The sequence below is a fragment of the Macaca mulatta genome, chromosome 7 (assembly GCF_049350105.2).
Source record: "Macaca mulatta isolate MMU2019108-1 chromosome 7, T2T-MMU8v2.0, whole genome shotgun sequence".
Taxonomy (NCBI): Eukaryota; Metazoa; Chordata; class Mammalia; order Primates; family Cercopithecidae; genus Macaca; species Macaca mulatta.
Genome location: NC_133412.1, coordinates 82,497,800 through 82,641,978, shown reverse-complemented (window position 1 = coordinate 82,641,978; position 144,179 = coordinate 82,497,800). Strand labels below are relative to the sequence as shown.

Sequence of the window (144,179 nt, the reverse complement as noted above, 5' to 3'; positions counted from 1 at the left end):
GGGTGGAGCCCACAGCAGCTCAAGGAGGCCTGCCTGTCTCTGTAGACTCCACCTCTGGGGACAGGGCACAGATAAACAACAACAACAAAAAGCAGCAGAAACCCCTGCAGATGCAAACGACCCTGTCTGACAGCTTTGAAGAAAGCAGTGGATCTCCCAACATGGAGGCTGAGATCTGAGAATGGACAGACTGCCTGCTCAAGTGGGTCCCTGACCCCTGAGTAGCCTAACTGGAAGACATCCCCCACTGGGGCAGACCGACACCCCACACCTCACACGGCTGAGTACACCCCTGAGACGAAGACTCCAAAGCAAGAATCAGACAGGTACACTCGCTGTTCAGAAATATTCTATCTTCTGCAGCCTCTGTTGCTGATACCCAGGCAAACAGGGTCTGGAGTGGACCTCAAGCAATCTCCAACAGACCTACAGCTGAGGGTCCTGACTGTTAGAAGGAAAACTAACAAACAGGAAGGACACCCACACCAAAACCCCATCAGTACATCACCATCATCAAAGACCAAAGGCAGATAAAACCACAAAGATGGGGAAAAAGCAGGGCAGAAAAGCTGGAAATTCAAAAAATAAGAGCACATCTCCCCCTCCAAAGGAACGCAGCTCATCGCCAGCAACAGATCAAAGCTGGATGGAGAATGACTTTGACCAGTTGAGAGAAGAAGGTTTCAGTCCATCAAACTTCTCAGAGCTAAAGGAGGAATTATGTACCCAGCACAAAGAAACTAAAAATCTTGAAAAAAGAATGGAAGAATGGATAACCAGAATAATCAATGCAGAGAAGGCCATAAACGAACTGACAGAGATAAAAACCATGACACGAGAAATACGTGACAAATGCACAAGCTTCAGTAACTGACTCGATCAACTGGAAGAAAGAGTATCAGCGATTGAGGATCAAATGAATGAAATGAAGCGAGAAGAGAAGTCTAAAGAAAAAAGAGGAAAAAGAAATGAACAAAGCCTTCAAGAAGTATGGGATTATGTGGAAAGATCAAATCTACGTCTGATTGGGGTACCTGAAAGTGAGGGGTAAAATGGAATCAAGTTGGAAAACACTCTTCAGGATATCATCCAGGAGAACTTCCCCAACCTAATAAGGCAGGCCAACATTCAAATTCAGGAAATACAGAGAATGCCACAAAGATACTCCTCGAGAAGAGCAACTCCAAGACACATAATTGTCAGATTTACCAGAGTCGAAATGAAGGAAAAACTGTTAAGGGCAGCCAGAGAGAAAGGTCAGGTTACCCACAAAGGGAAGCCCATCAGACTAACAGCAGGTCTCTCAGCAGAAACTCTATAAGCCAGAAGACAGTAGGGGCCAATATTCAACATTCTTAAAGAAAAGAATTTTAAACCCAGAATTTCATATCCAGCCAAACTAAGTTTCATAAGTGAAGGAGAAATAAAATCCTTTACAGATAAGCAAATGCTTAGAAATTTTGTCACCACCAGGCCTGCCTTACAAGAGACCCTGAAGGAAGCACTAAACATGGAAAGGAACAACCGATATCAGCCATTGCAAAAACATGCCAAAATGTAAAGACCATCGATGCTAGGAAGAAATTGTATCAACTAACGAGTAAAATAACCAGTTAATATCATAATGACAGGATCAAGTTCACACATAACAGTATTAACCTTAAATGTAAATAGAGTAAATGGTCCAATTAAAAGACACAGACTGGCAAACTGGATAAAGAATCAAGAACCATCAGTTTGCTGTATTCAGGAGACCCATCTCACATGCAGAGACACACATAGACTCAAAATAAAGGGATGGAGGAAGATTTACCAAGCAAATTGAGACAAAAAAGAGCAGGGGTTGCAATCCTAGTCTCTGATAAAACAGACTTTAAACCATCAAAGATCAAAAGAGACAAAGAAGACCATTACATAATGGTAAAGGGATCAATTCAACAGGAAGAGCTAACTATCCTAAATATATATGCACCCAATACAGGAGCACCCAGATTCATAAAGCAAGTCCTTAGAGACTTACAAAGAGACTTAGACTCCCATACAATAATAATGGGAGACTTCAACACTCCACTGTCAACATTAGACAGATCAATGAGACAGAAAGTTAACAAGGATATCCAGGAATTGAACTCATCTCTGCCCCAAGTGGACCTAATAGACATCTACAGAACTCTGCACCCCAAATCAACAGAATATACATTCTTCTCAGCACCACATTGCACTTATTCCAAAATTGACCACATAATTGGAAGTAAAGCACTCCTCAGCAAATGTACAAGAACAGAAATTATAATAAACTGTCTCTCAGACCACAGTGTGATCAAACTAGAACTCAGGGGTAAGAAACTCAATCAAAACCGCTCAACTACATGGAAACTGAACAACTTGCTCCTGAATGACTACTGGGTACATAACGAAATGAAGGCAGAAATAAAGATGTTTTTTGAAACCAATGAGAACAAACATACAACATACCAGAATCTCTGGGACACAGTTAAAGCAGTGTGTAGCAGGAAATTTATAGCACTAAATGCCAACAAGAGAAACCTGGAAAGATCTAAAATTGACACTCTAACATCACGATTAAAAGAACTAGAGAAGCAAGAGCAAACACATTCAAAAGCTAGCAGAAGGCAAGAAATAACTAAGATCAGAGCAGAACTGAAGGAGACAGAGACACAATAAACCCTCCAAAAAATCAATGAATCCAGGAGTTGGTTTTTTGAAAAGATCAACAAAATTGAGAGACTGCTAACAAGACTAATAAAGAAGAAAAGAGAGAAGAATCAAATAGATGCAATAAAAAATGATAAAGGGGATACCACCACTGACCCCACAGAAATACAAACTACCATCAGAGAATACTATAAACACCTCTATGCAAATAAACTAGAAAATCTAGAAGAAATGGATAATTTCCTGGACACTTACACTGTCCCAAGACTAAACCAGGAAGAAGTTGAATCCCTGAATAGACCAATAGCAGGCTCTGAAATCGAGGCAATAATTAATAGCCTACCAACCAAAAAAAGTCCAGGACCAGACAGATTCACAGCCGAATTCTACCAGAGGTACAAGGAGAAGCTGGTACCATTCCTTCTGAAACTATTCCAATCAATAGAAAAAGAGGGAATCCTGCCTAACTCATTTTATGAGGCCAACATAATCCTGATACCAAAGCCTGGCAGAGACACAACCAAAAAAGAGAATTTTAGACCAATATCCCTAATGAACATCGATGTAAAAATCCTCAGTGAAATACTGGCAAACTGAATCCAGCAGCACATCACAAAGCTTATCCACCATGATCAAGTGGGCTTCACCCTGGGATGCAAGGCTGGTTCAACATTCGCAAATCAATAAACGTAATTCAGCATATAAACAGAACCAAAGACAAAAACCACATGATTATCTCAATAGATGCAGAAAAGGCCTTTGACAAAATTCAATAGCCCTTCATGATAAAAACTCTCAATAAATTCGATATTGATGGAACATATCTCAAAATAATAAGAGCTATTTATGGCAAACCCATAGCCAATATCATACTAAATGGACAAAAACTGGAAGCATTCCCTTTGAAAACTGGCACAAGACAGGGATGCCCTCTCTCACCACTCCTATTCAACATAGTGTTGGAAGTTCTGGTTAGGGCAATCATGCAAGAGAAAGAAATCAAGGGTATTCAGTTAGGAAAAGAAGAAGTCAAATTGTCCCTGTTTGCAGATGACATGATTGTATATTTAGAAAACCCCATCGTCTCAGCCCAAAATCTCCTTAAGCTGATAAGCAACTTCAGCAAAGTCTCAGGATACAAAATTAATGTACAAAAATCACAAGCATTCTTATACACCAGTAACAGACAAACAGAGAGTCAAATCATGAATGAATTTCCATTCACAATTGCTTCAAAGAGAATAAAATACCTAGGAATCCAACTTACAAGGGATGTAAAGGACGTCTTCAAGGAGAACTACAAACCACTGCTCAGTGAAATAAAAGAGGACACAAACAAATGGAAGAACATACCATGCTCATGGATAGGAAGAATCAATATCGTGAAAATGGCCATACTGCTCAAGGTAATTTACAGATTCAATGCCATCCCCATCAAGCTACCAATGAGTTTCTTCACAGAATTGGAAAAAACTGCTTTAAAGTTCATATGGAACCAAAAAAGAGCCCGCATTGCCAAGACAATCCTAAGTCAAAAAACAAAGCTGGAGGCATCACACTACCTGACTTCAAACTACACTACAAGGCTACAGTAACCAAAACAGTATGGTACTGGTACCAAAACAGAGATATAGACCAATGGAACAGAACAGAGCCCTCAGAAATAATACCACACATCTACAGCCATCTGATCTTTGACAAACCTGAGAAAAACAAGAAATGGGGAAAGGATTCCCTATTTAATAAATGGTGCTGGGAAAATTGGCTAGCCATAAATAGAAAGCTGAAACTGGATCCTTTCCTTACTCCTTATATGAAAATTAATTCAAGATGGATTAGAGACTTAAATGTTAGACCTAATACCATCAAAACCCTAGAAGAAAACCTAGGTAATACCATTCAGGACATAGGCATGGGCAAGGACTTCATATCTAAAACACCAAAACCAACGGCAACAAAAGCCAAAATGGACAAATGGGATCTAATTAAACTAAAGAGCTTCTGCACAGCAAAAGAAACTACCATCAGAGTGAACAGGCAACCTACAGAATGGGAGAAAATTTTTGCAATCTACTCATCTGACAAAGGACTAATATCCAGAACCTACAAAGAACTCAATCAAATTTACAAGAAAAAAACACACAACCCCATCAAAAAGTGGGCAAAGGACATGAACAGACATTTCTCAAAAGAAGACATGCATACAACCTACAGACACATGAAAAAATGCTCTACATCACTGGCCATCAGAGAAATGCAAATGAAAACCACAATGAGATACCATCTCACACCAGTTAGAATGGCAATCATTAAAAAGTCAGGAAACAACCGGTGCTGGAGAGGATGTGGAGAAATAGGAACAGTTTTACACTGTTGGTGGGACTGTAAACTAGTTCAACCATTATGGAAAACAGTATGGCGATTCCTCAAGGATCTAGAACTAGAAGTACCATATGACCCAGCCATACCATTACTGGGTATATACCCAAAGGATTATAAATCATGCTGCTATAAAGACACATGCACATGTATGTTTATTGCAGCACTATTCACAATAGCAAAGACTTGGAATCAACCCAAATGTCCATCAGTGAGAGACTGGATTAAGAAAATGTGGCACATATACAACATGGAGTACTATGCAGCCATTAAAAAGGATGAGTTTGTATCCTTTGTAGGGACATGGATGCAGCTGGAAACCATCATTCTCAGCAAACTATCGCAAGAACAGAAAACCAAACACCGCATGTTCTCACTCATAGGTGGGAACTGAACAATGAGATCATTTGGACTCGGGAAGGGGAACATCACACACCGGGGCCTATTATGGGGGATGGGGGGAGGGATTGCATTGGGAGTTATACCTAATGTAAATGACTAGTTGATGGGTGCTGACGAGTTGATGGGTGCAGCACACCAACATGGCACAAGTATACATATGTAACTAACCTGCACATTATGCACATGTACCCTAGAACTTAAAGTATAATAATAAAAAAAAGAAAATAAATAAAAAATAAATAAATAAATAAATAAATAATAAAAGTAACATTCGTTGAGTATGTAATATATGCTAGAAACTCTTCATAGATGATCACATTTAATTTTCACAACAATACTATGACACAAGTATTATTATTTCCATTTTACAGATGAGGAAACCAAGGTGAAGAGAGGGTACATAATGCAAGGGCACATAGTGTAATGGAGGCAGGATTTGAACTCAGAGATATGTGATTAACCCCTACACTAGACTGGCTTTCATTGAATGACCATCTTGAAGCTGTCCTCATAGGGTTAACAAGAATTCCGGATGTAAATATATTTATAATTAAGCTCGAATCAGGCTGCAATTTGACCCACTTGCTTGTAACTAGATACTGACCATTTGCTTCCCCGTAGTTCCTATAGACAGGATTGCTGAGATGAGAATCATAAGACTTTTGTTTTAGATAGATACGATTTCTGATCTTACATTCATAAGGCTTTTGCTTAAGAATTGCTTAAGATGTGTTTTGAGATCCAGAATTCCAGTGAAATAGCTGACACCAACTAATTTGAAGACCCCACAGAGGAGTGGAATCAGCATGAGAATAGAGTTTCTTCATCTCCCCGTCCCATGACTTCACCCTATACTCTTCAACCAATCACAGTTTGCGGACCTATCTCCACACTTCTGGCCACTCCAAAACACTTAAAAACCTTAACCCCAAACTCCACAGGGAGATGGATTGGAGGTTTACTCACAGCTCCTCATTCGGAGGCCCTGCGATTAAACCTCTTTCTCTGCTGCAACCTGGTGCCTGGCCATGGTATTGCCGTGGTATTTACTTGCCATGCATATCAGGCAACAGACGTATTATGGTTACAGTCTGGAAATCCTTCTCCCCCACTTCCCCTTGTCATTTTGTATTACTCTGCTCTCCTCTACCCCTTCTTACATCCCTGATTGTATTAGTCCGTGTTCACACTGTTATAAAGAACTACTTGAGCCTGGGTTATTTATAAAGAAAAGAGGTTTGACTCATAGTTCTGCATGGCTGGGGAGGCCTCAGGAAAACAATTATCATGGTAAAAGGTGAAGGGGAAGCAAGACAGGTCTTACACGATGGCAGGAGAGAGAGAGAGGGGTGGAGGGGAAGTGCCACACTTTTAAACCATCAGATCTTGTGAGAACTTACTCACTATCATGAGAACAGCATGGGGGAAACTGCCCCCATGATCCAATCACCTCCCAGCAGGTCCCTCCCTTGACATATCGGGATTGCAATTTGAGATGAGATTTGGGTGGGGACACAGAACTAAGCCATATCACTGCTCTAGCCTAGGGACATGCCAAGTGTCCAAAGAGACCTTCACTCAGTGTTCACTCTGCCAAACCATTTTTCTGCTAATATTGACCACCTTCTTGGTAAATGAGTGAGGGAACAGGAAGTCTTATCTTACCACCTGTTTTGTCAGTTCTTCCTGAAATGAATAAGCTATTTCCACTGGGTAAGTAACCTCAGTTCTTAGGCCCTTGGGCACAGAATAGATGTTTTCTCCTTGGAAGGAGGATATCAAATTTATTATTTGAGAGGAAGGAATGCTTGGAATCTCTTCCTTCTTTTGAGGCACTGGATTGAGAAGGATCCTTACTCTCTTATCAGCTAGTCATGCCTGCAGAAGGCTTGGGTGAGATGGAGGGTGTGTGCTATGTGTTTGCCATTCTTGCCGTGGCAAATAAAGAGACATTAAACTCAACAGAGAAAGGGACTTTATTTCTAGATTGAGTGGCAGTGGAGGGTTCTACCTTTAAGTTAACTTGGCTTTGAATATCACCCCATGGGTGAAAAAGAAAACGTGTGATGTAAATGGTAAGGAAGAAACACCTGTGTGAGGTGGTTTTCCAGATCTCTTGGCATCCTAATTATAGGGTTAAATTGGTGGAGAAGCCCTGTTCCCATAGGTTAAAAGTAAATTTTAAATTAGTCCAAATTAAATGGCCACAGATTCATGATCAAATGGTTTTCATTTAATGAGATTTTAATATATAGCATCTATATCTATAAATGTGATTTTTTAAGATTTTATTTATTTATTTATTTTGAGATGGAGTCTGACTCTGTTGCCCAGGCTGGAGTGCAGTGGTACAATCTCAGCTCACTGCAACCTCCGCCTCCCAGGCTCAAGCGATTCTCCTGCCTCAGCCTCCTGAGTAGCTGGGATTACAGGCATGCGCCAGCATACCTGGCTAATTTTTGTGTTTTTAGTAGAGATGGGATTTCACCATGTTGACTAGGCTGGTCTCAAACTCCTGACCTCAGGTGATCTGCCCACTTTGGCCTCCCAAAGTGCTGGGATTACAGGCGTGAGACACCGTGCCTGGCCTATATCTATAAATGTTATTTTTAAATGAATGCATTCTGTGAGTAGAGGCTTAGAAGAAAAATGGATCAATAGTTTAGCGCAGTCGTTGGATTTCAATAGAAATCCTCTCCAACTCCTGCCTGTATTACCGTTCCCAGTTCTCAGCGCCGTCTTTGAAGCTGTCTTTGTTTTACTTGTGGTCACAGGGAGTTATTGGCTCCTTTGTTCACCAGGAATATGAGACTCACTGTGGTCATTCCTGTGGGAACAGCTTCATCAGAAGCTTGTCTGGAGAAACTCCAAGAATGTGGTGTACTTCAGTGTCCTCAAAGTGTGCTTCTTGATGGGGGTGGGTGGGCTGGCCACTGGAGGTTGGGTGGTTTTCCCAAGCCTCACAACAGTGTGCTCTTAATGAATTACAACTGCTCCCATTTTGCTGCCATCAGGTTTTAGGGTACTTGTCAAAGAAGCACAGTGTTCCCCAAGGCTTGTCCAAAAAAGCAAAAAACAAACAAAAAAACCCAAAAACAAACAAACAAACAAAATGCTCCAACCTGTTTTTCTATTTCCTTCTTTGATTCCCTTTCTGCTCAAATGATCTTGGCAAGATTATGAAATAACCGGTACTTTTCTTTCCAGCTTTTCTTTGCTGCATTCTATTTGCTCTCTGTGGAAACTCCCAAAAAAATCTATGGGGAGCTTTCCATTTTTGAGCACTTCCTAAGATTCAGGCCTGCTTGGGCAATTTATATTCATATTAGCACTCATTTAAGTTCTCTCAGTAAGTTTCTATGCTATTTTAAAGAGGAGGGAAACTGAGGCTCAGGGAGGTTAAGTAACTTTGCAGTTTCCTCCTATTCAACTCAGGTCTGAAATCGTCTCTGTGGCATGTCCTCCCCAGGCTGCCTCTTGCCTGCTCTGAGGCCCCTGATTTCTCCTCCTGCCCCCTACAGCGTCTGCTTTCTGCAGGCCAGATCTTCCTAGCCATTATCCTTTGTTCCCTTGGTTTTCTATTCCATCATTTCCCCTGATGGCAGAGTGCTGCCTCTTTAAAATACAAATCCAATCACACTCTCCCCTGGCATAAAATTATGTATAGTTCCCTATTGCTTTCCAAGAATCCAAGCCCAGCCTTTCTTGGCCTGGCCTGGCTTTTGCCCTTTACACTCCCTGCCCATTGCTCTCTCTCTCTCTCTCTCTCTCTCTCTCTCTCTCTCTCTCCCCCTCCCTCATCCCCACCAGTTACATTCATCCTTGTGTTTTGCACAGAATTACTGGCAGCACCTAGCATTCCCTCGCTTCTCTTTTACCATCATTCCTTTGCTCATAATATTATCTCCTGCCTAAAATGAGCAAGTTTCTACCCATCCTTCCACCCAAGAGTCACTGCTCCCAGGAACCATTCTCATTCCAGGTGCCCAGCTGCCATAGGCCATACTGTGCAGGACTCCCTTACAGCAGGACAGCCAGGTCTCTGACCTGGGCTTGGTGCTGCAGATTCCCCTCCTCCAGCTGAGCCCCTGCCCACTTAGCACTTCTACCCCCTCATCTAAACCACAACCTGGCTGTCAGGATTCAGGAATTATCTGCCCAAATGGACCCAACCTGTTTTCAGGGCCTGAGAGGTCAGGCTGTGCACTCTGAGGTCAGAGGGACAGCCAAGTGGGGGTCACTTTAGGTAGAGAAGTTCTTCGTATGAACGGAGCTTGGACTTACAGACTGGATTGGACACAAACGTGCATTTGAGACCTTTTTCTGATGTCCCATGAAGCCACGGTGGGAACAGAAAGGGGTGAAGCTGGGACTAAAAACACCCCTTTTCTTGGCACTACAAACATTACATATGTCCCATCCTTACCACTGGGCTTCTTTTCCTTTTTCTTGAGAAGGGACACTACAACCTAAGGTGGAACCTTGTTACAAGCTGCACTGGAAGAATTCTGGGGGTCAGACTAAAGAGGAGCATCTAGAGCCAGGAGTTTTATTTTGTTTGAGAAAGAGTTAAGTCTGGAGTGGAAGGCCAGTCTTGGGTGGGGTTAGTCAGAACGCATGGTCAAACGACAGTGCCTTTGAATTATTGTCAGTGCCATGAGACTTTCAAGTGGCACTTAAGAAGGTTGAGTTGAGGGCCACATCTTGCCAGGGCCTTTTGCTGAGTGCTACGCCATGGAAAATCACCCCCTCAACTGCCTGTGCTCACTTCCCATGGCTGAAGCAGATATATCCCCTGCCAATACACTTTAAGAGGGACAGTGACAAGCTGGAACTTTCCAGAGTAAAGCCAACAGGAGTCTGGGTGTGTGCCATAGAAGGAGCTGGAGATGTTTGCTTGGAAGAGGAGACCCAATGGGCAGGGCAATTATCTTCAAATCAATGTTATATATAATTCAGATGGTGAAATACTACTTAAATAACTGGTCAAAGAGTTCATGATGTACTGTGAATTGAAAGAAGCAATTTGCAGAATAGTATGCTTCGTGTGTTCTCATATTTTGTTTAAAAATGTTAACAAATATATATGTGTGTGTGTGTATGTTATCTATCTATCATCTATCATGTATCTATGTATCTATATATGTATGTATCTATCTATCTATCTCTCTATGCACCCATTGGATATAATGTTTCAGAAGTAGAACAGTTTATAAAACTCAGTTTTTCAGTTTATGAAAATGAATTTCTTAAACCTCTACATCTAAACAAAACCAGACTCTCCTTTTCTATGAGGTAAACCTGTAATCTTGCAATCACAGGGCACTTATTTCATTTCTGGCCTTAACTTTTATCTTTTTGGGGGAAATGTCAGTTAATTGTCTCTCACCTTGACACTCTCTCCATCACGTGGCATCTGGGTGCAAGTGGGCTGCGTGTCTGTTTAAGGAGTTTCTCTGCTGGCTCAGTTCTGGGTGTCCTGGTGCTGGTCTCAGGATGGGAGGTGCCAACCTTCTTGATTTAAATGGACCTGGGAATGGTGTCTGTGCCTGTGCAGTGGTCTCTGCTAGGTGAAACATGCAGATTTCCTTCGTCACTTTGACTGCATGTTGAATTCCTGTTGTCGATGCCTCTCAGAGGTGCCTCGTTGGCCACTTTTGGCCTCCAACAGTGTTGTGTGTGGCACTGCTAGCTTACTCTTGTGCCTTAGATAATCATTGACCCCTTGGGATGATCAAGAGAAACTGAGTCCTTTTTCATGGCCCTTGGACCTCAGGGAACTGATGGTTATTGATGTGATAGGGCAGAGTAGTCAACTCTCTCATACTTACTGGCGAGGGAGGCACTTAGGTGAGACTTCTGCATTAAAAAATCTGAAATCAAGGTTAACGCACAAGTTCCCTACATTTGGAATCACCTCTAATCTCAAGGGAGAGTCTTCTGATCCACCACTAAGGAAGGCGGGAGAGGCACGTGGCTCTTACTCTTCCTTTTCCAATCAGTAACTCCACCACCACCATCACCACTGTATATATAGTATCACACTGTAGGAATTTATTGCAATACACCCAGGAACATGTAGGCTGTTTCCTCTTTTGTTTATTACAAGTAGTGCTCTTAAACATGTCTCCTGAGGTACATGTGCAAGAGTTTCTCTAGGGCTATTATATAGTAAAGAATTTGTCTGGTCTTTGTTCCTGGTTCCCAGCACAGAGCTTCAAAAACTCTTGGCAATTCCTGAGTGATAGGAGTGTCTTTGTTATGGTAATGGAGTGACTCAGAGTGGATTCTTACACAGCTTCAGGATGGAGCTGGTCATCAAAAAGATTAAGCATTAGAGGGTTGGGGCTTTCAGCTGCCTGAACTCTTGGAAGAGGTAGGGGGCTGGAGACTGAGTTCAATCACCTTGCCGATGGTTCAATCAAACTTGCTTGTGTAATGAAACCTCAGTAAAAACTCAGAACAAAGAAGGTCAGTGGAGTTTCCTGGTTGGTGTGCTGGGAGGGTGGTGTGCCCTGACTCACAAGGAGAGGGCATAAGATCTGAGTGTGGGTCAGGGTCCCAGACTCTCCCTATGCATATTTATTTTATTATAAATAAAACTATAATTGTAAGTATAATGCTCTTAGTGAGTTCTGTAAGTTATTATTACAAATTATTGAACCCGAGGGGGGCCACTGGGAACTCTCCAATTTATAATCACTTGATCAGAAGTGTATGTGGCATCTGAATGGAGGGTAGTCCAGTGGAGAACTTTGCCCTTGGCCTGTGGGGTTTGCACAGACTCTGGGTGGTTAGTGTCAGAACTGTATTGCAGTACACCCAGCTGGGAGAGAAACAGCGCAGGGTATATACCTAGGAGTAGAATTGCTGCCATGTTGTTTTCCAAAGTGATTGACCAATTCACACCCTGATCAGTGCAGTGTAAGTGTTCAGTTAATTCCTCCTTGCTCTTGACAAATGGTTGGCTTTCTAATTTATGCCAGTCTGGTGACTCTTAACGACTTTCTCACTGTAATTTTACTTTGAATTTCCCTTTTTCCTAAAGAGATCAAATATCTTTTCATATGTTTATTGCATTCAGGTTTCCTCTTTTATAAGAAGCTTATCTGTTTTCCTTATTTTTTTATTAGATTGTCTTTTTCTTACAGATTATATATATATATTACTTTCTGTCTTTTCACTTTGATTTTGATGCCTTTTGAATAATTGTAATATAGTAGTATTATTCATCTTTTTCTACATGGTTTATGCTTTCTAGGTCTCGTATAAGAAATAAATCCTTACCCTCAAAGTCTTAAATTTCTTTTTCTGTATTTTGTTCTTAAATTAAAATTTTGTTCTTCACACTTGTGTTTAATCTCTATGGAATTAATTTTTCTGCATTATATAAGGTAAGGGGCCAATTTTATTTGTTTCTATATAAATAACCAATTACTCTAGCACCACTTATTGATTAGTTCTCCTTTGCTACTGAAATGTTAGGTCTGTAATAAACCAATTTTTTGTATGTGAGAAAGTTTACTGATGGCTATTCTATTTCACTGGTCCATTTGCTCATTTTGTGCTAATACCATACTGACTTCATTGGCACCTGCTAAAATAAATTATTCAAATTCATTCTAATGTCTTAGTTATTTTCAGCCCTTTGTTCTTCCATATATACATACTGGAATCAACTTAGCAAGGTCTATTAAAATAAAAACTTTGAAATTTTAATTAGAATTTTATTTATTCTGAAGGTTAGTTTGGGGATAATTGACCATTATATGATATTAAGCCTCTCAATCCATTAATATGGTAAGGCTCTCAATCTATTTATTCTTTTATAACTTTCAATATAGGTCTTGCACAATTTTTATTAAATTTATTCTTAGATACTCTATATTGATTTTTGTTGTTTAAAATTATGTACTGTTATAAATTATATTAATTTGTCAGTAATGAACACTCAGAAAACCTTTTTGACACACAAGTAGAACTACAATAAACATCTCCATGTATATTCCTTACAGACCTTCATAAGAGTATATTTGGGATCTATCCCTGGGAGTGGAATTGTAGGCTCATGAGGAATGCATATTCCTAATTTGATGAAGCTATCCCAAAGGTACTTCTGAACAGTTCTCACCAGCAGTACATGGGGTTTCTGTGTCTCCACTTCTCCAACACTTGACCCTAGCCACATTCCTATTTTTTGCCAATCTTACAGGTGTAAAGGGATATCTCACTGTTATTTTAATTTGCTTTTCTTTGATTCCTAATGAATTCGAGCATCTCTTCATATACTTATTAGTTTTTTCTCTTGTAAAATGTATTAAAATACTTTTGCTCACTTTTGGGTTTCTGTTTTTTTTTTCTTTGTGATTTGCAGTAATTGTATAGTCTAGATATTATTTCCTTGTTGATTTTAGTCATTGCAAAGATCTTCTAATCTTCTTTCTATTGTCCTAAATTAAACAGACATCTTTCATTTTAATGTAATTAATTTAATCCTTTTTTGCCTTATAAGTTATATTTTTGAAAATGTTTAAAAAATCCTTCCTTTGCCTCTATTATGATCACAAAAATGTTCTGCATTTGGTGAAATTAATTTTATATTTATATTACCTTTCATATTTAGGCCTTTAATTAATCAGAAATCCACCTTTGCTTACAGTTATAGGTTTAAATTCAATTCTAATGGCCCTTCTTTCTAAATTGATTCATGGTATCACCTTTGTGACATACTCAATTTCGATACACACCCATGCACATGCATGTATACATAGGTTTGGCTCAAACCTATAGGTTTTACTCTCCATCTTCTTCCATTGGTCTGTTTATATATTCTTTCTCCACTACAAAAATGTTTCTATTATTATATTAATATGGTTTTGTGTACTGTCTTACTATCTGTTAGGAAAAGACCCTTTATTTTGTAAAGGTTTTTGTGTTGACATGTGTTTTATTTCTTTTAAATAAATATCCAGGAGTAGGACTTCCGGATTGCAAGCAAATGTATATTTAACTTTATACAACACTGCCAGAGCTTTTTCCAAAGTTGCCATACCATTTTGCATTCCCACTAGCAGTGCATGAGAGCTCCAGTTGCTCCATATCCTTGTCAGCACTTGATATTGTCAATTGTTTTAAGTTTAGCCATTGTAGTGAGTGTGGAGTGTTTGTGACATGTATTTTCAATACAATTATTATATTTTTCATTTCTAGAAGTTCTATTTATGCTTTTTTTCAAATCTGCTTAATTATTTTTAGATACACTTGCTCCTTACTTATCTCTCCTTTACTTTTTTCCCTTTAGATTTTATTCATTTGTTTTTAACAGACTTTAGTTTTAAGAGCAGTTTTAGGTTCACAGCAAAATTGTACAGAGTTCCCATATTTCCCCTGCCCTCACACATGCACAGCATCTCTATCATCAACATCCTACACCAGAGTAGTACATTTGTTACAATCAACAAACCTACATTGGCACATCATTATCAGCCAAAGCCCATAGTTTACAAGAGTTCACTTTTAGTGTTGTACATTGCAAGGGTTTTGAAAAATATATAATAACATGTATCTGCCATTACAATACCATACAGAATAGTTTCACTGCCCTAAAGATCCTCTGTGCTCTGCCTATTCATCCCTTCCTCCTCTAACCCCTGGCAACAACTAATCATGTTACTGTCTCTATATTTTTGCCTTCTTCAAAATATCATACAGTTGGAATCATACAGCATGTAGCCTTTTTAGTTTGCCTTCTTTCACTTAGTAATATACATTTAAGCCTCCTTTACTTTCAAAAAAACATATCAAACCTGCTTTATATTCTGTGTCTGATAACTCAGTAGCTACCATGTTTGCATGTTTCATTCTGCTGTCTATTTTTCATCTGGCTTTGGTTCATGACTTCCTGTTGATTGTGAACTCATATTTCATGGAACTTTATCTGAAGAAATGTTTTGAGGGCTGTGCTGAAGATGACTTCCTTCAGATAGGGAAGCCATTGTTTGTTGTCAGGTGTCTGGGGGAACTACCAACCCAAGAGTATTTGAAACTGTCATCTGGAGGTTTTTAAAAATCAGCCAGGTAGTTTGAATTCAGCCTGTGCCTGCATGAGTATGATTTGAGATTGTAGACTCTCGAGCAAGATTTTTTTCTCTTCTACTCACCACAAAAGTTTGAGACAGACAATTTTCTTTGAAATTCTTGGAGAAGTAGGATTATTTCTAGATCACTTTTTTTTTTTTTTTTTTTGAGATGGAGTCTTGCTCTATCGCCCAGGCTGGAGTACAGTGGCCCGATCTCAGCTCACTGCAAGCTCCACCTCCTGGGTTCATGCCATTCTCCTGCCTCAGCATCCCGAGTAGCTGGGACTACAGGCGCCCACCACCACACCCAGCTAATTTTTTTTTTTTTTTGTATTTTTAGTAGAGACGGGGTTTCACAGTGTTAGCTAGGATGGTCTCAAACTCCTGACCTCGTGATCTGCCCGCCTCGGCCTCCCAGAGTGTTGGGATTACAGGTGTGAGCCACCGCACCTGGCTCTAGATCACTTTTACGTGGAGGGTGTAGCGTTTAGTGTCCCAGCTTTTTGTTGGGGGTCTCCTGTCACATTTCCCATTTCGAAGAGGCCCTCAAGTTTGCTCTGCTATCAGGAAATATGGGAAGGAAATCGGATTCGGCAGGCAACTAACACTGTCTACTACAAAACACTATCTTAAATTAAAATGTCATTAAGGTAATGAATGTAAAAAGTAAGGGCAAAGGAACAGGAACAAAATCCTTACAGGTTTACCTGAAGACATGGTGTGAGTTGACTCTAAGGCCTCTTTCTGCTTTAAGATTCAGACATCGTTTTCTCATTCTAGAAATGTTCCTTGTGCTTTTGGCAGTGTGCCTGTAGAGGTCAACTAGCAAAGCATTTAATTTACCTCCTTTAAAAAATAAAACTATATAATAAATACATATATAAATGTATATGTTAATTCCTGCCATATTTCTAATAGTACACTAATAATATAGCATATACACTATATAATACATATTATATATATTTACTACATATAATGTATCATATATAGAATATATATACTACATATAATATATTATATATTATTAGTGTCAACATAATTACATTACAAATATTTTATGAATATATTATATGATAATATTATATCATCAACACAGAATATATTAATATATTATATGTTATATTTATCACATTCATATTAGTATTGTAATATATTAATATATAACATATTAATATATGCATAATATATAATATACCATAATGTATAATTTCTCATAATAAGTATATTTAATATATTATAATATAAAAACTGCATTACATTGTAATTAGTGTTAATACTGTATTATGATATATAGTATATATATTATACTATTAGTGTGCTGTTAGAAATATGGCAGAAATGAACACACTCCAACTCTGATGTGAACAAATATCCGGGAGTGTCGGTTCTTGCCGGTAATGACAGAGACTGGGGGCTCTTTCCCCGTAACGATGCTCTGTAAGTATTCTTGGTTTCTTTCTTCTTGCTGTCTGATGAATTCATTAGGATAAATTACTGGAAGCAAAATCACAGGAGGAAATGCATGCTGATTTAAAATCTGGAGAGGTATTACCTAATTTTTATTCAGGTACTCTGTCACTAGCAGAGTGTGAGAGTTCTTTTTCTCTCATACCCTAGCCAACACTGGATATCATACAAAAAAAACTCTTGCACAGTCTCTAGTAATCACGTAAGAGTTCTTATAAGTTAGTTCTATCTCTCATCTATAAATATCCAACCAAAATCAATGTTCAAACATCGACTGGGCCAGTTTTTCTTCTCTCAAATGTTTTCTCCACTCTCTTCAATTTTGAAAGATGGTGTTTGGGTATGGTGAAGAAGCTATGTGATTTCATGGCAAAGCGCCTGGTTAATGGAGGGGAACTTTTGCCCCTGGATTCTTGCTGACTTTCCTGCAGAAGGTCTTTGTCCTGCCTGCTCCTTGGGCATCCTACTGGCATCTGCTACTTACCTCTGCCACAGGTGGGGTTTAGTTCTTCCCTTACCTGCACTGGCTAGGCTCCATCTAGGTTCTTGTTGCAGATCTTGAGCCTTGGTCACATTTTCCTTCCGGCCCCTGGATTAGGCCTTCCTCTCTGCAATGCTGGCCTTCCCTGGGCTCACCTTACCCCTTCCAACTGTCGTCTCACTTTGGACCTGCCGACTGTCATCCTGCACTCCCCAGTGGTAAGTGAGTGTGAGGGTTCTGGTGGCTTTCTCACTGGGGAAATATCTTCAAAGTGTCCCAACCTATATACACTCGGGCTAGGTAGATAAACTTCCCTGCACAGATATCCATCACTCCAAAATTTCTTCTGTGAATATATATCTATGGAAGGATTGGAGTTGGGGAACCTTCTCTCTCCTCTCTTCATGTTTCCAGGTGGTGGGACCTCCATTAAAGTTACACTCCAGCTTTTCTCTGATGCCTCACTTAATCCTCTGGACTAGAGGGGTTTGGAGAAGAAGGTGGGCCTGTGAAGCTCTGCAGCTCCTCCTCCTTGGGATCTGCAGTTTGCTTTGGGTTTCCTTGCTGTGAGCTTTACAAGAATAGGCTGTGGTACTGTTGAGGGAGCCTGTGTTTGTTCGATGCTGCCTGGGGCTGGGTAGGCAAGGTAGTGAGTTGTGAGGTTCTGTATTGGGAAGCCCATAGTATTCTTTCCTTTCTCTCTCTCCCTCTCCTTCATATATTGTTTAATTCCCTATGGGTGATCATTAAGTTGTTTCCATGTTTTACTACTAAAACATGCTGCTTTGTAAACATTTTTGTACATATTTTTTTTTCCTGCTTCTCCGATAAACTAGTTAGGATGAATTACTAGAAGCAGAATTGCAGGGTCAATGTAAGCTAATTTTAAATTTGAGAGGTATTATCTAATTTTTCTTCAGTTATTCTCTGATCGGTGCACTGTGGGAGTTCCTCTTTCTCCATACCCAGCCAACACTGCTTATAATTAATGTTTTTTTTTAAAAAAACTTTGCTCATCTGCTAGCTGAAATATTGTTTTAATTTCCATTCGTTTTATTACTAGTGAGGTTGAACATCTCTTTAAATTTGCTTTTCTTCTTTAATTTCCTTGTGCATGTTCTTTGCAAATTTTTCCATTAGGGTGGTTTTTCCTTCTCCTTTGATTTGTGCGAGCTATTTTTATGTTAGGGACCTCAATCCTTTGTTGGTGGCAGATTAGTGTAGTGGTGGAGAGCTTGGGTTCTCCAGATGTGATTTTGGACTAAGTTACTTAAACTCTGTCTTCACTTTTTCATCTCTAAATTAATGCATATTTCATCAGTATGAAATTTCACTGCTTTCTCTCACCCCCCAACCCGCCCCCATCTCAACTGTGCCCCTCCAGGGAGAGCTGGAAGAGGCAGTATTGGTAGCAGCCTAGAGAAATGGGTGGCTTATGTAACAGCAACTTATTCAGAGAGCAGGAATCGTAAGAGAAGAACCTGACCAAGTTTTGGAGGACAGATGTAAAGACAGAAGGTTGAGAGCAGCTGCTCCACTCTGTGGGATATGCAGAAGATAGATGGACTAAACATAGTTTTTGTTTGTTTGTTTGTTTGTTTTCCCTAAGGAATATTTTTTTTTTCTGGATACTGTAATCTTCCCTTTGCAGACTCTGACCCATCCCTTTGCCCCTTAGAAACTATTTATTAAATAAAGTTATTTTTTCTGAGCTTTGATTCAGAACTGTATTTCTTTAGTATCTACCTCTGTGTGGCACCAGATTTAAAGAAGCAAGAAGGCTCACTGGACTAGGCTGTTCAACTTGGCACATGGGGTAGATGAGACTCATGAGGTTCATGCTGCAAATATTTCCCCCAATCTGTTATCAGTCTTTTTCCTAAGTGTATGGCATTGTGCTATTTAGGAAAAAAATGTTTTCGTTTTAAATACTTAAAAACAATGTTTATTATGCTTGTGTCAGGATGCATTTGTTTGTAGGTAACACAAGGCAACACAGAGGGGTTTAACCGATAACCAAATGTGTTGTCTCATTTAAAAGGAACTCTAGCGGTCAGGGGCCTCAGACAAAGGACTCAGATCTTTCCATCTTTCTGCTTCGTCTTTCAGAGTATTGGTGACATCTTAAGGCTGATTCTTCTTGTGGCTGCCTGCCAGTAACAGTCAGGGCTCCATTCCCCCTTGCTCATGTTTGGGGGAAATAGAAGAGGAATTTGGCTTGTCCTGTCGCTCTCTTTTAAGAGAAGAAAGTTTTCTTCCAAAAAACTCCCATTAAACATCTCACCGTGTCTCAGATGGTGTCGGCATCTTATCTCTGAAGCTGTCATTGGACAAAAAGAGGGGATTTCTGCACTTGCCTTAAACCAGGGGCGCTCAAAATGCAGTCTGCAGACCAGCAGCAACAGCCCCATTTTGAAATGAAAATTCTCAGGTCCCCACCCCAGACCTGCTGAATCAGAAACACTAAGAATGAGAAATTTCTGGTGGTTCTGATGCCTGCTCAAGTTTGAGATTCTCTGGTTCAGAACCCACTGCTGGAGCTGGGTGAATTTATACCCCTTGAATCACACTGGCTGCTCAAGGGAGAGATGAACAGCTAAACACAGCTGAGGTTCTGCAGGGAGGAGGAGAGAAACGTACACTCTGTTGGGAGGTATCAACAATGTCCGCTATGTAGGACAAATGATCCCTAAGTTAAAGGCCAGATGACATTTTAATCCTAATTTATTTTTCTTTCAACTTTTATTTTAGAATTGAGGGTAGATGTGCAGGTTTGTTATAATACATAGATATATTGTGTGATGCTGAGGTTTGGAGTACAAATGATTTTGTCACCCAGGTGGTGAGCATAGTACCCAATAGGTGGTTTTAAAATTCTCACCCTCTTCACACCCTCCACCCTCAAGTAAGCACTGGGGTCTCTTGTTCCCCTCTTTGTGTCAATGTGTACTCAACATTTAGTTCCCACTTATAAGTAAGAACATGTATTTGGTTTTCTGTTCCTGTGTTAATTCACTTCACATGATGGCCTCCAGCACCATCTGTGTTGCTGCAAAGAACATGATCTCATTCTTTTTTATGGATGTGTAGTATTCCATGGTGTATATGTACCACATTTTCTTTATCCAGTCCACTGTTGGTGGATATCTAGGTTGATTCCATGTCTTTGCTATTGTGATAAGTGCTGCAGTGAACATATTCATGCATGTTTCTTTATGGTAAGAATAGATATTTGTATATTTTTGAGTATATGCCCAGTAATGGGATTGCTGGGTCAAATGATAGTTCTGTTTTAAGTTTTCTGAGAATCTCCAAACTCTTTTCACAGTGGTTGAACTAATTTATGCTCCCACCAGCAGTGTATAAGTATTTGAAGGTCCATTTTCAATTCTGATAGCTATTTGTGAATTGTCCCCCAGTGGAGTGGCACTGCTTTACACTCCTACCAAGAATGTATGAGAATTCCTGTTTTCCCACAACCCATACCTCATCAACTCTGGGTGTTACCACACTTCTAGATCTTTGCTTATCTGATAAGCAAAACTATTATTGCTTCAATGTGCATTTATTCATTTCTTATCATTTAAATTGGCTTTACTCATTTGTGAGGAAAGTTGGGCAATTTTTCATGTTTTATTATGCTTAAAATTCATTTTTATATATTTTTATAGAGACTGGCCACAGAGATATTTATATTTATGTTGTTTCCTTGAAGGCTTCTGGCTTCAGCGTCATGCAAAGAAAAGCCTTCTCAACTTTGGGGTTTTAAAGTGATGCTCTAATAGAAAAAAGATTAAATAAAGCATCTCTGGAGTGATAAAGAAGGTCAAGGTGGTTCCATTTGCAAGCATTTGGCTTGTTTAGAACTTTTCAGGAATGCGTGTCTTGGGTGTAGAGTGGCAGAAGTGTATTTCTTTCCCATCGGGATGCTTGGTTAAAATGGTTGTTCACCCTTCCATTGAACAATTATGAACAGCTCCAATTTCAGCTTCTGGTGAAGGCTGGAGCTCCCTGTCTGAAGGGCGAGGTCGGGGCTCTGGTGGAAGCCCCTGTAGGATGCCCCCCTCTCTCCTGATGTTGTTTGCCACCCATTCCTATGGCCTCGTCGATCCTCTGTAGGTAGCTTCCAAATACCAGCTCCTCTGGGTCTTGTTAAAATCCTTTATCAATGCCCATCTTTCTTAGCAGGGGTGACCTTTAACTCAGCTTTGCTGTCACTACCTGACTTGGATAACCTCCAAAGGAAGGTTGCCATGGCGATCCAGCATTCAGCTCAAGCAAATCTGGCTTCTGTATCTTATTAAATGTTCCCTAAAAAGGAAATCACACCGAGACACGGAAGACGAGGTCATTCGCATGGAGCCATAATGTTCTGTCACCCTCTCCCCCTCCCCAATTATCAGCCTGTCCTCTGCCATGAGTTGAGTCATTGTCCCTCTTCTCCTTTTCCTAATCTCAGTTGTCATGGAGAGTGCTTAAATTTTAGGGGGCGGGAGGGGGTATGGTTATGGCAAATGTCAATCTGCCTTTCAAAAGACATTTTTATAGCTCAAATCTAACACCACTGGCAAATGTCAGAAGTGGGTGCATAATGAGGTTGTGTTAGAGATGCTGATTGGATGGATGGATATGCTTTTCTTCTTTTTATTGTGGCGTTTTCTCCCTTTTCCTGGGGACGCTGTTTTCACCATGACTCTCATTAAATTGAGAGATAATCTCCTTTAAACTACAAGCTCAGTGCTCCTTGCTCTGGGAGAGCAGCTGGAATGTACAATTGCTGCTGGTAGCTTTCAGAAGGTTATTTTGTATTCACCCCGTGTTTAAAAGAAGAGAGGAGAAGGCAGGCAATATGGGCACCCACAGAGTTTGTGGGAGGGTGGACCCGGCTTTCAGTCCTTTGGTGATGGTTAGCCTGGTGAAAGGGACAATCGGGTATCAGGGAGGATAAAGCCACTCTTGGAAAGAGTAGGGGCTGCGGTCAGTCCTTGGGCACATCAGTGGCCTTGACCTCTAGAGGCGGAGCCCCACATCTGCTCTGGGTGGAGAGGAGCCTGACCAGTAGGCGGTGCCGGGGAGGCAGAGGAGGGGGCTCTGCTGGGTGGGGGCCTTACCTCCTTCTGGAAGGTGGTCCCCATTGTATTTTTCTGCTGGGGCTGCCTTAATAATGTATTGCAGTCTGAGAGCCGCCACAACAGAAATTTATTGTCTCTCAGTTCTGGAGGCTGCAAGTCTGGGATTGTGGTATCAGCAGGGTTAGTTCCTTCTGGGACCCCTCTCTCCCTGGCTTGTAGGAGGCCATCTTCTCCCTGTGTCCCACATGGGCTTTTCCAGGCATGCCCATGTCTTAATCTCCTTTCTTTTTTCTTTTTTTGAGGCAGAGTCTCACTCTGTCGCCCAGGCTGGAGTGCAGTGGTACAATTTCAGCTCACTGCAACCTCTGCCTCCCGGATTCAAGTGATTCTCCTGCTTCAGCCTCCTGAGTAGCTGGGACAACAGGAGCCCACCACCATGCTTGGCTAATTTTTGTATTTTTTAAGTAAAGACAGGGTTTCACCATATTGGCCAGGTGGCTCTCGAACTCCTGACGTTGTGATCTGCCTGCCTTGGCCTCCCAAAATGCTGAGATTACAGGCGTGACCCATTGCACCTGGCCTCCTAACCTCCTTTCTTACACGGTCACCAGTCAGATTGCATTAGGGCCCACTCTAGTGGCTTCATTTTTACCTTAACCATCTCTTTAAAGGCTCAGTCTCCAAATACAGTTCTATTCTGATATATTGGGGGATAGGAGTTAGGGTTAGGTTAGAGCTTTGGCAGAACACAATTCTGCCTGTAATTCCTAACTGCTTCTGCCCAGCCCTCTGTTCTGGGCCACTCTTGGCCCCATGCTGTATTTGAGGGGAATAGCCAGAAGTCTGTTCTGCAAGCATGCCTCAGCATTGTGCAAAACCAAACAGTGTCTGGGAGTTCACATTTACTAGATGTCGGCTGCTGTCATGATGAAATGCCAATAACATTTGATGTTCAACTAACACAATAATCTGCTGTTAAAAATGTAATAAAATATAATATTCTAATAAAATAATAAAAGTTGTCAGTTCGATCACTTGTTATAGTATCTCCTAGCCCTCTGTTCTTCTCTTCTGCTGCACTCCCTAGAGCCATAATACACTGCTTGTAGAATGATTAGGTTATTGCTCCCCATTTCCACTTGATAAGAAGCTTCATCTAGGCAACATCCAGGCCTGTTTTCCTCATCCTGTGTTTGGATCCCCTTGCACGGGGCCTGGTACATAGTGGGTGCTCAAAGGTACATGGTGGATCAATGGAGTGATATGCATTCTTATTTCTTCCTCTAGGAGGGAATGAATGACCACTTGCATCAGACACTTTTTTGACAAGTCAGTGTCCAGCTTCCACACATATCTGGAAAATCTACCCACAAACACCAAAGGGGCCTTCAGTTGAGGGTGAGTCCATCTCATCCGGCAGTCTGCCCTGACCCCAGAACTCAACACTGGTCCTTCCCTTTTTTCTTTCATTTCCAGTTTAAAAAATTTTCATTTCCTGTTATTTTTTAATTGGAAAATAATAACTGTACATATTCATGGGGTATAGTTATTGTACCCCATCTATTGAAATAATGATATTTCAGTACACATAATGTATAGTGATCAGATCAGGGTAATCAGCTTATCCATCATCTCAAACATTTACCATTTGTCTGTGTTGGGAACATTTGCTATCCTCCTTCTAGTTATTTGAACCTATGTAGTATATTATTGTTAGCTCTCGTCATCCTGCAGTGGTATGGAGCCCTTGGATCTACTCCTCCTACCTAGCTGTAAGGTTGTATCCTTCCCCCGATTTTCTAAAGGACCAGCACAAACATTGATCTGTTTACAAAACATCACCAAGGTTTGAAGAAATTACACAAAAGAAAATGAGACCTTAAAACTGACCCTGGGGTTTCCTTTCCATCAAAGCCCATCTCTGCTGTGGGCCCACAGCGCTTCTCACCTGCCGTCATCCTCATAGCAGTCTTTTGCCTGAGTCCAAGTTATGAAGCCTCGCCCTCCACAACTGAGTCAGCTTTGTGTTCTCATGCCCTCACCCTCACTCCCACACACCTCACCCCTATTATAGAGCCCCCAAGCCCCTGTGGGCTTGTCTGGGCCAGGTTGGAGCTAGCAAAAATCAGCTAGCCTCAAAATCCTTTTTGGAGAGATGTCCCTGACCCTGTGGGAGTGATCGCCTTTGCCTTGATTCTACCCCAAGGTCAACATCCCAGTACACCACGCGCGTCTAGTTGCTCATCAGGCCCAGCACGCCTGCCTCAGGACACCTGCATAGGGGCTTAGTCCTTGCCCTATAAGAGAGCCACCAGAGTGGCCTCTACTCGCGGCATGGGAGGGAGACTGCCCCCAAGGAAAACCACAGTGTCTCCCCCAGAGCCCCTGGAAAGAAATGCCTTGGTCTTTGGCTTCATGTATCGGAGCATCAGAAAGACTGGGTTCGGTGCCAGAGATGCCTATATTGTAGCTCTTCTTATCCATAACTTGGGACCAAGGCGACACTCTGAGACACTAGTGGACAGTGACTTGGCCAAGGGAGGTAAGATTGCTCAGTGAGGAGTGGCTGGCACAGGAATGGCATCAGTCTCTGATGCTTCTCTGGGTGACCCAGAATATGTACCGAGAAGCCCACCGATAGGCTAAGTGGAGTTGGGAGAAAGAGAGGGTTCCAGAGTCAGCCCCAGGTGGTCACTACACTTCCCATCCTCTTCCCTTCACTCCACAAACCTGGGATAAAATCAGTGCCGCTGGGTCATACCAGAAAGACAGGGCTTCCCCGAGGACAGAGGCGGTGGAAGCCCATGCCTCTCCCTCCCCTAGGCCTGCCTGCCTGGAAAGAGGGCTGAGGAACCGGGCTGAGGTGAAGCTGGTACTTGTGATGGAACAGACTGAATTCTCCACGTCACTCTCTCTCACTGTGTGCTAGGCACTACACTAGGGATTCCACACAAGTTTCCATCCAGGTCTTATGGGCACCTGTGAGTTTACAAATAGATCAATGGGAGCTTCTGGGAGGCCCAGATCACACTGCTGGGTTGAATCATAGCTAGAATTTGAACCCAGATCTCCTGACTCCAAACCTCACCTCTCGATGACTCCCACCTCTTCACCACTCTCTCTTCTAGTGGGCAGGGCCTTGGGGAGAAGGTGCTCCTGTGTGGTTTTGAAAATCTCACACCTAAGAGGTGATGACTGAAAAAATATTTTAAAAGTCTTCATAGCATCAGTAGCAGCCAACTCAACTCTCTGAGTCGCTGGAAGGAACCTAGAATTCTTGGGGCTCCCCTCCTGAGCACATGGTGAAAAAAGCCGGCAGCTGTAAGGATGGTAAGCTCCTTAGGAGCTCAGCACAGAAATGGCCGGGAGCTGTGGGGAAGGCCAGCCCTGCCTGCATGGGGAGGGTATTCTTTCCAAAAGTACCTGCTCTTCCTCCAGGTCACCTGCTGCTTTCTAAGGAAGGATCCCATGCTGTCCCCACCTTGACCATGGGCTTCCCTGTCTCCAACTCTCTCAAGCTCGGCTCACCTTCCAAGGAGGGTGGACAACAGACCACACCACCTTGGGCTGCTGCAGGGTGGTCACTGGGAGACTGGTGTCGTGTTTTTAAAAGGTGTTAACTGTTTTTGTCCCTTGATAATTCCTGCCTTTGCCTCCCATACACTACCATGATTATCCTGCATCCCACGGCAGCAACAAATCACATCCAATAAAACAAAACCAATGAGCGGGGAAGCCTGCCTGAGCCTCTGCCTGTGGGGTCCCACTGGTGACTGTGTTTCAGGAAAGGGCAAGAATCCCAGGCAAGCATCAAGAGTGGAACCTGGAAGCTGGGTGAGACAACAACCAGCCCCACCCCAAACCCCAGAAGAGCAGAGGAAGAATCTTTCATCAAGGCACGGGAGCAGGGGAGAGCAGTCTGCAGGGCATAAAGGAAAGGAATGAAGGTGGTGTTGGTAAACATCTAAGTTGACAGCTGACATCAAGGACCCGATGGTGCCCCTGCAGTGGCACCACCTAAGTCTCAGAGTTTAAATGTAGTCACTGGGAGGCGAGAGAATCCTGCACTGACCGAGGAAGACCTTTCTCTAGCCCAGTGGAGATGGCCCCAGATAGAAATAAACTTGAGTTATGGAAAGAGGAGGCAAGTCTTATTACCCACACACTGAACTGGGGACTATGATTCATGTCAGCCGCACATGTTACAAGATTTAAAGGTCCTTTCTTCAGGCAGGAGAATGCTGGGCTTGTTTGCAGAATGGATGTGGGAAAGAGGGGAGGGGCCAGTTCCAAATCTGGAAGTGTGTGTATTGGGGCGGGGGGCGGTGAATATAGGCTTATAGAGGGCAAGGGCAGAGTGGAGGCGGGGAGGAATCATATGGCCAGAGGACACTGTTTGACCTCTTGTCCCAAGGAAGGGAGTGAGGAGGCAGGGATCAATGTCTGAGCATAGAGAAAGTTTTCCAGGACATGGGCTCTGTTGCCAATTTTCCTTTAGAGGCAAGAGCTGGCTCCCAGCCTGGGCAAGCAGGTCCCTCTCCCTGGGACCATGCTCAGCCCAGCAGGGTATCCTTGACTTCACATAGCTCTTTACTTATGCACCCTGGAACTTGCCCACACTGGCACTTGCTGGGCCAGCTGCTGACAAATAGCTCCTCAGTGAAGAGCTCTGATGTGTGTGCTCTGAGATCAGGGAACCAGAAAGAAATTGTGCTAAGCCTCACACTGGGTGTGGAAATGAAGACAGAGAAGAAACCAAAGGAAAACAAACAAACAAAAAGAACCTTCAAAAATGTCCCTGATTCACCTTTTCAAGAAATCCATATGTTATTGTTTTACTTAGAATAGATACTAGAAAACTAAATAGAATCTTCTTTTAATTTCCTGATACGTTTCATCCCCATCTTGAAAGTGGCAGAAGGCACAAAGCAAGCAGATGTGACGACTTCATGACCTCCTTCCAATCAAGCAATAAACAAGGCACAGTCCCTGTGCACATGCCTTGTGGTCTGCTACAAAAGAAAGGCCACTTCTGTCTGAAGGGCTCCACTAATTATTTCTCTTGGAAATGATTCAGGCTTGGGTTCCCTTGACCTCCACCATATGTGATTATCTAGGCTGGTATAGTTTGCTTAATGTGTGCAATTATAAAAATGGCTCTTGTTACCAATAAGCCTGGTAGCGTTCCACAATTCTGCTTCCAAGCAAGAAATATGCATCCATGACTCTGAGTCTGGCAGGACATTTACAGATGGAAGGTGAAAAATGGGTCTAAAACAGCAAATTTCCAACAATGGTGCATGCATCCCTTAAATTTCTTAGATTTTTCAGGGTTTCTCCTTACGGGGAGAAGAAGAGCCATGAGTCTCCCCCACCGCCACCTCCCTGCCTCATGCTCTCTTCAAATGAAGGAATTCTGTTTGCTAATTTCATTTGGGGAAAAATAAAATAGGTTGCCAAAATAGTCTTGAAAACCACGTAACTAAGACAACCAAGAATGGTTCGTTAGAAGCACGAAGCCTTCACTCCATATGGAAAAATGGGCAGTATGGGATTTTGGGTACATTTTGGACTTAATCACTGCTGTCTTGATCAGAGTTATGTAATAAGATGTTAAGAAACCCAGTGTGAAGATCATAATTTTAAGCTCGGTCCCATCCAGATGGGAATGGTGCCATCAAGGTCCATGCAGGGTCTTGCCCTCTTCTTTGAATAAGGGTCATGCCTGGGGAGTAGTTGCTTTTCCGGGCAGCCCCACTTTGGGCTCACTGGCACTTCAAACAGCAGGCAAGGCCAGCTTATCCAGAGATGCCACAGCTCAGGTGGGTGTTCAAAGGGACAGCCATGCCAACATTTCCTCTTTAATCTCCGCATGGGCTGTGGGGCGGGAACACTGGCGTGAACATCCTTGGCTGCCCCTTTCTGTCTTCATGACCTTGACAGCTTACTCTTTGAACTCCAGCTTCTTCATCTGTAAAGTAGGGAGGACAGTGCCAATCTCATGAAGGGACTGTAAGAATAAACTCGGACAACTGGTGTATCACGTGTAGTGTGATGCATGGCACAGAGCGGACGCTTACTGCTTTGCAACATCTCCATCACCATCATCATCATCACCAGGAACTCAGGAATGGGTAGGGTGTAGTTCAGTGACTGAGCAGTAGCTGTGGCTGCACGTGTGTCCTTTGTGATATTTCAGTGCAACATGTGGCCTGGAGGCACAGTGCAATCAATCTAGGATGAACTCCAAGTTCTCTAGTTCTTTCTTCATTTGGGAAGGGTCAGGTCTCCTGCCCACTGGGCCTGCTGATGTCAAGTGTCCCTTGGAGATTAACTGGAAGGGCATGAACTGGTCTTCCACTCACAAGATAACCACATGAGGCAGTTTTAAAAAGAGCATCTCCTTGAATTCTCCCTCCCATCCTAGACTTGGGGTGTCAAAGCAGGATCGGCTGTGTCTAGTGTTGTGAACCCCTTGAAGTCTGGCTTGTTAAAGAAGTCGAAATGCTTAATGGATTTCCTGGGGGGAATGGCTCAAAATAACTTAACAGAGGGTAGCTTGAAAGATGGAAAAAAGGCATTTTGTTCCTCAAGGAGACTGTCAAATATTCAGTCCAAACACCCCCGTAACTAATTCATTACTTTGCACCAAGCAGACATCTTTTAAATTAGGCAGAATACAAATGAGTCTTGTTTTGTGCCATTAATTTCAATGGTTTTACACAATATTTGAATCACTGGCTTTTCTTCTCCTTTGGAGGCAGACCAAATCAGGCTGAATCTACTTGCATTAAAAGCCATTCATGGGACCCAGCCAGCCCCATTCTGCAGATGGAACGCCATATGTTTTGGCTCACCCCCCCATATGGAATAGTAATATGCAATCCAGGAATAGAATGCGCTATTTCTTTACATCTGCATTCCCGGTCACCTCCAACCCACAAGCACTTTCCATTCTGGACAGAGGTAGGCAAATTAGTCAGAAAAAGATTCAGAAAGATGCCGAGCATCTAAACGGATGGTTTTGTTAATTCTGGTTCCTTCTAGACTCAAGACCTTAAATGTAATCAGCTCCAAAAGTTTAGTGCTCTATGATATGGTATTTGTAAGTATTCCATTTTCACTTTTCCAGGAATATGTTTGGCCTTTTAACTTGAAAGCATAATATTTGACTTTTTGCTATGGTTCTGGAGGCTCTAGAAATTGTGAGTTAAGTAGTCCATGCAAAGGCATTTGAACTTGATTTGATATTTTTGGGGAAGATCTCAGGATGGAAGAGCAGGATCATTGTGGCTCAGGAGATATTCTGTTAAAAATTGGCATCTGGTCACATCTACAACTAGAATAAGGCTTCAGTTTTTGAAAACACTTGATGGGAAGGATGGGCCAAAGGTAAGTAAGAGGCAAGGGCTCCTTCTCCCATTAATTCAGGGTGGGGTGGTTGAAAGAGCACTGAACTGGGAGTCTGGTCTTTGTTGTTGACCAGCAGCGTGACCTGGAGCACACTGCTATGATATGATAGGAACATGATATAATGATGTTCCTCACCAATAAAATAAAGGAACTAGGTAGAACTGGTGATGGCAAGTAGATTTTATCCCTCATGCCATCTTGCATTGGTGGGTACCATCGAGGCTAGGCTCAAAGGCAGGGTGGTGAGATGAATTAATGATTGCCATGAATATGGGGTTTGAGAAGAGTGTGCTCCCCACTTATCCAGTTCAGAATAGAATGTGTCCAAGGTCCCTTCTGGCAACACCATTTTTCAAACTATGATTCAGTTACTTCAGCAGTTGACCTTAAGAAACCTGGACACTATTTGGAAACCTCTTAATGACTGAGGAAGGGCATTTCAGCTTCCACATCACTCTGTCACACTAGGAGAGCCTCTGTAAAAAAACTCCTATATCCATCTGTCCATTGCTGTGAAGTTTTGCTTCCTGGCTAGGGAAGAGTTCTAGCAACAGACTGTTCAATGTCATGAAAACACAGATGCTGCTAATCTGGAATTCTGGTTTTAATGCAGTTGTAAACCAGAGGCGAGGGGCAGATAATGGAATTTCATTTAGTTTTCAGATTGCCAAGATGTGGCTCACATTTCTTGCAGTTCTCTTAAGTTTTAATCAGCTATAATAATGGCTCCTAAGTTACCAAATATCTATTTTCTGGACCTTAGAGATTGCGCTCTAAGAAATTTGGCTTCTGAGATTGCCTGACCTTTATAAACTGTCACTGTAACAGCATGTTAAAACGAGACTCTCTGCTTCGCTTTTAGGCAAGATGACCAAGGCCAAGATCTAAAACACTGCAGGCACGTACCCTCACATTTCAAAGCTTGCTAAGCATCTATGCAGGACTTGCCAATGGGGATGACCTAAAACCAGTGTCCTGATCCTTAGACTGTCACCCATCTCAGCGTAAAACCATCAAAATTGGCGACTGGAAAGGGAGGAGATTTGGGGAGAGAGTTGCTAGTATGTGGTATGATTTGCTATTAAAACATAGCCCTAATCTATGCACTGTAGGGGAGGGGAGGCAAACGAAGTGAGAGAAGCCATTGGAAGGGCCACCTGGAAAGCTAGAGAGGCATCCATGGATTGAGCAGCCTGGAGTCTGACACGTCTCAGATCTACAGACAATTTTTCAGGCTGAGGCACCAGGGCTGGGAGAACTGGGGCTGCTGGGAGGCAATGTTGTGAATTTCCTCTGAGTCGAATGGTCATGAGGGGGAGACTTGGCCTGGTGGTGCCTTGAAAGGGACTTTGCCAAAGAAGTTCAACTGGAAAGATAATGAGACCCTAGCAGAGAGCATCTCTGAAGCGTGACTTCTGAGTTCCCAGAAGCCAACAACTGGAATTGTTAAGTGGCCAGTTAGAGGAGGCATCTGCCATGGCTAGATGCATAGGAGGAGAAGGTGGAGCTAGGAGAGAGAAAAATGGAGTCTTCCTTTCCTTTTCCACTCTCTCACACTCAGGCTTGAAGGCAGCAAAGATTAGAAGGATGGAAAACAATCTAAATTCATTCACCTATTAATAGTTTATTCCTTTTGATTGCTGGGTAATATTTTATTGTATTACTATTTCACAATTTGATTATTCATCCTTCTGTTGATAATGATGTGGATCGTTTCCAGTTTGGGGCTATTAGGAATAATGCTGCTATGAATGTTCATGTACAAGTCATTGTGAGAACGTATGTTTTCTTTTCTCTTGATTAAATTCCTAGGAGGAGAACTGATGGCTGACAGAGTAACTGTACGTTAACTTATTAATATGAGGAACATGCCGTTTGTTTTTCTGTATTGTTTCATTTCAGTACATATGCCGACAAAGTGAGCACTGCTTGGTTATTTTTGACTGGATGCCACTCATTTTCTGGAAAATTTATTTGTGAGAAGTCTTTTTTGGGCTAGGATGAAAGTGTCTTCCTCTGGAGAATGTTCACTTTGGCTTTTGCAAGGGGCTTTAGCAGCCCAGGATCACTTTCAACTGCATTTATGGCTGGAAGTTTATTTTGGACTATCTGTGTGATGAACATCTGGGCTGAAAATTTACATATATGCCAGCTTTTGGTCATGATTGCTCCAAGAGGACTTCTAGATTTTTATCCCCTGCTTTGTTGAGTGCCAGAGCACCTGTCCTTGCAGACCCCTGGGTATAAATGGAAACTTTATGGAATGGATTTCTTCCTAGTCCTCTCTTATCCTGGTAGTGTAATGTTTGTTATCTCACAAAAGGAAAGCTTAATTTCACTCAGTTTGGCGATGCCTTTTGTCAAAACTGACCTCAGTGTTCAATTTACCTCCCTAGATTTCTGCTTTCATTTAGGTTTTGGATGGGACATTCATTACACTCCCATTAGTGTTTTTATGTTTGTAAGATGTTTTAAATATTTTATCTAGCACTTTTAGTTGTGTTCAGAAAACTTCTCCAGATAAAAGGTATATTCCCAGATAAAAGGTATATCAGTCTTTTTTCATCCATTTTGCTAGACACTTTGTGAGCTATTTTTTAAAAATTAAAAATTAATTTATTTCTGTTCTGAATTATTTTTTTCAGTTATTTATTTGATACTTATTTTTCTCCCTTTACTTTTCTCCACTTTCTTTTGGAACTATAATTATTTGGATGATAGACCTCCTATATTGATCTTAGTCTTTTTGCCCTATTTTCTGGGAGAATTCTTCAATTTTTTTCAAGTGCTTCTATGGAATTTTATTTTTTGCTATTATATTTTTAATGATGAGAGCTCTTTTTTGTTCTGTGAATGCAGTTTTCTTTTTTATAGCATTTTTGGTCATATCTCTTGAGTGAAATACTTTATTTTACTTCATTGAAATATTTAATCTCAATGCTTAATCTTCTCTTGATTAATCTTTGTTCTTCCAAGCTGCCATCTTCGACTTGTTCTAGCCTTTATTTTTTATATTAGAGACTTTTCTCAGAACTCTGGTGATCCTCGAGTACTCATTTGACATTATGCACCAAAATGATGACTAAAAATTCTGTGTGTGTGTGTGTGTGTGGTTTTGTGTTAGCAAGGAAAGACTAGACTTATGTTTTGAAATAAACAACAACCAGTTCTCAGTGGTTTAACAAAGTAAAGGTTAGTTTCTCACACAGCATATCTAGTGATGTTTTCTGTAGAACTCTACTCCACACTCAGGGGACCAGGTTCATGGAGATGCCATCATTTTATAGTTGCTTCATTTGGACCATGCAGTCTCTTTGGGTACCTCAGCAGGGACAGCCAGACAATTGTATACTTGTTCTTATATGTTCCAGTCCATGCCACTTCTGCCTACAGTCAGCTGGTCATATCAAGTTACAGGTAGGCTCCACCTAACTGCAAGTGGGTTGGGAAATGTGGAGTTGCAAATGGAATGCTTATTAACCACTGCTGCCTTTGCCACAAGCTTGCTTGCTTTCTTTCTTTCTTTCTTTCTTTCTTTCTTTCTTTCTTTCTTTCTTTCTTTCTTTCTTTCTTTTTCTTTCTTTCTTTCTCTTTCTTTCTTTCTTTCATTTTTTTCTATGAGCTTCAGTATACAGTGATCTGGCTGGCTTCTGGTATCAGTATCTTAATGGTTTTTCCTCTTGAGCTGCTCAGAAGCCTTAAAAAAAGTCTCTTCTAATTGCTTACCAAGAAGGTGAGTCCTGGAAACCAAAGTTTTGGAAGCTGAGATGGGAAAGAAGGATAGAATCTGGGTTGGCGATGGGGGCTCTATCAGCATTCAGTATGGACATAGTCATTCAGCCCCTGTTTTCAGTTGGTGCTCTTGTTCTATACCTGTCCCTAGTGTTCACAGTTTTTTGGCTTTAGCCTTTCCAATGTTGGGCGTGTGAGAAGTCATCTTCCAGTTTCCCAGAGGGGAGAGGCAACCTGAAGGCCTAATTGCTCCTTTAAAGTCTTTTAATCAGTTTTTCTGCTTTTAGTCTCATATTCATCCTCACATTCATGGGCACCTGGTGCCACCTTTCCTGAAGCCAGCTTACAACGTAGCCAAGTCAGTTCCCACTCATCCATCTGCTTTTTTTCTTCCAAATGTCTCTTCTTGTTTTCTCTCCAATTCTTTATGTGCCAGTGGATTTGTATTCCTTTTTATCGTTTTAATGGGGGTTCTGGAGGAAGTAGAGGTAAGTGGATGCTTTCCATCCCCATCTTTATACAGTCCTGCTCCCACAGTTCTTAGAAATTGGCTTTTTAGTTGGATGACTATGACTGGAATCCTACATATATCTTATCATTTAAAATTGTTTTTACTTGGAACTTGGAACAGTTTTGTACCACTGCTATTCATGACGCAAAAAAAAAAAAAAGCATTTTTTTATTCACCCTATATTCCTCCTCATTAGTGAGGGTGATAAGCATATTTCTTAGCTTTGAAGCATTTTTGTAGATGACAGATCATGGTCAGTTGGAGGAAGCTTCATTGAAGAGGAGTATTGAAAGGAGAAAGGTAGTTTTCTTTTTCATCATCCAAAACAAAAATTTATCCACCAACTATCCCCTCAACACCTAAAACTGTTGTACTGTGACTCTGCTACCATAAGCCTTAGAATGTGAAAGAATAGTCTACCATGGCTTTATCATGGACTTTTTCAACTCAGAAGAGGCATCTTGTTGCTTAATGTTTAATAATTTCTTAATTTTAAAAAAAAATTTATTTTTTTAGATGTTTAATATCTGTATACATATTACAATTTAGCTAATCCAAGAACAATGGTAGAACCTGCCTTGTTTCATATACGTGTGTGTGTGTGTGTGTATTTTTTGAATCAAGACATAATTGTACACATTTATAGGGTACATATGATATTTTGCTACATACATGTAATGCATAATGATCAAATCAAATAATTAGGATATCTATCACTTCAAACATTTATCATTTCTTTGTGTTGGGAACATTCCAAATCTCCTCTCCTAGCTGTTTTGAAATATATAATAAATTATTATTAACTGTAGTCACCCTACTGTGCTATTGAACACTAGAACTGGTTTCTTCTATCTAACTGCATTTTCATACCCTTTAATCAACCTCTCTTCATTCCTCCCTCCTCTCCACCCTTCCCAGCCTCAGGCAACCATCATTTTACTCTCTACCACCACTTTTTTAGTTCCCCTATATAAGTAAGAACATGTGATATTTATCTTTCTGTGCCTAGCTTGTTTTACTTTAACACGTGATCTTCAGTTCCATCCATGTTGCTGCAAATGACAAGATTTCATTTTTTTTTTTTTTATGGCTGAATGACATTTCATTGTGTATACATACCACATTTTCTTTATCCATTCATATGTCCATAGACACTTAGGTTGATGCCATATCTTAGCTATTGTGAATAGTGCTGCAATAAACATGGGTGTGCAGCTATCTCTTTGATATACTAATTTCCTTTCATTTTAATATGTACCCAGCAGTGGGATTGCTGGATCATATGGTAGGTCTATTTTTGTTTTTTTGAGGAACCTCCATACTGTTTTCCATAATGGATGTTCTAATTTACATTCCCACCAACAGTGTGCTAGAATTCCCCTTTCTCTGCATCCTCGCCAGCTTTTGTTATTTTTTGTCTTTTTGATAATAGCCGTGTTAATTGGGGTGAGACAATATCTCATTATGGTTTTGATTTGCATTTCCCTTATTTAGTGATATTGAGCATTTTTCTTTCTTCTTTTTCTTTTTGAGAGAGGGTCTCACTCTGTTGCCCAGGCTGGAGTGTAGTGCTGCAGTCACAACTCACTTGTAACCTTGAACTCCTGGGCTCAAGTGATCTTCCTGCTTCAGCCTCCCAAGTGGCTAGGACTATAGGTGTGCACCGCCATGCCTGGCTAAACATTTTTTCATATGCTCGTCAGCCACTTGGATGTCCTTTTTTGAAAAATCTGTATTCAGCTAACATTCCACGGTGTACATACACCACATATTTTAATAGAATTATTTGTTTTTTTTTACTACTGAGTTGTGTGCATTCCTTATATATTCTGGTATATATAAATTGTTTATGTATTCTTGTTGGATGGATAGTTTGCAAATATTTTCTCCCATTCTGTAGGCTATCTCTTCACCCTGTTTATTGTTTCCTTTGTTGTGCAGAAGCTTTTTACAAATGTATTTATTTTTTAATTTTATTTTTCTTTTTTGAGACAGAGCCTTGCTCTGTTGCCTAGGCTGGAGTGCAGTGGCACGATCATGGCTCACTGCAGCAGCCTCGACTTCCCCGGCTCAAGCTGCTCTCTCACCTCAGCCTCCTGAGTAACCACAGGCACATGCCACCACACCCAGCTGATGTTTTCTACTTTTTTTTTTTTGGAGAGATGGGAGTCTCGCTATGTTGCCTGGGCTGGTCTTGAACTCCTGGGCTCAGGTGATCCTCTAGCCTCAGCCTTCCAAAGTGCTGGAATTTCAGATGTGAGCCACTGCACCAGGCCAGAAACTTCTTAGCTTGATATAATCCCATTTGTTTTGGTTGCCTGTGCTTTCAAGGTCTTATACACACAGAAATATTCTGTTCTGGCCAATGTCCTGAAGTGTTTCCCCAATCTTTTCTTCTAGTAGTTTCAAACTTTCAGGTCTTATATTTAAGTTTTTAATCCATTTTGATTTGATTTTTGTATATGGTGAGAAATATGGATCTAGTTTCATTCTTTTGCATATGGATATCCAGTTTCCTCAGCACCATTTATTGAAGAGACTGTCCTTTCCCTAGTGTATTGTCTTCGCACCTTTGTAAAAAATGGATTGGCTGTAAATGTGAGGATTTATTTCTGAATTCTCTATTTTACTTCATTGGTCTATAGGCTTGTTTTTATGTTAGTACCATGCTGTTTTGGTTACTGTAGTTTGTAGTAAACTTAAAGTCAAGTAGTGTTTCCAGCTTTGTTCTTTTTGCTCCGGATGCTTTAGCTATTCAGGTCTTTTGTGGTTCCAAATGAATATTAGGATTGTTTTTTCTATTTCTGTGAAGAATGTCATTGGTATCTTAGTAGAGATTGTACTGAATCTGTAGATCACTTTAGAAGTATGAACTTTTTAACAATATTAATTCTTGCAATCCATGAGCATGGAATATCTTTCAATTCTTGTGAGTGCTCTCTTCCACTTTTTTTTTTTTTTTATCATGTTTTATACTTTTCATTATAGAGATCTTTTACTTCTTTGGTTACATTTATTCCTAAGTGTTTTAATATACTATTTTTGTAGCTGTTGTAAATGAGATTGCTTTCTTGATTTATTTTTCAGGTTGTTAACTGTTGGGGTATAGAAATGCTACTAATTTTTGTATGCTGATTTTGTAACTTGAAAAATCACTTTACTGAACTTGTTTATCCATTCTAACAGTTTTTTGGTGGAGTCTTTAGATTTTTCTAAATGTGATGTTACATCATGTATGAACAAGGATAATTTGACTTCTTCCTTTCCAATTTAGATGCTTTGATTTATTAAAAGCTTGATGAAAGCCAAGTTGGTCTTCCTTATAAAGAGTCATAAGAGACCCCATTCCAGAAACACATTGCAATGTAGCTAATATTTCACATGAAGAATATGGCAGAATAAATGGAGACGTCAGGGGAGTGTATTGGGACACAGGGACAGTATGTCGAGATTGTAGCCTGGGATAGGCTCTCACAGGCTTCATTGTGTCTGCAGTAGAAGTGTGTCATTGTTTTGCTTTCCAAAGGGAGGACAAACACAATGCTTTGTGCTTGGGATTTGACTTCTGAACCCTGGTATAATGTTGAGAAGATTACTGGGACTCAGTTAACCCACGCCAATGTTAAGTCTACTCTAGGTGTATGTTAGGCATCTTGGACCTACCCCCTATATACACATATGTGAGAACATTTGACATTATTTAATCCTCTGGTATAGAGCCAAGGCCTTTTGAGTTAAGCCCTGGTGGCAGTGCCTAGTGCCATGCATAGGAATCAAGGGCCAGAATTATAAATCCAGAACAGTTCTCCTTGCTATCTAAATCAGTTTCCTGCCTTTAGAACATCCAGGTTTGAGTCTAGCCTATGATTGAGTGTTTCCCTGGGAAACCCCATAGCAATTCCAGAATAGAAATCATGTTGCTCTCAAAATTCTCTCTCAGGACTGGTAAGGGCAATGCCTTACTCAAAAGCAGGCAGGGCTCCTCTTTGTGCCCCAGCTTCTAGACACTTGCATTGTTCATGCTATTTTAAAATAGGCTGAGTTCAAAGTCAACAGCCAGTACAGCCAGAAGTATGGCTAGTGTGTCCCATGGAAGAGTGAACCCAGAGATGAGCTCTGTTGGTGTCTATGCTGTTGAGTGTGAGGTTATAAGCACTGATAAAACAATACCATGTCGTTATGTGTCGTTATGTCTTGATTTCACCTGCTTCATCTTTCATGAGTCTTAATGATTGTCATGCCAACTTACTAAATACTTTTGAAAAGTCATAACTTTGTAGAATGGCCTTCTGTGCTGTCCTCTTCCATGACCTCCAAATAGTGGTGGTAGACCCTGGGTGAATACTCCTGTTAATACCTCCCTCCAACCCCATACATTTCTTGTTAACAGAGAGGCAAATTGTGGAGCACCTCACTGTTTTGAGTGCTGCATTTCTTCCTGTCATTCATCTCTTCCTGTAGTCAAGAGTGAGCGCTGGCTTAGGACTTCATCACACATCCTTAATTCCCATGGACAGGGTGAGTAAGAATTATTCCTTTGTTTGGGATGGAAAACCAAGTCTCCTGGAGACTGTAAGAACTTTGGTGGGATTCTGGCTGAAGACATCATGAGATGCTTAGACTCTGCTCTTCATGTCAAAGAAAAGTTCTTTTCTCTCCAAGCCAGAATAAAAAAATACTGGGTCCTGTTTTCTTGGCTTGGTTATCTATGAAGCTGCTACTGCTTTTCTTCTCAACCTCTCTTCTCTGTCTAGTTTGACTCCATGAGATAATGGCAAGAGACTTCTATTGTCCCTGAGGAAGACAAGGAGAAAGCTGATCAGCACCTCAGTGGCCTCTGAAGTTGATAATAATCCTGGGAAACCCCATAGTATTTCCTGAAAGACCAGACTGGTGACTAGCCAACTTTCAACGGCCATCTGCAGAGCTTCTGAAGAGGCACCTGGGAAGTTAGAGCCAGAGCCTTGCCAGGACTCCTCCTCTGTGCTCTAGCTTGAAGATTAACAATGTCAAGTTGAGAGTAGGCAAAAAATGTCATGCTCACAGACAGCACCAGACAACTAGGGCTCAGTTGCAGTTGGTGGGGGAGACATGCAGTGCCAGCATCAGGACCATCTGGGAAAGAACATCTAGAGAGCAGGAGACATAGCTGTATGGAAATGCTGAGAAATAAGGACACCCAAACTGCAGCCCCTGGATTGGGAGAAATTTGTCCTTGGAGATGCACTGCAGGAAGGACATGATAGGTTGTGGAAGTTTCCTAGACTATTGCACGAAGCAGGGCAGTGTTGTGGAAAGAGCATGGGCTCAGAAATCTGACTCATGATCCTTGGTTGGTTGTGCATCCCTGGACAAATTACCTAAGAAGTCTGAGCTCTATTGCCTCATGTGAAAAATGTGGGTAATATATAAAAATCTGCTCACTGTTCACAATAGCAAAGACTTGGAACCAATCCAAACGCCCATAAATGATAGACTGGATAAAGAAAATGTGGCACATACACACCGTGGAATACTATGAAACCATAAAAAGGATGAGTCTATGTCCTTTTCAGGGACATGGATGAAGCTGGAAACCAATATTCTCAGCAAACTAACACAGGAACAGAAAACCAACCTCTGCATGTTCTCACTCATAAGTGGGAGTTGAACAATGAGAACACATGGACACAGGGAGGGGAACAACACACACTGGGGCCTGTCTGGGGGTGGGGGGTTAGGGGAGGGATAGCATTAGGAGAAATACTTAATGTAGATAATGGGTTGATGGGTGCAGCAAACCACCATGGCACATGTATACCTATGTAACAAACCTGCACATTCTGCACATGTACCCCAGAACTTAAAGTATAATTTTTTAAAAAATCAAATTTTATATATATATATATATACATATATATATATAAAGCTGTTAACATAGTGCTTAGAGAATTGTGGACCCCCGATGTACTGGATTTAGGAAACTAACATTCATTGCCACTCCCTTCAAAGCTTTTTGCCGCATTTATGTGGTTGGAATTCTGGGAACTGTTGCATTTCCTGGCATCCCATACCAGCAAGGCTCTGATTTGGACTCCACCAATGGGAGGCACCCATGCATGATTTGAAAAGTAGAAGAACAACAGAGGTCTTTCTTATTCCTGCAACAGGATAGAGAATCACCTGGGCATCAGGAAACAGTAGACCTGCTGGAGGTTTCGCCAGTGGCTTATGGGACCTCCTGCTACAGTTTACCCTCTTTGGGGTGGTGAGATACACAGGCTCTGGTGGCAGCTTCCTGAGGTTCCTGTATGCTCTAATTTCCTGAAATTAGTGGTAGTTTTTTCTGACTTTCATTCTCTTCGTTCATCCAACAATGTGGTAAGCCTCTAATTCTCTGCATTAAACACTTTTTTTTTTGAAATACTTGAAGAAGTTTCTGTTTTCCTGACTGAATCTTACTAACATATCTACAGAATAAAATGCAAAAAAAAAAAAAATGCAAAAAAAAGTGAGAATGAGTCTTCTTATATTTTCTTAGTAAGAAAGAGAAACATTTGAATATCTGAAAGATAGACTCTGGGGACTCTAATTGGAACAACTGAGGTTGCTGTAAGAATGGGGAAGACTTGGCTCACGTTTAGCTAGGAGAGCTCGAGGAATAAAGGATGGGAAATCATAGGCATCTTGGTAAGAAGTGAGATTTCAAAATATCTATAGATATTACCTATATTATCTTTATTTATCTTATTTATAATCTTATTTATAAATGAGATAATTAAAGAAATATTTATCTTTCCCTGCTGCTGGACAAGGGATTCTTAACAGCGGAATGATCTCGAGCAGAATAAATTGAACAAAGAAAAATGTAACCCAAATGGAAAAATGATCTTCCTAGTGCTGATGCACACGAGACTGTAGCTGGAGAAGAGATGATTGAAATAAAGAGATTTATTCCATAATAGACGTGCATCCATATGACCTGTGGGGAGAGGAAGAAACCTATAATCTCAACAAAATGATAGCTTTTTAATGTTTTGCTGGACAAACATTCTGACCCGTTTTAAATGAATGTTATCCAAATCCCATTCAACTAGCCTTTTTGGAGTTTGCTAAATTATACAATTTGTCTTCCCCTTATCTGTAGAGAAGCATGAAACCCCTCCTCCTGTCCAGACCACAAGGCACTTCTCAGAGAGGGTCTTAGGTTGTACCCTGGCATAATAGAAAGCCCATAATTTTGATACATTCAGCAATGTGATTGTCAATCAGCTCCTGCTTGTGAATGTTCCCTTCGCCTCCTTCTTCCATGCAGGTTTTAGGTAAAGGACAAGCCTTATTTTAAACTCTGAGTCTTTATCTTATTTTCTACACAAAATCAATCAAGCTAAGGGAGCAAATAAGAAGAGAGACTTCATCAAGTAACAGGGATGTGTCTTTTCCATTATCAGTTGATGGTTACTCAGATTGGGGTTGAGAGAAGCAATTTCAGTGTTACGTACTATCAAGTTGGTTCCTCATATCTGAGCTTTTATTTTTCTTGGAGACTTGAATGCCTTTCCTTCTGCACTAACACCAGCTGGAATGGAGTGCCTAGGCATTGGGGCCCAGGAAATTCCTGTCTTTATCCATCTGGACTGCACCAGGAATGGTTTCTTTGGAGGCTCCCGGAGAAGAGCCAGGGGTCAGCCACTCTGGGGTCCACTTGGTGTGTGGGGTCAGAGAGAAGAATCACAAGCAGACATGAGCTCAGGGAGGTTATGGCAGGGTGAGCCCAAGACAGGCAGGCAAATGAAGCCGCTGCATCTGAACCCTGGGCACAGTGAAGCTCATGGCTGAGGAAATGAGAAGGAGCAGACTCCGTGCCCGGGAAGATGGGAGGGCCATCTTGGACGTAGTCAGAGGAGCTTGTGGTTGCTGGGTTGGGCTCTGACTTTTGTGTGTCTTTTATTAGTGACCGTGGATTCCCATGCCAGGCTGCCAGTCATGACTTAAGGATATCCAGCTCCCTCTAATGCCTACTTTTTCTGTAGGCAAATTTAGTTTTACTGAAATCTACTGTTGGGTAGATTTGATGATAAAAGCTATTATTTTGGAGGAAGCATGTATATTAGGACAAGTAATGAACATGTATTTGTTTAGAAATGATTTAAGCGGGTTGTAAAGGAATAATGTTATTTTTATATGTGTGTGGGCATAGTTCTGTTATGTTGGTAGAATTAAAATTGTTAAGTAAATCAAGAGAGTGGGTCTCATTCTATAAGGACTAGGAGAAAGTGATGTTATGAAGAGAGGGGAGCCACGGAGCAAGGCCATGGGTGAGGAGACCCAAAGCACAGGTGGATGTTGAAAGTGGAACAGAAGTTGCAGCTGAGAATATGCCAGGCAGCCCCCACCCCATGCTGGTGGCTGTGGTTAGAGACAGTGCCAGGCCCCACTTGCCTAGCTCAGTGATCTATGGAGAAGCCACCACTTTCATCCTCAGCTCCCCATTTCTGTCCAGTTCGACTCCAACAGGAGGGTGGCTGGAAACATCCATCCTCCCCAAGAAACACCAGGAGAAAACTGATCTGCATCTCAATTGCTTATGCAATTGACAGTATAGGAAACTATAGCATTCCCTCAATGGCTGGCCTGGTAACTGGTATTACAATCAGGAGATCCATAAACAAACCATGAAAACTATGATTAGAAGTGGAGCATGGAGGTCTCATTATACCCTGGGGGAAGGTGAAGAGGAAAGAGAATGAAGGCATGAAGGGGTGGACTTGGGTTGGACAAAAACAAGGTGAGACTGCAGGTCTCAACGTTGACTGTGTGGGCACCTGCCTCTCCCTCCTCTGGCATTGCTGAGACCATTATCCACAAATCAAGGGCCTCGTGAATCAAGGTGGCCTCACCCGGGGCATCATCACGACCTAGTAGGGAGGCTGGGCGATGGTAGGAAGGCTTATTTCCCTGGTGGCTTTTGTAAATTGGCCAGGGTTGGCAGCGGTGTGATAGCTAGCAGCTTGAATGCTTCTTCTGTTCCTTGCTGCCACTGAAGAGGGTGGAGATTTCCCAGAAGGGTAGGCCAGAGAGTCAACATCCCACTATCAAAATCCCACTCATTCTTCAAGGTCCAGCCCATCTATCACCTTCTCTGTGAATCCTCTGAATGCCCCCAGTTGGTTGGATTGGCATTTCCTCTTTATTTCATTCTGTCATTGGCTGTGCATAATTGTTCCCCCCTTAGATTTGAGCTTCCTGAGGCAGGGACTGTGTGTCCTACAATGTCCACAGCAGGGCGTAGTTCATTGCTGGCTCTCAGTGGTGTCTCTGAAGCTGGATGAATGAATGGAAGCACATACTCTTTGACACACACATGGAGACCTCTTCTTGACCTATTTTTGTTGAGATCTATTGGGTGGCGCATTGGTGTAGGTTGTGTACTATGCATGTGTACTATGCATGTGTACTAAACTTCACAGCCCTGGAGCTGGAAGGGTGCCAAGCTTTGGATATGGGGTTATGAGGGTCAGAGTGTCCCAGCCTTCACTCTTCCCCTGCAGTCCATGTGTCTGTAGAGGAAAGGAGAGCTCCCTTCATGGACACATGAACTACATTCCTAAGGCGTATTTCAAAGTTCTGCTTCCATTTGGCAGTAAAGATGATCCTAGATAGAATGGATAAGTTAAGGAGGAAGGCATTGAAATGGGTGAGTTGGAGAACTAGCAGCAAATATTCAAAGGCTACTGTCTCCTCTGTGAAGCTTCCCCTGAAGTGTCCTCTCCTGTGTAAGCTTCTGCAAGCAGAGTTCCGGGCTCCTTTCTCTCTGTGCTCCCTCTCTCTACACAGCAGTGTGCCCATTGTTCTACAACAGCTCTTACAGTGCTCTCCAATGTGTCTGCTCCCTCTCCCCCTCCTACCACTGCACTGTGAGCCCCTGCAGGAGAAAACACAGGGTGTTCATATGCCAGGACATCTAGTGGACACACCCTCATGTTTCTTAAATGAATGGGTGAAGAAATCCCCTCGAAATTCATAGGTTGAAATCCCAGCCCCCAGTGTGATAGTATTAGGAGGTGTTAGGAGGTGGGGAAATAATTACGTCATGAGGGTGGGGCTTTCTTGAATGAGATTGGTGACTTTGTAAGAAGAGACCACCAGAGCTTGCCTCTGTCTCTCTGCTTTCTGCCATGGGAGAATATGGCAAGAAGATGGGTATCTGCAAGCCAAGAAACAAACTCTCACCAAGAACTGAACCTGCTGGTACTCTGATGTTGGACTTTCCAGCTTCCAGAAATGTGAGAAATAAATGTTTGTTGTTAAGCCACCAAGTCGATGGTATATTTGTTATAGCAGCCTAAACTGACTAAGATGGAGACGAATGAATGAACGAATGAATAGGCTTCAATTGCTGTATAGATTAGGGAGGCAGAGATTCCTAGAAGCAAGTTTCAACCTGAGTTTGATCCCTGTTCTGCCACTTACTAGCTATGTGACAAGCCATGGGCCTTGTCCATCAAATAGAGTTAAATAATACCAGCTTCACATGGGGTGATGGAGGAATGAACAGCCTAATCAAAGTGCTCGATGCCATGGCTGGCACACAGCACTCAACAAGTGGAAGGTATGATGGCTGGCTACTTGACTCATTTAGGGTGCTGCAGGAACACAAAGCCATTTCAACATTAAATGAGGTGCTGACATTAAATTGAGGGTGCTCTCTGTTCTATTGCTATGCTCCTAACTGCAGCTCTCAGGTAGAGGGAGACAGAGAAATGTACCTATTTTGTTCAGGCCTAGAAACTGAGGCCTGGGGAGCCCACTCGTTGAGTAGCCAAAGATGAAAGATTTTAGTAAACTGGAAAACATTCATCCATTCATTCAAGAGGGATTCATTCATTATTGGGCACCTACTGCATGCCAGGCCATGCCTGCTTGCTTCAACAGTGAAGAAGGCAGGCTGAGCTAAGTAGAAACTGAGCAAAACTTACCACAAACTAGTCCTTGCCCCCTTGGCCCGAGAAAGCAGCCCCAGAGGAGAAGCAATGAGTTGCCAAGCATCTAATGCTCTGAGTGGGTGAAGAACTTAAGCCTCCTTATCTGGTTTAATCACAAGAGCAACCCAGTCCAGGAAGCTTTTAATTTCCACTTTACTCATCATTGAGTGGCTGGATCCACTCTGCTGGGTCAGGAAGCTGAGGAGTCAGAGGTAGGGCCTGGGCCATCTGAGGTCCCCTATTTTCCCTGATGCTGCAAAGGAGGGCCTGATACCCCTTCCCTGCAGTAACCCAGCCTGATGCAAACATTTAATTTCAAGGCAAGCTGTTGGAGCAAGGGCTCCGATTAGGTCAGCTGGTAGCGTCTTGTAGCATTCAAGGACGATGCCCCACACTTTTGCAGCCCATTTCGCACTCCTGCTCTTCATTCATTTGTTCTGTCCTCTGCTTTGTTGGTTTCACTTCTCATTTCCAGGCTGGCCTCTGTCAGAGGGCGATTCCACATTTTCCCAGCAGCCTGGCCGCCTACCATCTCATTCTCAGACACTGAGCCAAGTGGCCTCGTGTGTGCAAAGAAGCATGCTCAGCTTCCCTGGCAAATTCAAAAGGCAGCCGCAGCAGCCATGGGCCCAGGGCTATGCAGCCAGAGCCTGTCGCTGGTGCTGCACTAGGAGCATTCCCACTGGGTGGACCTGGGTGACAGCTGGCGTTGGAGAGGCGCTGGCAGCTGAGCCGGGTGTGGGGACAGCAACTGTGGGAACTGGCTGGATCACTCACCTACGAAGTCTAATGCCATGGGTTTGGCTTGATCTCAAGCCTCAGTTTCTAGACCTGAGCCAAACAGGTAAATTTCTCTGTCTTCCTGTACCTGAAAGCTGCAGTTAGGATCATAGTGATAGAACAGACTGCACCCCTAAATTAATGTCAGCACCTCATTTAATGTTGGCACGGCTTTGTGTTTCTGCAACACCCTGAGTCGAGTAGTGAGCTACCGTCCATTAGTTGAATGTCTGCGGTGTGTCAGCCACTGCACTGAGCACTTTGACTAGACAGCTCCTTCCTCCATCACCCCCTCTGAAGCTGGTGTTATTTATGTCCATTTTATGACCTTCATCAGCTTCAGTGGCAGCAGATCAAGGTCAAGCTTAGAGGCTTCCTTCACCACTCTGGAACCTGAGGGCTTGAGTTTAAATCCCAGCTCAACCACTTCTTAGGTTTTTGGCCTTGGGCAAGTTTATCAACCTCTTGCTTCAGTTTCCTCCTCTGCAGAGTGAGAATAATAATAATGGCAACCTCAAATGGGTAGCTATGAGAATTAAATGACTTAGTCCACGTAAAGCATCTAGTTAGTGCTCAGTGAACATGTCCTGCTCTTTTCTGGTCATCTTCTGACCCTCTTTCTGTTTCTGTCATCCTCTGGCCCTTCACTGTGTACCTCTCAGAGGCTATTCAAGGTGAGGGTTTGCTCATTACCAGTCCTGGCTGACTCTCATAAGATGCCTCTTCCAGTGCCTCTCTATGCTTCCGCAGTTGAATTTGTAATCTGTACGCACATGAGCTACACAGAATATCTGCTTTGGGTCACGGATGTGTCCATGGAAAACAAGAGAGGAAAGCCAGTCACCCAAAGTAGCTGCCATGGAAACACCAATGCAGTGAGGCTCCGGTGTCCTGCCCAGTGGTCCAAATGCCCAAATCAGCCACCTGGCCCCTAGTTTCTTGCCTGGAGAACCTGGGAGCATGGGTGATATGCAAAGTATTTACCAACACAGAGGGACCCGAACCAATCAGAATGGACCTTGGTCACAGTGCTGGAGCACGGGGCACATGGAGGGCTTAGAGCCATGGCTCTTGACCACCTGGCAAGGAAGCATTTGAACAATTGGCATTGCTACACAGGTGTGCTCTGGGTCTGTATCTGCTTTGCCAGTGGGAAGAGCCAGGGTGCAGCAGTAGCCTATGAGTCTGGGCTACAGGAAGCTGAGTTCCGTCTTCCTGTCACTCCTGAGTGCAGGCTCACTTTTGACAAGATGGTTGAAGGTTGATAGAATTAAGTGGCCTTCAGGCCTTTTGAGCTGAGGTGGTGTTAAAAATGTTGGCTTCAGCATCAAACCATCCACTCGTGAACTTTGGCATCTTAAATGAGTCTTTAATTTCTGAGAACCTTGGTTGTTTGATTGTAAAATGGGTGCAACACCCCAACAAGGGCTAGTATACAAAGCATCTCACACAGGGTTCAGACACACGGCCTCCTTCTCCTCTTGGGGAAATCTTGGTGTTCTTCCTATTAGGTGGGACCCCTTCCCACTCTGAGGGTCAGCTGGGTGCAAGTCTTCCTTTGAAGCATCCACACTTGTTCTTTTGTTCATGCAGCAGGAGTTTATAAAGTGCCTACTCTATGCCAGGCACAGTTCTAGTGGTCAGGAATGCCTCAGTGAACACGCCAGACAAGGCCCCTGTCCTCACAGAGCGTGGAAGGGGAAGTAGAGAACATGCTAGACAGGCCTTTCCTCCCACTGCAAGCATGCGGCAATCCAGAGGCCTGGATGCCACTAACACAACGGCAGTGGCAACAAAACCCACCAGACAAAACAGAGCCTAACTTGGAATCAGGGAAGGAAACTCTCAGAAGCCAGAAGCAAAAGAAAGACTTCACACCACGGGCCTGAGAGGGGCTGCCATGGAAGTGGTCACAGAAGTTCAGGAACTGGGTCTAGGTCAGTGGTTCCCAGCTGGGGCTGCACCTCTGCGTGACCTGCGGAGCTTCAGGAGATGCCTGGACCATACGCCAGACCAAGGAATCAGATTTCCTGAAGGCCAGGCATAGGTTTCAGGAGGTTTTAAAGCTCTTCCAGTGGTTCCAATGTCCAGCTGTGCTTGTAAAGGTCTTTGGGGTGGGGCTAGGGGGTGGGGTTCTGAAGCCTGCACAACCCTGTGTAAGGCAAGGCTCATGAAATTCTCTGAGCGGGTCAAATGGGGACTGGAAAAATTCCACCCACTAGCTCAGCTAATGGGTAAAAATGCTGGGCATTTATCTGGAGCTGCAGAGGGTACAGTGTCACCCTTGGGAAATTCAAAGCTGGCCTGTGCCTATTGAGAGCACCAGGGATATGGTCACATTGCTGGTCTGTTGCCAGCACCCCAAGCAGAGTCATCAACAATTACTTTGGAGGATGGCCACTTCCACCTTCCAGGGCATAGGTGACCGCTGTGGAAAACAAGTCCCCCTGGAACATCCGAGAAGGGCAGGCAGACCATAAACTAGTGAGCATATATGTCATTGTTTCTCAGTTCTGACCGTGAGCCAGGAAGATGTCCATGATCAGCTTCCAGAGATGTTGATTAAACTTGTGTGGAGTGTGGCCTGAGCACTGGGATCTTTTAGGAGGGTTCTTGGGGTTGAGAACTACGAAACAAATGAGACAATTTAGTTTATGAAGACCACCCAGCAGGATAATGTGTCATATAATAGAAAGTAATTAGCTGAGGGAGACCAGGAGCAGGCTCCCCAGGAGGTGACATTCAATTTGAAGCATGAAAGATGAGGCAGAGGGGGCAGACAAGGAGCTGGGAAGCATATTTCCAGGCAGAGGGCACAACAAATGCAAAGGCTGTGACACTAGAATGACAGGGAGCCAGAGGGAGGAGGGCTCAAGGTCTTGGAAGCCATGGTAAGATGCTTGGAATTTTCTTGCAAGGATGAAGGAAAGCCACTGAGGGTTTAAGCAGGGCAATGATGTGATCTGATGTTGGACAAACAGAATCCTGAAAACTCATAGCTGCACACATTTCATTTGCTTTATAACACTGAGTATCCCCACTCCCTCTACCCAATTTCTCCATCTACCTTGTCCTATATTTGCGTTTTTGCAATAACTCCATATGGGAGGTCGGTAGCTGTCTTCTCCGTTTTACAGATGGAAAAATACCAGAGCCAAGTCTCATTTGTGCCCTCTAGGTTCTTGTGCGGCAGGCTTTCAGATTATCTGGTACTCCTTCCAGAGCTCCTGCCCAGAGATGGGGCACTTGTGAACAAAGATGCAGTTAACCTGTCCCACTGTTGTTATTACAGTGAGTTATATTTTTGCCCACCTTGGCCACTGGAATGAGAATGCAGTAAAACAGCTTGCCCCAGAGTGGTCTTCCCTGCAACACACAACTTCTCTTAAGCATTCATGATTCTGAGGGCCCAGTCATCCCTTCATTGACTTTGTCCAGCAGCTCCACCATTACAGTCTCATTTTAGATAATAAAGACACTTGGAAACAAATTGAAAGGGTGTTTTCCTGCACCAATCCCACTTGACTTGCCTCAGTATGCTGCATGGAGGGCTGCACTCCCCCCGTGACTGCCTGGACCCATCATGCTAGGGTCCATGTGGGTTGCACAGCAGTCCTCCCACTTCTTGGCCATTGGGTCCTCATTTTCTATTAATTCTTTAAGGGATGGCCACTCATAGCTGGTGCTGGGTCAGTTTTGGAGAACGCTCTTAAATATTTAAAAATGTTGTCATGGCTGGAGAACTTGAGATCTTTGTTGACACGGTTCTTGGAAGCCCATAGTAGCCCCATTTCCCATCCCCCAGGTTCTAGGGAAAGGTGGCTGAAGAAGTGGTGAGGAAGACTGAGAAAGGCCACAAGGGAACTTTAGTGCTCTTTGTTGGGTGGTTCTATTGGGCTTTGGCTGCAGACAACTAGGATGATTCTAGAGAAACTACGATCTGGGGCTGGATGGCTCAGTGGACTGTATATGGAAATTGCCCTATCACCTGGATTGCTAAGAATAGAAATTACATTACCCCCATCATAAATCCCCAAACAACTAAGATATTGCTTCTAGATGGTAACCACGGAAACATCCCATTGTTGTGGATGACCTGCCACCAGAACAAAAGCCTGTTTTTGTTCTGCTTCCATGAGGAGTGGCATAGAGTGCTCCCCACTCCCCCCCCTTTCCTGCTATCTTACAGCATTCCTCCAGGTCAGGGCTCAGGGACCCAAGAAGAAGGGATGCCACTCAGCTCTCTGGGCTCACTCTCCTCCTGGTGAATGCCAAGGGAAGAGCCCTGAAGACAGGAAGCAAAGAGTGGAGATAAAGATGAGAAGAGATGACATTCGGCAGTGTTGGTGAGAGACAGAGGCTGGGGCAGACCGTCAGTGTCACTGGGGATACCATTAAGGACATTCATGAGGCCGTATGCTTGTCTGGAGTCCCATCTGACTGGCATCAGTAAACATCCCTCTTCCATTCCTTCTGGAAATGGAGCCTTAATTAGGCATGAAGAGATTTATCAAATGGCAGCCCCTTGGAGTTGTTGGTCTCCCTGCCATCTGGAAGGATGGTTTCCTACCCTGCAACAAATAGCAGTGGGAATGATTGATGGGGTCCTACAGCTCCACCTCCCAGGCCTCGTAAAACCCAAATGGCTTTTGTCCTTCCCAGAAAGGAGCGAGATTTTGCCTGTGTTGATGGGGTTCATGCTGAGGTCTGCCGGGTCTCTGTGTCTAGGCCTCTGCATAGGGCTAGTTTTCAGTTTACAGTGACCCCACCACAAAGACGAACAGAAAAAGCACTGAAGTAAGGATGAGAAGACCTGGGTGGACATTCTACCAGGAAGCTATGAGGCTTCATGCAGGTTTTTGGCCTCAGTTTTACGACCTATACAATGGGGATAATGACTTCTGCTTTGGTCCAACCCACATGATTTTTCAGAGGTTCTTGTGACATTATAGATGCACAATGACTTCATTAACTAAAAGCCCTCTACAGGCATTAAGGATTTAATCCAACAAACATTTATTGAGCAACTGCTGTGTGCTATGCACCACGCCTAGTGCTGTGATGGATACAGATGAATAAAACACAGTCCCTGCCCTTGGCGAGCTTACAGTCTAAGAACAGTCATAGGACAAGTGCACAAATAACTATAATACAAGGCAGAATATGGTAAGTGCCATGAGAAAGGTACAAATAAAGTGCTACGGTGGTTCAGCAGAGGGAGAGAGCCCAGTGGTTGGTAGATCAGGGAGGGCTTCATGAAGGACGTGGTTTCCGCGTGGGCTTTGAAGGGAAGAAAAGGGAGCATTCCAGGGGATGGGAACAGCAAGACCAAAGGCACAGAGACAGTAAAACGCAGGCACCCTTTCCAGGAAAAACAACTCTCCTAGGCTGACCAGGGAAGGGTGGAAAGGAAGAGTGGGGCCTTATCCGGTGGTCTGTAATGTCAGAATAGAGAATTGTACATTTGTTCATGGGCCGGGGAAACTTTTAAAGATTTGTGTGCAACGGGAGAGAAAAATCACTGTGCATGTTCAGGGTGGACTGGACAATGTGTCAGCATGCACAGAGGTAATCTGGGAGATGAGACTGTTGCTGAAGTAGTCCACGTGACAAGTAAAGAGGTGAGCTTAGAGTTAGTGGGAAGAATTAGCAAGGCAGGACATGGGAGAATAGTCGAAGATAACGTCAGCATCTCAGACTGGGTGGCTGATGGGATCACGGGTCTTTTAGTAGAAAATGGAGGGATTGTGGGGGAAGGGGACACAGATGATCCACCTGGCTTCTGACGTGTTGAGTTGATGTGTTGAGTTGATGGTGCTGCTGTGGGAGATGGGGTGAGTGTCCCCCGAGCAGGTACAATCCCAGCCTAGAGCTCAGGAGAGGGCTGGGTTGCAGAGAGGGGTTGGGGCAGGGGCAGCTTAGGGAGGTGCAGCCCGGTCTGAAGGCAGGTGTGAGGTTGCTGATGGAGAGTGCAGAGGGACCGAGGAGAGGATGCCAGTGTAAGGCATGTCCACATGGTGGGGCAAGGAGAAGAGAGGGGGATACTGGTCAGATCTACCTTGATTCCTTTGTCAATCAAAGTAGGGGTGTCAATAAATAAATCACAAATAAATAAATAAATAAATATATAAATAAATACATGGCTGAGAGGGATTGGGAAAGAAGGAGTTAAAAAACACAAGAACATGGCATTCTGGGTGCCAAGGGGCCAGGGAGCGTCCAGGAGGGGTCGCTGCAGAGCCAAGTGGCCTGGAGAACTGGGAGATGAGAGGGGCAACGTGGAGGCGCTGGGACACTGCTGCCAGGAGCTGGGAGGAAGCTGAGAGGCATCAAGAGGAAGGGCAGCCGTGGGTGCTGGAGGCCCTTCCCGGGGCTGGTGGAGGTAAGGGAAGAGGCTGCAGGAGCCAGTCCAGGTGGAGTGAGCATGTGCTAATGGGCAGAGGTGACAGAGGTGGAGGAGAGAGGGTGAGGGTGTACAGGAAACGTAACTGGTGGGGACGATGTTGTCTCAGAAAGGGGAAGGAGAAGAGAAGAGATTTTAAGGGCAGATCTCATTTCAGAAGGCTCCGTCTCTTCCATGAATAGAATGATGGGGGCCCGTTGGGGCTTGAGGCAAATGGAGGTCAGAACCACTTGGGTGGCTGATGGCAGGCGAACCGGGCATCTGACAGGTGGCAGGAGGTGACAGAGGGGTGCCTGTCAGCAGTGAGGGCCGGCTGAGGCTGGAGGCCCATTCTCCCGGGATGCCTGTGACTCTGCAGTTACAGCAGCGGATCTGGGGGTCGGGTACAGGCTGTGTGACTCCCTGGGGCCACCCAAGGCCAGCTGGCCCACACCAGGAACTGCAGTGGAGGCTCAAATTGAACTCCGAATGGGCAGGGAAGGACAATTGGCCCCTGACTGTGCATGCCCAGATGGAGAAGGGCAATGAGCCAGGGAAAGCCAAGGCCCCTGGAGCTCTGCCATCACATGGCCAGGCCATTTTGGCAGTGCAGGACTCAAGCCAAGTCGGGGAACGGTGTACATGTTGATTGTCCTGGGGTCTCTAACCTTTCTCCAGAGAGAACCTGAAGGCAGGGTGGAAGGACTCCTTGCTCTCCAGCTCACATCAGCTTCAATTTTAGGAGCCATGACTAAGATAGGCAGAAAGAAAACCATGTTCTGGTCCCCCAAAGAGTTCTGGCCCTTTGACTCCCCTGCAAATGGATGGTGGGGTGCTGGCTTGGTGGATAGAGCTCAGGGCCAACTCCAGAACCTGACATGTGGGTTCCCCGCAGCGCTTACCATGAAACATTCTGGAATCCACCGAGGCCCTGCTGGAAATTCTACCTGCTCCCCGGGACACTTCAAGCTTTAGAAATTAAATGTCTTCTAGGGTCTTTGAGATCCTCAAGATGAAAGGCTCTGGAGATGTATAAAATATGGTACTAATTATTTCCACCGCCTGTGAGGAGTTCGAAACCACTCAGTTCCCACAGAGGCTATTAGGGCTGTTGCTTTTTAAAATATTCATTTTATAATGCAAATCCCCAATCACAGACTTCAAGCAACAACAAGGGAAAATGCAGAGATATATCACCTTCCTCACGGTTTTGGGCTGGAGTGTTCTTGTGTAGGGTTAATGGTTCTGCCGCCTCCACTCCCTTCCCGTCAACCATTAATTTAGAGCCAAGGTCCTGTTCTGCATTGCTGTTGATTAATTACATCCAGTCTCATATGCTTAGGAGCAGGTCTTGATTACTTTTCTTAACTCCCTTCACCTTCAAGATAGTAGTTTTTTACTTATCTTTCAAATATGTTTTAAAACACTGTTATTCATCAGGTAAAGGAATACAACTAACAATCAAGTCGGCTATTTCTCTACATGAGACCTGTGATTCCAGCTCCTAAGTTGTAGGCATCAAGCCTAGATTTCCCTGGGAGATTATGTCCACTATTTGGAACTGCATTTGGCTTCGGGTATTTTTTTAAAAAAATCTTAAATATTAATCTCAATAGGGGGAAAAGGATTTTGCAAAATTCTAAAATTGCTTCTGTGAGAAGAGGGGGTGCCTAGAGGTGGGGTGGACATTGGAACCTCTCCCTGCAGAGTTGAAAACCTCAGTGTTGGAGCTTGGTGTGGGCTAATGTGACCATCAGGGTAGGAAAGTGACAAGAAAGTGACATTGACACAGCAGTCTGGCTGCAAAGGCCCTGCAGAGTGCAGAATGCAGAAGGCAAACAGAGAGTGGTTGCAGGGACATGGAGCTAGATGCTGAACATCCTTTCAGGTCTCACACTCTGGGGCTCTGTGAAGCACCCAAAAAGGCAATCATATATATTTTAAGAAGGATGGCATTTATCTTGACAGCACCCTTTCAAGCTCTCATTGTGGCTTCCCTGGTGGCAGAGGGGACAGTACAGTCCCTCGTGACATTCTAACAGGGTGAGACAGAGACTAACCCAGAGGGCGAAATCCCAGGGTCTCTTTCTCCTCTGTGGACTCACATTGCTTTAAAAAACACCCAAAGCAACTAGATTTTAGACACTCTCCTGCCTTATTCTAGTGGGCCCTTAGCAGGAGGTCTTGATTTTTCAAAAACATGATTCGGAACATTACTCGTCTTCAGTGTCATCTGCTTGCTTCACCCAAAGTTCTTGGTAGTTCTTGCTAGGCCAGAACATGCACCATCCATTGTGTCTCCTCCAGCCTTCTCTCTGTAGTCATGGAGGCCTGTCTGAAACATGTGAGTCAGTCGTGTTGTCCCTTGGGCAGTCAAACTCTAAGTTCTTGGAACGAGGCCCTCTGTGCCGATGGGGCCTCTGCTGCTTGGTTTCCTTGTGCTCCTTTGTCTGGTTGAACTCTCCAACCTCCCTCTCCTCCGTGAATAGCACCCACTTTAGACTGGGTCAAGTGTCCCCTCTGGGCCTCGGCTCTCCCCGAATCCACATATCCCAGAGGCTTGGGGCAGCTGACAACAGGTGGCTCTCCATTCATCCATGAGCCCAAAGATCCCTCCAAGCCAGGAGGCAGTTTGTCATCCAAAGTCATGGGACTGGCTTCTTTTCATGTCAAGTCCTTCCACCCCCAAAGATGGATTGAGTCTCAATCTGGTTCAGGTGGGTTCTCCACACCTTCTTCCTGTGGCCTATCTGCCTAATGCTAGATGAACACCACACAGTTATAAATACTCAGGTCAATATATATATGCAGGTATAGATATATATATTCTGGTCACTGTTTTACACTTTAACAAAGAAAACCACTAGCCTGCTTGTTCTATTGTTTGTGCCACCCCGACTCCCATCTGCCTGTGGTGTAGCTGGCAGGAAATGTGAGCCACTGAGTCCTATGGGGCGCCCACCCTACGTGGCCCCATCACACTGGCCGACAGTCAGTTTCAAAGCCCCCTGCTCATGTAGGCTCTTGAGGGCCTTAAACTCCAAGGGCATGGTGTGGGGGCTGGCCTGGGAGGTGTAGCCGTACTTGAGGCTGTCATAATAGTGGTACTTGACTGGGTTCTGGTTCTGATCCAGCGGAAAGGGCCAGAAGCCATAGAGGTAGATTTGGTTGCAGAAACGTGTGGCCAGGGTATACATCAAGAGGCCGGTGGTGGGTCTTTTGATGTGGACTTTGTTGGTCAGCCAGTATCTGGAAAAAAGAACAAGTAGAAAAAAAAAAAAAAAGAAACATGAGTTTGTGAGTCATCCCTTCCAGGAAGACAAACATTTTATCCTGCCCAGCAGGCTGCCTTCTACCACTCCAGGAATCATAGGGACCGATCCAGCCACACATCCCTGGTTCCCTCCACAGAGGACTGACAAGCACATGAAGCAACTGAACTGTTCCTTAGCCTGGGTGCGGTCACAGACATAAGTTTATGAAATTCTCAAAACAAACCTGTTGTGGGTACAGATGCAGAAATGGGGCTCTGAGGTGAAAAGTGGCTTGCACAAGTTACCTGGGTAGAAAGGGGCAGCACTTGACTTGAACTCAGGCCTGTGGACAGCTCAAGCAGGAGTTGGCAACCTTTTTCTGTAAGGGGATAGATGATCAATATTTTTGGCTTTTGGGCCACAACGATCCCAATACTACTTGACCATTGTGTAGCTGTAGCATGAAAGGGCCACAGACAACACACATGGGTGTGGCCAGGCTTGGCCCTCGAGCAGCAGTTTGCTGACCTCGGAGAAAACACTGGCTCTTGCGTGGTGCCTGCTGCCTTTCTGAGGGTCGCATGGGGTGTCCCCTTGCAGATCGGCATTCCTGACTCCGTCCTTGCCTCCTGAGTGTCTTCAGATTTCCTTGCTGTCCCTGCCACAGGACTCCCTCTCTGATACCCATCTCTGACTGCGGGTGAAAACCCTGGGGGCCCTGGACACTGGTTTGCCATGCAAGGCTGGGTTCTGCCCACTCTCTTTCTTCTAAAGACCGCTCACTACATCTTGGTGTATCCACCTCTGACACAGAGTCCCTGCTTCCTGACTCAAGTCTTCTGTCAAAGGGTTATAAGAGGAAACACAGAGAAGTGAAGAGAGCAGGGTGCAGGGTGCACCTTAGCCAAGAATGCAGTGAGGAAGAGACTACGTCCATTCCACGGACTAGGAAACAGGCTCGGAGAGGGTAACTCAAGACCTGAGTGTTAGTGACAGTTCGGCCACCAACTATCTATGTGCCTTTGAGCAAGCCACATCTCTCTGCTGAACCTAATGTTCCACATTTATACAATGATGAGGCACAGTCTAGGTGATCTCTAAGATATCCTCCAGGTCCCAACATTCCAAGAAAATCTAGAAGTTTCTCCCAAAGTGGGAAAACATCCATTCTACTTGTCATCGTCTTACTTTCCATCGCAGTTATTCTCCCTCTGGGACTCAGAACACATGCTCATGTGTGGTCAAATGTCTTTATTTCTAGTAAAAGCTTCCACTTACCCTAGGCTGAATCCCTTAAAAGGCAGTGTGTATGCCTTGGTGGGAAGACATTTTCTTTACCACAAATTTCTTACTATCGTGTCTCTAGACCAGACACAATTCACATCTTTCTGTCCTCAAGCAAACTCCATGGTTTCCCTCCCTAACTAAAACAAAGGCCAGCATGGTTTCTGTTGATATCTCTGCAGAGATGCATGTGACTGTATTATCAAACTCACCCATTAAATTCAGGCCAGAAGTAAAGATATGTTAGAGAAAACATTTACATATTGCTGAAAGATGAAACTGTTTAATATGATTCAGTGCTTTTAGCTGAAATGTTGGGGTGGAGGGACAGGTTTTCTAGAAGCCCAAACACTTCTTGTTTTTGCAAAATTGTTCCTTTTACAGCTCATAAAAGGAAACCCAAAAAATATCCCAGAGTGTCGACCTTAAATCCTTTTTGTTTGTGTGTTTGTAGGAGGTGTTAACCTGTGAATCAGACGAGGTTATAGATTACCAATAATCTATGTAAGTTCAGTGAGTCACCTAATCATGTAACATTTGATGAAATAAAATGCATTTCCAGAATCCTCATTCTCACACACCCCCATCCCGACTATGGGGCTGGCATGACTTGAATCTCCCCTTCGACATTGCTGATGAAGGCTGTGGTCCTAGGTGGCCAGAATCAGAGTGAACACGATTCTCCCGGGCATGGCAGGAGCCTCCTGGGTGGCCCCTAGACAACCGCAGTTGTTTCATAACCCTGTCCTTCGAAGATCCCTTTCCTCGCACTTTCTCTGATTTCATCCTGTCTGGACCAAGAAACTTCCTGGCGGCTGAATTTTCCAACTGGAAACCCGAGGGAGGGACAAAGGCAGACACAGAACAGGGCAATGGCTCTGGCTGGTAACGGCAAACACAGCACAGTTGAAAAATAACAGAAGCAAGTGTTTGTGGACACTGAGATCTTCGTCATTTCTTCCCTGCGCTATCTCTCAGAAGTCTCTGCGGGGGCAGCCCATCACCGTGATCTGTCCTCCACATAGTGGCCCCCCAGGCGTTTCTCTGAAATCTCTCCCTGCTCCATATACAATCCAAGTTCCATAGCTCAGAAAGTCTGCAAGACCTGGCCCCTGCCACCCGCCAGCTTCAGCTCCCACCAACACTTGCACCCTCCCCAGAAGGTCTGACCTGTAGATACCACAGCACTGTGCTGTTTCCTAGTGCCTCCTGCTACCACGGCTCAGATCGAGACTCCTTTGAGCTTTCGCCTACCTCTGAGTTGTGCTAAGTATGTCCCTCTGGGCACCCATTGAGACCTGCGTGCCAGGGGTTGAGGTGTGCATGCCTGCCTTACACACTGAGCTGCGGAGTCCTGGAAAGTTCTCTCTCCTGCTGTCTCTGTGCTAAGGCTCATGACGGCTGAAGAAGTGGATGGTTATTTTAGAATGGGAAAGGATGCTTCCCAGCAGAGGTATGTGTGTTTGGCGCCTTTTCCTCTTATATTTGTGATTCCAGGGGAACACAGCCAATTTTCTATGGGGTGGGTAGAGGGCTGGGGTGGGGTGGTACCAGTCTCCAAGAAGTTCTGGGAATGTGAGGGGCAGACTGTGGGCGGGGTGTCCCCCGGCTATGTACAGAACTGGTGCCACTCTCAAGAACTCCCAAGATGTCTCGGAGTTTTTAAGAGGCTGTGTTGCGATCAGGGTTATTAGATAACTGGCCCATGTCTCCACTTTGCTCTGAGCTCTGGGCTAAATGTCTCATTTGAAAGGCCCATTTCATGCCCCTTTCTCTCTCTCCAAACCTTCCTAACCACACTCCACAGCGTCTCCCTTCCCTCTGTATCACCCAGCTGAGATATGGGCCTCTTTCAGCATCTTACCCTCACCTACCACTTTACAGGGTGTCCTCGACTCAGGCCCACACTTCAGACCCAGGTTCCACACAGGGCATGAGGACTGAGCAACCCGCCCAGATGGCAAGGGGTAGAGCCAGGTCCTCCTTTCAGGCCTTCTGACCCCAAGTCCTTGTTCTTTCACCTTCACGAAGCAGACCCCACAGATAGGTGGGTGGCTAGGAATGTGGTTGGTCTAATGTGATTGTCCTGGGACTACCCCACATGGCCATCTGCTTAGTCATCAGCTAATATGTAGGAGGCAGGAGGGATGGTGCTGGTTTGGGGATGTTTGATGCTGAGCTTGGGGTTTGCTGGATAAGGAGCCCTTGCCTAGACCACCTCAGCACCATCTATGCTCAATCGGAAGCCCAAGCTAAGCTTGGGAGGCTCTGAGGGGCAAAAGCAGGGGGACTGTAAAGAGGAGAAGAATCCCAGAAGGGCAGCAGTTGATGCTGGGATCCTCCCACACGCCCCTGCAAAGTATTCATGCACCTTGGCCAAACTACATCCCGTATTGGGGAGCTCACCCCCTCCTAAACTAGCCCATTGCATTTTCAGCTCTAATGCAGAAGTTCTCAACCTACGCTGCACACTGGAATCACCTGGAGCCTTAAAAGCTGCCTGGATCTCACTATCATGTGTGGCCTAGACCCTGGGATTCTCACAGCCTCCCCCAGTAATTCAAACGTGCAGCTATGCCTAAGAACTCCTGTGATGACTGGTAGGTGGTTCTGCCAAAAGGACCCAAGAATGAGATATATTTAGAGAAAAAGAAGAAGTGTCAGGACTATAGCCATAGAGTTTTAAAGGTGATTGGGACTGAGGAGCTCAGTTAGTTCAGCAGCCTTGCAGGGGATGTGACTGAGTGAGCGGGGATTTGGGACATGTGTAAGAAAAACGAACACCCAGCCTCAGTGTTGTGAAGGCAATAGGGAATGGTGAGGACTGGGGCATCGTGACAGGTAGCCAGTCTTACTGTTGTTGAGTATGGTGGTCCCAGATCTTCAGGGTTTTTTTTGAGTATTAGAAATTGGGATTTTTATGCAAATTCTCCAAATTTTTAAATGTTGGCAACTAATTAAAATTTTACTTTGAAAGGCTGAGGCGGACGGATCACCTGAGGGCCAGGAGTTGGCTTGGCCAACATGGTGAAACCCTGTCTCTACTAAAAAAAAAAATTAGTTGGGCGTGGTGGCACGCTCCTGTAATCCCAGCTACTTGGGAGGCTGAGGCAGGAGAATCGCTTGAACCTGGGAGGTGGAGGTTGCAGTGAGACAAGACATGCCATTGCCCTCCAGCCTGGGTGACAAGAGTGAGGCTCCATCTCAAAAACAAAACAACACCATGAGAAGCCTTACTGGGTGATCCCACAGGCCATGTCTGTGTGGTGAATGCATGGGCCTCCTAAACTGAACTTGTCCTCTTCTGTCATTTTAGAGACGAACACGCGGGAGTCCACTGTGACTTGCTTGAGAAGAGACAAGCTTCTCAAATGGCTGGTTAGACAGCCATTTTGGATAAAACACAGGGGTCTGAGGCACCTGATTCTTGAGCATTTTTCACCCCATGGCAACTCCCCAGGCTAGGAATAAGCTGGCTGCAGCTGTGGGCTGACATTACCCAGGGATCGTGGAGCCACCACGGTGTCCCCGCATGAAACAGCCCCCCGATGTTTACTTCCTAAGTGAATTCAAGCCCTAACACAGGCCAGATAAACAATGGTTTGTTTATTTTCTGATCGCAAGGTCTTAGTAGGGGAAGGCTTTCAGAAATGAATTTCTTTTCAGGCCATCAATGCTATGCCCAGAAAGGAGGAGACAGGAATCGAATCGGCGATGAAACGTCCAAGTGGCCCATAGGTGCTTCTGAGGTTACTCAGGCATGTGCTGGGCCTCCACACGTGCTGGGTGCTCCCCTAGATGCCTTTCCCCACTGATCCCTGTGGTGAACTCTCTTTCCCAACTCCAGAAACTAAGCATGTGCATCCTATCTTCCTGGAAATATTCCCTTTGTTCTACCGTCATCTCCCCAGTCAGACTGAGTTAACCACCTCCAGCTGATTACCATCAGCTTTGTTTCTACTTCTCTTATTGTGCTTAGCAACCGAGGCTGAAAATTCATTACTGTGCTATTTCATGGCACCTCCTCCTATCAAGGCTCAGATCAACACTCCTTTGCACTTTTGCCCTGTCTCTGGGCAGCTGTGGTCACCTGCGCACCAGTGTCTTCCCCTGGCTACAGTCTTATGCATTGTGCACACTCACCTTTCCCGCTGAGCTGTGGGCTCCTGGGAAGGTCGTCGCTGCTGCCTCTGTGCTAAGGGCCTCGAGAACCATGACTGCAGAAGTGAATGGTCATTTTAGAGTTGGAAGGGATGCTTTCCAGAAGAGGAACATGAAACTGTACTGTGGTCTCCCCAAGCACAGGGACCACAGCTTACACCCCTTTGTAGTAGGATTCAAAGGCGTCTTGCTCAGTGCCTGCTGGGTCCAAAGCACTGTTGCAGAGACAACAGCACTCAACAAACATCTCCCGGCTTCTCTGACTGGGCTGGGGTCAAGTGACTAGTTCTGGCCCAATAGGCTGCGACAAAAACAATGTGTCCTTTCCTGGTTGGTGTTCGAGAGCAGGCTCCTCCCACTTTCTCTTCCCCTGCCTTGGAGAACTTCAAAGTCTCCTGGTCAGAAGATGTCAGCCTAAGATGGAAGAATCCTAGGTCCCCGAATCACTGATTGGAAGAGAGCCCCTGCCAGCTCACATCACAGTTTGTGAGAGTGAGAAATAAACTTCTGTTGTGCTAAAGTGCTGGAGTTTCAGGGTGTGTTACTGTAGCACAGCCTAGGATTGATCATCCTGACTTCTGTTGCACTAAGCAAACATTTGACTCAAATGGAATTGAAAAATGGGAAGATGTAGGTAAGAAGAAAGGAGGAAGCCAGCAGTGCATGCAGCTTAGTAACTGTGGCCAGCTGGGACGGGAATAGAAACGCCCAACCTCTCAGATCTGGGGCCAGTCTTTTCACCCAGAATTGTTAACTGGAAAAGGTGTTAGCAAATGAGGCTCCGGAATGAATCCAGAGCTCAGTGGCACAGAGGGACCCATTTATTTCGGATTCTGCCTCCACGGGTAAACAAGAACTCCTGAGTGATGTCTGACAGGGACACGGGAGCGCCACTTAACGAGCAGCTTGTAATAGAAGCTGACTGAGTTACACAGGAACAAATCACTCTCGATTTCCTTTCTGTCTCCTCCATTGCTTGGGCCAATTTAGAGACTGTGTGCATGGCCGACTTGTAGACTATTCCTTTCCTTACGATAACAGCTGGGTGTTAAAACACAAACTAATTAATTCTGCCTTCCCAAATGAGGTTAGCTGGGTGCATCTGGGACGTTGTATTGACAATGCACCTTTAATATCCCAGTCTTGAGATTTTAATTAGAAGGCAAAGTAATCTCAAAGAAGGCAGTAATTATTTTTCAAATTGGCTACCCCAATTGCCATGACAATTAAGCACTGTATTTTATGAGCATGGACAGCAATCAATGAGGATCGCCAAAATCATCTCCAAAGCACATTCGTCTTCTTCCCTGGGTTCCTGGGCTGGGTACGTGGAAAGAATAGTGGCTGTCACTGTTGGAAAAGGGGACCAAGAGGGCTTTCTCCAAGAAGCTAAAAGCACTGTGGGATAAAGCTGATGATGTCCCTAAGAAGCAGGAATGCCTCACAGGTGGTCATCAAGGGAGACTCAGTGATGCTTTGTGCAAGATCAGCAGCAAAGCGGGGAACAGAACTTTCGGTCTCCTGGTCTCCTGTGCTCTGCTTTGGCAGCCTCAGCCCTGATCCAGGGGCCCTACAGCCCACGGCTGTCCTTTCCTTGGGAACACTGTTGAGGGCTCTGGTGTGCTGTAGGATATCTCAGAATGAGACGCCATCTCTGCAGTATTGGAGAGCTGAGGCTTTCGTCTCAGAATTTGGGGCTGTTGGGAAAGGTTGGTCAAGTCATGAAGATGCTGAGTCTAATTCCAGTTTCCCAGGCCTCCGTGCCTGCCTAAGCCAACACTGTTGCTCAAATAAGTCAGGCTAGCCTCAAATATGGACATGCCACTGAAAACTCTCGAATGACTCCCGGAGTCCACAGGATAAAACCTGATGGCCTCCATTGGGTTTGTGAGGCCCTTGGGATCTGGGCCTGCACATGTCTCCCAGTACCCAGTGTGCACAGCCACACTGCCACGAGGAACATCTTGGTTTCTTCCACGACACCTCCTATGTGGTCCTGGCTAGCAGTCCCTTCTTAAGGTCTTGGCTTTGAAGCCACTTCCTGCAGGAAGCCTCCTGGACCTCCCTGGATGGTTTTGTGTCTGGTATGTTGTTCTTCCCCTATCACAGCACCTATCACGCTACCCTGGAATTACTTGTCTACCTGTCTTTTCCTTCTCTACAGTTTTAAATTCTATAAGCAAGTGGACTGACTTCCTGCTTCTGTATAACTCCAGATCCTAGCATGGCACATGTATAAAGTGGGCAGTTCACAAATCTTTAATAAAGCAGTGAATGAAAAGCAGCAAGCAGAGGCTAGAGGCTCATTCTGGGGACATTATCAGGAGAGATAAATTACCGCAGCTTCACTGCAAGCCTTTCTTGGCAGCTGCCAGGACTGCACATGGGAAAGGCAGGCTCACACCATCCTAGACAGCAAGTTACCAAAAGAAAGGAGAAAAGTATGGCACTGGGGGTTTTTTGGCAGGCCCTGCTGGGAGTGGTGAGACTGCTGCTCATGCCCAGGTATCACCTCTGTTCCCTGTGGCCCAGCAGGGGCTCCAGCAAGACCATTTCTTGGGGGCTTAAGCCTTCTGGATGGATTCTGGAGTTTCAGTTGACGCCACTCCAAAGAAACAATTATATTCAATCTCATTCATAATCAAAGGAATCCAATTTCAAACAACAATCAGATACCATTTTTCACTGGATTGGTAAATATAACTAATGTTGATAATACACCCATTGGTGAGGTTAAGAGAAAACAGGTATTTTCAATAATTGTAGGTGAGGGTGTGAATCAATACCTACCTCTAGGGAGGGTAATTGGCAGTAACTATACAAATTAACAATGCAAATTGGCAAAGACTTCTAAAAAGCAAACCTATAGATGTGCATATGTTTGCAGATATCAGCACAAGGGTGATCAATGTAGCATTGATTATACTGGCAAAAAATTGGAAACACCCTCAAAGCCCACCAATGGCTTCTGCTTACATAAATTATGATCTGGACACACAGTGGACTGCCAGGCAGCTGTGAAGGAGAACGAGGTGGTGTGTGTCGATATGGAATACTTTCCAGAATTTAACAAGGTGCAGTACTTAAAACATGTTCCGTATGTGTAAAAAGGGGGTATTTTTGGAAGGATCCACACACAGAAAGCAGGTTTAACCCGTTGCTTCTGTGGAGGAAGACAGGGGGTGCGGAGTGGAGTTTGCTTTTTACTTTAAATCTTTTAATCCAATTTGGATTTCTTTTCACTGTATTTAAAAAGAAATTGGAGAGAGAGAGGATCCATTACACACAAATGCCAGTAGCCGCCTATGCCTTAATACCACAGACCTCCCTCCTTTTCTCTTCCATGGAGCACACTTCCAAAAAGGTGAATCTAGTTCACCTCACCCTCTGTCAACCGGAGGAGACCGGGACCAGCACGGGGAAGGGACCAGCCCTAGGGACACACTCTCTGGATTGCCACGGTCCTGTCTGGGAGGAGCCACCAGCAACCTGTGCTGATCTCTCCCTATCTTTTTGCACCTTGCTTACTCTTTTCTCACCTTGGGCCCTCAAGTCTTTGCAGCAGGGCTTACTTTGCTGACCTGGCCCCTCTGGCCGTAGCCAGAGGCAAGCTGAATCAGTGCCATCCTAAAGCCTTAATTAGGCTCCTGGTGCCTAATTAAGCACCAGTTCACAGGCCTTGTCTGCACCAGGGCCAGTGGGCTGCTTTCCTGCCTGAGGGGCCACCTTCACTGTGGGTTGCAGCCTCCTTCTATGTTGTAATTAAATTAGAGCCATTCACCACCAGCTGCCTGAGGCCATACTCAATTGCCATGGTGTCCTTCCACTCCATTGCTCACCTTCCTAGCCAACAGCCAGCCAGGGCTGCCACCCCACAGGCAAGCAGAGCCAGGGGCCCCTGGGTGAGCTGCTCAGGTTGGGGCCCCTGAAGCCCGCCTTGTTGGCACCAGAGGCTGGACCCTGCCAGCTGCTGGTGAGAGCAGAAGGATAGGCATTCTGCTTGGGTTTCAGAAACATGCCCCCCTCTTCCTGCTCACTGCCTCAGATGGGCAGAAATTTTGTGAGTACACTGTGGGGGCAGAGACTCGGATGTGTTGAATGAGAGAGTCTCAGCGTGGGAAGGGAGGCCATCTAACCCAGCTGTTATGGGTTGAATTTCTCCTTTTCCCCAAACTCATAAGTTGATATTTTAACCCCCAGTACCTTGGAATGTGACTGTATTTGGAGGGAGGGTATTCACAGAGGTAATCAAGTTAAAATTAGGTCATCGGGTGGGCCTTAATCCAATATAACAGACGTCCTTGCAAAGAGGGGGGATTTGGAAACAGGCATACAGGTAGAAGGCCATGGGAACAAGAAGATGGCCATCTATAAGCCAAGGTGAGAGGCCTGGTGCAGATCCTTCCCTCACAGCCCTCAGATGGGACCAACCACGCTGACCCGTGAGTTTTGAACTTCCACCCTCCAGAACTACGAGATAATATATTCTGTTGGTTAAGCCACCCAGTCTGTGAGACGTTGTTATGGTATCCCTGATTAGCGAGCTAATCTGCCAACTCTGTATGGCAGGGATTTCCTCTCCACCATCCCAGTAATGGGGGGTTCGCTGCTGCCTGAACATCTCCAAAGATACTGAATTCACCACCTCCTAAGAGGCAGCCAAGCTCATTTCAGATGATCTTATTTGTTGGAATATTCTTCCCAAAGTCTGGATGGAATCTGGCTTCCTCCCCCAACCCTAGTTCTACACCTGGAGCCTCACAGACCAAATCTATGAGCCACTGGAGGACAGGAGCCTTGTTTTATTGACGTTTTTATTCCCCCAGCACAGGCCTGGAGCCTATTGGTGCTTAATGAGTATTTGCCGAGCAAATGAAACTCTTGTTCCTTGGAGCCTTCTCTCTCAAAACCTCTCAGCTTCCAAATTTCTCTGCCACTGTGGCCCCTCTCTGGCCTCGCACCTAAAGAAAAATGTGATTCTCTAAGTGGGATCTGGCCAGGCAGAGAAAAGCAAGGCCATCACCAACCTCCCTGACTCCTAGAGATGCTATGCATTCATTGTTGTGACCCAAGACCACGTTATCCTTTTGAGCAACCACACACCCACCGATGGTTGGTGCTGTTCATCTCTCTGTACTTGTACACATGTTTTGAACCTAAGTATGGAATCTTGCATTTGTCCATGTCAAATTTTTTCCTCTTTGGTTGATTTGGTTCTAATTCTGAGACCCTAAATATGGAGAATCCCCCAAAAGTCACATCACCAGTGAATGTGCTAAGCAGACCACTGATGCTGTCATTTAAGTTATTGGTAAAAATGGAGACAGAGACCAAGCCCGGTGGCTGGTTCAGAGAGGTCTCTCTGTGGTCCACATTAATCTAATTAATTAGCATCCTTTGGGTGTCAATGGTCAGCAGATAGTGGTTAAACTATCTGTCAAGGATACAAGGAAGTCACAGTGCAGATAGTAGAGATCACTGACGTCTATATATGTGGATTTAAATTCCAGCTTCCTTCCTCTCATCTGCAACTTACAGAAGGGCAGGCCTTCTGTTTTGGTTTCAGAAACATGCTCCCCTTTCCCTGCTCACTGCCTCAGATAGGCAGAAATTTCATAAGTACACTGTGAGGGCAGAGACTAAGATGTGTTGAATGAGAGAGTCTCAGCGTGGGAAGGGAGGCCATCTAACCCAGCTGTTATGGGTTGAATTTCCCCTTTCCCCCAAACTCATATGTTTGATGTTCTATAAATTCCAACTGGGCAATTTACTTTGCATTTCTGACCCTTAGTTTCCTTATGAATAGAAAGGAGAGGAAAATAATATCTATTTTATCAGGTTGTTCCGAGAAGTTAACATTTGTCCCATTCAATTCCCTAAACTGTCCGTCAAGTTCAAGTTGCCCATGAAATGCTTTGTCAAGGTAGCTGACTTATGTCCAGATGTGAAATGACTATACTGATCCCTGGTCTACCTGTCCGCTGCCTGCCTCACAAAGGAACATCAGAACAGTGTGCCCAGGTATCTTCCAGTTTTACGTCTCCATCTTTAAGCATTCATCAGCCATAAGACTGATAACCTATTTGAAACTCTGGCTTGGTGTTGACATTAAGCTCACCGTTGTCCATCCTTTCCTCATGTTTAGAAAATTGGGACAGAGATTGCCTGATTCCCTTCTCTAATTCTGCATGATTTGGAGAAGATCATGGCCAGCTTGCTCAGTGGTCTGACTGCAAGTTTGCCCCTGGGAGGTTCATTGGTTTTGACTCTGTGGATAGCAGTTGTTCTCAAACTTATGCTGTGCATCCAGATTACTTGGAGCACAGTTGAAACACACATTGTTGGGCCCCACTCCTAGAGTTTCTGATTCACCAGGTCTGGGGTGAGCCTGAGAATTTGCATCTCTAACAAGTTCCCAGTGATGCTGATGCTGCTGGTCTGGGGACCATGAATGTTAAGAATCACTGCTTTAGAGCAGGAAAGTAGGACTGTCAGTAAAGAACCCAAAGGCCCTGTTCTCCTATCCAAGTAAAAGACTCATCTTTGCTGAAAAATCAGATATAGGAGTTGAAGAGTTCATTATACGTTTGCCCTTCATAGCCCCGATGCCATCTGCTCCTAACCCTTTGGTTCTTACTTGAAATATAAAAAGACTTTTCTGTTTTTCTTAATATTTGCATAAACTCAAACCCATCCTGACTTTGGCCTTCCTGACATGAGTCTCTAGGGTGCCATCACTATTTCCTAGTTATGTGTAATAGGGGCAAATGGATGGTGATCAGGAGGATCAGGAGCAGGGAGGAGACCTGGATCTGTCCCTAACCAGCCGTGGGACCTTGTGCAAGTTACTCCTTGAGGCTCAGTTTTCCTATCTTTAAAACAGGGATAATGGCAGTAGTCCTCTAGTGACACGAGATAATGCTTAGCATGGCATGCGGCATGTAAGCATTCACTACGGCAATATGTACCCCTCAGCTGTTTTCCTACATATCCTGTTGCAAGCCATTGAGAGTGGCATGAGGTGTGACTGCATTTCTGAGCCTTTCTGAGTCACCACCCAAGGATGCCTGCTTTTCTTCTGAAAAAAAAAAAAAAAAAAAAAGCCTTTGTTGTGAATGGGCAGCCAAGCAAATTAAGAAGAGCGAAACCAAAGGCACATTCAAGGGCAAGTGGCATGGAATGGAGAGCCTCAACTGGGGTTTCAGCACGACTGTGTCATGCCCAGGTGCTGGCTGGTGTTTGATGGGATGCTGAGGACCTCTGACCTTTCAGCTTGTTCTCCCTGATAAGGCGCTGCCCCAGGCTCTGAACAACTGCAGTGTGCACGTGTAGCCTTGATGCGTTGCTACCTGCTGTTGTCTTCTAACACCCCTTCTCCAGTGTGGCAGCTCCTGGCCCACTCAGCTCATTGCCATCCCTGTCTCTAGCCCAGTACTAAATGAGTGCAAATTTCTGCTGCACCTGGTGCACCACATTAGAGTGAGACAGTGCAGTTCAGTTCTCGGTTGTGCCACTTAAATGCTGGGTGGCCTCATACAAATGACCTAACTTGTCCGAGCTTAAGTTCCTCTTTTGCAAAATGAAGGTAACAAAATGAAGGTAACAAGTTAACATTTGTCCCCTTCGATTCCCTAAACTGTCCATCAAGTCCAAGTTGCCCATGAAATGCTTTGTCAAGGTAACTGACTTATGTCCAGATGTGAAATGACTATACTGACCCCTGGTTACTGCCCTAAAAGTGAATTCTCATTTGAAATTCCCACCAGCAAAGCAGAAGGGTTCCTATTTCTCCACATCCTCACCAACACTTGTTATTTTCTGTGTGTGCGTATGTGTGTTTACTAATAGCCATGCTAGAGGGTAGATATCTCATTGATATGGTTTGGATCTGTGTCCCCATGAAATCTCATGTCGAATTTTCTAACTCCTAATGTTGGAGGTGGGACCAGTGGGAGGTGATTAGATCATCAGGGACAGTTTCTTGGGAATGGGTTAGCACCATCCAATGGACGCTGTCCTCATGATAATGAGTGAGTTCTCTTAAGATCCAGTTGTTTAAAAGTGTACAGCACCTCCCTGTCTCTCTTGCTCCTGCCATGTGAGATGCCTCACTCTCCCTTTGCCTTCTGTCAGAACTGGAAGCTTCCTAAGATCTCCCCAGAAGCCAAAGCCACTATGATTCCTGGAGAGCCTACAGAACTGTGAGCCAATTAAACCTCTTTTCTTTACAAATTACCCAGTCTCAGGTATTTCTTTACAGCAGTGTGAGAATGTACTAATACATTTATGTACTTAATTTATATTTCCCTTATGATCAGTGGAGCATCTTGCCCTGTAGTTATTGGCCATTTGAATATTTTCTTTGGAGAAATGTCTATTCCAAGTCTTTTGCCCATTTTCAAATTGAGTTATTTGGATTTTCTGTTGTTGAGTTGTAAGAGTTCTTCACATATCCTGGATGTTAATCCCTTATCAGGTATAGTATTTGTAAATCTTTTCTCTAATTATATGAGCTGTGTTGATACACTGTCCTTTGACACACAAATGTTTTACATTTCTAGGTAGTCCAATTTATCTATTTTTTTCTTTCATTGCCTGTACTTTTGGTGTCATACTTAAAAGACCATTGCCAAACACAAGGTGATGAAAAATTTCTTGTAAGTTTTCTTCTAAGAGCGAATTTCTTCTAAGTGAAATGTACAATTAACAATGCTTTAAATGCAGACAACCTATAGAATAGAAGAAAATATTCACAAACTATGCATCTGACAAAGGTCTAATATCCAGAATCTATAGGGAACTTAAACAACTCAACAAGCATAAAACAACCCCATTAAAAAATCGGCAAAAGACATGAACAGCCAATTCTCAAAAGAAGACAAGTGGCTAAGAAATACCTGAAAAAATGCTGCTCATTGTGAATCATCAGAGAAATGCAAACCAAAACCACAATGAGATACCATGTTATACCAGTCAGAATGGCTACTATTAAAACGTCAAAAAACAACAGATGTTGGTGAGGATGTGGAGAAAGAACATGCTTATATATTGCTGGTGGGACTGTAAATTAGTTCAGCCACTGTGAAAAGCAGTTTGGAGATTTTGCAAAGAAAGAAGAACTACCATTCCACCCAGCAATCCCATTACTGGATAAGTATCCAAAAGAAAACAAATCATTCTACCAAAAGACACATGCACTGGCATGTTCATAGCAGCACTATTCATAATAGCAAGGACATGGAATCAACCTAGGTGCCCAGCAATAGTGGATTGGATTAAAAAAATGTGGTACATACACACCATATTAACAATACCCATTCACAAGAAACCCTCCCCGATGATCTAATAACTAGAGGCCGTAATCCTAAGTGAATTAACACAGGAATAGAAAACCAGATGCCACATGTTCTCACTTATAAGTGGGAGCTAAACATTGGGTATTCATGGACATAAAGATGGCAACAATAGACACTGGAGAAGAAGGGAATGGGGAAAGGGTTGAAAAACTGTTGGGTACTAAGCTTAGTACCTGGGTGGTGGGATCATTTGTATCACAAACCTCAGCATCATTTAATATACCCAGGTAACAAACTTGCAGAGGTACCCCCTGAATATAAAATAAAAGTTGAAAAGGAAAAAAAATCATTAAAATAGTAAATTTTATGTTATGTATATTTTATCACAATAAAAGTTTATTCATACCTCCCCCATATACCCTATAGACAGGGGGTTTATTGGGCAACACATCTTAACATAGCAAAAAAGATTATTTTGCAAACTGCAGTCCATTATTGGGACTTCAAGGTGAAGAACTCATGAGTGGCTGGTTTGACTTAGTCCACTGCTCTGACTACTACAGAGTCCTGTCTTAAATTCAGCCTATTGCACTTTCCTCCTCACAAGGAGGAAAGTCCCTGGAACTCTTGAGTCCATAGGACAAGTCTTATGTCTTTCCCACACTGTAGCTCTCTAAGTGGCAGGTGGCAGCTGCCACAATCACAGTAGCCACGATTGATTGATTACATGTATACCCTGTGGGGCTCTGGGGGAAGGGGGAAGGCAGGTGATACAACCAAGCCAGTCATGGAGCTGGGGTCTGGACCTTTTGGAGGTATCGCTACTGCCAAAGCCAATGGTTTTGATGCTAGGCCACAGTGCCTCTTGGCCGGATTCCTCCTCAACCTTCCTCTCTACAATCCCTTGGTCTTTTCTTGTGTGACTTTGTACTGCATCCCTCCCCAGCCCATTCTTCCACTTGCAGTGAACGCCAGGTAAAGTCCCACCAAGGCAAGGGCTAACAACACATGCTTCCTACCTTTTCATTGGTGTCCTATTAGACCCAGCACCCTACAAGGTCCAATGGCCCCACGGAGGGAGAGGATCATTGGCCGAAATCCATTCCAAACCCCCTTCTCCCCTTCTTTTCCCCCTACTAAAAGCAGAGGCTAACCTCACCCATCTCTCCTGCAGTATTTCCTCCTGGGGGCTCCTGCAACTGAAGATGCTGCAGTCTCAGGATGAACAGCCTGTTTGTTTAAAGGGTTTATTACTGGTGCTTAATGCTATTTTGACAGATGAAAGTGAGTCAGTTATAGCTGGAAATAGCTCTGGCTGCATCAGTTTCTTCCAGGTGGTTGCCCATTCCCCATTCAAGGGACTTTTTCTCTCCTTAACAAAAGGCAGTGTTTCTCCTCTTATCCCCAAGGACTTCAGAACCATCTCAAGAGTTTCCTCCTTCTAGGAAGAAACAATATTTAATATTTAAACAGTCCATGAGAGGAGGGTTGCCACTGCAGACCTACTCTGACGGGGATGAAGTGAAAAGATGGTCCTGACAGGCCAACCTCCAGGATAAATTATGTAGCCCCATTGAGCCCCGTGTCCATATAGGTATCATTCTGGCTCCATCAGACACACATGTGGCTGCTCCTTATTGAATGTCTCTCTAGGGCTTTCTTGGGGGCAACGGGTTTTCCCCGTTGATACCCATCTTAATGATACCAGTGTTGGTCACAGGCTTGGGTGACCACAGTCACCTTCATGAGGACAAGAATCCTTTGTGGGTGGCTCAGAAGGCTTCCCAAGGTCACACTGAGTTATGCTAAGGCCCCAGTGAAGAGCATCCTAATGCCCCTCAGTCAGTGGGGAGTCTGTACACTGGGCGCTCTCATGTCCCTGCTGATCTGCCATATGGTTGGATGGGCAATTGGGTATAGGGCCTGACCCCAAGCTGAGAGGTCAGGAGTGTGGTAGGGTATATATTTGTAACAGGCATCTCATACTTCATATGCTCAAGAAAGAACTTCCTTCCACAATGCCCCCAAACATGTGTGGGCTTTTCTAAGCTCTTCTATCACAGAATATGGCACTGCCATATTAAGCTTGTTTGCTTGGGCTTGTTTGCTCAAACTCTAATTCTAAGAGTCATCCTGGATTTTTCTCTTTCTCTCCCCCATTATGGTCCTTAAATAGAATCCACCAGTAAATCCTGCTGCCTTTACCTCCAAATTTTAGAGCAAATCTGACCAACTCTTAGCTATCCCACACCATAATCCTAGTCTAAGCCATCATTATTTCTTGCCAGAGCTATTGCAACAGCTTCCCAACAAATATTCCAGCTTTCATTCTTGCTGGAGGGATCTTTTAAAGACACAACTCAGATCTTCTCCCTCACCTCCTTCACTGCCCCTTAAACTTAGAATCAAATCCAAACTCTTTACCATGGCCCACAAACATATGTGCATTCTAGTTCCTATCTCTCTCACTAACATCATCTCCTCCCCTTTCCCCTTGTTCACTCTGTTTCAACCACATTTGTCTCTTGGTTGAACCTTGAGCACACCCTCCCACCTCAAGGCCTTTGCGCTTAAGGTTCCCTCCACCTGGAAGGTTCCTACCCCAGATCTGCACATGGCTGGTGCTGTTTCATCCCTTGAGACTTAGCTCAAACCAACTTCTTTCCAGAGAAGACTTTCCTGATAGCACTATTTAAAAGTATCTTATTTATTTGTTTACCTGTAATTTATCTTTCCCTATAAGAAAACATAATTGTTAATGAGATCTGGGACTTTATTTTATTCAGTACCATATCTTAGTGTCTACAACAGAGCCTGGCACATAGTAAGCACTCAATAAATATAGGCGGAATGAACGTGTGTAGGTTTTAAAACGCATCTACAAATTGGCACTTTCCCATTGAGAGGCAGGGTCTATGTCTACTTCCCTTGATTCTAAGCTAATTTAATGACTAGATGGCTAGTAGATGATAATAGAAGTGACACTATGTGGTCTTAAAATGTGATGCAGCTTCTGCCTTGGTCTCTGGGCCACTTGTGCTAGAGCCTGGGCCACCATGTACACGTCTGACTACTCTAAGGCTACCATGCTATGAGGAAGCCCAATTTAGCCCATGCAGAGAGATCATTTAGAGAAACCCTAATATAACATAAAGAGAGGGAGAGAGACACATGGTTAACCCCAGCTGCTTCTGCCCCCCACTGTTTTACTTCTAGCCAATCTGACTGCACCTGACCTAAGAACCATCCGGGTGAGCCCTTCTCAGATTCTTAGCCAATAGAAATTGTAAACAATATAAAATGAATGTTGCTGTTGTTTTTTTAAGCCATTAAGTCATGAGATGATTTTTACTGCAACAGAAAACTGGAAGAGAGTGAATGCATGATTAATATTAAACTATTTTTCTTGTGGCTGCTCTAATGGGCACTAGTAAATTCCTAGCCAATTTACTGATCCAAGTTCCAGGGAGATCTATGCCAGGTGACATGAATGGGAGGAAACAAGGAGGAGATTGGGAACTACTACTTTTTTGGCTGGGGCTGTTTAAGAATACCATCCAGGTTGACATGGACTTCTTGATAGGAATAGTTCAGACCCTCCTCAATATTTCCTATTTGTTTTCCTTAAGTCTTGGAATCTCTTTCCTGGAATTAGAGATCCAGGCCTAACCAGGAGAATCCTTAGCTAATTAGTTACATCAAAACTCTTCTTAAAGAGAGTGGATTCCATTGCTTTAACTCTCCCTGTCTCTTTCATATTGCCTAGGTAAAGTTCCCTTCCATCTTAGGGAGAAGAGTGTGTGGACAAAAACATCCTAGGAGACGCTCCTTTGAAGATCTCAGCCCAATCAACAAGATGTGCTCTGCAGAGTTAGAAAATATTGCACTGAGACATAAAGATGGTGATGATTGATGATAACATTAAGTGTTTCTACCGAAATATACTAGGCATTTCACATCCATTATCTCATTTAGTCTTCACATCCTCCAATGTTACCATTCCCACTCATATTTCACTGAAGAGGCAACTAAAGCTTAAAGAGATTAAGGTGAATTACTTGAAGTCAAGTGCATCTGATCCTGATTTTCTTGAAAATCACACACCTGGGATGGTATGTGACTTGCCAGCCACCATCTCTCTTCCCATGTTCATGGCATCTGTTCCCACTGAGCCTCGAGACAGCCCCACCCCCAGGATCATTCTCAACTCAGCTCTCTAGGCAGGCACTACCCATTGGTTAAAATTGGCATGCCAGATGAAACTCACTTGCCAAACCCCCTCATCTCTCAAGGAATGGAGGCTCAGAAAGGCCAGGTGACTTGCTGAGGCCATCTAGCAAGTGTGTGGTGGAGCTGCGGTGGAAATGCACCTAGGAAAGGGATACTGCCTACCAAGAATCCCCCACACTTAGTGACGGTCCTACTGGCCTGTAGGGAGGCCACTCACCCACGAACAGCGTGCAGCAGGCGCAGCGAGGGGTATGCAGTGCGCACATTGACATGGTGCTTCAGGATAAGCTCATTGACCCACTCAACACGCTCCTTGCCGCCCCGGGCCATGAAGGCAGGGATCCACAGGATGCTGCCATTGAGGCTGTGCAGCCGCTGCAGCAGCTTCTCCCGCCACGTGGCGTTGACCAAGTCCTCAAAGGCCCGCTGGATGACCGAGGGGTTCATGGTTACCAGGTCTGTCTTGAGCCCCACATCCCGGGCGTACTCCTGTACTGGGGCCAGGTTGCACCTGCCGGAGAAAAAGGCAACATGATCCTTTTGGGAAAGCTGGGACCCCTTCTTCTATTTAACTTGATCCCATCCTTTGCCTCTCCTTGCTTCTTTTTCATCCTCAAACAAAGACCCAGGGCATCTCTCCACACTCACAGGCCCCTCCCGTCATCCTTTTTCCTCCTTTTTCTGCCACAAATGTTTACCGAGCTCATACCATATACCTAGAACTTTGCTAGACCCTGTGGACGTAAATGCCTGTCTTCTGGAGTTCAGGATCTAGGAGAGGAAGAAAGAAACAAGTAAGCCAGTCCTCAGTCCACAAGATGATGACGCTGTTGCCAAGAGTGACCTGGCCCATTAGGTGACAGAGTGAGGGATCCGAAGGCAGACTTCCAGGCTCTAAACTCGCTTTGACACTTTCTACCTGTGTGATTCTGGGAAACTTGCTCAACCTCTCTGTGATTCCTGAGACCATCCATTACTTTAGCTATGATAGAGATCACAACAGCATCCCTCCCAAGGATTAAAAGAATTGCTACACGCTCAGTACTTAGAACACTACTGGATATAGTAAGAGCTTGATAAATGCTAACTGTTGTCATCATTTTTATGGGAAGGAGGAGTGTCAGGTGGACTTCCCTGAGGTGGTGACCACTAAGCAGAAGTCTATTAGTGGACAAGGTACATGAAAAGGTGCTTCTCCAGTTTGCCAAGTCAGAAGAATCACCCCAGGCACTCATTAAAAATACAGATTCCCCAGTTCCTCACCTGGAGATTCTGATTCAGCAGGTGAGCCTAAGCATTGATACCGATTTTTCACAAGCCCTTCCTCTTCAGGTAGTGTTATCAAGCAGTTTAGGAATACCATGCTATAGCACTGTGGGCACAAGAAAGGTATCCAAGGGCAGAGAGGTGGGAAACAACATGGGTGTTTAGGGAAAGGCAAGTGATTTGGTCTGACTGGAGTATATTGTGTGGAGGAGATGGGGTTTGGCAGGCAAGCAGAGTGAGGTATCAAAGGACTTGTGTGCCAGGGACTTGGTTCTGAGGGCAATAGGGAGCCACTGAGGGTTCTGGAGCAGGAGAGTGACAGGGTCGGTTTAGAAATTTTGGCCACAATTAGAAAGCAATGAGATGAAGTTGCAGTATGGATTGGAGGGGATGGAGTTGGGTACTGGAGGGCAAACTAAGAGGCCACTGCAAACTCATGTTGACAAGTCAGGCTGCTTGGGTGGGCAGCCTCTGCTATTTAACCTGACGACTTCCTTATGGGAGACCCGGCCTGGGTGTGCATACCTGGGTTTCCTGCCTGTGCCTGGGACTGGGATGGCAGCAGGGGGCACTGCAGGGGAGGTCTGGCTGCTGTCTGGCACAGAGGATTTAATGGTGGAAAAGCCCTTTGACCAGTGAAAAGAAGTCTGAGAAATCCAGTTAAGAGTGTAAAAATAGAGGCTGGAGACATGAAGACAAGGGATCGCAAGTCATCATCAAATGAAGAAATCCAGGAACGCACAATTTATCCCTCCCTTTAAGCAAGGACTTTCCTTTTTCAACAACTGGGGAGAAAAAGTGGGTTAATCAGAAAGAAAACTCCTATTTTTTGAGCCCCTGGTGTGTGCCAGGCACTGACCGGTCCTTTAACATAGGTCAACTGATTTTATTGTGACCCAGTTTTAATCACCATCCTGTTACAAGTGAGGAAATGGAGGCTCAGTGTGTGAGAATTAACTTGCTCAAAGGCTTGGAGCTGGAAAGCGAAACACCAGGAGTCAAACTCAGGTATATTCGACTCAAAGAGCCTGTTTGTGATTTCGGACTGAACGCCCTAAAATATTCCCTCTTCCCATCCCTGCCCCTAGGTCTTGCTTTCTTTGACTGTGACTAAACACTGTAAAGGGATAGGATTGCCCTGGGTCAATTCCCCTTCAGGAGCCCTTGCCACAGGCCTCAGAGACTGAGGTGTCACTGTAGTACATCAGTCAGTGTGGGGCTGCCCAGGTCTCAGTTACTCCTATTGCCTTGAAATCTGGCTGAGCCAGGCTTCCAAGGCTTTCCTGAGGGTCTGGGGCCAATTCTAGGCCAAGCTCCAGGTCCTGAGAGCAGGGCCAAGTGGACTCCATGCAGTTCAGATGGACTGGAAGCAACCATGGGGCAGGAGGGGCTGTGACAGAGGCAAGGAGAATGAAGGGGATGTGGCACCTAACCCTGGCGGCTCACAAGGTGGCCCAGAAGGGTGAAGCAGGAAACACACTCCCAACTACAATGTTGGCCAGTCTGGAATGCCACCTCCTGGAAGATGTTGTGGGCAATGGGAACAGGGGCTGTGTGCTCCTTGCAGGCAGGCCCCAGCCCTCATTCAGTATAGGACTCGGCTCACAGTAGGGGCTCCATACCTTACCTGCAGAGGCACAAGAAGAGGGAGGCAGGGAGGGGCTGTGAAGTCCAAGCTTTTCCAATGACTGTGCCTCAGTGAGAATGCTGGGGTGGGGGAGCTCTGCCCTAAGTGGACTGTCTAGACGTCTTCCTTCCCCACCAGATGTGAATTGCTTCATTTAGGCGAGAAGGAGGCGTTAGGAAGGGGTTCAATCTGATCTAGGCTCTCTTTTGTCCAACAGTAGGCCAGGCCTCCCAAAGTGACTTCTGGATTGGCTTGGATCCGGGCAGGAGAGGAGTCACTCCCTTCCAGAAACCACCACACCCACAGGTACACATTGAGGAGTACTCTGCAGGGTGAGAGAGGCAGCTTGGGCAGGCTCTGGAAGCCAACTACCCGGTCCACAGCCTGGCTCCAGCCCTCGCTAGCTGTGTGGCACTTGCCTCTCTCTGCCTCAATTTCCTCACTGCAAAGCCAGGATAAAAACAGAGCACTCCATACACAGTAGTTGTGAGAATTAAATAAGTTAATAAACATGAAGTGCATGGAATAGCACCTGGTACATTCCAAGTGGCCAACAAATAGTAAGGGATAACAATGATGATAATGTGGTTTATCCATGGAAGAGCATTTGTTCATCAGATTCTCCTTATGGAAGAAGTGCGTGTGTGCGTGCGTGTGCATGTGTTTGTGTGTGTGCCCAATGAAGTTCTGATCCCCAAACATCTGGGAGCTTATACTCTGCACACAGGATCCCAGATAGACACAGTGTCCTCAGCCTGGCATTGCAGGATCATGGGGCTCTCCTGGGACCAGCTTACCAACCATTGCCAGCAGCACTTTGTGCAGCTGATGCTTGCTTGAGCAGTGCCCTGCCCGATCCATGCATCTGCCTTCTTGCTTCCATGCCTCTCTTCATGCTGTTTCCTCCTCCTCACCATTTTCACTGGTCAAAGGCAACTCACACTCCAATGCCGCTTCTGCCAGAAGCCTGCCTTGAACTCCCTAGGAGGCACTAGGTTTTGCAAGATCATTGCATTTTGTGTGCCATGTGTCCCACCAGGACTTACAAGCTTGTCTTCCCCACACAGAGTTTTCTGAGAGGGGGTGAGGTCTTGCGTGTCTGTGGGTTTCTCCCACAGAAGAGGCAGGGTGAATGGATTGAAGACATGGACTGGCAGAGACAGAAACCTCTATCAGGAGTTTCACAGTGTCTGCCATTCTAGCAAAGCCACACGGAGGCCCTCCTCTGGCCTGGCACAGCCTTGGACAGGAGGCCCGGAGATGGACACAGCCACTCTGCTCTGGAGGAGCTCACCACTTGGGGGTGAGGTGGGTGGAGTGGAGACAGAGTCCCCAGGGAATTAACACTTAGTGTCCCTGTTGTGTGGGAGACACCATCCCAGGCATATTCCCATATGCCATCTCATTTAATGCTTGCAACATCACGCTCTCTTTATTGTTAGTGTGGGGCTTTGGCCTGTAGCATATTTCCAAGTGCAGGGCATGGAATAAACTCCCAGATGGGAAGAATCCAGAGGAACAGTCCCAGCGGGGTGGAGGAGCTAGTGCCACTACTGGGTACCGTATCCCTGATGTCAAACGTTAGTCTGTACACAGTAGGGCTGCAAAATCTTGTCCTAAAACACCCCTCAGGTCCACCCCAGAGACCCGTGGGAGTTTCAGAGCCATGGACATAGGCCTAAGGGACAAAGAACAACTGCACTTTTTGAAGTAGCTTGCTCCTTGGCATTTTTGATCCATATTTTCCAAGTATGTGTGGATGGGTGTGGACATGACTCCCAGGAGTGAGGCAGAGCACACCCCGGCTGCGCCTCTCCACGTGCAGTCACACACCAGCAGTGGCGTCCCCTGGGGTGCTTGTTAGAAATGCTGAGTTGCCGGCCCCACCCTAGACCCCAAAACTCTGCATGTCCATAAGCCCAGGAGACTCCTGTGCACAGTAAAATCTGAGAAGCACTGGGCTAGAGCACAGACCGTATTCATAATGAAAGAACCTCAAGGCCAGCCAGTCCACCCAGCCCGTTTTACAGATGATAAAACTGAGGCCCAGAAAGGCAGAGAGATACACCCCAAGTCATGTGACAAATGGGTAGCAAAGCCAAGGCCCAGCTTTGAACTGCACACTGCTGACTATGTGAAAGGGCTCCAAAAGGAAACTGTGGCCAAAATCTGCCTCTAAAAATTCCTGGGTCAGGACTTCATGGCCTGTGTGAAGCTCACTGTGGGGACTCATGACTTGTGACAATGGAAGAGGCATGGCTTACGTGTATGGCATTAGGTCAGAAAGCCCCCCACCGGATACTGCTGGGCACTCCTGGAGGGGATCCGACCCCCTGGGAGGAGGCCTTGGCCCCCACACCCTCACCTTTAACGCCCAACCGTCACTCCTTCTCTGACTTCCAATCAGACAGACCTGCCACACTTCCTTCTTCCTTTCCCCTCCCCTCCCCCTCCCTCCACTAGTCTTTAGACTAATGGGCTCTGAAAAGCAGGGACTGAGCTGTAGGATGTGCCAGGGCCAGACGGACCTGGCAGAGGATGACAAAACTCTGGCTGCCAGGCTGCGGTAGCATTTCAATCCCAGCAAGAGTAAAGACACGGTTTCTTCCCATGTCCCAAGGTTTAGGGAACTCTATGATAAGGTGGCTTCCCAAAGCCCCAGGACAAGGCTGTCTTTGCCTTGAGTTGGCCCCCACAGAAACATGAGAATGTATGCAGTTCTGCCAGGGCTGGGGAGCCGGCTGGAATGAAACTCGAGGCCCTGCATGCCCTAATTTTGACCGGGAGACAGCAAAGCCTTGTTTCCATGACTTTAGTGGGTTGGGGGTCAGGTGTCAGGGCCAAGGGCAACCTTGTGTGCAAATGTCCCAGGCAACTGGAAAATGAGAGCAGATATTTTCGAGAAAATAATGGTCAGGTACAAAATCCAAGTTTCTCTGTTACTCCCGCACTTCCCAGATTTTGAGAACAGGGTAATAAAGTCACTAGTAGGGCACCCCCTTCCAAGACACTTACAAGAGTTTTGCAAAGTTGAACCAACAACTAGCCAGCCCAGGAGATTTCCTTACCAACCTTTTGTACCAGGCTCTACCTCAGGGGATCAGCAAACTTCTTCTGTAAAGGGCCAGATAATAACATTTTCTGCTTTGCAGGTGATATGATCTCTCTGTTGTGACTGCAATTCCACCCAATGACTTAACCGTGCCCAGTGACTCCACTCTCTTTGTAGTGAGACAACAGCCACCAATGATGTGAAAATGGGTGGCGTGGCTGCGTTCCAACCAAACTTTATTTACAAAAGTAGGCTGCGGGCCAGCATCTGCCCACCTCTGCTGTGGATCAGTGATTCTCAACCTTGGCTGTAAATCAGAATGACCTGTGCTCCCTGGGTTGCCCGCACCCCTGCCACGCCTCTCTTCCCCTCTCCCTCATTGATTTAATTGGTTTGAGGTACATTCTGGACATTGGAGGCGAAGCTCCCCAAATGATTCTGATGAGCAGTCATGGTTGAGAGTAGGGGCTAACTCCACCAAGGCCTCGTTTCAATCTCTTGGGACAACTGGCAATGCTCCGCTGAAACACAGCGTGCCCACCGCTCTGGCCCCAGAGTGCCTGCTGGGGCGTGTTACCTGATGACGAAGCTGTGGGCGTCAATCTCCTGCCCACAGCCGCTGTTCAGCAAGACCCCCGAGTTGCCCACGATGGCGCAAGTCCCAAAGTGCTTGTTCTTCAGTGGCGAAGTCCTGGGGAGGAGCTCGTAGAGGTTCTGAGACACATTCATGGTGCTGTCTCGATCGAAGATGTAATGAATAATGTCTCCAGGCTTCAGGGTTCCCTTTAGGACAGAAATGTCCTTTTCAGCATCCAAGAACTTTAAAATTTGCTTCCTGTGAAAAGCAAACATGTGTGAGGAAAGTCTCCATGGTGCCAGCTGCCCTTTGCCAGCCCAGCCTTTCCTATCCGGGGTCACCCTGCAGGGTGGCTGCAGCCCAGCCAACACACAGAGTATGCTGAGAGTTCAGATGCCCTTGAGAATGGGTTCCAGGCAGGGACGGCCAGAAGTGGCCCAGAAGCAACTACGGTGGTGGCCAATATGGGGGTTGCCAGGGTTACACCCTCTTCCTTTGCGAGGTGAAAACTGCTCAGGGAAATCACTCCATTAGGACTGGAGGTGAGCTCCTCAAGCGGGCCCCAGAAGGAAGGGTGGCCCATCACCCCAGTTTCCCCAGGACTGCCTGGCCTAGGCACTGAAAGTCCCATGTCCCTGAAAGCCCCTCAGTCTGGGGCACACCCAGACATTTGGTGACCTTACATTACCCTCACTCTCTTAGGGGGATTTAGGGCCACCCTGTGACAGGGATGAAAATGAACAGTTAGGTACAAAATCTAAGTTTCTCTTTTATTCCCACACTTCCTAGATTTTGAGAAAAGGATACTAAAGTCTAGGAGCAGAAAGCCAGATGACAGGTGCCTCTCACTCCTTACTGGCCCATTTTCTTCCACGGAAGCTTTCTCTGGGCAAAGGAGCTTTCTGGGGGGATGGATACTGTGACATGTATGGACATTTTCCACCTCTGAGACACTGAGAGGATGGCCTGCCATCCTGCAAGCTGGAGCATGTCCGCTTGCTGCCCCCCTCTAGTTGCTATCTAGTGTTTATGGGTGGGGGGGATCATAAATATGGACCCCTTCCTGGTCCCACAGAGAAGGGCTCCTTTGTGTTGTTTCAGAGCAAAGGACAGCTCTCTAGACTCTAGGGTAGCTTTGATTTAGAGAAAGTTCTCGAATCGAATCATCTAGCAAAGCACAAAGAAAAGATTGAGTTGGGTCAGGAAAGGGATGGGTGTCCTCTTGGACTTGCCAAAAAAGCTTCACCTGAAACACACAGCCTTCCCCTAAGGAGCCTGAGAATCCTAGCTGGGGGTTTTACTTAGAGAACTGTTTAAATCACCCGAGATTTTTAGAAATGATTCCAGTCATAAAGAGAAAGAAATTGGGTACCTAGATAAGCTGAAATTAATTTCATATTCTGCTGCAAATTCCTATCTAGAACAGATACAAAGATGCTGTTCTTTGTTTTCAGAGTCCTGGAGGTGCAGAATTTTCATGCCCTTTGCAAATGTGAGATGCTGCAGGATGGCTGTCCCATCTCACAGATAGTAACACTGAGGCCTGAAAGCCTGCTGGATTTGAGATGTTCACAACCTGTGGTACATTCCAGCAGGCTGCACATTCAGTCACTTGGGGAACCTTTAAATACTTCAAATCTCCAGGCTTACATGTGAGAAATCTTGATTCTGAGAGTGGCCCAGTTCTCAGCATTGCTCTCAAAAGCTCCCCAGGTAACTTTAATGTGTGTCCAGGTTCAAGCGCCTCTGGGGAAGTCAGGGGGCAGCTAGAACGCTTGGTAAGCTTGATGCTTCTCATCCATTATCTTTCCTTATTAATGACCTGCATCTCTTGCTATCATGTAGGGGAAACTACCCTTGCAGAATAATTCGTATCTGTTGATGGAAAACAGAGGCATTGTTTTTATTTACTGTGCTTTACCAAGGATTATATGACTTGACAAACTAATATAGTTGGGAAATTGCTGAAACCTCTGCAATTACTTACCCCAAGGTATTTAAAAACAAAGAGAGCCCCTAGAAAGCCCATAAATAAACACCTCTGTGAGTGAATTAATTTCTAACTAATTATGAGAAATTACCATCAATTATTAAACATCATTCCAAATCACTTGCAGAATCTTTTATTATGAATACTCTTGATGATTAATTGAAGCTGGAGGAAATTCTTTTTCCCTCTGGGTGAAGGTATGTTGTTGCTGCTGAGGGGACTGTGTTTGCAGGGTCTTTATGAAGGACACAGTCTTGTCTTCACAAGGGGTGGGGGAGCTATTTCTCTACCCAATGGTTGGAGAAAGGGACATTGGGGACCATGGGTAGCTCATACTGGCAGGAGGATTTCACTCACGGTGGTGTAGTGGGGAGAATGGTGACCCCTCTAAAATATATGTCCACCTCCTAACCCCTGGAACCTGTGAATGTGACCACATTTCAAAAGAGCATCTTTGCGGATGTAATTAACTTAACGATCTGGAGATGAGATTATCCTGGATTACCCGGGTGGGCTCTAAATTCAATGACAGGTGTCCTTACAGGAGACAGAAGAGAAGAAGACAGAGGCACAGAGGAGAGGGCCACATGAAGATGGAGGCAGGGGTTGAAGTTCTGCGGCCACCAGAGGCTGGAAAGGGCAAGAGGATGGGTTCTCCCTTGGAGCCTGCAAGGGGGTGCTCAGAATTCTGGCATCCAGAGCGGTGCAAGAATAAATTTCTGTTGTTTTAGGCCCCTGTGTCGGTGGTAATTTGTTATAGCAGCCCTAGGGAACCAATGCAGTTGGGGTTGCTGACTCCACGGTGCCCCTGATCAAAGGGGGCAGCTGTTAGGGCTTTGTGAGGGGGATGGAGGGCCACCAGGAGGCCTCTGAAGAGGCGCTGAGTAAGGAGTGCAGGGTGGCGGGGAGTCAGCTACTTCAGATGATTTCTCAGCTGCCAGGTCCCCAGAGCTCATGCCTTTCAACTCCCCAGCCCTGCACAGGTCCCAAAACTAAGCTTCAAGAACTAGGGTGCAGGGGCGTTTCCATTTTGATAGTGAGCCTTGTGGCAGGGGCAACTCCCTGCTCTGCGTGGCGCCACTGCTGGTGGCTGCTCTCCTCTCTCCCAATAGTATGGCCTGGGATGGTCATCAAGGCCTTCCCCATCTGGTCCTGGCTACCATCCCAACCTCACCCTCCTATTCCCTGCCCCCTGCTTCCTGCTCCTGCAGCACTGTTCACAAGCACCAGATCACAGACTCTGCCTGTGGGAAGCAGCTTGGTGAACTTCTAATTACCCTTCAAAACCCACTGCTCCTGGCCAGCCTTTCCTGACCAGTCCTCTTAGTCTTCTTACAAAATGAATGACTCTTTGCTCAGCATGGCCTCTTTATTTCCATCTCTATATATGTAAGATGCAGCACCACCTAATGTGTATGTCATACCACGTTGTCTTGTCTTTGCTTATATTCGTGTCCCCACCTAGCATGTCTGATTCATGTGAGCACCCCCGGGGCCCCAGCATGATGCCTGGAACTAAATAGTTGGATTATACTTACACATATTTGCTGGGTCAATCATGGCTACATCTAAACTAAGTGTCCAAAATGCTGAAGTTGTAATTCCTTCTCTCTGGTTCCCCATTGCCACTACCCCATGACGCCTGCAGTGCTCTGAAATAGATCAGGGCGAGAGCTGCTCTCTGGCTAAACAGACCTTTGCTTTCTGGTTGGGTGTCCTGTCAGTTCCTGGGTTCTCCGGATGCCCCTATGGCTCTAGGTTTTCATTTTCATGTTGTGGGGGAGGAGCAGCCTACGCAAGCCACAAAAGCTGAGGGAGGGAGCAACTCTCCAAGAACAAACTGGAGGACTGTCACTGAAAGGGGATGTGAATCCCAGGCAGGCCCCAACAAGTAAGGACTCTTTATGCCTGGGAAGAAGCAGCCACCTGTGGCTTCCACTGCCCAGGCTCCCTCTGCTGCTGACCCGAGACTCAAGGTTTGCTGCTTCTGAGTCCAGGACCTCCGCGGGTGTTCCTGCCACCGCCTGGCCCCAGTCACCAAATGCACAGGCTGGGCCGCTAGGCTTGTCTGGGGTTTTTATTTCCAATTGATCACTTACATATGAAACCTGCCTCAGCGGGAGGTAAACATTTTATTTCTATCCTGACTTCTTTAGATGATGAAGAGCGGCAATTTGCCGGTGTGTGCTGAAGACCAAGTCTACTTCTTGTCCTGTAGGTAATTACCAGTACCTGATCCTCAGAGAGAGTGTCTGGTTATGTCTCCATTTGGATGAGGCTGGCTGGATGTTGTGCTTGATGCTTTCATTACTTCTGTCAACAACAGCTGGTGATGAGGAGCCGTTTATTACAACTTCAGCTCTGGAAGGAGAAAAAAAAGGAAGGGGGTAGACATGATGTGTTAGCAAGCCGATGACAAGTCTAATAGTTTTGTTTTTGCACGGGCTTGAATGTAAACTTCTCCAGAAGAGCAAAATTGCAGTTATTACCTGAGAAGAGAAGGAAGTCTATTTATCTTCCAGTAATGCACAAACTCTGTCCCTCAGGTATAACCTACATACATTCTTGGAGACAGGAAGGAGGGTGATAAACCTATTTTTCTTCCTCCGCCCCCAGTGATTTTTTTTTTCCTGGTAAAACCTGGCAGTCTCTGTCAGAAGAGTAATATTTCTTATTCAAGCTATTGATAAGAAACTCTACAAGGAGCAGGTATATGAACCACAAAGTATCAAATCAAGGGCTTCCAAACTTAAAGAGAAAACAAGAACTCATACCAGGACAATGTAATTGTAGCCTGTGGCTTCCCCCTCCTCCCTGGCGGCCCCATCACTCTCTTGAGGGTAACTCTGAGATGCTCCTTGAAACATGGACCTTGTTACACAGTCATCTGTGCTGTCCCTCATAGGAGACTGTAAGCAAGGGATCTCCAGCATTCATTTTATATTCCCTAGTGGTCTCACATAGCGGGTGCCCAATAAATAAGTATTGTTGAATTTAGGTTGAAATCGATCCTGGGGGAGCCTCGGGTGAATGAAAGAACTGGCTGGCTTCATATTCCCTGGGTGGATCATGATTCTGGGTAAACACCCCCTTTCCATCTGACTCAGGAACACCAGGTATTATAGGACTGGCTTGAATTCAGAGGCTTGAAATCTATGCTAGTAGGTTTCTATAAACTAGGTTACAATTCTATCTTTGAAGGCAGTGTAAGAGTCAGCCGGCTTGCTGCCGGATGCACACAGATGTATGTGGGTCACATCCAAAGTTCTTTTTGTCTGTGCTGACAGCAGATTCTCCCAGTTAGAATAAGTGGATTTGTGATGACAAATTCTGAAGCTTTAAAGAGTTCAAACCAAACATCTATGTCCTCTCCATTTATCTTGAAACAGCCAAGTTAAAAAAAGATGAAATCCTGTTAGTGAGTTCTAAACCCGACGCTCTCCTTTTTTTTTTTTTTGAGACAGAGTCTCACTCTATCGCCTAGGCTGGAGTGCAGCGGCACGATCTCAGCTCACTGCAACCTCCCCCACCCAGGCTCAAGCAGTTCTCCTGCCTCAGCCTCCTGAGTAGCTGGGATTACAGGTGAATGCCACCACACCTGGCTAAGTTTTGTATTTCAGTAGAGATGGGGTTTCACCCTGTTGTCCAGGCTGGTCTCGAACTCCTGACCTTAGGAGATTTGCCTGCCTCAGCCTCCCAAAGTGCTGGGATTACAGGCATGAGCCACCATGGCTAGACCTACTTTGACTTTTGTAGGTAGAGAAGGAATTCGTTTAGGGGTGCATGTTGTCTCACATGTTCCCTTCACCTACCCACCTCCATTCCTCAGTATTTCTGACTCCTGGCTGATATCACTTGTCTCGAACTCAAAATATCTGTAACTTTGCAGAGGATAGAGAATTGATGAGTTTTGAGTAAGGTAGAGGAACTCTTCCTAGTATGCAGGCTTAAGGGAGCTTCTGAGAGGGTACACAAGACCTAACCCTTTGGAATTTTTACTGTTTTCATGCAAGAAACAGAGGGTACAGTGGAAAGATTTCATAAACTGTGACTGTGGGTCAATCATTTTACCTCTCTGAGCCACAGATTGCCCATTTATAGAAACAGGGTGTAGAAGAGACAGATATCCATCTCGTGAGGTTCTGGAATTTTCAAAGGAGCACCGATGTTTCTGGCATGACCCACTGGCTGCCACCTCATGAGGCTCTAGCAGGAGCTGGCATTGCTGCATCCTTTTGGTACCACCAACTTCTATGCAGACCACAGGCAGGGTCACTGACCTCAGGGACACAGAATTAGCAGCTTTGCCCAAGCTTCGTTGAAGCCTACCTCAGTAGGTAAGTGCGTAGGCATGCACAACAGAAATGCTTTAACGTTGGTGATGAGGAGTTATCGTCCTAAGAGGCTAGCTGATGTGCTCATCAGAAATCAGTGATTGGGCCCTGGCATCTTATGGCTTAAAGTGGGTTCAGTCTAGGGCGATGCTTCTCAGAGACTGGGGCACACTGGATGGCACCAGGCTCTCAGGAAAGAAGGAGCTGCAGAGGAATTCTATTATGGATACTTGGAGAGGGCACCTGCTCGGAAACCTCCAGGAAAGGTTTCCAGACTTCTCCAGGACACAAGATGGTAAAGGTTGGAAAGGGAGAGAGATAAATGCTGGTGTGGATAATGGTAAAATTTCGTTTCTGTCTCCACCTTCCAGGGTAAATTTGGATGGCATCCTGCATAGCCCATTATGGTCTTAAGGGATTTTAACCCTGGCCCAGTTGCAGTCTACCTTGGTGGACTTGGAAAAGTCACTTCAGATTTCCAGCCTTCTTATCTGTAAAATAAAGGGGATGGATTAAATAACTCCAGGGTCCACCTCGGTTCACAGGTTTTACACGCTCTGTGCTGCACAAACATGCTGGATTGGTGAGTTGAGGTATTCCTCTTCAATGAATATGTCCTCCTGTTTCCAGTCCCTTCCCCCATTTCCAAAATGACACTAGAGGTACATCTCAGGCTTAAGTTGCTTCACCTCCCAACTCCTGAACTTCACCCCCAGTGACCTTCCTATGATGCCACAGATATATCCACAGTGGTAGTAACAAGCATCAAATAACTACCTTTAACATATCAGGTGCTGGGCTAGATAGATCCTTATATTTGGTGGTTCTAATCCTGAAACACTCCTCAAAGACACTGCAGTATTATTCTAATTAAATGGGTGAGCCAAGGCTCAGAGGGGTAAAATCACTTGCCTAAGGCCCTGGCTAACAGACACCAGGGGTGAAGCTAGGGCTGCCTGGATCCCAGGACTGTTTTTTCCACTTCTCATACTTGATTAATATGAGACTGTGGCCCCTCAAGCTACCACGAGGACTTGGGCTTCAGGGGCAGGATCTTCTTTCTCCAAAACAGGGCCATCATTTCCTAATAGAACAGAGAGGGACTTAGGAGCACATGGCCTTCTTTCTTTCTGTCATATTTGCATTTCACCTGGCATAACACAGGCTTCATTGTTAGCTCCAAGGTGGCTAAGAGGTAATTAGAGAGCTAGAAGCAATGATGTCAGGGAAAGAGGGAACAGTTTCTCGAGTCAGTCATGCAGGGTCAGGGACAGATGTACTTCACAGGTCTCATACAGAAAAGAGATCTAAAAAAATACGGAAGAGCAAATAATAGACTATCCTCTGCATCATATGGACCTCTTATTCCTACAATGACCAAAATAAGGTATTTAGAAAGCAAAACGAGCCCCTGATTTTGTGGAGTAGCCTTTGTTTACATCATATAACTCGGCACTTCCTTCCACTGCTCCTTAAGCTCAGGCTTACAAGACTACAGGTCATAGCTATGGGGCACTTGTCATTGATGGAGAATGGGGACTCAGAAGCATGGTGCAGCCACAGCCAGGGGCAATCCTGGCTTTGCATGCTCTCCTGCATCCAGCTGTCCCCTGGCAATGACTGTTCTGCACCATTACATGAAGTAGAAACACTCAGAATTTGGAGCATACGTTCAATAATCGGGGTTAACATTACTGTGTTGACTCTCTAAATATTTTAAGAGGTCTCAGCAAAGTTTCTGAATGCTTTATTTTCCATCTTAACCTCCTAGACAAACCATTTACTGCAATGAAATTGAGTGAAAATCCTGGTTCCCTTCAGGGTCTCCATTGCTTAGCAAACATGCAAGTTTGAGTAAGCTCATTGGCGTCCTAGGCATTGCAAAGTGGGTGGGCTCTTTTCCAGAAAGTGACTCTTACCCATCTGCATTTTCCATCTCTGCAGCCTCTAGACCTTGGGCCATTTCATGTGATCTTCCATTGACAGCTCCCCCCAAAAGTGATTAGGGAAATGCAAAGCCAAAGTGAAACGAAACAGATCTATTTGCTAAGTAAGAAGGGCACCATCCAGCAAAGAAGAGAAGCAGATTAATAGCTGCCTTACAGCAAAAACAAATGAACACAAAATCTAATTTACAAACCTATTAGATTTGCTATGTAAGCTGTTCACAGCTGATCTGATTGTACCTCTGCCTCCCGAATTCCTGCAAGACAAAGGAAATGCATTATTTATAAACCCAGCGCATCTTTGCAAAGCCCTCTTCAATTGCCAGGAGATCCCACAGCCCACCAGGAAAACTACAGAGGGAGGAAGAGACCTCATTCTGGACTCTCCAGAATGGGCAAAGTCCTGGCCCCAGACACAGCCCAAACATTTTATAGGGTGTGGACCTCCTGGATCCTCCCCTGCCTCCCTCCCCACTTGAATATTCTTCCAATTAGTACCCAGGTTCTCATTTGAGACCCACATTCAAGACAGCAAATAAACTCCCTGGGGATTAGTCTCCCCTGGTGAATCCCACAGGATAGCAAGATTCAACATGACTCAGCATCTGTTCTAGCATGACTCAGCACCCACTGGCTGTCTTCTCTTGCTTTCACTCACATGTAGTGAGCTGTTGTCCATTGCATTCTCTCCAACTTTGAGACTCCAGAAATTCAACAGAGGCAGCAAGGTTAACTCAACAGTGCCTCCATTCAAAAGTGATCGCAATTTGCTCTTTGGTGGCAAAAGAAATAGTATTAAGTGGTGTCACTCTGCTAGGAAGTGAGAAGGGTGTATGTGGGTCATGAGATCCCTTGTTTCTTCCTCTGTAGGATAGGCTTTTGAAGTAAAAGCACTCTAAGGCCCTTTCCAGCCCTACTCTCTATTCGGTTCTGCCAAATCCCATTCTGTCTGGCCACATGGTTTCATCCCACTTCACTGACACATTAGGCGTGGGGAATGGATAAATACATGTGCCTTGAGAACCCCCCACTTTTTGCCCTGCATGTTTTAGAAAAGTTGTATGTGAGATTCATTATTTTTATTAATTAAAAAATGACGGGGTATGCGGTTTGGGGAGGTACTGGGTGCTCTTCTCATTTTTAAAGTTCCATTTAGCCTTTCAGTCAAGGTGTTGGCCGACTCCAAAGAAATAATTAAAATCACTGGGGAAGCTGTGTATTGAAAGGAAACCTTGTCATTAAATGAGAACACTGCAGGGGGAGTTAGTACCTATCCACACACTGGTTTTAAGTCTGGAGTTTTGTATCTGATTTCCTTAGGATTCGCATACTTGTATATATCACATGTGTGTGCATGCTTATATGTTCATGTCTTTTCCAGATAAATTGTCTTTTCCACATTATTTGGCAACAGGCTATATTCACCCATTTCATAGGCAGATAACCAGACAACAGAAAGGGTATGATGACCTACCCAGTTTCTCACTTTAGTTCTCCTTTACCTAAGGTTCCAAATTTCATCACTACAAATCTAGTTCTCAATTACAAAGAGTATCATTGGGTCTTCTCATTTTAATTTGATGCCTAATATTTATTTTTGTCCCTCCTCATTTCCCCTTGGAAATATCTCCTTGGGATAACAGCATTCTTGTACTTCCACGTTGGGGTCTGGGAATGTCGGGTCAGCTCCGGTCCTGTAACCCGCATTCATCTGGGTCAGGTCCCAAGGGCATTGCTGGATGTGCTATGGCCCATGGGTCACTGTCTGCTCGCATGCCCCCAGCTGGACCCTAGAACTCCTTGTGGGGAGGGGAGACTTGCTAGGCCAGACATTAAGTCAAGCACAGTAATTCAATAAATGGTTTGGAATGGTTGGTTAATGATCTGGTGGTGAGTTGGGAGAAAAACAGTTGAGCGTTACCTTACTCTAGACAGAAAAAAATGGATTTAACAAATGTTTCCCAAACTTTAGTAATTTTCAGATCCCTATCACCAGTTTTTCATATTTATCAACTGCACGCACTATTATCCACTATTATCCACTTAAATTTTAAAACGGACCCATCTTTACAAACTTACCCTTACCCTAAGCAATATCATCTGTGAAATACAGGTTTGATGTCTTGATTACAAAGTTATTAACAAAAACCCTACACAACCATTACCACAAGAATATTTATCAATAGAATTCCTTAAATCATCTTACATTATCACAAGGAGTACCATGGGTATCTGCACCACCCTCTGAGAAAGATAGAATGAAAGTTATTTATTTATTTTTTTTTTCTGAGACCGAGTCTACCTTCGTCGCCCAGGCTGGAGTGCAGTGGCATGATCTGGGGTCACTGCAACCTCTGCCCCCCGGGTTCAAGTGATTCTTGTGCCTCAGTCCCCCAAATAGCTGGGATTACAGGCACCTGCCACCATGCCCAGGTAATTTTTGTATTTTTAGTAGAGACAGGGTTTTGCCATGTTGGCCAGGCTGGTCTCAAACTCTCAGCTTCAGATGATCTCCCCACCTCGGCCTCCCAAAGTGCTGGGATTACAGGTGTGAGCTACTGCACCCAGCCATCCTGGCCAAAACAGTTGAATATTTAAAGAAGGAAACCCACGAGAAACTAGTAAGAACAGAGAAGAGGATATTCATCAAATCTTTGATGAGGGCTGAGGAGTGTATGGGAGGGACTTTGTAAATTTAGAAGAATGAGAAGAAATTACCAAAAAAAAAAAAAAAAAAAGTCAACAGATTTAACTTATAAAAATCCAAAATTTGGCTTATACTAAAAGCAAACCTCAACTAACCAAACCCAGTTTCTGTCATGAAATCTAAGGTGGCTCTGGATGAGAATAGCAACATATCTAAATAATTTATTTTCTTATTCATTAAACAAAAATATTTTGAGTAATATTATATTTCAGGCTTTGGCCAAGCTAGATATATATAGTCTCCATGCTCGTGGAGTATAGCTTAGGAGACAGTAGGGATGCATTAATTTTTTTTTTTTTTTGCCAAGTGCCCAACCTCCCCCCAGCTTTATTAAGACATAATAGACAAACAAATTAGACAAATTGTGTATATATACTATGTGTAACATGATGTTTTGATATCTGTATACATTGTGAAATAATTAAATGAAGGTAACTAACATATGCATCGCCTCGCACACTTACTTTTTCTTTTTGAGATGGTGTCTCGCTCTGTCACCCAGGCTGGAGTGCAGTAGCCTGATCTCGGCTCACTACAACCTCTACCTCCTGGGTTCAAGCAATTCTCCTGCCTCAGCCTCCCAAGTAGTTGGAATTGCAGGCGCCTGCCATCATGCCCAGCTAATTTTTGTATTTTTAGTAGAGACAGGGTTTCACCATGTTGGTCAACTCCTGACCCCCTGATCTCAGATGATCTGCCTGCCTCGACTTCCCAAAGTGCTGGGATTACAAGCGTGGGCCATCGTGCCTGGCCCATACTTACCATTTTGTGTGTGCGTGTTAAGAACAAATAAGATCTACTTTCTTGGCAATTTCAATTATACAATACAGTATTATTAACTGTAGTTACCATGCTGAACAGACCTCTAGAACTTACTCCTCCTGTCTGAAACTTTGTACCCTTTGCCCAGTACCTCCCCTCCTCACAGCCCCAGTCCCTGAGAGCCAGGCTTAGAGGAGACCAAATGCCTTGAAATAGCTGGTTCCAGCCTTTCTCTTCTCCTGCTTCCAGCCAGGTCCTGGAGAACATCGAGTCCTGCTGACTTGGGATACTACAAATCCATGCACTTTTTCCATGCCAGTTCTTACTCAAACTCAGGAGTTCTTGACCTCGGCACTGGACATTTTGGTGGAGATACTTCTTTGCTGGTGAACTCTTGTTTTCTGCTTGGTGACTCTCAGAAGAGGAATCCCCCATGCCTCAACCCCGGCCCCACCAGCCCGCCCATCCACATCACCTTTCCATGCCAACTCCCTAACCCAGCATCGGTGCCTCCCTTCCAAACCATCCCAATTTTCAATTCTCAGCCACCATTTCCTTTTTTTCCCAGAGCACTCAATTCTATTACAGCATTTGCCACCTTCTTCTCGTATTTAATTACTTCATGGAATTGCGGATGGGAGACTTTACAGAAATCTTGTCATTTACACAATCTGAACTCCTCCTCATACAATCGAAGAGACCAAGGCCTGGGGATTTGTGTGTCAGGTTCAGCTTCCTCCTGCGGGCCACAATAAAGTGTAAGTCCTTGGGTGGGGCGGGGGCGTGTTAACCATGTCTTTTATTTTCTGTATTCCAATGCTTTGACATCTGGGGCTTTTCTGACCCTGGAGAAACTGCCCCTCCCAGGGTTAGCCAGTTTCTAGAGACAGCAAACAACTGTCCTGGGAATGCTTCTGTCAAATTGCAATCTTGAATCCACGCCCCTACTGTCTCATTTACTGGGGGCCAGTATTCTCCTACCCTAATTACCCCTGGCTAGGTACCATGCAACTAGCGACAGCTCCTACCCTGCAGAGCCTGCTGAAATTATTCAAACTAGCCAATCCTAAACCTGCTCTGACCCCACCTTGCCCATTCTTTCCTGTGCAAACCACAATAAAGGCTCTTGCCAGTTTCCCCCTCCTCCTGCCTCCAGACCAACCCCAGTAACTCCTTATGTAGAGCCCCATGATGTGAGTATAACAAACTGTCTTCTTCCTGGCAGTCATCGCTTCATCTGTTGGCCGTGACATATGTAAATAATAACAGAACCTATAGTAAAACAGGATAGAAGCCTGTCTTGTTCACTTTCTTAGCCTTGCACAGTGCTTTGCCCCATTGGGACTCAAGAGGCAAATCAAGAGTTAAGCGGGGGCTTTTCTTCTAAAGTCGTCCCTGCAGTTTTTGTGCTGTGTTCCCGCATATTGTTTACACCTGTACAAGACACCGCTTCACCTCTCAGTTGTTCATAGGACAGGGGAGACTATCATTCAAAGAAACTGGGCTGCAGATGTTTGGCTCTAGAATAAATCACAGGAATTGATGAGGGATTTGTTTTTTCTAATTAGGTTTTGCCTCAAATGTTATTAAAATAAGCTTATATTCCTTGTGATGGGGAACTGCTGATACCTGCCGGGTTGATTGATAGAAGACGATCGGGCAAGAAACATTTGCTAAAGATAATTCACAGAGTGCTGAAATTGTAGAAACAGAGATGCTTAGATCATCCAAATGAGAAAATATGTGGGGATACACTTTGCACACTATAAAGAACTCTATAAAATAAGGTATAATACTAGTAATAACAACTGTCCGTTTGACCCTGCTACAATATTCTCAACCATTGTAAGGGTAGAGGTTGACGACTTTAAAGGTCTACATTTTAGAATGCCAGTTTTCACTTTGGGAGGCCGAGGTGGATAGATCACAAGGTCAGGAAATCGAGACCATCCTGGCCAACATGGCGAAACCCCGTCTCTATTAAAAATACAAAAATTAGCCGGGCGTGGTGGTGCGCACCTGTGGTCCCAGCTACTCAGGAGGCTGAGGTAGGAGAATCGCTTGAACCCAGGAGGCGGAGGTTGCAGTGAGCCGAGATCACCACTGCACTCCAGCCTGGGTGACAGAGCGAGACTCTGTCTCCAAAAAAAAAAGGATGTCAATTTTTGTTCATACTATGGACATTATATTCTCTCCTAGTAGAATGTATACAGTAAACTATGATAGTAAATAAAAATGGTATGTTAAAAAAAAAGTAAAACAAAATCGCACCACACACAGCTGGATCTATTCTAGTGAAAAGCAAGTAGCAAAACCTGAAAACTGCATTTTTGCTTAGCCTCTTCAATCAAGCCCAATCGTTTATTTTTATTTTATTTTTATTTTTAATAATTTTTAATTGAAAATTCATAACTGTGTATATTTATGGGGTACATCATGATGTTCTGGTACATACACCAAGCCCAGTTGTTTATAGGTAAGGTAAGGTCCAGTGTGCTGGAACCTCCTAGCTGTGTTAGAATTTCCCACGTTTACAGTTTCTCATGGGAGAGTCAGGCTCAGAATGAACTTTCAGGAGCTGACAATTTTAACTGAGTCTAGACCCAACTTAAACAGGTGATTAGTATTGAGAATAGAAGATGAAACTAAAGCACAATGCATGAATTTGCAGATGGTTCTTCCTTCACATTTTTGGGAGACTACTGAATGCTTTCTTTCAATGTGCACCTTAAAACCACGGGGGTTTATGCCCAGGAACAAACTCCAAGGACACATGGACAGGAAAAAAGCGAGGAACAGGATGACTTGGGGTCGGTCACATGACTAGAGCCAGGGCTGTCAACAGTGGTCGAAGGATTTTGTTTTAAGAATTCTTCCCCCGAGAACAGACATTTCTCAAAAGAAGACATTCATACAGCCAACAGACACATGAAAAAATGCTCATCATCACTGGCCATCAGAGAAATGCAAATCAAAACCACAATGAGATACCATCTCACACCAGTTAGAATGGCGATCATTAAAAAGTCAGGAAACAACAGGTGCTGGAGAGGATGTGGAGAAATAGGAACACTTTTACACTGTTGGTGGGACTGTAAACTAGTTCAACCATTATGGAAAACAGTATGGCGATTCCTCAAGGATCTAGAACTAGATGTACCATATGACCCAGCCATCCCATTACTGGGTATATACCCAAAGGATTATAAATCATGCTGCTATAAAGACACATGCACACGTATGTTTATTGCGGCACTATTCACAATAGCAAAGACTTGGAATCAACCCAGATGTCCATCAGTGACAGACTGGATTAAGGAAATGTGGCACATACACACCATGGAATACTATGCAGCCATAAAAAAGGATAAGTTTGTGTCCTTTGTAGGGACATGGATGCATCTGGAAACCATCATTCTTAGCAAACTATCACAAGAACAGAAAACCAAACACCGCATGTTCTCACTCATAGGTGGGAACTGAACAATGAGATCACTTGGACTCGGGAAGGGGAACATCACACACCGGGGCCTATCATGGGGAGGGGGGAGGGGGGAGGGATTGCATTGGGAGTCATACCTGATGTAAATGACGAGTTGATGGGTGCTGACGAGTTGATGGGTGCAGCACAGCAACATGGCACAAGTATACATATGTAACAAACCTGCACGTTATGCACATGTACCCTAGAACTTAAAGTATAATAATAATAAAAAATAAATAAATTAAAAAAAAAAAAAAGAATTCTTCCCCCGAATCCCAACTTTTAAAATTGTGGTAAAATCCATATAACATGAAATTTACCATCTGCTATGCTTGAATGTTTTGTTCCCTTCAAAATTTATGGTCGAATAGGAAACTTAACCTCCAATGCAACAGTGTTAGGAGGTGGGGCCTAATGGCATGTGTTTAGGTCTAAGGGCTCTGCCCTCATAAACAGATTAATGCCACTATAAAGAGGACTTTTGGGAGTGGGTTCACTTTTTTCTACCATTCTGTCATGTGAGGACACAGTAGTCCTCCCCTTTGGAGGAGACAGTGCTCAATATGCCATCTTGCAAGCAAAGAGACTTGGCCCTGCCCTGCTGGTGCCTTGCTCTTGGACTTCTCAGCCTCCAGAACTATGATAAATAAATTTGTTCTTTCTAAGTTATCTAGCCCGTGGTGTTCTGTTATAGTAACACAAAATGGACTAACACAACATCTTAACCATTTTATTTTAAGATGGAGTCTTGCTCCATAGCCCAGGCTGGAGTATAGAGGCGCCATCTCGGCTCACTGCACCCTCCACTTCCTGGGTTCAAGGGATTCTCCTGTCTCAGCCTCCTGAGTACCTGGGATTACATGAGCCCCTGTGCCTGGCCCATCTTAACCATTTTTAAGTGTACAGTTCAGTGTTGTTAAATACATTCATAATGTGCAACCATCACCTGTCTCCAGAACTTCTGCATCATCTAAAGAGAAACTCTGCACTCATTGAGCAAAAACTCTCCCTCTTTACATCTTTTCCCCATAACTACTATCTACTTCCTATCTTTATGAATTTGCCTATTTTAGCTATTTTATGTAAGTAGAACCACACACTATTTGTTCTTTTGTGTCTGGCTTCTGTCACTTAGCATATGTTTTCAAGGTCTCATCTGACACATAGCATGTATCAGAGGATGTGGCATTTGATGCAAAAGTTGATACGGCAGTTCTAAGGAGGCAGAACATCACAGAGATGAGCAAGGAAAGACCCCTCCAAAGTGGTAGTGTCTAAAGTCTTGAGCACAGATAATTAGAATAGCAGTAGAGGTCCTACGAGCTGACAAGTGCTTGACTGGCTCAGGTATTCACCTGCCGCAGAACTTACTTGGCTAGGAGCTTTTTGAATTTGTTGTCTGCAGAACAACCAAAGGTGTTACCCATCTTCTTTTCCACCTGAGGAGCTGGCTGTACTTGGCCAAGTGCTCAGATGGGCAAGGGGCCCCAGCCTTGGTTGACCTAGTACAGATCCTCACCATGAGTTTGGCAATGCAAAAATCTTCAGTCACCCCAACACAGTGGGAAACAGTGCCCTATCCTTCGGCCTGGGCCACTTTGCACTCCTGAAGAGATTCCATCATGGGGTTTCTCTGATTCACCTTGAGTAGGAGGCAGTTGCCTGAGTCCTTGTCTGTAGTATTGGTAGTTCCTTTCCGGCTGGGCACAGGGAGATGATTCCCTGTCACATGGATATAACCTGCACTAGCAGAGAGCTGCTGCCAAGTTTCTCAGTTATCCTGGTCCAAGGCATCTTCAGTAGACACCATTGAGTAGCCCTTGATGAAGGACTTGTATCTGCCTACCAGCTGGTCAGAAGTGATGTAACTGCTAAGGACATCTGGAGGCTTGAGCTTCAAGGTCATATTTCCCAAACTGTAAGAACTAGAGGCTATTGTCCATGCCACTCACTACTTATAATACAGTCAGCCTTTCTAATCACATTCCATAGCGGCTCCAGGGTTCTGTATTCTCTAGGACATGAGTCAGCAAACTTTTCCAAGGAGGCCAAATGTAAATTTTTTAGGCTTTATGGGCCAAGAGGAAAAACAGACGGTACTATGCAGGTACTTAAGTAACAAGAGAGAAAATAAGTTTCCACCATTATTTATTGACAAAATTTAAGCTATAATAATAATTGAGACCATGTTTTTGTCATAAAAAACTTCATTAGGACTGCTAATGAGAATAATGTAATTTTGCAGGGAGGGCATATGATTTTGCTTATTGGGATTCAAAGTTAGTATCCAGCCATCATGATGGAAAGGTAGCCTTGTTCTTCTACAAAGCTTGCTTTGTTCCTTGCTTCTCTGAGACACTGTTATCTTCCCTCTTGTGAACACACCAGAATGTGATACCTGAATCTCTCTTTAGGAACTTACCCTCTACCTTTAAAGCATTGGGGAACTTTTCATACAAGGAAGCAGGTTAAGAGAGTAAGCTCTGAGTTAATGCTCCCTGGGTCTGTAATTATAGCTGAACAAATCATTATCTGTATGATCTTTGAGTATTACTTAACCTATCTAGAAGCTTCCATCTGTTTTCTCATCTATAGAGTAATAAATAGTATCTACTTCACGGGTTCGTTGTAAAGATCACATGAGTTAATGAATGCAAAGAGTTCAAACAGTGTTCGATGTATTGTAAATCATTCGATACTAATGTTATTCTTCTTTTGAATTTTTCTATTTTTGACTGGAGGACAAGCCATGTAATAACAAGGAGCTGGCTGGATTTCAGCTGTGAGCCAATGTTTGCTGATTCCTGCTCTAGGACGTGAAAAGCAAAACACCCCTTGTCCTCACTAGGAGGAATCTTTGCCATATTTCTGCCTGATGACATCCTTCTGGTAAAGCACGACTTTCCTGAGGTTACGGTTCCAGCAGGGAGAATCATGAACTCCTGCACTGCCAGCTCATTACCAGTGTGAAAACTACCATGGATCTTGCTGAAAGCTGGCATTGGCTACTTTTGGATTGCCAGCCAGGACCCATTGTGACAGTACAGGTGGCTCCTTGCAGCAGCTTCAACATTACAGACAGCAAGCAGTACTTCCAGTAAGGTCTTTGCACCCAATTTAGATGTGTTCCCAGTTAGATTTAAACTCATGCCTTCTTCCAGTTTGTTACTCTCCCCCAATTTCACACACACAGCTCTTGCTCCCCAAGACGGGCAGAATAGCTTTAGTGAGGTGCTCAACAGACTTTGAGATACTTTTCCTATATAGCAAGTCTTAGCCTTGTACTGAAGCTCTTGAACCTCATAGATACTGAGACACCGCTGGGCACAGCAGCTCTGGAGATCTATGTTGGTATCAACCTTGATAGTGTTGTTTCCACAACAGTTGCCATGTCTGGTATTTGGCTTCTTAGGGTGTTGCAGGGGCCAATTGGGGAGAATTTTGGGTGTCTCTCTTTTTATGATGACCCCTGAGCTCTCCTTATTGACTGCTCAGTTATTTTCTTGCCATCCCTTCTGCCTTCAATTTAAATATTAGCTTGATTGGATTCATCCTTTTGCTTTGATTCCAGCAAACTTTTGCTTGTTAATCAGCTTTTATTGGTGTACAAAAGGTACCAGCTCACTCTCGGCTCTCTCCTTTGCTCAACTTCAGAAAACATCCCTAAGAACTCTGGGCTTTGATTATGTTCCAGTCAATTTCCCTAGTCTTTACATAAAAGTACTTAGAGGCATCTGCACATCAAAATGCAAGTAAACAAGTCACTTGGATGCCAAGCATTTCTCACTGCAATTGTTCCTGATCCTTCCTCTTTCTCATAATGAAACTGTGGGTCACCTATAACCAGCGGGAGACAATATAACTTATCATCCAAACCAGAACACTTTTGGAGTGAACAGAAATGCCAACCAGAGAGGATTCATACACAGGGACTACCAACTGAAGCAGGACTCGTCCTCTGATCTGCACCCATCTTATAAAGGAGACAGACTTTAAAATACAGACTTCTGGCTGTGTGCAGTGGCTCACACCTGTAATCCCAGCACTTTGGGAGGCCGAGGTGGGTGGATCACAAGGTCAGGAGATCGAGACCATCCTGGCCAACATGGTGAAACCCCGTGTCTAACAAAAATATAAAAAATTAGCTGGACGTAGTGGTCCATGCCTGTAATCCTACCTACCCCAGAGGCTGAGGCAGGAGAATCACTTGAACTCAGGAGACGGAGGTTGCAGTGAGCTGAGATCGCGCCACTGCACTCCAGCCTGGCGACAGAGCAAGACTCCATCTCAAAAAAAAAAAAAAAAAAAAAAAAAAAAAAAAAAAAAAAAAAAATCAAAACCGAAAACCAAAACCAAAACAAAACCAAAAACAGATTTCTAAGATAGTGCTGCATTCTGAAATCCTTAACACTCAAAACCCCAGAAACCAAAGCAATTAAAACCCAGGACAATATACATATGTATGCTGTTGGTTGAACTGGACCTAGTGAAAAGCTGTGGGCAGAGAGGACTACTTCTCTATGGTGCTCATGGCTATAGAGCCTTTGCTGAGTTCCCCCATGCCGATTTCGGAGCTCCCTGCTATACAATGAGCCTGGGCCTCTCACCATGCCTCGACGTCCGGGACATACCTGCAGAAGGGTGCCCCCTATATTCAGCCACTATTATCTCTATGCATTCGGCTTCAGCACCCTTTCCCCAGATCATGGCCCGGCACAGGATCCCCGTCCTGCTCATCTCTGCGTTGCTGTGGGAGGGCGTATTTCCTGCACATCCAGGGTGTTCTAGAGAGGACCACTGAATGAAGAGATGAGCCCAAATCACTGAAGATGACCCTCTTCTGTAAAAAAGAGGATTCAGAGACGCCCATATTCCCCTCAGCGACTTCTATCTCGCTAGCTCTTTGCAAACTTTCGCAGGTTCGTCTATACGAGCTGTCTCTGTTTCCTCACTCCACCCCTGCTTCTTCCGAGCCTGGCTGGTTTGTGTTCCTGTCACTGTACCAAGAGAGCTCTGATATGGCCACCTTGCAATGACATTCTTCAGCCCCCAGATGGCTCGAACCGCATCGGTGTTGGATAAGGGTGGTCACTCCCTCCTTCCTGGAGAGGTGAACTGGGGCTCCCTGGGTCTGGTTCCCAGCTTCTGCCCAGCTCACACGTGGCCCTGGAGAGACCTTGTCTCTGGGAGTGGGGAGGCAAATGTTCCCTTGGACGCCCCCTGGAGGAAACATGAGGTGGCTGAGAGACATGACAAAGGATCCCAAGTGAAGGGATGGCTTAGAGTCCCCAGGGCATCTTTAAGAGCCTTCTGGCCCAGAAAATCCATTATTTTACGTCATCCCCTTGCAATATTTAAGACTTCATTTAAAACGGCATAAAATTCCTCCTTGATCCTACTGTTCCCCTGGCAGAGGTGCCACAATTAAAAATTGTGATTTTTCTCTATATTTACACCCAACAAGATTTTGTTCAGCATTTCTTTCTACAGTTTTTCTTACTAAATGAAAGTTTTGTAAAATTTCCAAATACAAAACACCATTTGAATATATACATATATATTTTCAAAACAGCTTCTCTCCCCTTCAACCTAAGTTCACCCTGTAAGAGTGATGCCTCCACCATCCCAAGTGACCATTCTTGTTCCAGACAGGACAAAAATTCTCTTGCCTGTCTCTTCCTTAGACAGGGATGCAGATTCCAAGACATCAATTAAAAATAGTAAGAACTTCATTCCCTTGAGCCCCTCCATGTGCCAGGCACTCTACTCTTTTTATTTTATTTTATTTTATTTTTTTTGAGGCAGGGTCTCACTCCCGTCGCCCAGACTAGAATGTAGTGGCGTGATCACGGCTCACTGCAGCCTCGACTTCCTGGGCTCAGCTGATTCTCCCACCTCAGTCTCCCAAGTAGCTGAGACTACAGGTATGTGCCACCACATCCCACATTTTTTTTTTGTTGTTATTTTTAGTAGAGATTGAGTTTTGCCATGTTGCCCAGGTTGGTGTTGAACTCCTGGGCTCAAGTGATCTGCCGGGCTCAGCCTCCCAAAGTGCTGGGATTATAGGCATGAGCCACCACGCCTGGCCCATAGTAACTTTCTTATTTCTGACTTGATTTTAGAAATAGGACACCAGGCTCAAAAAGGTTAAGTGATTTGCCCAGGGTCACCCAGCAAGCAAAGCAGCAAAGCTTTGATCGTGATCTGCATGAAGCCCAGACTCCTATGCCTGCAGAAAGTGGGCCCCTGCATCCTGCCCTTCACCTCCTGCCCAGGAGGATTTAATATATGTCGAGGAGGCCCCAGAGAATTAAGAGGAAGCAAGGGTTACTCAGCAAATAGTTGTGAGATGGCAAGTTAGCTAAGTGGGAAAATATTCAAGCTAGACTCTCCACTCACATTACACTATAAGGATAAGATGTGACCCAGCCATTCAAAGCGATGCATAGGAGCAGTTTTATATGAAAATTCATGCAATCCTCCATTGCTCAGTTATTCAGCGTCCATTATTGACAGTCACTGGGCCTTGCACTGCAGATACATTGTTAACCTCAGATGTTATTTTTCCTTTTTTATTATAGGAGAAATATACTACACAGAACCTTAACCAAGAGGTTGGCAGCACTGCAAACTCCTCATTTCATTCATGTCGCATGGTATGGATAAATCCATGCTCTTTAAAGAGAAGCAGAATGCCCATCCAGGATGCCATGCTTTGCTCCTGAGCCTGCCACGAGGGGACTTGAAAGACCTCTGCCTTCAACCTGGCTTTCTTCCCTCTCTTTTGTTCCCTTCCTGATGTACCTGCATTCAGACACAGCATCCCTGTGAATGTCAGCTGCAGCCTCTTCATAAGAGAATTTCTGGGGGGCACTCAGTTTGGGGAGGACTTTGAAGTCACTTTTCTTCTGGGTATTTGATGTGTCCCCCTCCCCACCTGCCCGGTTCTAAGGCAATGGCCACTCCCTCTGCTCCAGCGGCCATGGTGGTTACCATTCAGGAAGCCTTGGTGTCAGATGGAAGGAGGATGGATGGGACCACCAGGAGGGGACTGGAATTCTGGTTCCTGATGGGTTCTAGTTTTGTAGCCCTAGACCTCTCTCAGTCTTAATGTTCTCCTCTCTTAACTGGGATCCTGCTGTAGGATTAAAATAAGAAGGACTGGACAGATGTGGATGTTAGTTGCAGTATTGTTGAAGGTGATGGCTACTGCCCTTTGGAAAGGAACAAACCAGTTGCTGCCTGTGGAGTTTGACAAGTCCCCTTGGAAGAGCTGTCCTTGGGGAAGTTGATTTTGAACAATGCAGTCCATTAGGGAGAAATAAGAAGCAATGGAGGAGAGAAAGTGGAGTGTGCTAGCATGGTAGAATCGCACTGCCTGCTGTTGCCCCTGTAGTTTTCATGGATGGAGTGCTGGGGGCCCGTTCAGAGGTGGGCCTGCTGGGGACTGGACATGTGCATTTTCTTTTCCTCAGCAAAAGAGGCACATCTGAAGATCACGTGGCCAGGAGGTGGGCGAGGCCTGCCCACAATCCACGGGGCTGTGCAGGACTGAACCCCGGCGGGTCCCTGGCATGGAGACCCTTGCAGCATGTCCCTATCTCTCCTGGAGCGGGTCCAACGGGACGTTCTCTCTGCTCTACCAGTGACCTAAGCATGACCCCGAAGTACCCCTTAGGCCATAGACTCCTGCCTCCTTCATCCTCTGGCAACACTTTCTCCAGGTTTTCTTTGAACTTCTCTTTCCCAGCCTCTCAGGATGCTGGGGTTGGTGTGAGCATGCCGCTTTTCCAAACCCTGCTTCCATTGTCCCTCTGTGTCTGATCTGCCTCTGGACACCTCACTCCTGGTTCCAGTCACAGCACATCCTGGCTGCCTCCACACACCTCCCACCCACCTCCACGCCTTCCACCTGCCTCTCCCGGTGTCCTCTCAGGGAATGGCAGCTGCCCCTAGTTCATTCAGAATCAGGGTGATGTCCACACTCCCCACTCTCCCTCACCACACCCCCACCTTCAAGAGTCCCCAGCCTCCAGATTTGAGCTCTCCCACCTGAGAAGGGTGAGTGCCAGTGTCCTCGTCCCTCTGCCCTGAATCTCTCCTGTGCCTCTGTCTAATCTGCCCATGTGCAGAGACTGCTTATCTACCAGCCCCTCCTACACAGACACAGCTTTCCAAAATGCAGTGTGCCATGTGCCTCTCTCTCCTTTAAACTCTTCAGGGTCTCTTACCGACCCCTGCAGCTTTCAGAATCAGGTTCAGATTCCTTAGCATGGCACAGAGACCCTTTCTGAACTGCCCCTTCAGCCTCATCTTCTTTTCCACACATCCACCTCCTACCCCAACAAGGCAAGGGGCAGTTTCTGGAATGTGTGACTCAGTTCACAAGGCTGTGTCTTTAAATATCGTGCCCTCTCTCTGGAATCCCTTGTTCTATTTTTCATTTGCTGATCTCAGAGTTTATAAACTGCCAGCCCTGGGTCATATCTGGCCTAAATATGTGTTCAGGCGCTTGCATGTTCAACGTTTTTAAAATCAGAGGCTACTGTTTAAAACTCAAGAGACTAGTCGTTATAAAATATCCTCATTTCTGGCTCCTTTTAAACAGTCAAAAGATCTGGTAACACTGAACTATAGTCATTGGTGGAGTTGGGAAGTATCGGTGTCCTCTTGTTAGGGGGGCAGGGGAGGGGTGCATATGCTACATTTTTCTACAGTCCGCACTACTCCCTATTGTCTCACTCCGAGCATCGTTACTTATGTCTGTGACTTGCCTGGACCCTAAAGGCATTTGAATTTAAGATCCCTAGACTCATCCTCCTATCAATTACAAAATTCAGCTCATGTCACTTTCTCCACAAACTTCCCTGACTCAAAAGCCCCTCCTGTACCAGATTCATTAGGACTACAGGCCCTAAGGAAGTGGCAGAGGTGCTAGTTTCTTGCCCTTTCTCAGTCTCAGCTGACCAGATGCTTATTGATAAAATCAAGCAGAAGCAGGAGGAGGAACACCTAGGGGCATGGTCCTTTTCCCTCTGTGATGTTCAGAAACAAATGCTTAGGAGAAGGAAATTCAGGAGCTACATGCTTCCTAAGATGCTTGATGAGGCTGCTTCTTGAGCTTGCTGATGACCAACAGATAGAATAGGAAGAGGAAGCCAGCCCTGGCCTCTGGAAGAGTAATAGTCCCAGGTGTCTTCTGGCATCAGCCGTGACGTCTGTCCCCACCTTTCCCAGCCCAAGAACTTTTAGGAGCCCAGGGCTCTGGGGAGGAAAGGGGGTGGAGGAGAGGTTCTGCCTCTTGGGTCCTCCCTGTGAGCCACTTCCTGATTGGCTTGGGGAAAGCCCAAAGATGGGTTCAGGGTGGAAGAAATTAACTCCAGCCATGTTGATTTAGGGCATGGGAAATGGCTGCATCCAACTAATGCCACAATAGCTTGTGGTGGGTGATGTCATAGAGAGGATAGTGGCCCCAGGGATGTGACCAGCTTGATGCTAGAATCAGGTGTCTGGATGCAAACATGAGAAGAACCTTGCTCGGATGGATGGATGTTGAGAACAGTAATTATTACCAGAGTTAATGCTGCCTGGGCCCTTGCCACATGGCAGTCCCTGCTGTGGATTTACTCCTTTCATCCGCGTCCCAACCCTATGAATTGGGCATTTTTCTTCCTCCAATTTACTTAGAGATGTTAAGCATCATATGCCAAGATTGACAGTGAGGAGGGAGCTCTAGGTGGAATTTGAATACAGCTCTGTCTGACAGATTGTCTCCAAATTGGAAAGTAGGTACAAAGTTGAGGTGGGGGTGGGGGCTTGTCAGAACCTGAGCTGAGTCAAAACTGGAATGTAGTGTCACAGGAACAAACTGACAAGGGAAGCCAGAGGACAGGGCCAGGCAGCCAATGTACCTGGGTCACTACACCTGACTCCAGACAGACGCCAGAGCTTCACCCAGCCAGATCCGAGAGGCAGAGGTACGAAGCCAGGTCAGGGCAAGGGGAGCGTGTGCAGGGACCTGGGTTGTCCCCTGTGATTTTATTCCTATGTCTTCCTTCTTGGCAGTTCTGGCCCTTTGCTTTTAATATTTCCAGCAAATTCCATCAGGACATTCAGGCTGTGCAGAAGGCAGGGAGGCTGGCTTCTGTTCTGAACACCCATAGAAGAGAGGTACAAAGAAGAATCAATGGGTCCTTCCCTCCTTTGCTTTTCCCGTTGCCCTGAGTGCCAGCACAGACTGTCACTTTGGGCTGGGCCTGGAGGGGGCATGAAAGTCACAGCCTATTAGCCCCCAGGGTCTGGGCTGGTGGCTGTAGATGGTGCCCTGAGGGCAATGGCCGAAGGTGTCATTGAGGGCGTCACATTCAGGGCTGCCTCAGAGCCTCACCCTCTCCCCACACTCCTGCCATCAATTTCTTATAGAAAACTTCAGGAAAGAAGGCCGGAGTGAAAGGGCATTGTCTGCTGTTCTCTAGGGATTAGAAGAATCCAAAGGCAGAGAGAATTCTTCCCTGCTGACTTCTCAACATGACCACAGGGGCCGGACAAGTGGACAGATTTAACCCTTTTGTCCTGGGCAGATCACATGCATGTGTGAAGCACCCTGGCACACAAAGGGCTTCCTGGGGCACATCTGGAACAGGGCAGTACTTCAGTAAGTGTGCAGTGAGGATGCACAGAAACTACCCACCCCCTGGCCAAGAGGAGGAGGGAAACGGGATATGGCCTCCCTGTTTTCTTGACAAACATGCCTCTTTGATACAATACTATAAAAATAAAATGAGGTGGCAAATGAGAACACAGGCTTCAGTGTGGTCCCTAGCTCCACCTTAATCACATATTCTCCACACAGAATATCCAAGATTGAGTTTCCTCACTCCTTGAAAAGGGTGAACTGTGAAGAGTAAAAGAGGTAATGAAAACATATCAACAGCTGGCAGATGCTATTTTCATTTTAATGTAATTATTGTTCTGATTAAAAGTTTTTTGAGAGGAGGATAGGTTATGGCTGAGTTCTACCTTCCCTTCTTTTTGTTTCAATTAACATGCCTTTCTTTATTGAGCATTACGGAGCACCTACTCTGCAACAGGCAGTGAGCGGGGCTCTGGGGTCACAGTGGGAATGGAGACAGATAGTCTCCAGTTTGAAGATGCTTAAAACAGAAATTTGGGGACATGAAACAACTCACTGCCTCCCCTGCCCCCCACCCACCCCACACCAGACAGCAAAGGAACAGAGCTATAAACACCTACCCATTACTGGGCAATGCTAAGAAACAGAGGCAAGGGCTGGGTGTGGTGGCTCACACCTGTAATGCCAGCACTTTGGGAGGCCAAGGCGGGCGAATCACTTGAGGCCAAGAGTTCAAGACTAGCCTGACTGACACGGTGAAACCCCGTTCCTACTAAAAATACAAAAAATTAGCTGGGTGTGGTGGCATACGCCTGTAATCCCAGCTGCTTGGGAGGCTGAGGCATGAGACTTGCTTGAACCTGGGAGGCAGTGGTTGCAGTGAGCCAAGATCACACCACTGCACTCCAGCCTGGGAGACAGAGCAAGACCCTGTCTCAAAACCAACCAACCAACCAACCAACCAACCAAACAAACCAAAAACACAGAGGCAAGTGGTGGTGGATACCAGACTGCATGGATACTTGAGAGCGGACAGGAAGGGCTGTTCCAAGAGATGGCATTTGTCAGAACTCTGAAGGAAGACAGGGAGCCAGCCTTGCAAAGGGCTGTGGGAAGAATATCAGGCAGAGAGGTCTGCATGAGCCACAGATTGAAAGGCAAGAAGAGCCTAATGGGTTAGAGAATCTTCCCTTTAAAATTCACCATGTTTCCAGGCCCTGCTCACCCCGGCAGATGGTCTCTGAACCTTCATCCCTCCTCTTCCCCTCCCTACTTCTGCCATTTGGTCTCATTTTCACCTGACTGTGACCGTATCATTGAACCTCTCCCCCTTTCCTTCCCTCCTCTCATTTCTTTATTTTTACAGATGAACTATTTTATTTGTAAAACATTCTTCTCCTGCCTGCCTCCACCCCTCGCCTGCTTCTACTTCCTTTTCACACCTCTGACAAGGCCAGTCTGCCCTCACTGGCCCCTTTATCAGGGACCTCTCTTTGGAATCTCGCTTCACCCCACAATTCCAAGAAAGGAGGTCTCTCAAATGCCACTGGGGATCTGCTGACAACCTGGCCTGAGGCCCTCCTCTGTAAGGACCCTCCTGCCAGGAGCACCCGCCTGTCTTGCCTTGCTTCTTCCTCTTGGTTGTCTCGTACTTCTCTCACTGCCCTTCTGCATGGCCTTTGCTACCTTGGTTTTCTGTTTCCAATTCTCGAAATCAGAGCAAAGACCCAAGCTTAATCCTGGGGTCTTTTCTACTTTAGAGATTTTATCTACACTAAGAGTTTCAATTGCCATCTCCCCCACATGGCTTAAGATCTCCACCTCCAGCCTAACTTCTCCTGTTACTCTCTTATGAATTGGTCCCCAGCTGCCCACCATCGAGTTGACTGTGGAGAAGTCACTTCCTGTTTCAGGGCCTCAGTGGCTGTACCTATAGAATGAAAGAGGGGTGGTTCTGCTGCTCTCTCATCCCCTAGTTGCTCCTGCAAGTGGTGGCTTCATAATTTTTAAATTTCTTCACTTCCATATAGATAAACTTGGCCTCTTAAAATCATCATGTTTAAAACCAAACTCACTACAGGACCATAACACACAGCTTCCCCTCTGATGTCCTGCACCCACAGTGGGCTCAGTTGTTCACACAGCGTTACTGACTGTCCCGAGAGTGTTGGAGAGCTGTCATGTCTTCTTCATAATCATGGCTTCCTAAGTCCCTCTTCCTTTTCAACACCCCAGCCCAGCCCTCAATGCTACTCCCCTGGGTGGTCTTCCCAGCACCTGCCCCCTCCAAGCAACTGACGCATCGTCTGCACGTACCTTTGGTCAAAGCACTTCAAGGACCCCAACTGTCCACAGTGGCTCCTCTTAGCTTTTGTGGGTCCCTTTGGGAATCCTTCGAAATGTCTGAACCATCTACTCAGAAAAATGCCTACAATTTCAGGGGGTTTGTGGATCTCCTGAACCCCATCACAGATTCTTCAGAGGTCTCTGGGCCCCATGTTGAACCAAAGAAACCCTCAAAGAATCAAGTCTGAGTTCTTTGGCCCTTGACAGCCTGGCTCCAAGCCCTCCGTCCTCCCCCACTTTCCTCCACCTCTAGGCACTGCCAGAGTCTGTGGCAGCCACATCACAAACGTGAGAACGGCTCCTCCTTGTACACGGGAAACTTCCTTGGTTCTGGCCATTCTCTCCATCTAGGTCACCAATGTCATTCTTTTCCCAGCTCAAGTCCTTGGGCCCTTCCTTCAAGGCCCCAAATCCTGCCTTCTCTCATTCCCAGTCCTTGGTGGGGAACCCCCGCTTTGGAGCTCCTACGGTATGAATCATCAGTACTATGAGCACGCTATTGTTATTTTTGTTTTTATTACCTGTCAGAGCTCACCATGGGAGGTCAGGGATGGCATTTAGGCTGATATACTACACTCATAAGATGTTTGTTGGTGATAATGAATTTTCCTGATAGGTAAGTGAAAAAGACTTCCAAAATCACCACATTTAACTATGCTTGAAAAGAGCTTTTCTACATCCCGTTACATGCACTCATGTGCTTTTCTAAAATGGTATACAGGACATCATTTGACAGGAACACCAATCCTGCTGTGATGCAATTGTCCTCTAAGTGGAACTGAGGGGTGCAGCAATGATGATGCTATTACTCCCCTTCCTGCAAGTTTATCAGGACATTCCATTGAGATGTGAAAATGTCAAATGCAGTGCCTGGCAAACAGTAGATACCCAGTATATTAGCTTGTCTTCCTCTTGCCATATAGCAGCTTTCTTTTCTTTTTAATGTAGAGCAGGTGGTAGGTGAAAATAGACCAACACCTATTTATTGCCCTGCTCTAAAATTTCAGGGCAAGGAATTTAGAGGCATAGCAGCAAATGGATTTGCTATTTCCAGTGAGGCTGAACTCCACTCCACAGGAAAACGCCTTGAGGCAGCTGTCCAGTTTTGTTGCTCTAGAGCAAGTGAAGACCTGTGGGTTCATTGAGTCCACTTTTTATAAATGGGAAAACTGAGGCCCAAAGAGGTTAGGGCCGGCCCTTAGGGCAATGGCCTGGTGGTGGCAAATCCACAACCAAAGCCCAGACACCCAAACTCTTACCTCCAGACACATTCCTCATCATCATACAACAACTCGCTCCCCCACCAGATCACAGGCTCATGAGCACCTTCCCTATGCTGTACTCATCTTTTCAGTTGTCAGCACCCAGCACAGGGCTTGGAAGCACCTGTAAAATGGATTGGATGCATTTTGCTCAAACACAGTTTGCAATGACTGCACAAAGCTCATGGTAACTGTCACAGAAACCAAGCACCAGGAGCCCGTCCTGATGCCTTTCTCCAGGGGCACTGTGAGTGCCTTATAAGGCTGCTGTTTTTGCACCTAATCAGGAGAAGATTGGCTTTTCCAGCAGGGTGGCTCACGGCACACAGTCTGCGCTGGTGACGCTGCAATGCTGCATTTGAGAAATAGTTACTGAGCATTTGCCAGGTATCATGCACTGACTATATAGAGATGAACAGGAAAGAAATGGGCCTTTCCCTCATGAAGAATCATCGAGTGGAAAATGGAAAAAAGCAGAACAAAAGTAAACAGACCACCTAGTCCAGACAGAACAACCCTCTCCAGCAGCTAATCTCTGCCTATTTCCAAGACAGAAAATAAAAACAACACCACACAATGGGACTCTGATGAAGACTAAAAATCCCAAAGTCAACACATTTTACTTTATTTTATCTCAATTGATCTCAACTCCCAAACGCATGAGCTTCAAAAGGTAAGATTAGGTACGATTAAGCCAGCCAGACCAGCATTGATTTGAAAACCCTCCTCCCTAATACAAGACTGAGGAGGTTGCAGGCCCTTATTAATCTCCTTGTTATCAGCTTGATCTCAGCCTGCCTGGAGCCAGCTCACCTGATTCCCAATTCTGGACACATCCCTCCAATCCTCTGGCTTCTGTGCACAAGACCTCAGAGCCCATATAGAACTGTGGATTAGCCTGTTAGGAATACTTACTTAAACTGTGGGCTGGTCTTTCTTCATGAAATGAGGGGTAAAAATGAAATGCCTGTAATCCCAACACTTTGGGAGGCCAGGGCGGGCAGATCACGAGGTCAAGAATTCAAGACCAGCCTGACCAACGTGGTGAAACTCCATGTCTACCAAAAATAAAAAAATTAGCTGGGCACAGTGGCACACACCTGTAATCCCAGCTATTCAGGAGGCTGAGGCAGGAGAATCGCTTGAACCCAGGAGGTGGAGGTTGCAGTAAGCTGAGATCGCGCCCCTGCACTCCAGGCTGGGTGACAGAGCGAGACTCCATCTCAATAAATAAATAAATAAATAAATAAATAAATAAATAAATAAATATGGAACTCAGTGAATTTCAAATCAGACAATTGCACAGGGAGCTAATATAGACCCTACCAAATTTTTTTCTCTTTTGGCCATAGAGAGAAATATGTAAGTGATCCCAGAATATCAGTAACTGGGGCCTATCTCAGCCTCCCTCAAGGAACTTACTCCCTCTCCTTCATCCCTTCCCTCCTTCCTTCCCTTCTTTCTCCAAAAGAGCACCTACTCTCTACCAGGCACTGTAGCAGGAGCAGGAAGTACAACGGGGCACACATCTGAAACAGTCCTAGCCTTCAAGGAGCTACAAGCTAACAAGCAGGAAAGAAACCATGCAACAAACATGGTGTGGGGAGATGTGCCAGAGAGAGGCAGGGAGCTTCAGAGGACGGTGAGATGAGGGTCTAATCTAGTGGTGTTGCAGGGGTGATAGGTCTTCTTGGGCCTAAGGCATCCTCTCCTCTTGGTGGGACCACCAAGGTCTCTTGGAGGAGGGTTGGTGTACACTGTTTCAATCATTCATAAGGCTGTTTTATTCAAGGATTCTTTTGTTGTGTGTTGGGCCGTTTCCAGACACAGTTATAAATGGCTTCCGTAAGTAGGTACTTTCTGAAGGATTAACTCACTCACTCTGGAGAGAAGTTCTGCAAGGAGTTGTCACGAGTTTGCTGCCATCCAGGGCAGATAATGACTATGGGGAAGAAGAAAGGCTGGGAAGTCATTGCATAATCTTCAAACATTTTCCGGGTCTACCTTCATGCGTTTTGCTAACTAGACATTATTGACTTAATACTTTCCTTTAAATTGACTCACTTAAAAACTTAAATAAATTTATCACAAAAGGAATCTTTATACTACTACCATAAATAGAATACCAATATCCCTTGCCCTAAATAGAAGGTAATAGCAAAAATAAATACAGTTAAATTCTTGGCTTCCAGCCTGCTTGGAGGCTTTCTTTATCTGGAAGAGCAGATTGGTTTTAAAAGGCTCCCCTAGACTTGCCTTCCGTCACCCCTAGAGGCCTCCCCTCTCCATTCCCCTGCTTTTTATAACTGAGAGTGGAGTTTGGAATTGGACTGCAGGCTGGGCAGGCCACCAGATCCACTCAGGAACCCCCAGAACTCTAGGGAACTGTGACTACGTACGCCAACTGTGAAGTGGGGCCCTGTGCTGTGTGAATGATCACATCCTAGCCAAGCTCATTAGAGGGCTTAATGACACAGCTGATGAGCGCTTTGCTGTCCAGCTTCTCTAGAAATTTCCTTCAAGTGCTCCAGCACCAGGTCAAGCTTGTTTCTGGACACACTGTATCCTCCTTGGACTCATGTAATAAATCACTTCAACCCTTGGTTGAGATTTCTGCTCCCCTCATCTTACACCTTGGGCCTCATTTGGGAGGACAAAGGAAGAGAAGTAGGCTAACGGCTAAAGGCTAAACCCCTGGCATCTAGGAACAGAGCCAGCTAGATCGCCAAATAGTTTAAGTTCTTTTTCTGTTTCCTAAGCAGTCACTCTATCTGAGTCTCAGTTCACTTGTCCATAAAATGGGTTTTGAAGGGGTTTTATAATAAATGTGTGAAACAATGTATAAAAAGCTCATGGCATACACTCAGGAATCCAACGAGTGGCTGTAGTAAGAATCATTATTCATTTTTATTTGTAGTTTTTTTTTTTTTTTTTGAGATAGGGTTTCATTCTTGATGCCCAGGCTGGAGTGCAATGGTGACATCTCGACTCACTGCAACCTCTGCCTCCTGGGTTCAAGTGATCTGAGTAGCTGAGATTACAGGCACACACCACCTGCTTCAGCCTCCTGAGTAGCTGAGATTACAGGCACACACCACCACGCCCAGCTAATTTTTGTATTTTTGTAGAGATGGGGTTTCGCCATGTTGCCCAGACTGGTCTTGAACTGCTAGGCTCAAGTGATCTACTCACCTCTGCCTCCCAAAGTTCTGGGATTACAGGCACGAGCCACTGTGCCTGGCCAAGAATCATTATTCATTTTTCTGATATCCATTTGGAGGTCACTCTAGGCTGACTCTGTGATGGGCAGTGGAGCCACACTGACAGGCTACCCCTGGTGTGATGGGCCAAGGTCACTGCTTAGGGCAGAGGCTCTGTAGAAGGCTGGGAAACCAATCATTCCCCCAGCAGAGTGTGCATACATTTCACCTGGGAGCTTGTTACTGAGCAGATTCAGATTCCGCAGGTCTAGGGTCTGGAGTAGGGCCTGAGACACTACATTTCTACCAAACATCCAGATGATGTCCATGTTGCTGGTCTGAGGACCACACCGAGTGACAAGGCTCTAGCCCAGTGGTTCTCAAGGTGTGATCCTGAAATGGGCCAGCAGTGTCAGGATCGCCTGGAACCTGTTAAAGATGCAAATTCTCAGGCCCTGCCCCAGGCCTGTGGAAACAGAAACTCCAGGAGGTGTCCAGCGTTCTGTTTTCAACAAGTCCTTGAGGTGACTGTGATGCTCTCTCAAGTCTGAGAATTGGCTTTGGCATCTCAAGCCTCCTGGAATCCACCTCACTTGCTCCTTCCTGCGGTATTATAGAGATTGTGCGGCTTGAGCCTAAAAGGGAAGAGACAGCTGTGCCCTACCTCTTCCCAGCTCAGCAGGAGCCAAATCTTGGGATCGGTATCTTGGACTCATTTCTTTTCAGGTTCACCCTTGAGCCAAAAACAGTTTAGAGGCCACCCCTAGGCAAGTGATAAAGAAAGAGACTTCCCAAAGCTGCGTCTGGGAGGGAGGGGGCTCTGGACTGTCTTGGCCTCCCTCCCCCATCACTCTGAGCCCTCCTTGCAACTTAGTTTTGGCAAAACCTTATGGGCCCCTCCACTAAACTTACATGGGCAGGCCAGCCAACAAGAATTCAGAGTGGCCACGTAAAAGTATGCCTGCACTTTCCACAATCCTAAATCCCAGATGTTGGGGATGTGGGCCGCCTCCAGCTTGTGTGTCCAAATATACAACAAAGTAATGATTTGTATTTTTCTAATTCTGTGTCTATAGCCACACCTCCCCCCTTTACTCCCTCCATTTCCTCTGTATCTGCTTTTCAGCACCGTATTATTTTTAAAATTAAATAATACCCACATTGATGCTGCTTTGTTTAAAATCACAACTGTGCTCTTAAAGTAAGTCAGTGTGTCCTGAGCACCTGCCAGGCACTGTTCTGGCTGCTTGTGCTTGTGTGTGTTTCAATTGTGGTAAAATACACATAACATACAATTTACCATCTTAACTATTTTTAAGTGTACGGTTCGGTGGCATTAAGACATTTATATTATTCTGCAGCTATCATTACCATCCGTCTGCTAAACTCTTTTCATCTTTCAAAACTGAAACTTTATACCCATTAAACAAATTCCCCTTCCCCAGATCCTGGCAACTGTCATTCTACTTTCTGTCTCGATCAATGTGACCACTCTAGATGCCTCATATAAGTGGAACCATACAGTATTTGTCCTTTGACTGCTGGCTTATTCCACTTAGCATAATGTTCTCAAGGTTTGCCCATCATATAGTTTGTGTCAGAATGTCCTTCCTTTTTAAGACTAAATAATATTCCATTGGATGTATATAGCTTTTTTTTTTTTAATTTTTAAGAACAGGGTCTCGCTATATTGCCCAGGCAGCTCCAAACTCCTGGGCTCAAGACATCCTCTGCCTCCCCAAGAGCTGGGATTACAGGTGTGAGCCACCATGCCCGGCATCTACCATATTTTGTTTATCCGTTTACTCATTGATGGACACCTGGGTGCTTCCACCTTTTAGCTACGGTGAATAAGGTTACTATGAACATGGGTGTACAAATACCTGTTTAAGTCCCTGTTTTCAATTTCTTTTTTTTTTTTTTTGAGATGGAGTCTTGCTCTGTTGCCCAGGCTGGAGTGCAGTGGTGTGATCTAGGCTCACTGCAACCTCTGCGTCCCGGGTTCAAGCGATTCTCCTGTCTCAGCCTCTGAGTAGCTGGACTACAGGCATGCAGCACGACACCTGGCTTTTTTTTTTTTTTTTTTTTTTTTTGTATTTTTAGTAAAGACAGGATTTCACCACGTTGGTCAGGCTGGTCTCAAACTCCTGACTTCAGGTGATTCACCCACCTCGGCCTTCCAAAGTGTTGGGATTACAGGCATGAGCACCACACCTGGCCCCTGCTTTCAATTCTTTTGAATATATACCCAGAAGTGGAATTGTTGGATCACATGGTAATTCTATGTTAAATATTTTGAGGAACTGTCATGCTGTTTTCCATAGCAGCTGTACCATTTTACATTCCCACCATTTGTGTTTTATTTAATCCTCAGAACACTGGAAGTTGGGTATTATTAACCCCATTATACAGATTAGGAAACTGAGACTCAGAAAGGTGAGGTCACTTGCCTGAAGTCACACAGGTAATGAGTGTTCCACTGAAGACTAGAGCCTTAATCTTCCAAGAGTAGCTCTCAGTTTCTCCAAAGGTATGGCCCAATGTCCTGAATCATATGCCATGAATCCAGCTCTGGCAAGAACTTGTCAGTCCTTACAGATAAAAGTAAAGCCCCCGGTTGGTGGCAGGGAGAGATGTATGATGAATGCGTGAGTCATTCTGGCATTCTGCTGGAGGTTAGAGCTATCGTGGGCGGTTTTGGCAGGTTGGGGAAGGGCCCGTGGAGCCCTAACTGGCTTTACCACCAAGGCTGGGCCATCACGGGTCTTTCTTTGGGATGCCGTCTGTCAGCACGTTGCTGCCTTTGTGTCCAGCTGGCCTAAGAGGTTCCCTGCCCGGGCCAAGACAGGACACCACGGGGAGTTTCTCTCTTGCCCTTCTCTTTGCTTCTCCTGGGAACTAAATGTTTTGATTAGCGTATAATTTGGGCATCATCCTGAGTCCACCTAAAGTCAAATCCCAAACTGTGGGAACCTCAAGAGATACAGAGGGAGGGCCTTTACTGCTTACAGGAAAATAGCGAACTAAAGTCACCTGCCCTATCAATTTACTAATTCACTTTCTCCAGACATCATATGCCTCCCGCCTTCATTATTTAAGCTACTCTGGCATTTACCAAGAAGGTGTGAATTAACCCTGGGTATCGCTCCTCCACGTGCAGCCGGTTTTCAAAATTAGAACTGGCGAAGCTCAATAACAAGTGCTCACACCTCTCTGGGTAGAGTCCAGGTATGTCTGCCTCTTCCACAGCCTCCGCTGAAGTGTGGTGCCCAATGGTGACAGATGCCATTGTGTTTGCGAAGTTATCTGACAATGATGAGTCTATTCTACTGTCTCAAAAGTTTCCAGCATCTCTGTGCAAACTCTCTGCATGGTACAGAAAAAGGAACAAAGTGTAGGAGGCCCAGGGCAGGAGGCATGAGGAATGGGGGCGAGCAGCCAAGTAACCGCAGTATAAAAAAGTGGCTAAGACCAGATGGACCATGGAGTCAGGCAAACCTGGGTGGAATCCCAGCTCCATGTTTACTAGCTGTGTGACCTTAGCAAGTCCCAAGACCTCTCTGAGTCTCCATTTCCTCATCTGCAAATGGGCTAACAGGGTGCTTGGGAAGGTTGAGTGAGGTGATCCATGTGAGTTCTCAGCAGAATGCGGTTACCGTAGGAAAGGGGGCTCCCTGGGATGTGCTACCTCCTTGCATGAACCTGGCCCCTCCCCGAAGGGCTCTCTCCCTCACTCCTTCCCTCCCTCCCTTCCTTGTCAGGCTCCACTGACCTGGGAAAGCTGACAGCACCAACCCTTCTGTTTTCCCCTAGAAGAAAATTTCTCCAGGCCTTAATCATTTGTGTTGTTTTTCTCTTCTCTCTCAGTGTCTCTCTCTCTCTCTCTCTGGTAATGAGATGGTCAAACAAATGCCATGCTCTGGAGCCATTCTGATGAGATTCCGTGGGGGGAAGCGGGTGTGAGAGGAGAGGAAAAGAGGGCAGGCAGAGGCAGAGGCAGAGCAGTGTGCCTCTGGCCCTCATTCCGCATTAAGGTGTTTTGGAGCTGGCAACCCTAAATTGTATTGATCTTTTTGGCTGCCATGTCCCATTATGGCCTGGGCTCCAGCATGCTGTCCCCTAAGGTTCCTTCAGTATCACTACATCCCAGGGTTCTCATTCCCACAGACCTTTGTGTTCCCAAGGCTTATTCCTTGAAAATACAAGCACGTATCTCTTCCCCACTGGATGCCATTTAAGACATCGTTTTTGGAGAATTCTCCTTGTTCCCTGGAGCCTGGGTTTGAATCCCAGCTCTGCACTTTACTAGCTGTGTTATTTGACTGTTCCGGGCCTCAGTCCACTAATCTGTAAAAGGGAGATAATAATAACATAGATAGACCTCCTCAGACTGTTGGGAGGATTATAGGTGTTTAGATAACTAAAGTGTTTAGAAAATCATTGGGACCCCAGCAGACACAGACAAAAACTGACTTTGTTATTATTCTCTGCTGGCATCATCTCCATGGGGAAGAAAATATGTGAGGAGTGAGGCTATTTCCTGAAGTGAGCTTTTCAGCGTACCTTGTGGATCCAGACCCTAGACTATCAGATTTCAAGGACCCATAGTATTTCCAAAACACTGGGGTTGGGGATTCATGAGGTTACCACCCTTTTCAGCCAAGGGAGAATGTCATAGCTACCATCACCCCCTTTCATAAAAGAAAGGACATCTTAGTATCCCAAAGGAAAAAGGAACATTATCTCAGAATATAGAAGAGTTCTTTCCAGGCAATGGCAGCTGGCAACTTGAAACTATTAATAATCATGGCTACGTTGTGCTTTTTTTTTTTTTTTTTTTTCCTGTCTCCTTTCAGATCACCACTCATCTGTGGCTCACTATTTGGGAACCACTGACCCAGGGGTCCTTTCATCCTTCGGCCATCAACTAAGAAGCTGGAGGAGGGAGAGGAGGAATTGTTGCCCTGAACCTTAAAAAAGGCCCAGGAAGCAGAGCTTAGTCCCTCCGCATTCCTCCGATGATAACAAAAAGGCTCTGGGAAACCCTGTGACAGAGCTGAGAGCTTCATGCTTGCAAAGCAGTTTGGGAAGTCAAAGGCACGCCCACACAGCAAGGCGGGATGCTGGATTTCCCAGGGGAGTGAATCGGGATCCCAAGTTCTCGAAGGTGTCAGGAGGAACCTTGACTGCCGATGTGTAATATAGACACATGTCGTGTCAGGGCCACTGCTCTCCCCAGTTGGAGCCATTCCCTCATGGCCATTGTCGCGAAGTCAGTGACAGCCAAAGCTGAGAAAACACGGGGACACACAGGTCCCGTCAGGACACTGGGCAGCCTCCTAGCCGGGTGATGAATTGCAGGAGACTGGGGAGAATTTAAAACCAGCCCAGATGCCACCTAGGAGAGTGACTAATCTCAACGCTTAAGGACCAGCCTCAGCTCTGGAGAGATGGTGAGCAAGCCCAGGGGCAGTCAGCCAGTCGGCCACAGGGGACAGTGTCTCACCCCGCAGCGCCTCTCCGGAAGATGAGCCTGTCCCCACACCCTGGCAGGAGACAGCCACCTGACTCGCTCAGCTGGTGGCTTTCATGTTCCTGTCCCTCCCCTGGCCGTTTTCACTGTGTCCTCCCATCTGTCTCTAACTCATTTCTGCTTGAGACAGCTGAGAGAGATGAGGCTCCTGACCTCATCTAGGATCCACACAGCTGCCCCAAGTCTTGACCCATCAGCAGGATTCGCTGGTTTGACCAGTGTTTTCAAATAAAAACACCACTAGAAGGTGCTTCATAAGGAAAATCTTTGAGACGACGCATCCCGACCTGACCTCACATTTCTTACTCTGTCACGTCTCTAACACTCAGCTTCCAGCATCCTACCTGGGGACCAGCCCTTGCAAGGAAACAGCTGGCCCTGCGTTCCTGGTCTGCTCTCAACGCCACTACGGAAGCCCTGAAGGGGATTAAAGTAGACAGGACCGGCTGTCCTTCCAGGCAGGAGGGGACAGCCTCAGCAGCACCGTGGGCAGTGGAGGGCTGGAAAGGGCTCTCTGGAGAACCAACAGCCGGCAGAGGCTTGGCATCTGGGCTCTAGATCTTTGGTTTTTATCTAAACTGGCAGGGGGCAAACACCACTGGGTGTTTTTACAAATTAGAAAGGGGCTTTTATTTCCATTGGCCCGAAACATTCCACAATGGTGAATAATGTCATAGCCAGACTGTGCTCTTCACCGGGCTGCACTTCCATGCTAGATACATAGGAAAAGCAGGGGCTTCCAGATCAAGTGGAGGGTGTTTAATTGTTAGAATAGTATGTACTTTTGGGAGCAGAGAGGCTGAATGCTTATTTTTGCCATATCCTTGGTCAGAGTTTGTTCATTCAAAAAATATTTTATGGGCTTCATTTACTAAATCATGTACGTATCACCAGGGGCTGGGGATAAAGGATAAATAAAACATAATTGTGAAATGTATCTCCATGGGGTGCTGCATGATGGGGTGCTAAGGGTGCATACAGGAGGCGCAACCAATGTAGATGTCTCGGGAGGGGACGGGATCTAGGAGATACCAGACCTTAGCCTCGAAGAAGACAGAGCAGTGAGACAAAGAGCAGGAGCGGGATGTACGAAGGCACAGAGGTATGAAATCCTAGGACACTTTGGGGAACCTGTAAGCAATACAAAATGGCTGCAGCCCAGGCCGGCTACAGAAAGAGGCAAAGGTCAGATGATGCATTGCTTTGTATGCCCTGCGAAAAGCAATGAGAGCCTTTCTAGAATCCCCTCTCTCGAAGAAGTATTTATAATTTGCAATCTACAACATTTCCAATTTGTAAAACCTAAAACATGTTTAAAACCTAGCAACCCTGCCTTACAGGAGGAAAGAGGCACTGAGTGGTGAATTGGTTTCTAAGATGGATATCTATTTACAATTTAAATGTGATGTTTGGAACAGTTGGCAACAAGGACTTGGAGCAAGTGAGTTAAAACCAGACCTTCTTTCTCTCCTATTTTATCTTCCAATCATGCTTATATTTCAGTGAATTACACCAGGACTAGGGAGAAGAATGGGCTTTAAAAAAAATTGCATTGTCTTGAGCAAACATATGCACTTCTTATAGAGTGCCTGGACTGTGACTGCTCAAGGTCATTTTCTTTCCCATCCACGTGCACTCATCCACTAAATGATGCACCTCACCTCACTCTCCGCTCTTGGCAGTAGTTGCTGCCTGCTCACAGATCTCATCATGGCTGATGATCAGAGCTAGCCTCTCCTTGTCTAGTGTTTTCCCAGACAGGGCCTGGTGTTTGGCTGGTGTGCACTAGGACCCCTGGTCGTGGTGTACTGGATGGCATCAGTTCTGATGGGTCAGATGTCCATTCTAACAGGTTGGTGCTGGAGAGGTACCAGTTGTTAAACATCTTTACTATCTCCCCTGCTCCAGACACCTAGATGCCCAAACATACAGTATGTAGTATCGAGGCAGGCCCCTTCCATTGACATCAGAATCAGGTTTGCAATGGAATAGGAGCTTTCCCTCCTCCTGTCACTTTAGCCCCAGGCTCCACCTGAGAGTCTGGAATGCTCATACCCATGGCAGGTGACCTTGTGTAACAAGCTGGGGTTAATGCCATTCTGTCCTCCAGCATGGCACTGAACTTAGCTGGACTAGAGGGACATTTTGGGGAGATGTGCTCAGAGTCCTCCTCTGGTCCTCCTCATTCACCTTCTCTCTTTCTAAATGTCTGATGGAGCAACTACTAAGGCCAGACCAGGCTCTCAGGAAAACTCTGGGCCTTTGGAAGAACCACCAGGGATGAGTTAGTCTTCAGATGTATTCCCTAATATTAGCTCAGGGTGAAAAAAATAACTCAGAGGACAGGGCAGTCTAGCATGATGGTCAAGAGCATGCATGGGTTTTGGCCTTCCATACAGCTGCTTTATCACAAGTTTATCAGCAGGGTATACAACCTCTCCAGGCCTCAGTTTCTTCATCAATAAATGGGGATAGAAATGGTACCTACCTTAGAGGGTTCTGGTGAGGATCCAGCAAACATGTTTGAAAGCAGTTAGCATAGCATCTGGCTCACAGAGCTCTACAAACAGTGCCACTGGTAGGTGACCACTGGATTACCATGAGGCTGGAATGTGTTAACACCTATAAAGCACTTGGAATAGCTCTTGACTCTTAGGAAGCACTCAGTAAATGCTAACCATGATCATCATCTTCACCATTGTCATAATTGCTATTGTTATCATTACTAGTTACTCAACTTCTCTTTAACAAGATTTCTGTAATTCCTTTATGAGTAGAGGAACTAGTATGAGGATTAGTGCATTGGGTTACAAAAGAGGAGACCTGTGCAAGCCTGCCCTGCCCTAAACCAGCCAGGCTGTGATCTCAGATCAGTGATGTTACTTCTCAATGTCAAATTTACCCTAATTGATAAAAAGGAAAGGTTTCTACAGGGAGAGCTTATGCTGTCTTCCTGTCCCAAGGCTCAGTGAGTTTTTTTTTTTTTTTAATTTTTTTTTTCTTTTTTTGAGATGGAGTCTCACTCTGTTGCCCAGGCTGGAGTGCGGTGGCGTGATCTCGGCTCACTGCAACCTCTACTTCCCAGGTTTTAAGCCATTCTCCTGTCTCAGCCTCCCGAGTAGCTGGGATTACAGGCACCTGCCACCACATCTAGCTAATTTTTGTATTTTTAGTAGAGATGGAGTTTCACCGTGCTGGCCAGTCTGGTCTTGAACTCCTGACCTCAGGTGATCCACCTGCCTCAGCCTCCCAAAGTGTTGGGATTACAGGCATGAGCCACCGTTCCTGGCCAGCTCTGAGTTGCAACTTTGCCCAAGGATGCCGTGTGTGCCCATCATTGTGCCAGACTCAGGAAAATATTCATCCAACAGATGTTTATTGAATGCCTTGTGTCCCCAGTTCCATGGACACCATGATGAGCAAGACAGCGATGCCTCACAGTCCCCTAGTGGAACTTACATCAAGATTAAAGCCCAAGAAACAAGAAGAAGATTTTAGCTTACAACTTGGTCGAATTGGATCTAAAACTTGGGAGCGTGCATGAGTTGATCAGGGGCTGTTTTACGAAAGCTCCACCCAATTTCTGACTTAGAATTTGAATTCACTCCTTGGCTACCAGGCAGGACTCTCTAGGTGCTTTGTAGAGAACTTATCTTTCTACATTTTGTTTTCTTATTCAGCTCCAGCTGAATGAGAGCAAGAGAGTCAGAAATGGAACTTTTGAAAATAATCACTAAGGAAAAGAGATGTGTGTCTCAGAAAACTCCCCTCAAAGAAAGTCCTGCCCCTTAATTCATGGCACATAATTTTTCAGGCAGGACAGGACCTCTGAGACCACCACATTAAAAGCCTCATTTTACAAAAAAGAATCAAGAGCTTCAGAAAACTAAATCTCAGTTTTATTCCTCCAGATAATACACATGTGATTTACTTTCTTCTTTCACTTTTTAAAGTTCCCTAATCCTTGAAAAAGTTACCCCCAAAAGCGGTTCCTTCTATTTTTCCTTCCTTCCTAACAGATCACAGGGTCCCACTGTTCATTACTTCCCAGAAACAGCCATCCTTTTACAGAGCCATTGCTTTCTCCCAGGGGCCAACACAGGCAGATCATCTGTAATCCTCCCTAGCACAGGTCCAGAGCAAGTTGGGGATGGAGGTGCAGCAGACTCGTGTTCCTAAGTATGATTCCAGGTCTCCAGGAAGACATATGGTGAGGAAGGCGGAGCCCTCTTGACGCCCCTCACTGGCCACTGTGCCAAGGCTCTTATTGGGCGCTGAGCCCAGCTGCTCAAAGTTGAGGTAATTCCAAGAATGAATTTAGTGATAAAACCTCACTTGTGCCGGGAGGGGTGGCTCATGCCTGTAATCCCAGCACTTTGGGAGGCTGAGGTGGGCAGATCACCTGAGATTTTCAACATGGTGAAACCCCATCTCTAATAAAAATACAAAAATTAGCCTGGTGTGGTGGCACGTGCCTGTAATCCCAGCTACTCAGGAGGCTGAAACAGGAGAATTGCTTGAACCCGGGAGGGAGAGGTTGCAGTGAGCCAAGATCGCGCCACTGCACTCCAGCCTGGGCAACAGAGTGAGACTCTGTCTCAAAAACAAAACAAAACAAAACAAAACAAAAAACAACAAAACAAAACAAAACAAAACAAAAAAAACCCTCACTTGTAAGCAGGCAGAAGGTGCTGTTGGGATTCCCATGCTCTGCCCGTGTCTTTCCTTCTCCAGCCATGGTGAATCCCAAAATATGCCTCCATTCCTCTGGATTAAACACGTGTGGGGCTGACGGTGAGTGAGGCTAGAGTGCCTGTCCCAGTCGAAAGGCATGTGTAGTGTTGTTCTAAGGCAGCTACATCAGCCTGGGAGAGGGGGTGTCTCAGGCCTGGTCAGGACTGGTCAAGCCAGTGGTCAGCCTGGGACGAGAGGGAAGGAAGATGCCACAGGAGGTGACACATCAGACTTGTTTGACAGTTGTTTCCTAGGATTGGCCCAACAGAGACAGGATAAAAAGAAGTAGAGAGCCCTCAAGTGAAACAAGTCCCAGGGGTGTGTACATATATGGGAACAACCTGATGTGGGGAGCGCAGGCTTCACCGTGCATTTGGCAAGAAAGTTCAACATTATGTGCAAAGTGATCTCCTGATTGCGTTTTAAAAATTAAAAGTTCCTATTGTGAATATTTATTGCAGCACTATTCACAATAGCAAAGACTTGGAATCAACCCAAATGTCCATCAGTGACAGATTGGATTAAGAAAATGTGGCACATATACACCATGGAATACTATGCAGCCATCAAAAAGGATGAGTTTGTGTCCTTTGTAGGGACATGGATGCAGCTGGAAACCATCATTCTTAGCAAACTATCACAAGAACAGAAAACCAAACACCGCATGTTCTCACTCATAGGTGGGAACTGAACAATGAGATCACTTGCACTCAGGAAGGGGAACATCACACACCGGGGCCTATCATGGGGAGGGGGGCAGGGGGAGGGATTGCATTGGGAGTTATACCTGATGTAAATGACGAGTTGATGGGTGCAGCACAGCAACATGGCACAAGTATACATATGTAACAAACCTGCACGTTATGCACATGTACCCTACAACTTAAAGTATAATAATAATAAATAAATTAAAAAATAAATAAATAAATAAATAAAAGGAAATTTGAATGCTTTTAGTAGAAAAAAAAAAATTAAAAGTTCCCAGCATGTGGAAGGTATTTGCTAAGAATTCAGTGAATGGTTGACCTAGGGGTGCCTGGATGACCACTGCACTTGTGTTTTTATAGCAGAACAATGGGCAGCGCCGTGCCTTCCCTCTCACATGGGCAAAGATCAGCAAGTGATCTGGGCCAGGCAGTGCCCACATCAGGAATAAGAAGCCGAAGAGCCCAGAGGAAGGCCCTTCTCACCGCATCTTCCATTACCCCAAGACGTGTCTTGCCCGATTTCCTTTCCGATCCACGTTTCTGAGGCGAACAGCTATGAAAAGTAGCATGTTTATCTTTGCGTGGGAGATGGTGGCACGTTGTGTGTTAACTGCATAGCATTTGGGAAAGTTTTCAGAGCTCTTGGGGAAACCGAGAATGAGAGGAGACAGAAGCAGGGAGAGGGGCTCCTGAAGCCCAGTGGAGTTCACAGAAGGAATTCCCGGGAGACGGCCAAGGGCGGGGAGCAGGGCAGGGGCGGGGAGAAAATGAGAGCAGGAAGCGGCACTTGTCCCAAGTTTTGGTCCTTGGGGCCTCGGCATCCTGCTTGGGCCCAACACTGGCATCTCCCATTTGAGGGACTGACAGCGTGGCGGACCCTCAACTAGCAAAGATAACAAATGAAGTAACAAATGGGACAAAGGCGGGGCGCACGCGGCGCTGGACTCGAGAAGAGCGCCTGGCAGGGCACAAATCCCACAGAGGAAGAGACCTTCTGCGCTCTCTGAGACCTCACCTTCCCCTTACCCAGGGGCAGGAAGGTCTCCTCGGGCCTCCTCAGAACGCTGGGTGCCTCCCCACCTGTCGTCTACCGCCCTTTGGAGGTTCTGGAGAACGGCCCGCCCCGACGAGCCGAAGGCTGCGGGGCGGGGCGCGAGTCTCAGCCTCTGGGACACACAGCTGGTGCGTCCCGAGCCTCAAGTGCGCGCTCCAGGAAGTCCGGAGCCGGGAGGATCCGGGCTCGCGGTCCCGCCCTACGTCTGGCGAGGTCGGGAGAAAAAAGGGTCAGATCGTCCGCTTGAGGGCCCAGAAGCCCACCGGGCGGCAGTACAGACTTTCCCGAAATGTCTCTGTCTCCGCGCTGCGAGCGCGCAGGAACCCAGGGTCGCCGGGGTCGCCGTGGCTTGGCTGAACGTCCAAAGCCAGGCGAGGGCGGGGGTCTCAGTCCAGCTATGCGAGCCCTTCTCTAGTGGTGCCAGCTCCTACGCCGGGCTCCCGGGCCGGCGGGAGGCGCGTGTGCCTGTCTGTGTGTGCAGGGGACATTCGGCTTCCCTGTAGCCCATGCAGAGCCCCCGCCCTCCGCTCCGGCCCGGGGAACCCCTCCCCCAGCTCAGAGATCCCTGCGCGCCCCCTGCCCACTTTGCCAAGGCGAGAAAGCGGCCGTGCCGGAGACAAAGAAACTCCTGCCTCCCTCCACTCTCGGCCCCTCCGCCCGCCGGAGACACTCCCCGGCGCCCTCCCTCGACCCCGGCGACACTGCGCTTGGACACGCCAGGCAGGGGGGCAGGGTGGGCGAGCCCGCTTCCCGACGCGGGCCAGCTGGGGGCTTCCCGTGAGCCCCGCCCGGGGACACCCCACGGCAGCCGCGCCCCCACCCTCCTCTCCCCAAACCGTCCCGGGCCCCTGTCACCGCTACCTTCTGCCAAGCCGTCCCTATCTCTCCAGCGGAGCTACGGAGTGGGGTGGGGGCGCGGCGCACACAAAGGGGGTCGGAGGGTGGAGAGTAGGGAAGGAGGGAGAGATCCCGCCAGGTCTCGTGGCACGGGCCTGGGCGCAGCTATTTACCCGATTTCTTCTTCGATCTCTGAGATGTCTGCGAAGATGAGGAAGACCACGAGCAGCGTGAGCGCGGCCAGCATCCAGCTCCGGAACTGCAGCTGCATGGTGGGTTCGCGTCCGCCGGGACCCACGCGGGCCGGCGCGAGGAGCAGGGGCGGGAGGGCGCAGCGGCGGACGCCGGAGCCTCCGCGCGCCGCGCGCAGCTGGGCAGATACCCTGCGCTCGGGGCGAGTCCGGGCCGGCGGCGGCAGCGGCAGCGGCAGCGACAGGCAGGGGTTGCTCAGGCGCGGCGAGCCCGCTCGCTCCCTTTCGGCTCCCGCCTGCCCCTCCCTCCCTCCTCTCCCTTCCCCCGCCCCGCGCCCGGCTCCGCGCGCAGTTTGACAGCTTTGCTCCGCGCCTCTGCTCGCCTCCTCCCACCAACTCCAGCGTCCAGACCTGCTAGCCTTTGCTTCTCCCGCCTGGCTTTATTCAGCTCCCGAGGGCGCGGGGATGCAGCCGGAGGCTGCCACTCCTGGCCTAGAGAGGCTGGGCTCTGGCCACCGCGAACGACCGGGTACTGAGCTGAGCCCAGGGAAGTGCGCGCACCGCCCGGCGCACCCCTCAGGCTGGCAAACGCCCCCCTTCGCCCGCTCTTTGTCCAGCTCCCTCGCCTCCTCGCAAAGTTTTCTCAACACAAAGACTAACACCTGAGGACAGCCTCCAGCGCGCGGCGAGAAGGCGGTTTCAGCCAGGCAGATGTTTCAGCAGTTGATGAATTAGGAGGGGAGGTGGAGGAAGGGGAGGAGAGAAGAAATATCCAAGACAGGCCAACTTCGGTGAAGATGCTGACTACAGTTTGTGGGCGAGGCTCTCTGGAGAAACCACTCCCTCCAGGTGCTTATCTTGGTCTCCATTTATAGACCCGATGCTAGGTCCGGAGAGCTCTCCGAGCTGCCCCTAGGTCACGAAATCCTGGCTGGAACCCTCGGCTAGAACCCCAGTGGGAGACTTAGCTCCTGTCTTCCCTCCGCCCTCGCGGTACTGACGCCGGGTGGCCTTCATCTCCTCAGTTCTTGGACTCTCAATAACCCCAAAATCAATAACCCTGGGAGTCCTATCTTGATCAAAATGCCTTCTAGAAAAATATGGCTCTCACAAGGGGTAATGTCCCCCACTCTTCCTGAATATTTTACACTTTCACAGCCTTAGACAGTTTAAGTCAAATTACATTTCACACCAACCATTAGCCAGGGATGGGAAGGGCCCCATTAAGTTTTACTGGAATTAGATAATTACCTTTTATTTTCTTTGCACTAATTGGAACAATTCCTGAAATTAAGAAATGTAACTTTCCAGAAATGATCATCTGGTTTATGAAAGGGTCCTTGGGGTTTCAGTGTGGGGAGGAGGAGTCCTGTTGGAGAAGCTATATGGAATGTCCTAAGTGCTGGAAACCACAACCCAGTGAATGGGAGGGGCGGGTTGGCCTTGTTCCTTGGACCACTCAGAGGAGTTTGGGGAGGGGCTGGCAGCAGCCAAGTCCCTTCATGGGGCCCCCGGGGATGTAAGAGGGCCTTCTGATTTCCCACCAAAGCACCGCTTGTGCCCAGAGCACTTCTGCCTCTTCGTGTGTACGGAGGAGCAGGAGGGAGGCTTCCAAGCCAGGGGCTACTGCACTTGTTGACCCTGGGAGCCAGGACAGGCTCTCCCCTGCAGGAGGAGCTCCCATCACCCAGCCTGGAGAGCAGATTAGGGAAGCAGCACAGCGGCAAGGGAGAGCTCTGCATCACCTCCTTTGAGGAGTGCCAGAAGCAGATGTCTTTTATCCAGAGGAAGAGTGGACTAATTCCCGCCTCAGCGCTTCATTTCCTTCCCATCCCTTGGCAAAGTCAGTGCACCCCTGCTCCTTTTACAGTAAGCACTTCGAAAATACCACGTATTTTTCTTGGGGTAAGGTTTTTCTGATGTCGAGAACAAGGTTGGACGTCACTCTCCCTGTCTGTTAGAGGCAGGGATGAGATGTCAAAGGAGGGTTTCCCATCAGTGTGACTGGCACGGGGTCTAACCTTCCTTATTTCAAGTTTTCAGAAAGCCAAGATCTTTCCCTTTGTCTTGCTGGAAGGGTGGTTTAGGAGGTGTGGAGTGGTTTTTGTCACCATTTTGCCTTGTTTTTCTGAAGGGAATGGTTGGGATACCTGAATAGGGAGAGGAAAGTACAGGATGCTCGTGGTGTGCTGCTCAATATTTGAATTGCTCCTCTATTCACTCCAACTTGCAGCAATATTTAACCTACCTTGTACCAGGCTCTGTGCTAGGGACTAGAGACACCAAGTGGAGAGAGACGCCTCGGGTTTCCTGCCCTCTAGTGGCTCACTGTTCAAAAGGAAGACAGACATTCAAGTGTCTAATTATGATAGGGGATTTGAGCTACAGTAGAGCTAAGGTCTCCTGGCTCACTTATAATTGATTAATAAGATCCCCCAAAAGAGCAAGAAGAAGCTGACTGACCTCTCTCTCCTATGTTCTCTGCTTCTCTACCTACTACACTCTTACCATGCAGAACATCATGGAAGTGTTGCCGTGATCCTAAATTCACCAGGTCAGGTCAACCTCATTGCTGCAAGCATGATTACAACAGAGTCTATTTCCATTTCCTGTTAGGTGATCCACGATTACAGCAGAATCTATTTCTGTTTCCTGTTAGATGGCCCATGTTCTCATCCCAGGCTCAGTTTTCCTCCTTTTCACCCACCAGAGAAGAGTCATATGAGTGGACAGGAAACAGTGGAACCTTTGTTGAATGGTTTGATTCCATATAGAGAAATCCCTGTAATCAGACCCACAGAGCAATGTCTCGCAAGTATACCTGCTCAGAAGTAGAGCTAGCTTCCTCACGTAGATGCTGTCCTTGCAATGAGAGCCTCTGAAGAGGGATTTTTCTTGAAGGGTGATGGGGGACCCTTGTGATCATTGACTATAGAATACCTGCTGTCTGTGATCACTTAGGTTTGGGTCTTGTTGGGCCAGCTCCTTTAACAAGTGATCTGTGTATATCCACCACCCATTGCTGCCTCTGCAAAATGAGTTTGTTCCTGGAATCTGGAAAGAGGAAGACTGATGAGATTGGCAGAGAATGTCAGACTGGTGATGTGAACTGCCACATGGGCACATGCTTGGCTTGGCCACCCTGACCCCTCCCCTCCTGCCTGCCCCTCTGTTTAAGTAAGTCTCTTTTCCTGCCTTGGATTTTCCAAGAAGCCAGAAGGTCCCATAGTCATCACTTCTGTAGACTAAGTCATTGAATGTTTGGGTTAAAATGAGGGAGTGGTGGCAAATTAAAAGCCATTACCACCCATTAACATTTTAACTCAAATTGATTGAGTATATAAGCTATTCAGGCAACTGGTAAGGCCCTGGGCCATTTGTAGTAATGAGGGACAGAGGGCCAAGAGGCTTTTCAGAAGCCCAAAGGAGCCCAACAGGGTCACAGGTGGACACCCCTTCCTTGTGTCTGACACTGGCTGAGGGCATGTTTGTCCTTCTAGCTGCAATCTTGAGAATGGGGAACTGCCCGAAGCCTGAATTCGTGGAAACTCTAAAACTGTATCTACCATTTACACATAGGGCAAAACACCCCCTCTCCACCCCAGCTATGCAGAGTTTTCACCTGAGCCACTTCTTGGGAGTGGTAAGGTCAGTATTGATAATAACTTGTCCAAGTGACTGGCTGGAAATGGGGGCAAGTCAGATGGGGGAGGGAATAAGGGGGAGTGGAGCTAACATTTGTGAGCGCACACAAGTTCAAGGCACTGACCTGGGCTATTTCTCTTATTTAATCCTGGCAATCCTTTCATATAGATATCATTATCTCCCTTTTACATTTGAGGAAACTGAGACTCAAAGAAGCTGAATTCCTACCCTGACCCCTGCAACATGTGGGACTGTGGGATGGCCAATATCCTCTTCTGCACTTGGGGCAATTCTAAATAGATTCGTAAACAGGCATCTTCTTTAATTCTGACTGTGTGCCCTTAGTTCTGGTATGTCAGGATTCTGGGAACAAATCTGTCTTCACTCACTGCACACCCTTCATCATTTGTGAGACTATAATCATAAATCTCTGTTTTCATCTTTCCACATGGAAAAAAACTAGTTCTTTCAATCAATTCAGATTAAAAAAAACTTTAAGAATAAATAACAACAATCTCATTCAAAATTCTGACCTAACACCTTTGAACTCGCTCCAAGAGCAATTTAGAATGTGAAATAACTACAAAGTGGTAATGGTCTTGCTTTCTCATCATCTCTGAAGGAGGAACTGTGTGTGTGTTGGGGCTGGGTAGGATGGGAGGGTGATGTCAACAGGTAGAATATCATGGTCGGGATAGATTCATTGACTATTGTGTTTCTGCACTGCTAATAAATGAGAGAACTTGCCTTATCTTGAGAAATTTACATTAAATTTGAGTATTCTCACAAATGCAACATTTTCCCCTTTAAAATCAGACTCAGAGTGGTAAGAATATTGAAAAGTTAACGGGCACATTTGCATTCCATTTGTAACTTTTTTAAAATAGCAAAATTATAGTTTAGCCAAGGAAAGAAAAGAAATGTACTCAGGCAATTGCTGTAAATATTTCCAAGATTATCAGCAAGCGATCTTGGGAGGGGTGTGAGAATGAGCTCCACAGTGAGCTAGAAGTGGTAACAGGCAGGGGGATGGTTCAAATTTATTTTTTTTTTTTCTGGGATTTTAACAAACTCTTCAGTTGGGATTCAAGGCAGTATTGAACCAAAGCATGAAGTCAGGTACCAGACGGCAGAGAAGAACAAAAAGGAATGTCGACTCACGATTGTCACCAGGGCTTCGAGGAATGATCACTGTGATCTCGAGTCAGACTTCCTGGCTTGCCCAACTTCTTGGCTTGCCCACCTTTGCCCAGAGTCCAGCATGGCCCCTTCCTTGTAGGCATCTGAGGAAACTGGCCCGTGTTGTCCATCCCTGGCTCTCAGTCTTGTGCTACTTCTGTTAACCTTAATTTGGATCACGAACCTCTGCATTCTCCGAGCTGGAAGGGTTGGTGGAGATGGTGCTTTCCCACTCATTCATTCACTTGACAAGCATTGCTTCGTTGCCTCTTACATGTCTGGAATTATGCTGGAGGGCTGGGATGTGGCAGCAAATGGGGTAGACGCAGCTCCTCCCCTGGTAGAGCTTGGAGTCCAGTGGTATTTTCCAGATGAAGAATGCTGTGACTGAGAGACCAAGAGACTTGCCCACAGTCCCACCACTTGTTTCAGAGCTGAGAACAGATTCTAGCTCTCCTGCCTCCTAGCTGAGTTCCGTTCTAGTTCTCCTTCATACATAATATTTTATCTCATGTTTGTGATACTTCAATGAGATTGGAAACTGCGAAGGGATGGGGACTTTTATTCCTCTCTGGCCCCACATTATCTAGGAGGAAAGAACCCCAGTCAATACCTGTTCCCATAATGGTCAATTTCAAACCATCATCGTCACGTCACTGAAGGCAGAGTTAGGAAAAGATGTGAACCGCCCAGCATGACACAGTATTCCTACCATATTCATACAAGAAACAAGGTAACTTCGATAACATAGATCATGGTCAAGGGTGGAAAATGAAATTAGGAAGTGATGAGTTCTGAGTATTTATTGCCTTTGTTTTTGATATGATTTATTGAACTTCAAGTTGATATATTTCCATTTTTAATAATGACTGTATTGAACAGCCAGCACGAGCCACCTCCAGGACAAAACTAGGGACCAGTGGCAACAGGAGGTCACCACAGTCACAATACCTTTGTGAGCATGCCAGGTGAAATACTGTTGCTAAAGTAAACTCCAAGCGGGATAGTCCCCAAAGGCATGGCAGCATTCATCAGGATGTCGACCTGCTGGGATGTTGGCACCAAACACTGGACAGAGGAAGGAGACTCTTGGTGCCAAGTCAGTTTCTTGTAAAATGTTCCTTTGGGAATCCTCTTCCACTTCTCCCCTGCCTCAAATGCAGTCTGCGTGGTTATACATCCTCTCTTCCCAGTCCTCAGATCAGATTTGACAGAGCAGACTAGGGAAAACTGGGAGCGGGAGGGTGATCAAGAGACCAGTTTGGCTGCATGAGTATACTAGTTTGGATTGGATTTGGCTGCAAGGGACAATAAACCCCAAATGCCAGTGACTTATTTGAAACAGAAGTTTATTTCTTCTTCATGTGCCAGTCGTCCAGCAGGCAGCCAACACTGGTTTTGCTGTGGTTAGTCTGCAAAGTCCCCAGGGATTCTGATCCTTTCAGCTTCCTCTCCACCGTCTCCAAGATGAGACTCTTTCCTCCTGGCCCATCAATTCCAGGTTCCAAGCAATAGAATGGAAGCAGAGATAAAAAGGAAGAAACAGGAAAGTTCCTGACACCTCCAGCGGATGCTCCCATTTACACCCCTCTGTCAGGACCCTGTCCTGTGTCCCCCCTAGCTGCAAGGGACACAGGGAACAAATCCTTATTCTGAGCTTCTGTGTGCTCAGCTGAGACTCAGTTTTGGAAGAAGGGAGGGAAGGGGGCGGGCGGGGGTGCAGGGTTTGGGACAGCCAGTAGCATCTGCCGCAGTAAGAATGGAAAAGCCCATCATAGGATTTTTCTCTCCCATCTTCAGCTCTACAGGCAAGTCCTCACGGCCCTGTCTTATGCTTGGGTGGAGCAAGGACTTGCCAAAAGTCACTCACCATTAATGACCGAGTTTGTGAGCAACAAAGCTGTTTCTGGAGCTGAGCTTCATAACGCTGCATCTTCCTATTTCTTAGCATCTTACTCGGCTACATTGATTTCTTTGTTTTCACTCCGGGAAGGCAATATAATGGTTTAGAGCAATGCTTCGGAAACTATTTGTGGCAAAGGACTGAATTTTTTTCTCCTTAAATCTCCAATTGATTTCAGAGCGAGTATCCTACTGCCTGACCGGTATTCAGTTCACACTAGTTGCCCCTCGCCAACCATGCAAGTTGTATGCCCCCATACCCTTCATCACTAAGAGTCAGCAATTATGTGCATCACAATGTGAAGCTGTCACAAAGGCGTCTAAATGCTTGTCCTCAATTCCTATAATTATCTCAGCATTGACCAGTAATGTACAGTTCATGGATCAGTACTGGTCCCTGGACCACACTTGAGTAGTTCTGGTTTAGAGTTGATTTTGAGATCACACCTATCAGGGCTCAGAATTCATCTTTATCTTTCGCTATTTGTGTGATCCTGGTCTGTTTTAGTTCCTTGATGTTAAATGGGGACAATAATAATACTTAATTCACAGATTTTAGTAAGAATAAACTAAGTTAATGTGTCTAAAGCACTTAGTAGAATGTTAGCATAAAGTAAGTGCTCATTTCATAGATAACTTTATTATTTATGATAATGCAAAAATAGAAAGACAAATATATATTTATTTATAAAACAGCAATTATCTGGAGGTAGTAAAATTTGCATTGATCTTGATTTTTCTTCATACTTTTCTCTTTTATACATTTTCTACAATGATCATAAATTACTCTGTAATCAGGAAAAAAGTTATTAAAATTTGTTATGCCTGTTTTCTCTGCACTGAGGGTTTTTTTTTTTTTTTGGCCAGAGCTTAATATTCTTTCTCAATAAACAAACATAAGCACACATATTTAGTAAAATTGGTTTTGCAGACAATTTTCAACCTTTCTTTGATGTTTTGTAAGCATCTACCTAATACTCACATCGCAATTTTCAGGGGAGGAAAACAGGTTGCAACGCATTCCCCGGCTGGGCCGAAAACCTTGGAGAAGCTTCAGGGCTCCTTTCTTACATCCTCTTCACCTGGTGACGACCTCCTCATCACCCAACCTGGACATCTCTGTTCATAGCTAAGAATCACAGCAAACCCCTAGCTTTTGGAGCGAGGGGGTGATTCCAAGAAAAGGCACAGTGGCTTCACATCCACATGGTGCCCCAGTCTCACCAGCAAACACAGGCAGAGGGGGCTGTGTCCCAGGCTACCTCACCATCGCTCAGACACCAGTGCTGGTGATTTTGTGCAGGAAGCAGCACAGAGGATACATTAACACCGGGGAGGGGCAAACAAGTATGAGGATCATAATAAAGAGACCTTTCCTTTCCAAATCTCAACAAATAAAGTCCTTGGTGAGGTCTTCCAGTCATCCCGCACTGCTCAGCTCTCTGTGAGAAGAATTATCTTCACCTTGAATGCAGCAGCGTGGAGACTACTACATATTTTGGAATAACTTTTTTTCTTTGCTAGGAGAGAATTTATTGAGATAAAAAAGACAACAGTAATTTAAGTTTCCTTGGACGGCTTCTTAGAGATTTGTAAAATCCAAATGGTCTCAAACTCTTCCAAACTCTAAGAGGGCATTCTAACTACTTAATATTTATTAGTGTTAACATTTGTTTGGAAAGACTATCTTTATGGCCTAGTAGAATTGCATACTTTTGTGTTACAAATATTCCTTAGGGTACATTGAAATCCCAGATATAACTGAGGCTTAGAGTAAATGTTTACTAACAGGGAGATAATTTTGGCAATTCTATATAGGGATCCATAACTGTGTATCTGCCTCTGTGTCAACAAGTTATAATATGGTAATAGCTATGATTTATTCACTTCCAAATCCTTGGGCAGTAACAGAACCCTCCATTATATCCTTGATCCAATGGAGAAAATACAGTCCATTTTGGAGATTTCTGGAAATTCACTGAGATGACAAGAGGGCAATGCATTGCTCTTATGGTCTGAAAGCAGTTCAGTAAATTTCCCTAAGTGGCCCTGGGAAAAGCCATGGCCTCAAGCTATCTGACATCACTGGGAGGTAGACTGGGCTCATCCCAGCAACCCCCTAAGTTACTCACACACTGAGTCAGAGAAATGCATGTGACTTTCCCAGTGTAGCAGAGCATGGGCTGGAGGGAGATCAGGAAGGCCAGCTTGAGCTTCTAGTTTTCTTCCCAAGGGAAAAGTCCTGGGGTTTAGAGGAGGAAAGGCTCCAGAGGTGGTTATCATACCCCTCTAAATCCCCATAAGATCAACCAAACTCTCTCAATTTTACTGGAGGGCCCCACAGGCTCAAGTTCATCAGTTTTTGGCTGTATGGGGAGAGTTCAGGAATGCAGAATCGGTGACAGATACCCTGGAGGACTTTCTTAACCGAAGTCCTTCTCTTTCCCTTTTTTTGGTCTGTGTGAATAATCCACATTTGGGCCAGCAATGACACGTTTGAGAATACTGCATTTATGTTGCAGTTTTTAAGGTATAAGGGACTTCATCTGGCATGAGGACCTCCCACATTTTCTAACATTGTCATTCTACCTTTCCAACTGGATTGCTAGCTTCCTGGCTCTTGTGTATGTTATAAAGTTCTTATTTTCTGTAGTGCAGCTCATTTCAAAAGATAATATTCACTTGTGTCTCAAGGCCTAGCAAAAGGAAACCCATCCTCTCCTTCCCTTCTTTCCCTCTGGTTTCCAGCCTCTAGGAGGAACAGACTCCTCCCTGCAGGATGAGTGCCCGCAGCTCAGACCACAGCTGGCCTCTGGCAGAGGTGTGCCAACAAAGGAAGAAAACAAAAGCCAAGCTGCATTCATTTCAAGCTCGATTAGGGACATGCATTGGGTGAGGAAATCAATGGGGAAGATGAAGCTGGCAGGAAAATAACTTCTTTTTCTCAGTCTCTACAATGGAATTGACCACAAATAATGGTAGGGCAGAAATCACTAAGCAACACCCATTTTAAAAATAGAGAAATTTAAAAATCACATCCAATAAGCATTTTTGGGGTCATTTCCAAAGCATAGCTTAAAAAAAGATAACTGCCACTTTGTTCTTTTCTTCTTTACATGGCAAAATACCAGCCAGGACCCAGGATTACAGTACCCAGCCAGCCTTTGTGAACATCAGATGCTTTGTGTGAGGTACGAATTGTTGTTCTGAGGTTTGCTGCAGCCATTTGAAAGGATACTCTTAAGTATCAATAATATTGATGATTCATCATAATTTGCCAGAGAATAGAAAAACATTTTATAGTTTTGCTTTCAGAAGCCAGTAAAGAGAGAGCTTCCTTAGGGAATGTTTAACCACTCAAAAGTCCTCCTCATGCCCTGACCAATACAATATAAAAGGTATTTTGAGAAAAGATATGAATAGAAGTATAGTTTGGATGTTTGTAAATAGTCTCAACAGAATCACTTCTTACTCTGTTTTCATGCAACTTTTAAATCTATGGGAAGTTCCACAGAAGGAAATTTTTTTTTCTCTCTTTCTTTGTTTCTCTATATCGATCATTTGCTTTCTTTTATATGGTTAATCTTGGCTGTCTTCATTTTCACGGATTGGGTAGGTTTTCCCCTGCTGTTGTTGTCCTGCTGTAATAGCGGAGGGGGGCCACCAGGTGGCACTGTGCTAGGCGAGGGGCCCCGGAAAGATAGCGGACTTGGTCTGAGCCAGTGCCAGGTAAATCCTGGGGCAGGGAGGGGTCAAAGGAGAAAGTGAGAGAATGAGAATAGGAATTGGGAGAGGTTACAACCGACTGGAGGACAAGAATCTTGCCTTTTGCTTATCGACTAATCCGAACTCCTGGAAACCAGTTTCAATCACCATGTAATTGGAACTGAGATGAAAAGTGGGCATGTTGTCTGTGGAAATCAGTATTCAAGGCAAACAAATTGAGGGGAGATGCACCTGGATCATCAAAAATTGGTTGGAAAATCCAGGTAATCTCTGCAGATGGGTCCTTTCATTAATGCTCCTAGCCTTGGTGAAGAAATTAAATTTGAGCAGTTCTTCCAATAATCAATAATGAAAATCAGTAGCAGATTGACACCTTGCATGATCAGCGAAAATTAATAATACATTGATACTTTGCACTATCCCTGATTTGGGCACAACCAGAGTAGGTGTGCATTTTTAGCTGTTTACATTTAAAAGTTAAAAAATATAAATTATCTCCACTTTGCCCAGTTATCCTTATATAGTATAAAATTAGACCAACTGTCTTTCTCTTAATGCCCCCCCATCTACTCTCCAAAGGAAGGTATATAAAACAGTAAATCCACTCTCTTGGGGGAGGAGGAGGAGGGTTACATTAACACAGCATTTGTATTCATGAAGTCTGTACCAAACATCAGGTAGTTATTAAATATCTTCCCCTTATGTGCCCAGCATTGTGCCCAGCACTACGGTAGTTAAGAAATAGAAGCCGTAACTTTCCCTCAGAGTTTTTGCAAAAGATCCCTTATTCAATTATGGGGTGATGCTTGTCACATGTTGCACAGATATAGCTGCACCTAACCCCTCATTAACTTAATGGATTCCTATAGTCAGTTCTCCAGGGATGTGGAGTTGAAGCTGCTGAGATTCACAGAAAGTGTGGGTGTATTTATAAATGCATCTCCCATTACTCCTAGGTTCTCAAAAGGAGAGCTCTGTTCCCATAGCAGGTAAGGAGAAAGTGAACACTGTAGCAAGAAGCTGTCATCATTTGTTCATTCAGTTATGCTTTTTATGACACCTGGTTTTGCATCCCAAGAAGAGAAAGTCTGTTCATTTTTGTGTTCTTTGTCCATCTTGGAGTACCTGATGGCCCACTTTATATGACTTTTTATGTAGTAAGGACTGACTGCTTTACTACACAAGGTCACTTGTATGAGCCAATTGGCTTTGCTTAGGAAATGCTTTTGCTTCATGATCAGAGGCAAAAATTCTACTTTTTAAAAATTACCAATTGTTTCTTAAGAATAAGTCATGGAGGGCCGGGCGCGGTGGCTCAAGCCTGTAATCCCAGCACTTTGGGAGGCCGAGACGGGCGGATCACGAGGTCAGGAGATCGAGACCATCCTGGCTAACATGGTGAAACCCCGTCTCTACTAAAATATACAAAAAACTAGCCGGGCGAGGTGGCGGGCGCCTGTAGTCCCAGCTACTCGGGAGGCTGAGGCAGGAGAATGGCGTGAACCCGGGAGGTGGAGCTTGCAGTGAGCTGAGATCCGGCCACTGCACTCCAGCCTGGGCGGCAGAGCAAGACTCCGTCTCAAAAAAAAAAAAAAAAAAAAAAAAAGAATAAGTCATGGATTATAAATTCATAGCTCACATGTAATCTGAGTCACAAAAATATTTCGTTGGCCCAGCAATGTGTTTAAAAATGTTTTTGGGTATGAAGGCCTTTAGTGGGCCATAGACATTCCAGTTCTTGACAGGGTCCCCACTTTTTGGTGATTTATATCTAGTCTGACTCACATATGAGAGGTTTTCAAAATGTTCATGAAAAATGCATATTATGAAAAAAACTATGCATGGATTTCAAAAATTTGTTGCACAAAAATAAACTCACACTAACTTGTTATAACGTATCTGAACAAGATCTAGATTGAGGCGCTAAGAAAGAAGACCTCAGTTTGAAAAGAGCCCCTTTCAAAGCAACATAAATTCTACTAAAATTGAAGCAAGAGCAAGCATCAAATTTATAGTGAAGCTTGGATGGAAGTATGGCAAAATAACTGATGCTTTACAAAGATTTTATGAAGCTGATGCCCCCAAAGAAATCAGTTTACAAATGAATAACATGTTTTGAAGATGAAGCCTGCAGCAGCAGATCATCCACATCAATTTTTAAGGAAAAAAGTCAATCTTGTTCGTGTCCTAATTGAAGTGGACCAATGATTAACAGCCAACACCAAAGACATCTCAGTTGGCTCAGCTTACACAATTCTGACTGAAAAATTAAAGTTGAGCTAACTTTCTACTCAATGGATGCCAAGATCATTGCACCCAGATCAGCTGCAGACCAGAGCACAGTTTTCAATGGAAATTTTAAACAAGTGGGATCAAGATCTGGAAGCATTTCTTTGAAGAATTGTAGCAGGAGATGGAACATGGCTTTACCAGCATAATCTTGAAGACAAAGCACAACCAAAGCAATGGCTACCATGAGAAGGAAGTGGTCCCATTAAAGCCAAACATGGATCAGCCAAGAGTGAAGGTCCTGGCAACAGTTTTTTGGGATGCTTAAGTCATTTTGCTTGCTGTCTCTTTGGAGAGCTAAAGAATGATAACATCTGCTTATATGAGAGTGTTTTGAGAAAGTTAGCCACAGCTTTAGCCTAAAAACCACTGGGAAAGTTTCGCCAGAGAGTCTTTCTTCACCACAAAAATTCTCCTGCTCACTCCTCATCAAACAAGGGCAATTTTATGATAATTTCAATGGGAAATCATTAGGAATTCACTTTTATAGTGCTGATCTAGCTCCTTCTGAATTCTTTTTGTTTCCTAATCCTAAAAAAATCTGTAAAGGGCACCCATTTTTCTTTAGTGAATAATATAGAAAATATTGCATTAACAGGTTAAATTCCAAGGACCCTACATTGTTTAGAGATGGACTAAATGGCTAGTATTATCACCTACAAAATTGTCTTGACCTTCATGGAGATTATGTTGAGAAATAAAGTATATTATCTCCTTCTCCTCCTCCTCCTCTTCTTCTTCTTCTCCTTCTTCTTCTTCTTCCTCCTCCTCCTCTTCTTCTTCTTCTTCTTCTTCTTCTTCTTCTTCTTCTTCTTCTTCTTCTTCTTCTTCTTCTTCTTCTTCCTCCTCCTCCTCCTCCTCCTTCTTCTTCTTCCTTCTCCTCTTCTTATTCTTTCTTCTTTCTAGAGACAGGGTCTTGCTATGTTACCCAGGCTGGTTTCAAACTCCTGGGCTCAAGCAATCTTCCTGCTTCAGGCTCCTGAGTAGCTGGGAATACAGATGCATGCCACTATACCTGGCTTCTATTTTTATCTTTCAGTTCCATTTTTTCCATGAATGTTTTGAAGACCCCTCACACTTGTGATCTCTGCCTGGCTCCAGAGGCATCTTGGAAATGGATCAGCGTAAAACCCACATATGTGCTTCATTAAGGATGGACCAGCACCTTCTCATATAACAGATCTAAAATAAATGCGGATAAATCCCATACACTGTTCACAGGATGGTAAATTGGAACAACTTCTCTTGAGGACAATTTGGTGATATAATAGAAGCCTTGTTATATGGGGTTCCCGTTATGTAGGGTGAATTGATAGTAAGAATGGAATATACAGACCCACCAGAAGGAGGCTGGCTTTTCCTGCACATAGGCATGCCCTGGAAACAGAAGTATGCTTTACCACTGGGAGGAATGGAGGGCTCTTGCCAATCTAACAGATTCTTTATTTGGAGATCAATTAAAAACATTTCATAAAGTAATAAGTCTTTAAAAAGAGCGTTGTCTTCAAATCAACAATTTCACTCATCTCTAGGAATTCTTTCCCAAGAAAATATATAAATGAGTGTGGAAATGTTTAGATACAAGGATGTGCATAAGAGCATCACTTGTAGAAATAAAAACTGGAAAAAAATCTCATGCTCAGTAGTAGGACTTGGTGAATAAATCGTGACAGTGATTCAATGGAATACTACGCAGTCACTAACAATGATATACAGATGACTGTTATGGATATAGAAAGTCATTTGCATTTTAGAAATTTGAAGAAGATTATAAAAGAGCACAATTCCACCTTTGCAAACATAAATATGCACATATTTAATGTGGTGGGCAGCCTCTAAGATGGTGCCCAATGACATCTGCCTCCTGGTATTCACAGCTTTATGTAATCTTTTTCCCTTGAATAATTTGTTTCTAACCAATAGAATTTTGCCACATTGAGGAAATGTCAAGTCCATGATAAGGTTACAGATTTGGTGACTTCCATATTGCTCTGAGACTCCCTCTATTGTCTTCTTGGCTTGCTCACTTTGATGAAGCAGCTTCCACATGGAAAAGGCCCTCATGGCAAGGAAAGGAGGGTGGCTTGCAGCCAACAGCCATTGAAAATGAGGTTCCAGTTCAACAACCCACAGAGGGGAACTGAATCCTGCTCATAATCACTGAGTGAGCTTGGAGAGGGATCCTTCCCTAACTGAGCATTCAGACGAGACTCCAGCCCAGGGCAGTACTTTGATTGCAGCCTTACAAGAGGCTGTAAAGAAAATAACCCAATTTATTAATGCCAGATTTCTCACTCACTACGAGATAATGTGCGTGTTGTTTGAAGCTGCTAAGTAGGTGGTAATTTGATACATGGTAAGAGAGAATTGACACCCAGGTCAAGAGGTCTGGATACTACAAAATATTGGATGTCATTATGTCTGGAAGACGTAAATGTAGAATTCTTAAAATGTATGGGGGCTATGGATCATTTACATATGGTACTGGCAGGCTTTTATATTTTATTCTGATGAAAAAATTGAGATTTTGACATTGTCATTGAATAAACGGAAGGGTGACTTAACAGTTTACAATTTATTTGGCTGATTTCATATTCTTATGACAGAGCTATCATGTCTTCAAGACACACTATATTTACGATGGTAGTGGGGGGTTGTGATTTGAGGTGACTTTAATTCTCATTTTTTTTTCTTTTTCTTTGGCACAGGTTGGGTTCTCTAGAGGTAGACACTGAGACGAAGGAAGTATGGGTTACAAGATGTTTATTAGCTATCAACACCTGTGGAAAGGAGGGAGCAGAAGCAGCATTGAGTGGAAGGAGATCAGCCTTTCTTACAGGGGAGAGCCACCTCTGAACATCGTAGTGATGCTAGTGCCCCTAACTCCTCGCCTTAGAAAATGGTATCTCCTTTGAGTCTTCCTTAGCACGTCTGTTGAACATTGGAACATCTGTTGTATCTTCTGGCTGTACATGATATATTTACTCCAGAATGCCTACTTCGCAGAGCCTTTTAATCCCTTCCTGCAGCATCTGCCGTGGCTATTCTGGTATTTCAACTTCACTTCGCATGAACTATCACTTGTTCCATGTTTCTAGGGTCCATCATAGTAGCAAGTTTGCATCATTTCCCAGACTTCTTGACAAGGTATATATTGGGAGAGAGCTCCCAAATCAATATACTCTGACTGAGCCATGTTTTCACCCCGTTGATTAAACACCCGTGGTCACTGATTAAACACCCCGCCTCCTGCTAGCACCTGCTGGCTAAAGCTTTCAGCCTGTTCGGGATATAGCTCCCTTCCTCCTATATCAGGTCCACAGACTGGTTATGTTGTGACTTAGCCCTGCTACAGGCCTAACGGCCAGGAGAGGAGGCAGGGGCAAATCCTGAAAGGGGAATATGTTGTCTAATGGGGAAGCAGCTTCTGCATTGAACCTTAGACCTTCGTAGGGAGGGTTAGGACTTTTTTTTTTTTTTTCCAGACATGGAGAATTCAGAGGAATCTGGGAATTCAGAATTCCAGAGGCATCTGCCTAGGTATTCTCATCCCAAAAATGTGGGCCTCATTTTTCCCTTTCCAGGACCCTGACTGTGGCATAACAGAGCTGTCTTGGTTGAGGACTGAACTTCTCTGGAGTTTGTCTGCTCTTACTATGAAGTCCTGAGCCTGGGCCTCAGCTTTCTCTGTCCTCCCACTGCAGGAGATGAAAGACTCTTTGTTAGATGCCAAGAAGGTCCTCTGGCTTTCATACTTGCCTTTCAATTGTAGCTTTTCAGGAACGTTTTCTAGAATATCAGTGGTGTTTAACAATAGCCTTTCAAGTCATTATCCTTATAGTTACCATCCCGTAGTCCCACTCCAGTACATACTTATGGTCAATTGCTCCATCAAATGTATTGTCTTCCATTGTCGTGCCATCCCAGCTCATCAAAGCTGAGAGTTTTAACAACTGGACTGCTACCTCATGCCGGAGGCTGTCCATGCTCCACGTACCACCAGTGATGGGGTCCTCATTGCCAGCTGGCAGCCAGGGCTCCTCCTCAGAAACTCCAGCTTGCTTTCTTGAACCACCCCCAGTACCAATTATCCTAGGTTGCATTCTCTGAAAGCAGATGGGATTTTTATGGGTACCAACACCAGTGAGAGGAAGGGAGAGGCAGCAGGTTTGGGCAAAGAAAGCAGTAAAGCTTGAGTGTAGGCTTGATAAAGTCTTTGCCCAGCCCGGGGAGCTCTGGAGCATGCATGGCCCAAACAAATTGTCCCCTGTTGGACAGAAATAGCCAGGCCTATCTGTGATGAGTCACGGGATGTAGGCTTCCCTGGGAAGGTCATGCTCATTGCTGAGCAGCTCTCGGAGCTGAAAGATCTGCCAGCTGAAGCCATCAGCCCACGGCACCCCCAGCAACTGGAAAAACCAGTCTTTTTTTGAATGGGAATCTGGGTGGGGCATCATCATGTTCACCACACTGCTGAAATGTAATTCCTCATTTTGCACCACAATGTCCATGTGTTACTTTTCTAACTGAATTAGTAAAGAAAGAAAATAAGACAGAATTTATTATTTTATTTCGGGGTGGAATTCAAATCAGATAACCCCCCACCTCCACTCTTTTTTTTGAGACAGAG

At 45.2% G+C, this 144,179-nt stretch overlaps 2 protein-coding genes and 1 non-coding gene across 3 annotated transcripts; all 3 read right to left on the bottom strand.

Moving 5' to 3' along the window:
- Positions 1-46,648: 46,648 nt before the first annotated feature.
- LOC100426592 (uncharacterized protein C15orf32) lies at positions 46,649-47,548 on the bottom strand. The gene is given in 5 exon segments (XM_015143063.3): positions 46,649-46,773; positions 47,200-47,358; positions 47,361-47,429; positions 47,432-47,482; positions 47,485-47,548. Coding segments are annotated over 5 exon segments (468 nt in total).
- A 3,406-nt stretch (positions 47,549-50,954) lies between these two features.
- Positions 50,955-127,218, bottom strand: ST8SIA2 (ST8 alpha-N-acetyl-neuraminide alpha-2,8-sialyltransferase 2). Its single transcript, XM_015143062.3, has 6 exons — positions 126,791-127,218; positions 89,553-89,615; positions 85,311-85,439; positions 81,089-81,346; positions 74,784-75,077; positions 50,955-55,590 (listed from the first exon to the last, which is right to left on the bottom strand). Exons 1-6 carry the CDS (start codon positions 126,886-126,888, stop codon positions 55,305-55,307), a joined length of 1,128 nt encoding a protein of 375 aa, XP_014998548.1. The 5' UTR covers positions 126,889-127,218; the 3' UTR covers positions 50,955-55,304.
- Positions 102,885-103,015, bottom strand: LOC114680067 (small nucleolar RNA U109). Its single transcript, XR_003732137.1, has one exon. It is a non-coding gene; the product is annotated as a small nucleolar RNA U109 (small nucleolar RNA).
- Positions 127,219-144,179: the final 16,961 nt, after the last annotated feature.

What these genes read in the sequence shown, in the direction of transcription:
- ST8SIA2 (XM_015143062.3), bottom strand. Translation starts at nt 126,888, where the DNA reads ATGCAGCTGCAGTTCCGGAGCTGGATGCTGGCCGCGCTCACGCTGCTC. An exon ending in GAGATCGAAGAAGAAATCGG is followed by an intron (nt 89,616 to 126,790) that starts GTAAATAGCTGC and finishes TTTGTCTTGCAG; the next exon opens with GAATTCGGGAGGCAGAGGTA. An exon ending in TTACATAGCAAATCTAATAG is followed by an intron (nt 85,440 to 89,552) that starts GTTTGTAAATTA and finishes TTCTCCTTCCAG; the next exon opens with AGCTGAAGTTGTAATAAACG.